Below are 139498 nucleotides of genomic sequence, written 5' to 3' on the forward strand. Positions count from 1 at the left end.
GCTGGTTTTTGCCCCTTCCTAACCCCTTGTCACCTACCCCCTCCTCTTTCACATCCTCCCGTCACCTGAGCTCGTGAAGGCCCCTAATCGAGCTGGCGCGCTGTGTACCTACTCGCCGTGCTGCGATCGACCGGCGGCACTGAAAGTGCGTCCCGTCGCTGATTTATGCGCCTCGTCCATCATATTTTCAGGCCACATATTACGAATAATAATGGACTGCAAGGTTGGCAAACGAGGCCCACGTGCTAGCGCCACGGCGCGGTGGGTAGCGCGGAGGAGGCAGGAAGACGCGACCTCCGCGAGATGCAGCAAGAGACAATAACTGCCCGCTGATGTCATGTACCGCCTGCCCATAAACGATCCCACGCAGCCGCGACACCGGCCGCCGGCGCTCGCTGGACAAATTAAGATAACAAGGTGTGATGGACGGGGGCAGTTTCAAATACCGGGCTCGGTCGTTTAGGAGGTCGGACAAGCGAGACGCGCTGAGGCGGATGGACCACGCCCACGGAGCACTGTCTGCACTGCTCGTGCACACGGAGAAGGACCTTGGCCGTAGCGAGCTGCAGTCACGCCCGGAGCTCCCCTGATGCAGCTGGGACGGATGTCGTTTGACCATGACCGAGACACGCGTCGAGTCGGTTCGTTTGGTGATCGCGCACGATCCAAATGAGACTCATTCGTGACCGATAGTAGGCCGGCTGGTTCGCGTTCAAGGCTTGTCTTCCAAGGGCGTTCAAAATCATCCCTGGAAGCACGACTCGACGTATAGGACCAACTTGAGCCTGATTCCGTGTTTAGTATGGGATTAGGTGACTTCTAAGCAATTATTATACAATAAATACAGTTTTTTTCGAAGATGTGAAAATATATATTCCGAGCTCTTATAATAGTTAGCAATAACCTGTGTCCAACAGCAAATGGGCAGTAGATAAGCCAAGATCATTTATATGATCTGTGCAATGCATGATACACACAAAATTAAGGCTTCAAATTTCAAACTGGAAAGTAGATCGCAAATTTCACGCAAGGAAGCATAAACCCTTAGGATGTGCGTGCGTGCAACTGACCCCATATTGGGCCGTGCGGTGACCTTTGATATACCCTCATATTAGCGAGGAGCCTTAGCACGGGCCTGGGCGGCTCGTAAAGGCTCGCCATGTCCCGCACTGTCAGCACCCATGAGCTATTGCCACGCCACGTTTTGTTTGCAGATGTGCATAAATCAGCCATGCAAAGCGGCAGTAAACGGTGCGCGGCACTCGGGATATCGCGCGGGCCGCATACCGCCCGATGGAGGGAGACAGATGGGCCCAGATGACCATCGCCGGACCCTCGGACCGGGGTGCGGCCGGAGGAGCGGGTTCACCGGGCACAGCCAGCTGGGCAGCTGAGGTGAGACGGTGTCTGCTTATCATATATAAACGATATAAGTTAATGGCTAATTATCAGTAGACTTGAGCATATGCATTGTCATACGTAGCTGGGAGGGACGGTTGGAACAAATAGTGCGGCAAGTGGCAAGCTTCCAAGAGAAAGAAGGTAAATAGCAGAGAAAAACTGAAATAATGTTAGAAGCTGTATTGTTTCTACTTACATCAACACCGCCTGGTGCCACTGATAAACCGACACAACCACGCAGGGTCAAGTGTTGTACTTTTTTGTAGCGATTCAGTTGAGTCCGGAGCTCGTCTTCTGAAGTCTGAACAATTATTTTCTTGTTACTCTCGAGACTAACACAGCACACGGATGGCTGAGTTTCAAACGTATCGCTGCGACGCACACCTCGTTACTTTCCTGAGCGTCATTTTCGCTTCGTTACCTCCGTCATCAGGGCGGTCAGTCCAGTCATGCACGGGCACATTCGGCCGATGAACATCGCCGCCTTATCAGCGCCGTGCCGATTTTTGCGGCGCACCGATATGTATGCATCGCGCATCAATCCATCTGATATATGTACATAGTAACGAGGACCTCCCATGGCTCTGATCCCGTGATGACTACGGGCCATAATTTATTATCATCACCTTTAATTAGAACCGAATCGAAGGTGTCTCACAAAATGAGATTCATTCATTTTAACTGGAAATACGATTGCGGAACATACGATTTTGATTTACATATCAGGTGAATGTGAAATTAGGTTTTATTTCAATACTTAGTACCTAGCTAGCACGTTAATATGAGACAAAACTTGCAAAAATAAAAATGCAAGCCAATCTGCGTCATTTTTTCCGACTAGCCACCTCAGCACGTCGGTCTGTGTGTCCTCAGGTGGAGCTGTCACACGCGATATGAACAAGGCCAGACGCAGAGCCACGGGCAGCGGCCGCGATTCCCATCGCCTCTCTATGGGGCCGATAACTGTGAGGGAATAAAGGCCGCTCACGCCGGCGGGCGCCGTGTGTTCTGTCTGTGGCCTGTCGGACAGGTAGGTGTGTGTGGCGATGTCCCACCGATACGCGCCCCAGTGGGTCACCCGCCTCCTATCCGATCATCAGGGCTGGTCTGCACCGGGTCTGCCGAGGGTTCTGCTCCGTCCCCGCCGCCCCACGGTCCGCGATCCAGCTGCAGGGGTGATGGAACAGGACAGGTACACGACAAGGCGCTCGCCAAACCGAGGTAATCCCCTCACGGCTTTGTGCCCGCGTGTCCGAGAGAAACGCATTAAAGGCGAAATCATTGACTACAAATTACCAGCCGCATTCACCTGTCTAGGGCAGCGATGTTGTGTCGAGCAGCTCTGACATAACACGCCGACATTAAACGCAGAACGTGTGTCGGACTCTTCGCCAATTTCCTGTTTTCGATTGCCGCTTCTGATTAGTGACAACCCATTTGTAGCCAAATTGCCTTTTCCCAGATTAGCGTTCGTTATTGCCGTCGTGGACTGACGCGAGAATGTTACAGCCAGGTGCCGGTGCCGACAACGAGACCCAATTATCGACCCAAGCCTTCCACCGTCCGCCGGCCCCCGCGTAAACAACGCCTCCATCGCCGCGTTCCAATCACCCCACATGTCATCGGGCGTCGGCCATAAAACATTCTCAAACTCCTCCATATTTGGCAGCCATGACAACTTCCCTTATCGCTCTGACGTCACTTCCGCTGCCCTGGCAGACTGGGCGCCATCTTTGACGCTCGGCGATGCGTATCCTCCTGGTTCTGGCGCTGGCCCAGGCGGCCCTCGGTACCTGGGTGGACGTCGACGAGTGGGCTCACTTCAAGCACGCCCACGGTAAGAACTATGCCGACCAGTTTGTCGAGCTGAAGCACATGCAGACGTATGCGGCCAACAAGGCGTACATCAACAAGCACAATGCGGAGGCCGACGCCGGTCTGCATACGTACCGCCTGGGAATCAACAAGTACGCCGACATGACCAACGAGGAGTTCAGCGCCCTGATGACCCGGTGAGTGACGGAGGACGGTGGTGACGACCGGGAGGAAAACGTCCCCATGACCCAGTAGGCAACACAACGGGTGTACACACCTGCTGCAGGGGTAGGGTTCGAGCAGAGATGAAGCCGAAGGGATGCTTGATGACGGGAAGAGAACATGGAAATACTGTGGGCTGGTACGCAAGAAGTCGGGGATGAGAGATGCTTGTAGTAAAAGGAGAAGAAGTATACCAGCTAGCACCCTTGTCTAATGCGGGTGGTAAGAAAGGCTCGCTCCTATCCTGCTCAGAACTAACTTAGCATGGGGTGAGCCCGATGCGAGGTGGGAGGCCTTTTCTCCCCAGCGGCTCGATGGAGCGGCTACCCACGTGGGAGGCAGCCATCGAATGTGATGGCTTTCCAACGGACGCTCAGCCGCTTAATGACAGTGATTGTAGATATTGCACGGACACTACTATATCATGAGCCGTGCCCTAATTGTAACTATAAACGCCGCAGCTGTGTTGGGAAGCGTCCATGTAGGCAGCGCACGCCAAAAACAAACTGCTGTAAATAATGTAATGTCTGCTATGATTTATCACGCCATTTTGCGGCTCGTTTAGGCTATTTACATCCAGCTTTGAGCAAAGGATGTTAAATTTATTGCACATGTAGCCTAGTATTATCGATCCATCTTCTTCTATTGCAGGGCTGTTAGTGGCTGGGAGTATACCATCGATGATTTTACACAGCTCACATAATTATAGAGCTCCGCTGGTGGATCGGCAATATAACTGATGTTTCATAGCAACTCGGACTGGCCAAGCAGACATACTTAGTGGAAAATGATTCGTGCAATTAAAAATATGGTTTTCAGCCGCCCAAGCAGAACTAATTAGCATTCTCCAAAACTGCCTACATGTGATCGGGACTAGCTCATTTGCACGCACGCAGCTTCGCCTTGTTGCGCCCTCAGACAGAGCGTCTGGGGGCAGAGCGTCTAAGGTCAGAGCGTCTGCTGACGCCGGCCGCCCGGTCGGCACACACTCTGCAGCTATTTTACTCTTCTGCCTTCAGGCAACCCTGCTTTTAATTTTATTGATCGCAGGCGGTCACAACTCAGGCGATCACAGTTAATATTCCTAACAAGTTTTTAACATAAGTTTTGCTTGTGTACGCAGTCGGTTTTTAGGATGAAAGGAGTTTTTTTCCTTTACATAGCTCGCGGAAGGTCAATGAAAAAAAAAGACGAATATAAAAAATATGGAAAGCCTACTGTTGACGCATGATTGCCATTCTATCACGAACACAGAAGCAATTTGACCATACAGATTCGCAGCCTTTGAATTGTACTTGCAATAGTCCTCTTTTTTCGAGTCGAAATTAACGTGCACGTACTACTTAACTACAACAAAGTGTTTGGTGAGAACCGGAGTTCCAGCGGCCTATCCCTTTGGTTTTCACCATGCTCGTACGCAGTTACCAGAGTGTTGCACCACAAATTACTGTAATTTTCATCTCGAGACTCCCCGCCCAAGCAGGCAATGTCCTCTGCTGATTATGCTCGCAAGGCTTAGTGATTTTAACGGTCATGAAACTCTGCTTTTTAATGACCGGGGCACAAACTCTTTAGCTATTTATCTGACGGTGCCTAATGATGTTTTACCTATAAATTCCAGTGTGGTGACAGATCATTGCAATATTGCATGCAACACGGCCGTAAAAGTGCATGATAAAATTAGCGGCAGAATTAGTGGCTGGGGTGAGCGGCCTGCCAGCGGCCAGCACCAACCGCAGACCGGGCCGTGACGGCCGGCCGCCATGCCTATGCTAATTTTCTCACAAATTGGTCTGCCGCACTATAGCGCCCGCGGCTGTTCCTGCGATGTCCGCCCCAGGAAAGGGGCGGAGCCATGCTCTGCTTAGCCGAAGCACGTGAAACGCTCCAGGTCTGAGGTCTCCAGGCGGGCGCACCGCAGAGGTCGGACGATTGTTTTAGTGCCCTGGGTTAGACCTCCATGGATGGTCGGCTTCAGCTACTCATTTTCGGTAATTTAATTTGAGCTTGTCGCAATGAAACTTCATCTAATAGGGAAAAAATAACTAGGCAAAGCTAGTAAAACTGAAAGTAGTAGCCTTCCTTATACCGTTAGGGATACGCGGTACCTAATTTTTACAATCCATGCGCGTGCAATGTGCACGCATGTGCAAGGAACAAGACTTAATATTTAACAAGAGCGACAAATGTTCTTCAGTAGGCACAGTAGGCACGACTGGCCTTGATTACTGATTGATGGGGTCTCGAGTAGCAAACGTGGCAAGGCATATGTCAGTGTCGAGGCTTCACTTTTGCGTCTCTTCACATCTCCGGCTAAAGGTTTTCTCTGGGGCGTGACTAGACTTTGCCTATACCCCTGAGGCCTGAGCCATTCCTGGGCCACCTATGTACTAGTATGTGTCTATCTAGCCTCTGCCCACCCTGAGCAACCTTGATACCCGTGCCGCGGCCCATCCCTGAGCACCCGAGCCGCCCTCCTCTTAGGTCACCTCCGCCCTCCTCTCAGGTCACCTCTCGCGCACGCTGACCGACCCCCGCCCCTCCCTCTAACAGCCGTAAGCCGGCCGGGCTGCACCGTCAGCAGCAGCAGCACGGCCGTCCGTTCGTCGGCACCGGCCTGGCCGCCCCCGAGAGCATCGACTGGCGCGACGAGGGCGCCGTCACGCCCGCCAAGGACCAGGGCCAGTGCGGCTCGTGCTGGTCCTTCTCCACCACCGGCTCGCTGGAGGGCATGTGGAAGCTGGCCGGCAACGACCTGGTGTCGCTCTCCGAGCAGCAGCTCATGGACTGCAGCTTCTCCTACGGCAACAACGCCTGCAACGGCGGCGAGATGCGCTACTCGTTCGAGTACCTGACCGACATCGGCGGCATCATGTCCGAGGCCGACTACCCGTACGAGGCGCGCACGCACCACAACCGCTGCAACTACGACGCGGCCAAGTCGGTGGCCGACTGCACCGACTTTGTCATAATCCAGACTGACGATGAGAGCAAGCTGCTCGACGCCGTCGGCAACGTCGGTCCCGTCGCCGTCGGCATGGACGCGTCGCACCTCGACTTCCAGCTGTACTCGAGCGGCATCTACAGCAACGCCAACTGCGGCACCGCGATCGCCGAGCTCGACCACGGCGTGCTGGCTGTCGGCTACGGCACAGATGCTGAAGGCGACTTCTGGCTCGTCAAGAACTCGTGGGGCGCCGAATGGGGCATGGATGGCTTCTTCAAGATGGCCAGGAACGCCAACAACATGTGCGGTATTGCCTCCGACTGTGTGTACCCCATCATATAAGTTCTTTAGGACGGTCTCGGTCGGCGCCGAGACGGTGTCAGTGTCGGTGGGAGGGGAGATAGGTGTGGGAGCCCAGCATGTGTGACATCGCATCTCGAGGTCGGCAGTCCTCGAGGGGTGGGTGCCCGTCACCTGGCACCTTCCGGAGGCCTCCCGCGCCGCTGTGACCGATCTGTCCGCTTCTCACGCACTGTGTAACCGATGAGACCTGAGCGCCGCGCACTCCATCACAACTCGGCTGTTCCATTGCGGCAATAAAACCAGCCCGCAGGTACCGCAGCGGTGTGAGTCGGTATCTGTCACACGGATGTTCCCCACTAATTATGCCAATTAATCAGCCGGCTGCGGTCGGCACCGCCCAATAGCGGAGTCAGGAGCGGGCCCCTCCGGGCTCGGGCACCGCCGCAACAAGGCTCCTATTGGTCGACCGTGCGCCGCTGCCGCCCATCGCCGCTAGAGGCGCCACCTGTCACGGCGCGCTACCCGGGGTGCAGCGGAGCGGGTCGGCGGCGCACCCCGCCCTGCCGAGCGGTGCGCCGTCCCCTTCCGGGCCGGCCATCGCCGACATCGGATAGGAGCTGCGGCCGGCGCCGATTATGAGTCATTTCCTGCCGTGAAGCCGCCGTGACGAGCTGTGACCGCCGGTGTGACGCGCCGCCAGGTGATGGATGGAATTCGTAATGGCCGAAATGGCCGGACCATCCCGCCGGCGTGGCGGTGACGGATGACGGTCCGACATCGCCGATGACGTGTCGACGCGGCCGGTAGCGCACCGGACAGTGACGCTCGGAGGGTTCGGAGTAAAAGGCGGGGCGAGCTGGAGGTGGAGGGTGGAGGCGGAGGCTGATTCACCAGGGGGTGTTGCATTGGCACTGAGCGAGAGACGAGGTGGGGGCAGGGCGGATGTGGTGACCGGATTCTGGAATCATGATTCACGATTCAATGACGGCGGGTGGTGCTTTATCAGCCTAGCAGATTAGCATGGTCATGAAATGGAACCACACAAGAGACCCAGGGCGAGCTAATCAGAGTCCAGGTCTCCAGGACCTACCTACTCGGTGTAGGTATGACGAAGCCGGATGACTTCTCAGAGGTGAAGGGCAACAGTCACAATTTTCACTTAATTCACCATGAGCTCGGAACAAAAGATCTCTGCGTTGTAGACCCAATCGTTTATGAGCCTCTACATTCTACAAGTACCTAAACTAAGGAAATGCCTACCAAAAAGAAAGTAACAACACGGCAAACAATTAACAAGAACTAATCACTCGCACATACATGTTACAAATCATATCAGTTTACATCAGCAACATCTAGAGAAAAAAGCATTTCATTTCATCAATGCATAACTGATGTTTGGCTATATACCTAGCTTAGCTCTACAAATGTTCGCACAGCTAAAATTAGTTCCGACTAAACTCGGCATATTGCGACTCCACGCTGGTGAAGGAGCGCCCTGTTTCAATCCCAATTGGTTAGTCGCCGTCCAATCAATTTTTTTCGCGGACGGGGTAATCACATCACGGAGGATAATGAATGGAATCGGGTTGTAAACAACACACGCGGTATCCTTTCGTCTGGGAATTTGTCTGGGATCGTAGGTTAATCGATGCTGATCAGATTTAAGAAATAGATTTCAGGTATAGATGTCGAAGACGTACATATAAGCCTTCAAATAGTGCACACTGATAGGCAAACTATGGAGCGAGCTAGCAAAGCAGAACATTCTGATTCCGCAAATTGTCTTTATCCGATTAATTAGACATGCGAAGAAAAAAGGATTGAAAACATTTCCTGCACATGGGACGAAGGGGTGCCTAAAACGGTTCAGACATTTGCGTTAGCGCATAACTTTGGATTTTACGGAAACAGCAATAGCCGTTTTCACGACGGCTATCTGGTTCAAATTGGGTGCACATTACGTGCATATTTGGTCAACTTATTCCCACAGATCAAGTTAACCTGTAAACTTACAGGTTCACAGGTCAAAACACAGGTTCAATGTCTTTCTTAGAAGTTTTCAGTTTGGCTTGCACGGTCGCTTACATACCTGTTTTTTATCAGAAATCTTCGTTTAAAACATTAAAATAAATTCATGATATGAAGAAAAGAAAATACTCGCTGTTGAAGAAATTTGGTGCACATTTGGTCAAGTTTGGTGCTTTCGTATAGGCGGCGGAACGGGGAGGGCACCGGAGCACCGTGCCCCCTTTGATTTTGGCATTTTAACATTAGCCCTATGGGCGTTGCATGGAAAGAATGGGACCAAAAGTCGGCATTGCCCTCCCCCCACCTTAATTGAAGGTGTTCCGCCGCTATACTGTGCATTCGCAAGGTAACCCGTCGTGAAAACGGACAATAACAATATAACGTATAGAAAAACGCGCATCAAAGATAAAGTTGCACCAGAATATCCCGCAAAATACCTTACCCTTCAAAACAAATGTGTGACAGTATTGTTGCAGATATAAAAATGTGGGAAGAAATAAACCACTCATTTCCATGCACCCTTCCAGAATTTCCAGCCCGAGTCCACCAGTGATAGCAGAGCTTAGCAGCCCAGACTGATGCCATTCATTTACCCAGCCCTGGGACCAGGGTGGTTTAACGACGGGAAACCAGAAATCAGGCGGAATAAGCCAGCCCACAACGCGGAGATATTGCAGTCATCATTTCAGCTGATGGACATCAGACCAAAAATCAGACTAAATCCGCGGCTCATATCACAGAGTAAACCGCATTGGAAGACCCCTTAGAGCGCCTGGCAAGCATCGTTATGTAGCATGAAATTGAGGAATACAATGCTCGATCTGTATCTCATCTCCTACTCCAACCAATGTTCTGCAATATTCACACGGCCACCAGTCCCCCTCCCGAACAGCCGATTCTTCGCTACCAGAATTCGCATCCGACCATTCCTTCTCCCAATATTCGGTAATTAGGCCGCAGCTCAGAGCAGCAGTAGCGACGAGGAGCAAACAGGGTCGATCCGTCGGACCGCCCTCCCCCGGCGCGCCCAGGGCGGCCTGTCTAATTTGTTGCCGGCCGATCTGATGTATGGTCCAATTTCCGGTCTGTTTCCACACAGAGCAACATTGCTTGCAGGCCGCCGCGGCCGGCGAATAGCCCCGTGTTACTGTCCAGACCGGGCCCGGTCGGCTCACTCACTAATGCATCCTCCAATCTACCGACCGGCAAATTGCGCCTCGTAGCGGAGGAAACGCTAAATTTCGGTGCTCGTCCTATCATGTTGGCTAGCATGTTATGGTAGGTTTACTCGTTTTGCGTCATTAATGTGCCCTGCCCGGGAACAGTGGAAGAGCAGACATTCTATAGATAATGAACTACAAAGTGTTGTCTTCTTCAAGAAAACAAAATAACAAAATGATTTAAGGCATTTTGATGATAATTCGCGATCATATGTCTTGTAAAAAGGAAATAACTACCTACTTTGAGTTGAAATCAACTATTACGATTTTCTCGTATTTCCAGTGTGAAATATTAGCTGAGTTGATTTTGCAGTTGATGACAACGGCTGTAGCTACTAGCAATTACCATATAAGTACGTTCTGCTCCATTCTGACCAACCATCTCCGATGTAATCAATACGCACATCGAGCAGAATAGTCGCTGAAGCAGCATAATACGACTGCTGCTGGCTGAATTAAGCTTTTAGCCAAATTGCTCTGATTAGGGTCGCATCTGGTGCGCGAAGCTGTTCCGATTAGTGGCCATAAGGAGCGCCCGCCCAGGATTCATTAATCCGAGCTGTAATACGAGGAGAGATAAAGATGATACAGGGAGAAGACAGGTCAAGAGGACAATCGGCTGACGAAGGTATGAATCGAAAAAAAAACTGAAATGAATTGTGAATGCCCGTTCATATATCTGTTCTTGACAGCTGGCCATATAACTGGAGCAATACCATTTCCTTGCGGACAGATGAAAAGTGTCCCCCTCCGTAATGTGACTGTCCTCACATGCATGCGGGTCACCATGGACTCAATGAACCAGGCCTCATACATTAGCGGCTGTCGGCCGCCCCGCCCACTGACCGCGGTCGGGTCGCCGCCGGCGCCGCCGGGTCTGCACGCTGTGCCGCCGAGCGTCCGCCACGCTGCTCGTTACTCACCACTCATTAGCGCGCCGGCCGGTGGTCGCCGCGCCTCCAGATGCTATCAGCCTTATTAAATTTACCGTCATTAGTTATGGAGCCAAGGCGCGGCCGGCCGGCCGGTCCCTGGCCGCGCGCCAGACACGAGCGAGTCGCGGCGAGACAGACTCGGCGGCGAGTCGCCCGCTCCTCCGAGTCGGCAGCCGAGTCGTGACTCCACGACCAGAAGCCGACGGGTCATTTGGACTGCGCAGCGTGAGCCATTATCAGTTCACGCTAATATGGAGCTCCTGCGGCTACCGCCACCGGAGCGAGGTGAAGCCACGGCCGCCGACGGGCGGGACAAAGCGGGATTGTTCGCCGGGCTCGGCCAGGGGTCAGCGACACGTGCCGACCATGGGCGGGCCTATATCAAACTGGACGACTGACCCGAGACCGACCCTAGACCGAGGTGGACCCGCGAGCAATTAGAACAAACGAAACGGTCAAAGGACGGATGGACGAGCGGAAAACCGGCGAACAGAGACAACAGCGCGGGCGAAAGAATAAACAGACATACAGCTAGACAGTGGACAGACAGACAGTCGAGCGGTCAGTCGAATGGACGGACAGACAGACGGACAGACAGGTCGTACAGCCGCCCAGACGGACCGATCACGGACGAAGAAGCGGGTAGAAGAGGCGCACCCTCCAGCCCGACCATAAACCGGAGCAGTTAATCCACTATCGTCGACCATCGGGCCGGCGCAGCTCCGGATCGAGCCCACGGTCATCGTCAATCAGCCGGTGATTATTGCCGCTAAAGACCGTCATTCGGCGCCGAACACCGTCCGCTAATGGGTTCGATGTTCGTTCGCTGGGTTTCGATGACCGTGCGCTAAGTTAGGGGCGGTTTGGCCGGCCGGCTTGTGCGGTCTGGAAAGGGCGATCGGCATGTGTTGAGCGGCTGAGCCTATTTATTGCAGAGAGGTTGTTCAGGCTCACATGCTAGCACCAGTGCAGGCTGATTCTTTGCACTATTTGGTGTTGGGACCTGACTGCGGTTGTGCCTGTGGACCGATGGATGAAGGTGCAGCGAGCGCAGATAGAAAACGAAAACTCGAATCACTTTAGTATCCTGGCGCCGTTTGAGGAGCCGCCGCTTCATTCATCGAGCCTTCCGATTCCATTCAGATAAAGTAGGAAACAAAATGACTTTTTGTCTCAGTGGACAGCAAAAAGCCACTTAACGCATATTCGCGGCCCCAAAAGGTACCATCGTCTTTACTCAGCATCCATCTCACCAAAAAAGTCAACACTCCTTTGAACTACCGTCTTCAAAGTGTACGGGGATGAGCCCATTCAAAGCGCATTGTCTCCGGGGCTCTGCCCCAGCCACCAGCAAACAAAGGTGAGAACAATGTCGCGCGGCGACACGGTAAATCACTTTGATGTGTCCCACAATCCCCTTAGCTTCTCGCTTCTGCACCTTCAAAGTTCACACCCCTCTCCTGTCACCCAACCCTGGCGTTAAGCCTCCGGACAGTCGCTAAAACCATCATATCCTGAGCGCCAACATTTCAACCCGAATCAAAACAAAACCCCACCCCGCCGCCCAGTATAATACCCGGTACGTCACCTCAAACGTCACTGGATACAGCCAGCGTCGCCGCCCGACGCAGCACGATAACAATAATTTACAGCCTCCATTGGCTCACTGTCGATAATGGCCCGTTTGGACGTGGAAACGGCCCGCGTTGTGGCCCCGGAGAGGCAGACAGAGGATGGGCAGACGTCGCGGAGACGGACAGACGTCTCAGAGACGGACAGAGTGGACAGACGTCGCGGAGAGGGACAGAGGATGGACAGATGGACAGATATCGACAGGCGCCGTCCTGGGCGGCCCGGCGCTGCGTCGGATTACGTTTGGGCGGGTTTGGGAACGGCTTAGTGCGGTAAGCCGGTTGTGCTCCACTTACGGCGGGTAAAAAGGATTGGGCTCAGAAAGGATTGGGATACGTTCAATTAAGCAAGGGCATCTCAAACGTTAATTGCTGCGACATTTACTGAAACTTTGTACGTACTTTTCATTGTTTTTAAGTAAAAGAAAAAAGCATTTTAATTCAAATATTTTTCACTAAGTAACAGACAACAGAGCCAGAATAAAATAACCTAACCTCACAACTCAACTAGAGAGTCATTCAATATCATCAAGGCGAGTGCCAATATATCCGGCATTTCGTCGAGCATGTAGCGCCCAGGGCCATTTACGATAGACAGCGCAGTTTGTTATTTTGAATATTTCGGTGGACCACAATTTGGCGTAATGTGCAGTGGGGCGAACTGCAGGCCGTTGTCACATGATGGCCCGGCTGCCACATTGCTCCCCGGTCGACACATATCCGACCTCGTTCACCAGCCGTCGCACGTCCGCCAAAACTGCCGCCGCGCCGCCATCAGGGGCTTCTCTGACGTAAGTCGGCGCCGAACAACACCCCGAGCTGCGCCCGGCGCTCACCCCGATCACCCCAATCCTCCATGAGCCCCGCGGCCCGCCCACCAGATGACACGAGCGCGGCTGTGTGAGGCTTCCCACCTCCTCTACCCCGGTCCTCTGCCTTTGGCTCAGCCCCTCTGCCGGCGGCTCTGCCCGGTGACAGATGCGACCCGGGTGAATTCTGCGGCGGCAGCTCGGCGGTCGGCCACCGCCGCCGGCGGCCGGCCTCTGGCCAGTATCGAGTTTATCTTTGTCGGCCCGGTAATCTGGTCAGAATCCTCGAGTGGGGCGGCGTTTGTGTTTTGTTTTTGTGCGCGGCGGCGGCCTGGTGGGCAGCGCGACACAGGGGAGGGCCGTCGTGGGGCCGGCCGGTGTCTGATGTCCGATAAGCAGCGGCAAAACGCCAGGCATGCGCCCGGAAAATTTCATTATAGTGATAAGGTCTACCGCGATTTTATTACAAATCGTTAATGCACCCGAAGAGGATTTGCCAGCAACTTTGAGGATAATAAAATACAACTATTTGAATTTTACTACGTTCGTTGTATTATTGGAATCTAATTATGAGATTAAATGTTAGCTGCAAAAAAGTACCATAAACGGTCCCGATGTCATGGTGCTAGGCCCTGGATGCGAGGCCTGTTGCGAGCTACTTTTCGGAGACCCTCAGAGATATGCTCTATAACTATATCTCTTTCAGAACCGCCTAGCCGGCAGAGTGTAATATAAAACGTCGCTCGATCTGCAATTACATGGTTCGATGGCTTATCTTCATCACCGGAACATGCCATTACGGCTTCCAACAGCCTCCTCGAAGAGCTATAACGGCAGTATTCTTCAAAATGCAATGTCGTCCTGAAGACGTTTGGTTACAACGACTCCACTTTCTGGGTCTGATGACCCGTCTCCGACCACGGTATTATACTTGACTAAGACATCAAGCGTCTTAGTATTTGTTGCCGTTGCTACAATCAAGAGTTACCTATAGATGGTGGACCATCAAAGTACTAAGCAGTACGCAGTACGTGCACCTCAAAACACAACGTCCAGCTTGCTGCAAAAAAAAAGATTTAAGACATTTGATCAAGCCTCATTTGCAGATCTTGCTTAGTTCCAGAATTTCGTAACTACGGGCGCACTAACGCCAAATGCCTACGTCCTACACAGCAATAGCCAGTAGTAGCACTCAATGGATGAACGTAAAGATAAGGTCTGAGCCAGCAGATTTGCATCGTTGCTTAACATTTCGGTAAAATTATTACCCGTTCTTCGAAAACCGAATGTTTCAAAACAGTTCGTCTCCCGTGCTGTTTAATGGATCAGTATAAGGATACACACATAACAATTTCATTGTTTATCCCTTTTCACCGAGAATTGAATCTGGGGCTCTCAGCTACCCATGCTGGTATTTACAGCCTATACGGGGCAGAGCGGTGGTTCGTAATTATTTTTTGCACACACACTTTGACCTTTTGGCACGGAAAGCTATGAATTGTCGAGCTCAAGGACGAGCTCTTATCAGTTAAGAGAATAACTAGAGTCGAGCTACATATTTTAAGTAGACTGTTGACCCATGTTACAACGGTGAACATCTCGAAATCATTTAAAGGTAGTGTGCCAGCTTTCTTGGACCGTATGGAGTTAATGGCCCAGATAAGGAGAACCGGATTTTTAGAACTTATCCATACCTTCAAAACTCATGGAAACGTCTTAAATTCTTCAAATTTTGAGTACCCCAGTGCGAAATTCGCCCCGACGGGTTGTCGGTCGTACCCCAACCACATTTCACACCACTATGAACAATAAATGCACACACTGAAATCGCTATTACCAATATGCTCATCCAATCAAGTTTCGATAAACCCGTTCATCATCATCTCCTGCGGTTCCGAACACGCCTGTTAGGTGGCTTCTGATGCTCGTCGAGGTCGGAATTTCCAAATACGCGTGTTGCGTCGGGCCGCGCGCTCTGACTTCGGCCAAGAAAAATGCGTCAGCTGATCATTGTCATTTCTGCCACTTGCGTGTGGTGAAATGGGGTCATAACTTATAAGACGGCTTTTTCATATCAATTATTTTACATAAAATCATATTTCAAACCATAAATAATGTTCGACAGCCAAATAAAAGAAACAATACCAATACGGGCTTACAGTTTAAGGCTCGACATTGTGTTGTCTACGATTAGACAGCTGATAACTCATTCCCGTACGTCGTATGGTCGTAACACTATAATGACCTTTGCTTATTGTCACAAGTGCGCCGCATTCGCGATTGTTGCCCGACGCCTGTTTGCAGGTGAGCCCACTACAGTTGTTATACATATCTAAAAACCGAAAAACTTTTAGGCGAAAAAGGCACTATTCCAGGCCCATTTTTGATTTTTTTACGATATTAGGTAAAAACAGAAGCTTCTTATCCTAGGAAAAATAAAATGGGAAATCTTTCAAAGGTGGCACACTACCTTTAATCAATCTCTTAATTTTTTTTTAAAGAAAATATTAGAACTTCGTTGCTGAAAGAAAACATGTAGGAGTTCAAAGTTAAAACATATTCAAACCCAGCAGAATGATCAGTCACGCATACTTGCGTACTGACATCAATTATCGGATGCTATTGTTGATCAATAACATCTGAGCATATGAGAGCATAAGCCGACCGTCGACCAAAAGAAAAAGAATAGGAATATAACCTCGTTACCAAACCCAATTACTATACAAGATGGATGATTGCATGCTACTGACAGTCAACACATCGTACCAAACATTAGCCATGATCCACACATAGCCGTGAAGGTGGGTACAGCATGCTATTCCACATAGAATAACATTCGTTTTAAAACTGCATCCCACCAAATCAGGCTAGCCTCCACACCGCCACTGACACCCAGCGCAATCGCAGTTGGTCGGACGTTCGTGGCCGCTGGCGTCGCTTCTATTGCTGCCAGCCTCTCACCATTTGTTACATTGATAGCCCGTTGACTGCGCCCGCCCTCACTCGCACGGCTCTCGAGAAGCGGTGGTCACCTACCCCGGGTCAGGCGACCTTTTGGACACCTCCCGTCCGCCCGAGGACAGATTTGTCCGGAGGTGGCGGCGTTTTTTGCCCTTCCCACCCACTCATCCGTCCCCGGGGAGGGCGGCCAAGCGTCTCGCAGATGGTCGCCTCTGTCATTATAAAGCTGTCACGGGCGGCCGGCCTTTTTGTCGCGCCCTGCGCCGCCTCTGCCGCCGACGCCGGCCACACACGAACCATTTGTTACACTTTCGCGCGACCCGCTCGCCGGTCAGAGACGTGGCTCGACTTTGGCCGGGTGATTATTGAGGACAAAGCCGAAGCCGGCGGTGCGCCGATCGGGTGACTGGTCTCATGGATGGCAAATAATGACGGGCTCTGGAAAAAATCAAGGTCGCGGTGTCTGCTGAGCTCCGTCGACGGAAGCACGGTGGGTTATGTCGCACGAGGGTCAACGTCTCGCAAGCCGGGACGGGCGGAAAGTGGCTTCACGGCACGTCCGGATCCCGGAATAGGCACTGAACAGTTTTTCCCACAAACACTTCACATTGACACAACGTGATACAGGCATTATTAGACTGCGGCTGTTAGTGCCTACAATACCTACTCATATTCACATTTTATATTTTGGCTTTTGCACCATTGGCAGAAGACTCTCCTTTTCAGTTTTCACACTCTCCTTTTCACGGTTAACTTATTCCGATCACATATAACATGAATCTATGGATCATGAATTTCATCCATGTTCTGATAAATGAAAATGAACGGAATCTTATTGTCGAAGGGAAAAGTCTGTCTGTAAAGACATTACAAAATCGTCTGCCAAATTTACAGCTCATTTGGCGAGATTCAGGCTCCAGCCAGCGTCCGAAGTCCACCATTCCAACACTTTCCCAATATCACGCTCCCCTACGGGTCTGCCGTCACCCTCAGCCTATACGGACCTCGTGTGGCGGCGGTGGCGACTCGCCCGGCCTTCCGGCGCGGCTCCGTTTAACCATCTGTATGCATCACCCCGACGGTCCAGGGGATTTATTGAAATGGGACCGGCTGCAGATAGCCAACGGAAGGCCGACGGGGCGTGCGGTGCCGCTGTAACACTCTGAGGCGGAGACCGGACCGGCGCGGACCTCAGACTCACGGTCCGGACCGCGGGAAACTCACGGTCCGGACTACCCCAGACTCACGGGCCGGACCGCACAGCAAACTCACAGTCTGCTCAGTGAGGTGCAGATGGGTCAGAGTTGAGCTCAGTCGCAGGGCGAGTTAACCATGATTAACTTATACATGATGAGCTTATGATACAACATAATGAGTCAAGTCTAAAAATGTTCATTTTCCCGTCTGGCTATTGAGGAAGCCTGCCTTGCTCTCGGCTAGCCGCACTGAACGAACACGAATGGTCGACCCTTTACTTCTGTAAGACAGACCGGGAAGAGGCGACACTTCTCCATTGGAAAGGTGCCATGTGCAAAATGCGAGACGCTTTGTAACTATAACTGGTTCCGACAGCAAGAATGTCGGTGAATAATGCTTGCCTTCTGGCGAATGGACCGAAGGCGGACGTATTCGCCGCTTCAAATAAAATAATGTGTGGAACCGAACGACTGAGTCAGCTTGGAAACAGCAGCACACTTGGAAACAAATATAGGTATGCTCGTTAATGACACTTGAAAACAAATAGTAAAATAAATAACTTTGATAAAGGCTTGATATTTCACCTCCTTTTCCCTGTAGTTATTTATGCACCATAAACTCGGTTCTTCAATCCCAGGGCCTCGGCTAAGGAATTTTGACTGGTGGGCCACTTGGGCAGCGACATGGACTGACCTTCGTAGCCAAAGCCCCCCCCCCCCCCCAATTTTCGATTTCTCCCCAGATTTCGACCACTTTATTCTGCAAAAAAAAAAACGTCAGGATGGCATATAAAATGTAAAAAACGGGCCTCGACCCCTCCCCCTACTCTTCAGAGAGAGGAGAGAGTACCTAGAGAGTAGGGACCCACAACCCTCTCAGTGGTGATACTCCGGCGGTGCACATAAAATCGCACAAGTATGCACAAAATGTTGACGCAGATAAAACTTTGGACAATAACTTACGGTCGGTCGGATGTTCAAAATCAGCGAGCCCTGAGTGGATCGCTCGCCGACTAGTCGGAGATTCGGAAGCGGTCGGACGGGATCGGGCGTTGTCGGGTGGATCGGGAGGAATTGTGAACAGCACGATTGCAGCTTTAGTAAAGTGGGTTGCAGCAGGAACCCCAAAAGGGGGTTGTAGCAGCAGCCCCAACATCTCTGAAAATGATCATTAAGGCTATTGGTGTCGCATGGAAAAGAATTGACTCAAAAGCCCAAGCGCACTGTGCAACCCTAATATTTTTCTAAAAAAAACTAAGTTATGTACGCTTTTGGTGAACAGTGTCCCAAACTTCAGATTTCTCTTTGGTGTCTGAGTGGAAAATTCTAGCCACCCAAAATGTGAGAGTGGAAAATTATCCATTCTTATTCTTGAGTGTCATCTTCAGCCCAAATGAGAAAAAACCCCTCAATGCAAGTGCTGCCCCCAGCGCATTGCCCCCCCCCCCCCATTATTGTGATGCCGCCCCCGCCTAGCAGTGCGGTGCCGCCCCAGCGTACGCCACACCGACGGAACGATCACTTTTAAAACTATCAGAGATTGATAAGACTAAGAATATGTATACAATGTTTATCTCGGACTTTTGATATCTATGACCTAAGGTCAGGTCAATTTTGCGACTTCTCCATTAGGTATAAGTCAATTGGAGAAAATTAAAATGCGCCTCTTTTGGACGAATGTGGTTCAAAACCCTCTCAAACATCGGTACATAGGTAAACATAACACACTGAATCGATAAAATGCACCTGTGACCCTTCTGTGTGCCCCTGAGGTCATCTCAGGTCATGAACGGTCACCAGCATTTCTTTGGCTATACCTTTTGATAGAGACTTGCTAAAGCGGTGAAAACACGTCAGATGTGTTCAGCTCGACGATACGGATCGAGTGATATGCAGCATGACCCTGTCCATCAAGGTCATGATCTTGACCTGAGGTCAAATTTTCAAAATGACGTTTCAAGGTCAACGTATAGTTCATTCGACGCGTTTCGACAAGAGGAATACGATGCTGGCAAAATAAATGTCGTCACTGTCTTGAGTCAAAAGCTATTGCAGAAAACGATTTTAATTAAAACTGTTATTTTTGGAGTTGTTTCCCTCTGGAGGCGTGGCAGTCAGTCACTGGAGGCAGTCATGCATGTCCAGAAGTAGGGGCTGCACGCACTAGACATCGAATTGTAAAGGGGATGTGTGGAGAAAAAATCCAGAACGTATGTCAGCGTTCGGTCGCCTCTGACTGCAGTCGCTGCTGGTATGACAATGAGTTGGGATCTCATGGTGGATCTCGTGGTCTTAATTGTTCAAGTCTTTCCTTGATTCCAATTTAAGCAATAAGTCGCAGCGTGTATCCTACATACGTGCGCTCTGATATTCTAAACACGGCAACCCCGGTCGACCACAGGCTGCAGCCCACAGGTCACTTCGGATCAGTGAGTGAGCCCGTATATTTTTCTTTTCTTTTCTTTTTTGCAAAGAATAAAGATTCTGCCTATCGATCAACGTATAGTTATTTTACCGTTTCGAATTCGCATGGATGCGTATTTTGAGAATAAAATGTTCGTAGCCTGAGCTCGTTTCCTATATCATGCTAAAAATTCATCTAGATCAAGGTTTTTTGATAAAAAAAAACACCAGGCTGCAAATTGCATTAATTGGACTTGATGAAAATCAGCGAAAGCTGGTTCTTATGTATTTTGCAGCACCTAGTAAATCATGCATGAACATGACGTTACATTTTAGCCTGACACCCCTGTCACTAGCTGACAATGGCGCCCCTCTCAAGGGAAAAAGTCGCCCCCTCGAGCACCATGGCCCCCCCTTTCGCTGATCTCTGGCTACGCCACTGTCTGCAGCAGATGCTTATGTGACTGCAACCACTCGATCGATCGGAAAGCTTGCAAGAACTTTCGCAGACCTCTATCGGCTGGAAGCCGCCGACACTATCTGTAATTGACAGAGGCAGACGTCTTTCACGATTATTGCATAAAATTTAAAGCCTCGGTCACACTTCACCGGATTGGACCAACGGACGAGAAACGGACGAGAACTGTCAGCGTCCGGTGATGTCCGTTTGTCATCCGTTAATATCCGTTCCATATCCGGTGGTGTCCGGTTGAGCACACCGGACACCACCGGACATGCACTGAAAGAAAAAATTACTCACGTTACCACCCCAAACTGAGTTGTCAAAACTCACGACGGCAACTACTCAGGTTCCCTTGGTAACTACTCTTTGGTACTCAGGAGATACTCATGTTAACACTAACGTGACTCATACATAACGTGAGTATTCCGGGTGAGTTGTCAAAACTCACCACCTAAGTACTCAGGTTTGAGCTTCTACTAAGACGCTACCCACAGTATTACCAAGGTGGACCACACACTTACTCAGGCTAATACTAACGATAACCAACCCTGAATAATGATAATACTAACCCATTTAAGATGGGTCTTACTAACGCGGATGCCAACGCATAAAACCAAAAATGCGTTCGTTAACATTACGCCTTGCAGACGTGACAAACACGAGGAAAACACTGAAGTTTATTACAAAACCCATCATACGAAATATCTGCCAACATGCAATTCAAGAGCCGGGTACGGGGCGCAATCCGTTAAACACAACACTAAAAGAGGTCCGTAAAAAAAAACAATGAAACACTCCCATAGATCGCAAACACTGCGCGAGATCGCTTAGTTTTTGAACCGCTTCCTACCGCCAGATCGGCGCACCGCAGCTCGAAGGGTGCTGGCTGCTGGTATTCTGGCTCAGTAGCGCGAGGGCATGGAAGACCATGGGCGCACTTTCTCCGTCGCCATCCTTGAGACTGCAGTTTCCAGAAAACGCACCAGTGTCTCCGAAACTTTACCTATGGACCGAAATGTAAATTATCCACGACAGTTAGGATAAATGATAACAATAACAAGTCAAATGTATATTTAGACACACAAAGCTTTCGGTACGAAAATACCCTGATCACTGTGTTACAGAAATGAGGACAGAAATTTCTGTCCTCATTTCTGTAACACAGTGATCAGGGTATTTTCGTACCGAAAGCTTTGTGTGTCTAAATATACATTTGACTTGTTATTGTTATCATTTATCCTATGGACCGAAAACAATAAGCTGTTAAGAAATAAAGCCAAAACTTCAGAAGACATCGGCGAGGTGTGTTAAAGGGAATAGTTCACTTTCACGAAAATAGTTTTTTTTTAATGGATTTTTGATTTTTTTATGCTCAAAATGATCAGCAAAAAATAAAACCTTTTTATAAACAAATATTTTATATATTAATGAAGAAATACGATCGGCTTTGTATCGGATTTGGTGACAATCGGCGCAGCGCTTCTGGAGATAGGTACCTATATAAAAAACCTCGTGAAATAACCCGTCGTGAAAACGGCTAGTGTTTTTCTTTTTGCAAAGCATGCCGCGGTAAATTATGCAGATGGCAAAATTATATTTTATATACTGACACTGTGATCGCAAGATACAGAAAGAAGTAAAAAAAAATCTAGTAACTTTTTAGGAACCTGTTAAGATGAGCTATAGATCTCCGTACCTATCGAACAGGAGCAGGCAGACAGACATACTTCACTTTCTGAAGCCACCCGGCGCGGCGGCGAGCATCCGGCGTCGATCGGGGCGAGCGTCTGCACCGGCACCAGCCCCGGCAGCAGTGCGATGGTATATCCAAAAGAAACTGTGAAAGGAGACATACAGTCGGTATATTTTAACGACACATTTTTGAAAAAAAACTACTTCCCTACTTTAATATATCCAACACAACCCAGAGGAACCCAGCGGATAGAATATTTACATAAGTTTTCACGTATTTCATCATCAAAACTTTTCATAGAACAAAAGCATTGAATATCGTCAAATACGCATTCCATTATTAACCCGCGCCCTGATGGGGGGGCCATTTTGGCCCCCCCCTGTGGTTTTTCTTAAATAGCGAGAAAACGGCGGCGCGCAGCGCCGCCAAATTTTGGGTACCTTACCGGACATCAATTTGACACCTTCACACAAAATTTCAAGTCACAGGTCACCTCAGGTCAGAAGTTATTGAGGTCAAACTGAGGTCATGTTCGAGTAAAAATGAGCAAAAAACATGACATCTTGAAACGCTCACCAATTCTACAGTTAACAAGCAATTTTAAAGTTCTTTATGTGGTTGTGTAGACAAAAGACGGGGCTACAAAACTGCTATCTCGGATTTTCAAAATTTTGGGATTTTGACCCCAAAAAATAAAAAAATGATTTTTTTAGAAAAAATCAAAAAATTTCCAAAAAATTTTCGAATTTCGAAAAAACCGGAATATATGTGATAGTCCCTGCGCTCTTCGATATACATACTAAATTTTAGATCGATACCTCTTTTTTTGGCCAAGTTATAGCGAAAAAAACTGTTAAAAATTGATGACGTCAAATTTTTGAACTCAATTTTTAGCAATTCTAGACCTCGTAGCGCAAAACGGAGACCACCATTGAACTCCCCGTGACGAGCTGCATCGAATCGATACCCATTTTATGCAAAAATATCAACTTTGAAATTTGACCTAATTTGACCTGACCTTGACCTTGACCTGACCTTGACCAAAACGTGACCTAGAGCTGGCCCTAAAGTCTGTCTGCCCCACATAATCGCATTTGTCATGTAAAATTGACCATAAAACATGTATCACACGACACTTTCATATTGTGACCCCCCAGTGACCTGACCTCTGTGACCTGACCTGGTATCAGTGACCTCAAATAGCAAAATATGTGTTTGAAGAACATTTCCTCATCGATGATTTTCAATGAAATGCATTTTACACGATTTTACAACGCATTTCTTGAAATGCCTGTAAACGGTGAAAATTCGACCTTTGACCTGACCTGTGACGTCATCGGTTTGACCGAGGTCAATGAAATTGGGTCACAAGGTAGTTCCCCGTTGGGGCTATCCAACACCGTTTACCGCTTGTCGCTATGCTGCGTGGTTCTCGAGATCTGAGGGGGGGGCCAAAATGCCCCCCCCCCCATCAGACCGCGTTGCTCGGCAGACCCCATCTGGGCGCGGGTTAAAATAACACCTGCAAAGCAAAAAACTTCACTACCTATTTATAATTACCTATCTTTAGGGCACCGTAAACCGGGGTGAGTTGATATGGGGTGGTGAGTTGATATAAATTGCTCGAAAAATGTTAAAATGTGTGCTGCTCATCCATTTGTAAACCAATTTTCAGTTTTATTTTTCTGTGAAGTGAAGCAACCAATAAGTGATGCATATAGCTGAGAAAGGCATGCATGTGGTGCAGTGCCTTCTTAACACATTACTTTTTCCAAAGTCCTTTTTTTCTTCTGATTTCGAAACTAAGGAAAAGTCCCCACCCTACAGCAAAGACGGTGGATATTCATGGAACAACATGCACTGGGAAAGAAACTACCATCAATTTACTGTTGATCCCAGGTAGTTTTGGGTTTCACCTATAAGAACGCTTTTTTATAATTTTAAGAAAAGTGACAGGTGGTGAGTTGATATGCCATCAGGTGGTGAGTTGATATGCATGATAAGAGCTGATGCCAGGCTGGTATGCATGCAAATTAGCATGAAATATGGGTCTGCAGGTAAGACAAAGTCAATTAGACCAACTCTTCTCCTTTTCTCTCCCCACATCATTCCATCAACGCCCAAAAGCTTTAGTTTTTTTTTTTCTGGATGCTTGAGACGAGGCCTGCTGTTAGTATCACTGATGTTAGTTGTCGGACTTTCGTCCCCGTCTTGAGTTAAGATGTTAGTTTCACAACGTTTCAGCCAGTAACTTCTCCGGCCATACTCAAATCTGCCTCGATAGTGGAGTGGTTAGAACCGTGTACCATCACCGGGAAAACCCGAGTTCGATTCCCGCTGACTACAGGAGCTTTCGATCGGTTTGACGCGTACGGCGCAACGCCACCAACATCCAGGTCCTTCTGAGGGTCAAAGAACACCTGACGAGTGACGACGGCCGGAGAGTAACTGGCCGAAACGTTGTGAAACTAATATCTCAACTCAAGACGGGGACAAAGGTCCGACAACTAACATCAGTGACCCCAAAGTGTTTTTCTGTGGACATACCTAACATGCAAAAGGCACAGCACAACTCTCTGTCAAGTCTCAAGATGGCTCCCTACAAGCTACAAAGGAACACTATAGAACACCTATATACATACAGATTAAAAAAATTGTTATAATTATCCGTAGTTTGGAAAATGACGGAACTGTCGTTTCTGTATGGCTAACAGCGCGGGAATTCTGATCTCGTGAAACTGATTAGTTTTCCTGCTTGGCAGTTGCCAACCGAGAATGAGTGACAAAATGAAATGGAACAAACAATATAAAGAAATTGACTGGTGTTTTAGCCCTCGCCCGTATTCGTGTTTTGCCAGCGTTTAAAGTATGGGGGGGGGGGGGGTCCGTTGGAATCCCATCGTCGTTTGGCCCCTGGTGGAGCTAGAGCTTCGCGGAAAAAACGAGCGTGTTGCCCGAGACGCGAGGAAGCCGGTGATAACCAACTTTTAGGTCCTAGGTCATTGGTTAACCGTCCAGGCCAGGTCAATTACCCAGAAGTCGGGAAAATAGGGGGTTATTTGAAGTTCGTAAAGCGAGGTTATTATTTTTTGGCGGTTGCTGATCACGAATGTCATGTTAGTTTTGATTACAAATGTCTTCGTACATTTAGGCCAGGTCAGGTCAGGTCAACCAGTAGGTGTCCTGCCAGCTATCCATAGTGAGTGTCAAGTGTCAACTGCCACTGACGGTGTCGTAACATGTTACGAAGGCACTAAAACTACTTCGTAAATGATCAAATGCATGTTGAATTCGAAATCGGCCCGAAAAACTACCCTAGAAACATGTAAAACTCCAAAAAGTGAACCGAGGTCACCAAAGGTCAATGACCTGACCTGACCTTCAGGTGACCTTGACAGTTGACACCCACAATACTGCATGGGACCAACATCATTTACATGTTTGGACGTTACAATCACAAAAAGACTGGAAATGCGCGGATAATGTGAGCCGACTACGCCAAATCGCGATTCCGGCCAAGCATGGTCTCGAGAATCAGGTCACAAGTCAAAAACCATTTGAGTCAGGGTCATGAAATTTTTAGAACATGTGTAAAATTGATAAGCTCGAGAGGTACTGAAAGTTTCGTCGCGATCGGCCGCTTTTTGCGCGAGTTATGTGCGAAAAGCCGAGGTGGTCCATTCGCCCGCCTATAAGTGCGAGAGTTAATTTTGGCTTTTGATGCCGAATCTGTTTTATGTCGCTTATTTCACCTGATAGAATACAGTCCGAATTAGATTCGCTTCACTTCACTTCATAAATATTGTGTTGACTACCAGTCCACAAAAGCTCAGAAGTATATGTATTCTTTCATTTCAATCCATTATATCTGTCAGAGGCATATCAACCTTGACCCGCAACTGACAATGTGTTTTAATTACAAGAAAATACACTTGTAATTCCAAAATATACTGCCAGTTTTGATACCGTTGGCTTGAGGACACGTGACTAGCCAAGTTCAGAATGTTCTAAGTAAAACAAAGTATCATAAAGCGAAAAAATGATGCTGCTAAAATCAAGCCATTTTGATAGCGCTGTGTTGGACATGATCGCGTTTTCATGAATGTGAGGTCTGCTGCCAAACTACTATCACTTTTCTAATGGTTTCTTTCAGGATGTGTTCTCTCATCCTTTTTTTAAACACTGGCATTTTATCAACTCACCTCTGAGCTTCTTTAGCCGAGAAATTTTGAAAAATCCAAAATCATATCAACTCACCCCCTGGGGGGTGGTGAGTTGATATGAACTTTGGCGTTTTAAAAAAGGGGCTTAATAAATACATTTTTTATTCATTTTTGCTGATTGCCTCCCCAAGGCATGTGCCATGAAACTGGCACAAAAAGAATTCCGTAAATGAATGTGGCTTTTAAAGAAATCTAGAATAACCTCAAAATCCATATCAACTCACCCCGGTTTACGGCACATCTCTCTTCGGAGATGTGCTCTCACAGTCACATCTCCCTCATATCCCACGGTACCTTATATGCCTATTTCCTCGCGACACACAATTGCGCTTGTGGTCATTGATCAAAAATAAATATTAATAAGGTAAGTATATGAACATACTTACTATTGGCCTCGGAATCCGAGTTTCAGTTTCTGCACACCAAGTCCATAAAATGCTGCACACGCGAGCGACGCACTTTCACCACCAAGCAACAGAATTCAACTGAAATAATGGCAGACGCGCGCGAAACGTGCGCGGCTGTGCCACATCGGCTCAACCAATCAGCGAGCTGGAAGCCTACTCACGGCTAGATTACTAACCACATACTCATGATCCTGAGCATAAATACCAAGCATCGATGAGTACTGCCTCACATCATCGCAGGAGCTACGAACAAACTAAGGCATCGTTGGTAAATACGTTAGTTTACCTGAGTATAGGCATGAGTCTTATCCTGAATAAAATGGTTAGTTTCCATAGGGTGGTAAAATTTTTTCTCAGTGTGGAAGCACTGTGACGTCACATGGAAATCGAAGTAAAAATCATACAGCAAAGACGTAGGTGGTGGATTTTTTTTTAAAGTTGTGGGTACTATAGTCCACCCAAGAGGATATTGCAAACAATAGGTTGAAGTTTTTTCACAAGAATATGTTTCACCGATGGGTACTTTACAGCCTGAAAATGTACGAAATGAGGCCATTCTTATAAAGAAAAAGGACGGAGGGACGGAAGGAAAAAAAGAACTCAATGAATTAAACGATTCCGTCCTTTTTGGTTATCATAAAGGTTCCGTCCCTCTACCCCTCCCCCTTCGTTGTTTTGCTAGGATGCGTTTTTCGTCTAAATGATCAAGAGCTTTAGTAAATGAAACAGGAATTATTTCCTGCAATATTTTCTTATAAATTTTGTCACAAAGAATGCAATAAGACTAAGAAAATACTGTGTGATCGCTATATGGGTATAATAAAATGAGAACCTGCAATTATTTGGGATCATATTTGAATTTTTATGGGACCGGGGACTGCTGTCTGCTACGATACATAGCCTTGGCCAGAGGCCTTGGCTACGATCAAGGATAATATAGATAGGCGAAGTATGTAATATGTTGTAGTCTTTCCTGCTAGGCTGAAACCCACCAAAGATTGTTTTTGCGTATAAATGTGGTAATGCCTATGTCTTACTCAGTGATAGGATGTCTAATAAGCGGTAAGGGAACAACGCAGACACCCTGAGTTAGCGTGGCGGCTCGGGACAAGCGGTAGAGATAAAAGAGGAGGGGATACTGATAAGGCATCTTTCGCTCTAGGGGACGACGCGGCGCGCGGCGAACGCGCGCGGCGGCTCGGGATGAAAGGGAGGGAGAGAGGGAAGGAGTAGGTAGAGAGAGAGAGAGAGAGAGACGGGGGGCGCAGGTGTTGTTTTGACGAACTGACGCTAAAGAGGGGGGAGGGGGAGCGGGGGAAGAAATGGCCTTTGGATCTTCTCTGTGTGGGGACAGCGAGGACAGTCCAGCGAGAGCGCTTGAGCGTGGTGGAGTGTATATGAATTTCTCTGCGTGCAAACAAGAACTTTAAGTGCTAACGAGAAGTTGTAGTGCCACGTGACTCAGACCTCCAACCGTGATACCAGTCGAGGCGCCAGAGGACACAGGACACAGGCCAGGTGAGGGTGGAGCTACTGGGAGGCAGTTGCAAACAGTAAACACCTACCACTTACTGGATATTGCATCTCAAGGTGTCCAATCCTGCCTGTTAATGTGTATGCCCGATAAACAACGATAGCTGCAGAATGATAAGGTGGCGGTCTATAGGTACTTGGTCTGCATGTCAAATTGACTAATTTTCGTGTGAAATAACTCCCGACCAATGTCATACAGTTCACATATCGATTAGCACGCAGCCTGAAACACATTTCGCACAAGTTGCTCTCGCAACCAGCTAAATATCGTATCAATGCCGTAAAAAAGCGCTGCTGAAGAGCAGCGCTATTTCTGATGCGTTATTTTTCACGAACAACGCAAAGTCTTACGTCACCAGAGGCGTCTTTGTCTCTTTATGATACGGAAACGCGTCCTTTTGGGTGGGGGTAGCGTCAATCTGGCTTCGTTCTTTTAACGGGTTCCGTCTTTCGTCTTCGTCCTTTTATGATAACCAAATTCCGTCTAATCTCAGAAATGACGGAGCGTCCCTCCGTTCTTTTCTTTATAAGAATGGCCAATGATCTGCTATTTAAATTTGAAAAGTGAAAAATGTGAAAACTTCGATTTTTCGGAAAATTACTGGTGGGCCAAATCTTTGAGGCTGGTGGGCCATTTCGGGTCACTGGTGGGCCATTTGGCCCACCAGTTAACATGTTAGCCGAGGCCCTGTTCAATCCCATCGACAAACGGACGGATCAGAAAAAAACCCGGGGCTCACGAATCAGTCAGAATCCAGGCTGAGCTTGGCTAGTACCTTAATTTGAAATGGTCTTATAAAACTGAAACCGTTCAATGAAACTGCATCGTTGATCTTAGTTCACCCGCTTGACAGGCTTAGGCTGGATTCAATTCGGCCAGTGCAAGTGGCTTGAGAGGGCAGTGGCCACTTAGCCAGTGCAACTACTATATTTACTTTACTGTCTATTTACGTGACTTAATTCTGACGGGACTTAATAACGAAGGAAGGGGATGTTCTTCAGCTGACACTTGTGTAGGAAGTTGTGAACTTACCTCAGGACGGTCCAAGTCTCCGAAGTCCGAGCGGTCGGAGACGATGACCAGCCGACTTCCGAGACATATGCATTTGTAATTCAACTATACTTCATACTTGATCACAAAAAGTAGTGTCCTCATATCCTGATCAATAAATATCTTTCCATGGCGGCCGCAGCAGCAGTATGGCACGCATCACGCATGGAAGAACCGCGGTATGTACCACTCAAATCAAATTCGATCGCGTGGAATTTAGATGTCAACACACCACTAACCTGGCTCTATAATCCCGGCACACACCGAACACCGCAAAATCTAACGATATAGTTCGTTTTCACGCCTCAAACACCCGCCGAAATCCACCCAGCCACACCACACTGCAACAAACAACTGCGCGTTGCTACGTGTCGGCCGTCGCCCCCTCCTCCCCCCCTTACTCGGGGTTCAGAGGCGTCAGGTGACGAGATGTGATTGGTCCTGAGCCCGAGGGCATAGTCACGTGACGTGACATTCGGCGGGAACGGGCGGCCTGCGGTAGACGACGTGGGGACTGGGGAGGGGAAAGCGTAAGTCGGGGACGGACACTATGTAGAGTCAGGGTCAACGTCCCATCAATTCATGAAGAGTAAGCACTCTTGTTGCAAACCAAGAATAAATAAAACAGAAACATGCCTTAGAACTCACGTTCACAGTAACAAGAACCTGTGTCGAAGAGGGGGCGAAGCCAAGAGCTGCAAAGCTTTGTAGGGGAGAGTGGGGTAAGATGCCCAGGGTTTTACAATCTCATATATTATTCGAAAATGACGATCGGGAAGCAAAAACTTGGAATTTCAACGGAAGCCGACATCATTTTTCTCCAAAAAATAACATACTTGCGTGCCTGAAATATGATAGCTTTTATGCTATTAAGCATTTTCCTGAAGAAGTGAAAGGGGGCATCTTACCCCACAGGGTGGGAAAGACGCCCCCTGGCGTTGGGAAAGATGCCCCCTGCACTATACCTAAGTGACATAAATGGGCACGTGAATCGCCTGAACGAATCAGTAGTCCCTTCGAGCCTGCAATAGACACTAAACGTCATCGTAAGGGCCCTCAAAAGTAGTCGTGAGGGGCTTCAGAGGTCATCGTTAGGGCCATCATAGTTCAGCGCGGCCAAACAAGCCTCCGTGGTGGCGTTCGGAGACCGCTGTGGGGCCCTTATAGGTCTTCATGATGTTTGAGGGCCCTCGAGCCCATTGTGGGGACCTCAGATGCCAGTGCGGCCCGTGGAGCCAACGTGGGAGCCCTCGAAGGATGTCGTGGGTTGCCTTGGAGCCAATAATGGGGCCCACAGAGGCCATCGTGAGGGCTCTCAGAGTCAGATGCCGCCCAAAAAGTCGCTGTGTGGGCCGAGAGACCGGCATGGGAAGCACCCGACCGTACTGGGCTCTCAATAGTCCCAGATCGGCTTTTGTCTCTCATCACAAGTATGCAATAAATGATTTGACGGGTTCCTTGAAGGCCACACTACGGATTTAGTGGGGCGTCTTTCCCCATCAGGGCAGGGGGCATCCTACCCCAAGGTACCAAATTATCATTAAATCAGTACAATTTGTTAGCCATAAAACTAAACCCTGAAAAAAACTGTTTGGGACACAGTACACGCATGTTAATGTATCACGACCATAGCAAGGGACATAAAAATTATTTACCTTCTTTGATATTTATAATGTTTTGACATCAAAAATTTTTTTTGAAAGAAGCAAATAAGAAACATGCAATCACCAGCCAGCCGTTGCCCAACTGAGCTTCGCAAATTTTTGTGCAGTTAGCAAGGCAGTCTTCCACTTTACGCTAAGAACATTAATTTCCAGGTTCGATTATTTGTTTCGCCGCTAGAGGGGGTGGGGCGTCTTTCCCACCCTGGGCATCTTACCCCACTCTCCCCTACTCTATTTTACATGAAATACCCAGCCACTACAAGAAATTCAATTGAACTTTGCATTTGTCAGAAGTTGACATTTTCCGAGTTTGTCGTGAATATTTCGGGCATGAGTGCCTGCGGGATTCCTGACTCTGGGCGGCTCTGGCCGTCTCCTGCCCTATCCGACAGATCCGTATTCAAAATTACTGGTGAAGATTTATGTTGAGTTTCTTATCCGTCTATTTTTCGAGACAATCTGAATCGCCATTCGTCGGTAACCAGGCTGGCTGTTTCCGCCTCTCCCCTCCCCCTCCCCCACCCCATCCCACATACGCATCACACTATAGCCTAGCCCTAGGCCGGCTTCGAATCGCGTCCGAGCGCGGAATAGGGATGATTGTCAGTCGTGTGATCCATATGCTGCGAAAGGTACCGTCTAAAATAGATGAAGGTCACTCAAAGCACGTTTATTATGCGTTCGGTATTAAAGTTTCAAATGTAGGTAGGTACCTATGAGTAGTCAAGCAATCTTGGGTACCTATAATCACCTAAGCGAAGCGTGTTGTAGTGACCCTGCTCTCTTCCCTCCGAAGTCCGATCAAGCCATTCCAGTTCTATGGCAGAATTTAGAGTCCAAAGTTCAACGTGCGCACATAGTCGCGCACGGCCGGTCTCCTCACTGACTTAGTCTGGCTACGGCCTGCCATCAACCACAACCATACCTGTCAGGAGGCTCATAAATTTACGGTACTATCGAGTTTGGTTGTGGCAAGAGGTAAAATTTGCGTAAAATTTATTTTACTGTATGCCTGGTCTATTCAAATACATTAGCCAGAGGGGTGTGGTAATAACTGGTGTAAGCAAATTGACCACGGTCAAAAATGCATTACCAGAATGCACTTAAGCCAACATTTTGGGATGTTCTCGTTCCTAAGTCGGCTAAGAGCTTCGGTCCAGAAAATAAATTTATCGTTGGCATCGTTGGCATACAGTAAAATACATACCAAACTCGGCCGGTGATAAATTTTCAAGACCTCAGTCCTTACTGATTTTTGAACTCGGCCTTCGGCCTCGTTCAAAAATCCAGTAAGGACCTCGGTCTTGAAAATTTATTTACACCGGCCTCGTTCAGTATTATATAATACCTAGGACACACTTGAATCAAATCCAGCTAAGTTGGCAGCTAGTTTTCTGCTGATAAAACACTCTCTTCACCGTAATCTCACTTCACCCAATCCGTTCACGAATCACAGCTCATCTTTCTGCAGTGTCGACCCGCCCTGCGGAGCTCGCCAGCTCTCGTTGATCTCCAGACCTCTCCAGAAGGCGATCCGCTCGCTGAAGGCGGCGCTCCCCACGCTGGGCTGATTGTTCAGCCACATGTGCTGGCGATCCTCGGCCGTGTAGACGGGCCACCTCGGCATCGACACGACGTCCGTGCTCGGGTAGCCCTGGCGGGCGAAGCTCGTCCACAGCGAGACCATGAAACGGATCATCTTGTGCTCCTCAGAGCCGAGCGCAACGGGAGGAGCGAGCCCGTTCTTGAAGAGGTACAGCAGGTCGTCCGTGTGTGAGACGCCGTAGTCCCTCACACTGCCGTCCGCGGTGCCCAGAATCGCGCTGAGGATCTTGGTCCGTTCTGGGTCAAGAAACAGCTTGATGCCAAGAAGATCCAAGGCTTCGTCGTCCCGTAGCCATTTTAGGTGCAGCTCCTGGCAAATTGGTTCTAAATCGCATCCTCTGTTACCTATCCATAAGCAGGCGGTCTTACTAACATTCAGGTGTAGTCCTGTAACTAAACTAAATTCTTTTAATAGGTTTACTGCATTCTGTAATGAAAATTCAGATCCGTCCAGGATCAGTGTAAGATCATCTGCGTATGCTGATAACTTTATTTCTCTCCCTAAAATTTGGAATCCTCGAACTGAGTTCGTTGCACGTATTTTTCTCAGAAGCGGTTCCATACCGATTAACCATATCAAACAGCTCAGAGGGCAACCTTGTCTTATCCCACGCTCAATTCGAAAACTCGGCGATAAGAAATTATTCACGTTTACCCTGGTGGTACTATGTGATCCAGATGGGTAGAACACATACATCCATCTCTTGAACTGATGTCCAAACCCATACGCTTTAATAACATCGTTCAGATAGGGCCAACTAATTGAGTCGTACGCCTTTTTAAAATCGCATTGCATAAGCATTGCTCTCGTCTTATTTTTATTTGTTAAGTCAATCAAATCCATTATTAATCTAACATTTTCTCCAATAAAGCGCCCTTTTAGAAATCCTGTCTGATCAGGGTGGACTATGTCATTAATCACTTTCTTTAGCCTTAAAGCTATTGCTTTTGCTATGATTTTGTACGCCACTGGCAGAAGGGTAATTGGTCTTAAATTTTCCACCCTTCTCTTGTCTTTCCCTTTTTTAGGAATAAGCGTTGTGACGCTTGTAGAAAATGACTCGGGTAGAAATCCTCGCTCAAATATTTCCGTTACCACCGCCAGAAACAGCGGACAGAGGATGTCCCAAAAACTCTTGAAAAATTCAACTGTCCAGCCACAGGGTCCAGGTGAGGTGTTTAGCTTCAAGGACAAGAGGGCTGCCGTTAATTCCGCAGCTGACAGTTTTGCATCGCATTCTTGCCTCTGAGCATCAGATATTTCCTCAATTTCATCTAAAAACGAGACGTTTGCGTCCGACGGAGGCACACGCTTATAAAGTTTTTCGAAGAAGACTGAACATTCACTCAACATCTGATCTGTATCTTCGGAAAGTTTTCCTGTAGATGTGAAATGATTTAAGAACATGGTTGGTAAAAACCGTGAACGTTCTTTTCGTTGCTCCAAAGAGAAAAAATATGATGAACATCTTTCCGCATACGCAGCCCAAGTTACTTTGCACCTGAACATGTTCCTTTTTGTTCTGGCTTCTATCAACTCATTTCTCTCCTCGACCGCCTTCTGAAGCTGCTCATCGTTCCTATTGGCATCACTTTTGCTAGCGATTATATTTTCTAAACTAACAAGTCGTTCATTTCTTAACCTTTTTTGCCTTGAGGCGAATTGGATTACCTTCCCGCGAGTCATGCAGAGCACTGTATCGAAGAGAAGTACGCGAGAGACTCCTGCAGTATCGTTACTTTTTATTGCTTCTTTAATGAACATACCAAGCTCCTGTACACTGAAAAAACTTACACCTAGAGAGTTATTTTTGGAGTTTTTCCACTCCAGTTTGGCGAATAATCACGCACCAATGGCATATAATGATTATGTTTTGTAGCGTATTCTTACTATCTGCATTGCATTAAGGGCGTTTTTGAAACTTATTCTTAAACCTGGTACTATAATCATCTCTTTTGTGTTTTAGCAAGTGCTAATTTTATCTTCTAATTTTATCACGTGTCCTTTTTATTCTTCCGGGTTATAAATTTATATCAGTCTCAAAGAGGCATGGGGTAATTTTAGCTTATTTCACGGTGATAAACAAGGTCATTGGAATATATTTGTGCTGAACTCCCATTAGATGGTAATAAAATTGACAGCTAGAGTACTTTTATCAAAACTGCATAAAAATAAACCGCTGTGGAGTAATTAGGGTAATTTTTATACTCCATTACGGCTGATAAATTGACGCAACAGAATAAAACTATTCTCATGTAGGTGTAAAATTACTTCCTTCGTGATAAAACTATCATGTCCGGACAATAATTTTATAACCATGGAGTAATATTATGTGGTAGCATTACTAACATTATTCTTCGGGAGTATTCGGGAGCGTATTTCAAGCAATACACTGTAAAAAAAGTTTAGCACCATAGAGGTACTTTTCAATTGACTAATTTTCAGTACCCTAGCGGTGCTAAGCTAAGCATTTTATTCGTACTTAACTGAGATCTAGTTTAGTATCAAGGTGCTAATATAAGTACCCATATTTGTTTAGCACCCGTGTACTAAATGTAGTACCCTACACCTGCTAGACCAATTTTCAGTACCCTAGCGGTGCTAAACTTTAAAAGGTGCTAAGAATAGCATGCAGTTAGTACCTTCCGTACTCACATATGAACCGTTTTAGCGCTATTGTTACCCCACGACAAGTAGAATAATGCTAACGAAAGCATTGGGGCTGAAAGTAGAATATCTATACTAGTTAAAGCTGCTGCATGAAAAGTTCGCAAAAACTGCTTTCTTTAGCAGCACATACTTTCACTAGTTACTGCAAAAAGGACTAATCAATTACCAAAAAGAAAATTGTGTAAGGCCGAAAAGACGTGCAAAAAAGGTTATATCCTAGATAAGTGATAACTACAAGTCTCAATGATTGTGTTTTGCATCCTGCAATATTCCCGTGTAAGTGCATCTTTCAAGCATCCAACACATTATAAAATTAAAAAATAATTATGGAGCATTTATTAACACTTCATATCATCTGCATGAAAAACAAATGTAAATATATACACAAACAAACGCACGGGAAATAACGAAAGGTCGCTCATATACCTGCACACTCGCAGTGACCGACGATTAACGCGAGATCGACTGCGGGAGGCGGGGGGGGGGGGGTCGTTGAACCGACGTTCCGTTCATGGCCATAAGTTCGACCTCATCCACGACCAGACGGCGTTTAGTGATAGACGGAACCGGAGACCCCGCGGTTGTCGTAGTTGTCCTCCATTGTAAGTGGTAGTCGACGGAAGAACTGACCAGGCCCCATGCCTGGAGCAAAAAAAAAACTGGATCAGTTCCAAGATTTTTTTTCTGTTGGGAGCTATTTTCGCAAACAACACAACTTTCCTTCAGACCAAGAAGCGCGATTTGCCAAAGTCGGAATATGAAGCACTTAAACAATATAAGATAATGTCAAAAGATACAACGTGTCAGACTCACCAAAGTCGATCAATGTCGGTGTCGGTGGCATGTGTCGTTGGCAAATGCTCTTGTACCACCCGGCCCCGGAGCACTTCACTTCACTTCACTGCACTGCTGCACTGCACTTCCCTCCACCTCACTGCCTCCCTGAGCAGGGGCACGCACTCCCATGCCACGCACGACGGATTCCACCGATAATAGCTGATTTAAGCTATCATTCCAGAGCTATCACTCGGTGGCATGTGCCCGGAGCACTTCACTTCACTTCATTTCACTTCATATACCGGAGCACGTGCACACACTCCCACCACGACCAACGGACTCCACTAAAATGGCGCAACACGTGGCCGGAAACAGCTGGCACGCGCATGCGCATATCGCTCTGCGCCGTCAAAACGTGCTAAAGGGCTGGTGATAAGACTCCCAGAGATTTGTAAAGCAGGGCTTAGCTACTTTCTTTGGCGCCAATTTCAAATTTGTTTCCTCTGTAAGCATGTCCGGTTCTATTGTGATACTAACGTAAGCACCATATTCAGCATTACCAACTTCTAAAACGCTTAAAATGGTTCTAATTAGAAATCCAGCTTGAAAGAGCACTCACTGATGGACTGGGTACTAGCAGAAGTAGACGTTAAGCTCAGTAGAAGAATAGGTGATCTAAACTTATAATATTTGATGGGAATGTTAGCTATCATTAGCACAGTATTAGCACCATGCTTCTTTGTAAATACGTCGTAGGGTTCTTTTGACGCTAAAAGGTGCTACGAATAGCAGCCGTTAGTACCCCAAATGCTAAACTTTTTTTACAGTGTACTGTATCACTTTCTTGATAATCCTATTCCGTTGTGACATAACTAATCTAAAAGTGATTAATTTATTCGTCCAGCACAGTATTATTCCAAGAATAATATTTTCGGAATGTCTCTGCAGTTCGCGACCATTCGCGACCGCCATTGTGCTCAAGTCGTCAGAACCAAGGCCTTCTGTCAGAGAACCGAGCAAGCGTCCCAGTCCTCGAAGGTAAGCTGAAATTACTGTATACTTTGTGTTTTGTTAGTATGACTTTACAGTAATCCGCAGTATGACCATACAATCCAAGAAATGCGTTGACGTAGATTTGCGGACGAAGATTTCCGCGATGATGAAATTCTGGAAGACAAATTGTCACCCATGGCCGCTACGTATTGGGTCCTCCGAGCTTCCTCCTGTGTCACGTTGATGTTTCCTGTCTTGTGGTCGATGTTACCCATAGTCGTCCAGTGCCCATTGCCTATCTAGGTAAAAGATCACCAGAGGTTGACACTTGACGTGGCGCGCTTTCAAACTTTTTGTGAGCTGGAGTAACTTACCTGAGCTGACCTTCCACAATGATATAATGTTCACTTGATGTTGCTTGATGTTAATTCCATTCATTAATGTGATTTTGCGATGTTTCCAGGTGTGGACTGACTTGGGAATGATCATGGGGCTCGAGGAGGACGTGAAGGAGCATGTCCTGCACAAAATCAGACATACCGCGAAGAAGTATGCCCAGACGATGATAAACGTGGAGCCGGCCGACAAAGACGGTGAGTTTTGAACGGGCACAAGCACACCTTTTCGGATGAGGTGTTCCGCTAGCAACACATCGTGCCGGGGGGGGGGGGGGGATACTCTTCTTCTATGTAACTGGGCTCGAGCCGATCATCGTAGACAATATATTCCTGGCCAGGGCTGGAATAATGTTTAGATCTGACTGATTTTTTTTAGCGAATGTTAAGTTAGGCCCGATGTATTTTCGATAAATACGAGGTCAGGCCAAAACATTAGCCAAGACCAAGTGTAGGAAGGTATTTCCCACGCATGCTTCTTCCTGCACGATGGAGAAATGACGTTTCACATATCCCAATGGCGTAATACATTAATAGCAGAGGGCAGGACAACTGTTTATTTTCTTGATGATTTTTTTTTTTTTGGCTTAAAGGAAGACTGCCACCTTTTTTACACAAAACGGTTTTCACTAGACCTAACCCACCTATGACCTACCCTGAAGTCTGTTTCCCGAAATTCGGCCTAGTTTTCAAGATATCCGCAATTGGACTTCAGATTAAAGCCATCACAAATGTGTGGAATATGGGAATGTAACATTACCATGTTAGAATCCCATCTCCCACACTTTTTGTGATGGCATCAATGTGAAGTTCGAATGCGGATATCTCGAAAACTAGGACGAATTTCGGGAAACAGACTTCAGGGTAGGTCATAGGTGGGTCAGGTCTACTGAAAACCATTTTAAACCGAAAACCGTAAAAAGGTGGCACTTTAACGACGGGTGGGACAACATGTTGTACCTTTGTGTGGAAACGGTGGACGCAGACACGCTATATACCGTGCTTCTATCTATGAAACCGTCCAATTCAACTGGAGACGATGGCATTAGTGTGAGCATGTTGCAGAAGTTTTTCCACGGCGTAAGACATGCGTTACTAGATGTTGTCAACTTCAGTTTGATCTCTGGTGTGGTCCCACGAGCGTGGAAACATGCGCTGGTGACACCTATCCCTAAAGGAAAGGTTACAACCAAGCCGTCCGATACACGCCCCATTTCTATTCTTCCGGCTATTATGAAGCTCGTAGAACGCACTGTTCAGACCCAATTAACAACGTACTTAGAAGAAAATCATCTTCTTGCTGATGCCCAACACGGTTACAGGAAGCAGCGGTCTACAGAAACCGCGCTTCACGTAATAACTGATAGGGTTCTTCACGCAATGGAAAACGGCAACATATCAATTTTGGTCTTATTGGATTTGTCCAAATGTTTTGATGTAGTGCCACATCAAAATTTACTTCGAAAACTTGCACTGTATGGCATTGACACGAAATGGTTCAGCAGTTATTTGTCTGATCACACTCAGCAGGTTAGGCTGTGTGACGGTAAAGGACGGAACGTACTGTCGCGCTCACGAGAAAATAACATTGGTGTTTTTCAAGGCGGAGCGCTATCATGCGTCATGTACATGTTGTATGCCAACGACCTCAGCCTCAGTGTCTCAGATGATGTAACAATTGTCCAGTATGCAGACGATACACAGCTGTTGGTCAGCGGAAAGAAACGTGACGTGCAGCGAATGGTGGCCTGTATGGAGAACGCCTTACACCGTATGTATCAGTGGTTTTGTGCTAACGGCATGATGCTTAACACAGCTAAGACACAAATGGTCGTATTAGGTACACCAGCGATGCTGCGCGACCTGCCCTTAGTCTCCCTTCACTTTTGTGGCACTGTTGTTGCTGAGTCGCGAGCCGCCAAGAACCTGGGAGTTTACGTTGACCGCCATCTCAACTATGAAACGCACATCGACAATGTAACTAGAAAGTGCACGGGCATTCTTATTGCTCTGACTCATGCACGTCACGTGATCCCAAGAGTGACACTGAAATCCATTGTCGAGGCACTTGTCCTTTCCGTGTTACGGTATTGTTTGTCAGTGTATGGTTCGTGTGGCATGACGCAGCTTCGACGTGTACAAAAACTTGTCAACTTCTGCGTTCGAGTAGTGACGGGCAAGAGGCGATATGACCATGTATCTCAGTCCCTGGAACAACTGCAGTGGCTCACTGCTGAACAGCTTGTGATATATCACACTGTGTGTGCGGTCGAGCGGGTTATAGTTTCAGGGCAGCCTGAAAGCATCATGGCGACTATTGGTCTGCGGACTGATCAGCGCCACAGCCATAACACGAGGCAGGCCAGCCTGTACACGCTCCCGACTATCCGAACTGAGGCAGGGAGGAGACGGCTGTGCTACCGAGGAGTAGGGCTACTGAACAGTGTCGGTGTGGAGCCCGGAACGTGCGGGTTCCGTTCTGCAGTCAGACGCGCTGTTAAGTCGCAGTAGGGTATACCTGACTTCATCATGTGCGTGATTGTAGCTGCCAGCTGGTATGTCTGTTTCGCCGTGTCCACAATGTTTTAATTCGCTTACGTGAACTAGTGAAAAGCCATTGTTTTATAATGGATCTTGTTCGAATACATCTATCTATCTATCTATCTATCTATCTCACCTTTGGACAGCCAATCGTCGTTGGTTTTGCTATTAGTCAAAAAGTGTTGTTTAACTCTAGTGATATTGAAAAGTCATGGTTGTCTCCATTCATGGTTGTCTTCATTGTCTCCAAATATACCACAGTTACATGCAGTTTGATACCTACTTGCATTCCATACTTAACCATGACAGCGGAACATCGGGTACTAATTTCTTATTTCACTGAAATATTTTAACGACGTATAATTATTTTGTAATTATGCACGTTTAGTTGTAAGAGTGTATCGTACTACGTAAACGTACTACGCATCGTACTACGATTTTGAGAGTGAAAAGAAATCAGGAAGAAGCGAAGAATCGTCTCCATGGATACTGTAGTGGCATAGCCAGCTACTGCACGAACGCGGTTCCTTGTTTCTCTCCTAGGTTTTCTTTACGTTTATTTGTACGATATGCATTGATGCCAACTGACTGCAATATTCTTTTTCACGGCAGACGACGAGCTGCTAGCTCTACTTGCCTATGTTTGTGGAACAACCATTGGCACCTTGGCGGATCCGAGAAACGGGGTTCGTCAGGCAGGTGAGGAACTATCGGTGGACGGTTTGATGGTCTGCCAACTGCCGGCCACCAGGTTGGAGACCGTGGCCCTAATGACGGCCGCCCACGCTGTCTTCTACACAAAGTTCACGGGGCCCTGCAGGGCCCTGTTCGAGATTCTTTACCGGAGTGTGGGATTCGATGTAAACATATCTGGCTTATCACAGAAGGTGTAGGAGGTTACCCAGGTAGAGTAGAACCAGCATCGGAGATGCCCACTTCGAATGACTGGCGACCTGCGGCTCACCTGTGGTTCAAGTGACTCGTGACTTGTGGCTCACCTGTGGCTCAAGTGACTCGCAACGTGTGGCTCACACTACTGGAGCCTCTGTATTATGACTAATTCAGCTGCGGCGGTCTCAGTACGCCAATGAGTCTCAGTACGTCTTTCATAGCCCAGATCACGCTTGCTTTATATGCCATCCGTGGCGGTGGTTCTGTGCGCAGATGTTATTCGTTAGCCTCAGTGTTAACCATACACGCTCGTTTTATCTGCCATCCGTGGCGGTGGTTCTGTGCGCAGATGTTATTCGTTAGCCTCAGTGTTAACCATACACGCTCGTTTTATCTGCCATCCGTGGCGGTGGTTCTGTGCGCAGATGTTATTCGTTAGCCTCAGTGTTAACCATACACGCTCGTTTTATCTGCCATCCGTGGCGGTGGTTCTGTGCGCAGATGTTATTCGTTAGCCTCAGTGTTAACTCGCGCCCTGATGGGGGTGTGTGTGTGCTTGAACACCCCCCCCCCCTTGTGGTTTTTCGCGAATATCTCAAAAACGGCGGCGCGGAGCGTCGCCGTTTTTGGTACACCTTATCATAATCAATTCTACACATGTTGTGAAAATTTCAGACCAAGGTCATTCAAGGTCAGGTCACCAGGTCACTTGAAGTGACCTCACCTCAAAAAAGTTTCAATGTCTGTCATATAGCTACACCGAGTGACCGATCGCTTTGAAACTTTAAGCGATTGCTAAGAGCAATAGCATGTACAAAATGTATATCTCAGAATTTTGATATCGATGACCTAAGGTCAGGTCAATTTTGCGACCTCCCCATTATAAGTCAATGGGAGAAAATTGAAATGCGCCTCTTTTGGCCGAAAGACATTATAAACACTCCCAAACATCGAATTAAAAGTGGTTTAGACACACTGAACATGAAAATGGTGTCCGAGACCCTTGTTTGTGCCCTGAGGTCATCTTAGGTCACGAATGGTATCTAACAGTTTTTCGCAAATAACTTTTGATAGAGGCATGCTAGAGCGATGAAAACGCCTTATATGTGTTCAGCTCGACGATACGGATCGACTGATATGCAACATGACCCTTTCCGGTCAGGTCATGACCTTGACCTGTGGTCAAATTTTCAACTTGACCTTTCAAGGTCAAGTTATAGTTCATTCGATGCGTCTTGACGAGAGGAACACGATGCCGGTGAAAGTAAGATCGTACAAGGCTTGGGTCAAAAGTTATTGCAGAAAAACTGAAAATCGGCTATTTTTGCAGTTTTTGCCCCCTGCAGGCAAAACCGTTGACGTTAGGTCAAATCTGAGAGAATTACTCAGAAAGGGCGTTAATAGGGCTATCGAATGCACTTTCCGCGGCGCTGTAGCTCAATTGGTTCCTGAGTTATGCGTGGGCTTCTTGGAAATTTTCGACATTCGACCTGGAAATCGGCGAAATTTTGCCTTCAATGACCTCTGGTGACCTCACCTTTGACCTGACCAAAAAATTGACCGAAGTGATTTCGTCATTATTTTTTACGCTCTTTCGAACGCCGCCTTCCGCGTATCGCTACGTGGCCCAGGAGCCGAGTTACAAGGGGGGGTGTTCAAACACCCCCCCCCCCCCAGCAGGGCGTGGAAATCCAGGACCCCCAGCCGGGCGCGGGTTAACCATACACGCTCGTTTTATCTGCCATCCGTGGCGGTGGTTCTGTGCGCAGATGTTATTCGTTAGCCTCAGTGTTAACCATAACGCTCTTGTGAGTTGTGACCTTGAACGTCCTTCCAGTGATTTCGCATTGCGGCCGGCAGAGACGAAGTTTTGCCTCCCAGTTGAGACGCCGCTTCTCAACTAGGAAGCAAAATTACGTCCCTGTCGGCCGCAATGCGCCATCACTGGAACTGCGTCCAAACTAAGATGTACCTGCTGATGCCCAGGTACCATTCGTTAATCAATTGTTGGTGTTTCAATACATTGTTTAAATGCATTCCTTATTTTACACTTGGTCATAATATTATCACATCACCCCTCATTATCAGGGGTGGTATTTTTACACCGGGGCTTGATTTTACCGGGGAGTTACTCCGGGGTAAAATTATCGAAAAAAGGAGTGCTTTTCAGGGGTGGATTTTTTTGTTTTTTATTGGGGTTGCACAGCCCTGAAAGGGCGCCCAAAGCGGTACCGAGGGGCGCAATAGTCCGGAAGTGGGCGCCACCAGGTACGGTCGTAAGCTTGGCGTTGGGGGGGGGGGGGGAATTGGCAAAGGGGCCCCTGTAGACCCTCGCTGGGGGCGGTGTGTTAGCTTAACCCGCGTACCGCGTAGGGGGGCGAATATCCGCCCCCTCCCCCTGAAGTTTTTCGTAAGTAGCGGAAAACTTCTGAAACCAATATGAGACCCTTGTGATCTTAAATGATCTTAAGCCCGGATTAAGATCATTTAAGGCCAGTATTGAGATTGACCCTCATAAACCGGGTGAGACCTCGCACAGCAGTATGGGTCTTTGAACTCCAACGTGGGTCTTACGAGACCTGCCTGAGCCATCAGAGGCCAGTGCGGGCCCGGGGTCATCAAAGGCCAGTGCGGGGTCGTCAAAGGCCAGTTCGGAACCTCTGAGGAAGTGTGAGCCCTTGAGGCCAGCGTTGGTCCTTGAGAGGTCAATGTGGGACCCCTTGACTGGTATGGGCCCTAAGAGACATGTGTGGTGCCAATGCGACCCAAAATAGACACAACTAACGACATGGGGCTCTCAGAGACTAGCAGCGGCCCTTAAAAACCTGTACGGGCCAAACAGATCGACAGGGGCCCTCCGAGATCGGCAGAGAATAAGAAGATAGCATGAGGCGCCTATGATGGGCAGGCCCGGGCTCTCAAAGACCTAAATGGAACTATCAGAGACCAGGGACCCTTGGCAGCAGACATGGGCCCTCAGAAACCGATGTGACCCCGATATGGTTATAGACCTTAATGCCGGCCCGTTGCGACGAGATAACGGCCCTCAAATTCCGAAATTCCGACATGGGGACCAACAGAGACTGACAGGGAGCCTTGGAGGACGGCATGAAACGCCAAAAGTTCTTCCTTGGACCCCAGAGACCAAATATGGGACTCTCAGAGTCTGGTGCGGGGCCCTCTGAGGCCTGTTTTGGGCCACCAGGGTCCGGTTCGGTCCATCAGATGCCGGTTATGGCCCTCAAAAGCCGGTTTGGGACCCTGAGTGGCCACTGGCCAGTACTGGCCCTCAAAAACCAGTTGGTCATCAGAGGCCAGCCCAATATGATCCCTTACAGGCCAGTGTGGAGCTCTCGGAGGTCAATGTGGGCCCTCAGAGCCCAGTGCGAGGCACCCAAAGTTCAATCTTGAGCCCTCAGCGACCGGAGTGGGTTCATCATAAGTTAGTGTGGGTCCCTCAGAGCAGCCTCAGGGACCAGACTAACCTGGCACCCCAGAGACCATAAAAGGGCCATCAGGGGCGGTGTAGAGACCCCATAGACCGGCTGGAGCCCATTGAGGCCAGTTTGGGGCCCTCAGAAAAAGAAATGAGGCCATTAGAGGCGTGGACCCCCAGAGACCAGTTTGGGAGCCCTCAAGACCAGTACAGGGCTCTCAAAGGCCAGTTTGAGGCCCTCAGAGGTCGATGCGGGCTCTTAGTGACCGGCACCCAAATGTCAGTCCTGAACCCCAGAGACAGAAATGAGGCCATCAAGAGATCAGTGTGGGGCCCTCAAAGGCCGGTTGGGGGACTCCTGATGCCGCTTTCGGGCCCTCAAGGGCCAGTGGAGGGCTCTGGGAGGTCGATGTGGGCCCTCATCGGTCAAGGTGGGCCCTTGAAGGCCACTGAAGCGCCCTCAGAAGTCAGGATACTCAAAGACCGGTATGGGGGCTGTTACATAATACCTGGCGTTGGTTTCTTGAGCCTCGTGACAATCGGGTAAGAGTCAGGGCCCCTACGCCCATCGGGGCCCATCGGTTGTTTAAGGGGGCAAATTATATGATGGCCTTGGCCCCTGATTTGTCTTTGGGGGGGGCATGGCCCTGATGCCCCCCTGCGACCTCCACTGGGCGGTGAGCGGCGCACCAGGAATCGAAATCCACGATTTTTTTTAACTGGTCATTTTTGCATGTCCGACAGCTCTACGGCCTTGTGACAGCTCAAGCTCTTGAGAGGAGGGTAGTACCTACATTAGAGGGGGCGGCGATGGCATTTGCACTTGAGGCGGCAGCGCCGGCAGCGCCTACGCTTAGAGGGGGCGGCACCTACATTTTATGGGCAGCACCCTAACTTGAGGAGTGGCACCCACGCATGGGGGGGGGCGGCAACTATCTACATGTGAGGGAAAGGCACCTTCATTTCAAGGGGTGGCACCTACACTTAGGGGGTGGCACCTACATTTGAGGGGGCTGCATTGCAACTAGGCCTTAGGGGGCGGCAACTACACGCTAGGGGGTGCCATTTACATTCGAAGGGACGGCACCTACATTTTATGGGATGACCGATGACACCTATGCATAAGTGGCCGGGGCCAACATTTGTGGGGGCGGCGCGGCACCTTCATTCGAGGGGCTGGCACCTGCATTCGAGGAGGGCCGGCACCTACATTCGAGGGGGCTGCACTAACATTTGAGGGGGCGGCACCTGCATTCGAGGAGGGCCGGCACCTACATTCGAGGGGGCGGCACTAACATTTGAGGGGGCGGCACCTACATTCGAGGAGGGCTGGCATCTACATTCGAGGGGGCGGCACTAACATTTGAGGGGGCGGCACCTACATTCGAGGAGGGCCGGCATCTACATTCGAGGGGGCGGCACTAACATTTGAGGGGGCGGCACATACATTCGAGGAGGGCCGGCATCTACATTCGAGGGGGCGGCACTAACATTTGAGGGGGCGGCACCTACATTCGAGGGGACAGCGCCTACATTCGAGGGGCGACATTTACATTTGAGGGGGTGGCACCTACATTCGAGGGGGCGACACCAACATTCGAGGGGGCGGCACCTACATTCGAGGGGGCGGCACTTACATTCGAGGAGGGCCGGCATCTACATTCGAGGGAGGGGGCGGGGCGGCACTAACATTTGAGGGGGCGGCACTTACATTCGAGGGGGCGGCACCTACATTCGAGGGGCGGCATTTAGGTACATTTGAGGGGCGGCACCAACATTCGAGGGGGTGGCACCTACATTCGAGGGGATAGCGCCTACATTTAATGGGCGGCGCCTATTCGAGGGGGCGGCACCTACAATCGAGGGGCGGCACTTACATTTGAGGGGCGGCACCTACATTCGAGGGGCGGCACTTACATTCGAGGGGGCGGCACCTACATTCGAAGGGAGCGGCACCTACATTTGAGGTCTGAGGAGGCGGCAACTAGGTACACTAGATAGTTGAGGGGTGACTATTGCCTACATGATGGGTAGGGCTCTTTTGAAAGATGGTGCCAAGTCAACGGGTGGCATAGAGTTTTGGGATGGCTCAGGGTTATGGGGGCGGCACCATTCGAGTCGCCCGCCGATTTATTTCAGTTGTAAAGTTGGGGTTGCACAAACCGATGTTGGGGTTGCACAATTCAAAGTTGGGGTTGCACGTGCAACCCCAACTTGATATAAAAATCCACCCCTGGTGCTTTTTGGCATGGCAATATTATTCCCCGAATGGGAGTAATTTTAGTGTTAAGTTAATAAAATTATCATCTGGTGTAATTTTATCCAAAGATAGCATACTTTTATCCTCCGTCATAAAATTACTCCCTAGCACGAATAATATAAGCGTTCGGATACTAAATATATTCTATATGCTAGTTTTATTCCCCAAAACTCCCCATTTTAGGCGCTTATGCCAGGTCATAAAATTATTCGATTGCAGGAGTGCTTTTTGGCATTCTAAAATTAGAAAATGGGGAGTAAGTTTTTTTCAGTGTACAAACGTTTCATCTGCCAGTAAAGAATTGTTAAATTTCCAATATCCTGGACCTCTGGATTGCTTCGCTGGACAAACCTTCAGCTGTACTGCTCTGTGGTCACTTAAGAATGGTGGCATTATATTGCATGCAACTAGTTTCCCTGGCATGCATAAGTGATCAGATATGAAAAAATAATCCGATCGAGACCGGGAATCACCTCTGGTAAATGTGAATTGGATATCGTTCGGATGCTGCCTTCGCCAAGCGTCATCAAGACGGAACTCGTCTAACGTTTCTTTTACCGCCCTGTTTCTTTGTCCGTAATAATCGCGTATCACTCTTTGATTTGGCCACTCGCGATCTCGAGATGGATCTAATGTTACGTTGAAATCACCTGCAAGCACGACGTTATCTGCATGCATTTCGCTCAGCCAATCGTTAATTCGCATTATTGATTCGACTTCATCTATGTTTGGGCAGTAAATACTACCAAGCAAAATTGACCTGCCTTCCAGTACAGCTTTCAAAAAAATTGTTCTGCCCTCGTCATCTTTTCGTACTTCTTTAACGTCTAAGTCGAGACCTCTTCTGACTAGGATGCACACACCTCTACTACTGCTGGTACCGTTACAGAAGAAACTGTCACCACCCCATTCGTGGGCGAATAAACGTTCCATTGAACTTGAACAGTGCGTTTCCTGCAGCAGAGCCACGTCACATTGATGGGCTTTCAACCAAGTGAACAGCTTACGCCTTTTGGGAACCTGCCCGTTGTCACTGGCCAAACCGTTTATATTACAAGTTATTATGTTTAGGCTTGTCATGCTACCGAGACAGGTAGTACGTTAATTGCGTTCACTGACTTAAGCAAAGCATGTAACCATATCTCAGCAAGTCGCTGTGTCTTGTTATCGGCACGCGCATGATTTAAATGGCTACTTCGAACATGGAGCACCATGTGACACTCGAGTACCCAGTTACTAGTCAATTTGCATGCTATCCTACTACGAACTAAAACAAAACGAGCAGTCAACCGATCACATTTCATCACACTTGATATGCGACGTTCCGAAACAGCTACACTTATACAGCTATAAACAAAATGTATAACTTGAGCAGAACTTGAATTCCTACCGCTCATGTACATGCTGTCTTTTTTCAAAGTGGTTGTTTCACACTCTGGTCTGCCATCTAGTCACACTTACTGTGCACGTTCAGAAACTGACGTATGTCCGCACCACAGCGACGTCGGACAGACGCCATACCTGTCGCGAGCCGGGGAGCCTCCGCCACTGCCGACTGGCTGGTGGAGACATCTGTTCCACGCCGCTCTCCCCCGTCACCGTCACCTGCCCCAGCGTAGCCACCTCCGCCTCTGCCAAACGTGTCCGGAGATCGGTTCGTTCCCCCCTCCCCGGGCAGCGAGCAGCCGCGCCCCCGCTCCGGCCGATCTCCAGCGCCAGGCGAGGACGGAGAGCGGCGTCGGCGCGCCAGTTCTGCCTCCTCCTCACCGCGGACGACGGAGCCACCCGGCTCCGCGCCCTCCCGGCGCTCCGCTCCCCGTCCGGCGGCGTCGGCAGCGCGGACCGGTGTTGTGTCTGTGGAGGCTCCAGCTGGTCCTGCCGCCACATGGTCGCGACCCCGTGGAGGGGAGTGCGCCATCTCCCGTCCGCCGTCGCTCCGACTCGCCCCAGTGGTCTCGTCGGAGCGGGAGTCTCGGCGGCTCGGCTGTCCGGGGCGACCAGCCTCGGCCAGCTCGGCCACCTCACGGCTGATACGCTCCAGGGCCGCGTCACATCTCACGGGACGCGGCCGGTCTCGCTCGCCGATGACGACGTGCACGACGCCGTCTCTGGTGAATACCGTGTTGACCTTCCCTTCTCGTTTCAGCTGCATTAGCTTGTTGAAAATCTGCTGCCTGGTGGGAGTGAGCCTTTCTCTGATGTATAAGCCGGTACCCCTCAATCTTGTTCGATTCCTGACCAGGAGGTATCGGTCCCACCAAAATTCCCACGGATTCAATGGCATGTTTAGATTTTTGTGTTCGAAAACATTATTTTCACCACTGGATAGATCATTTTATGGCCCAAACTCTCTGATGAAGCCAATTAGCAAGGCTCATTACGCCATCAAAGATGTTATGGCGTTTTCTTAACTATTTTGCAGTATTTTGAACCGTTGGCTATAAAAATTTGCGATATTTGTGTGATTTTCAGAGTGATATTTAGAAAGAAACCCCCTTTTTTATTATATTTCACTGAAACAGTAAACATCCTTCAACATCTTTATGACAACTTCTACGCTTTTATTAAAAAGCACCTCATTTTTAATTGCGCCCATGGCAATTGCGCCAGGGGGGCGCAAATGGAATAATGGTGTAGTCATTGTACCACGACAGTATGAATGCATCATTAACTGATTGCAATAAAGCAGGAGTTTAAGGTCAGGCAAGGGAGCAGCCCGCTGTCGTCAGTCCGCAAATTATTTCTCTCGTCGAACTTATAATGCAGCTGCCATTTAGGCTACGGCTTGTGGTGTAATGGACAAAATACGACATTTTCAACATGGACTCAGGCGTGAGAGGTGACAGCTATGATAAAAAACTAAAAACTGATGTCATTAAGTTTTCAAAACGATAAAAAATTATTAATTTTGCGAGAAACGATTGAAAATATAATTGTATAGGCGCATACGTTCACATATATCTAGTCAGTTACAGTAAACGTTTTCGTTGCACTTTTACAAGCGTACGGACACATGTAAAGTTATCTACCTGGGCAAAAAATATCGCGATTTATATCTACATTTATTATTTATCCAGCCTGAATAACATTATAGATGTTTAAGTAAGCCACAATGACATTAGACTGCCCGGGGTGTATGCATTCCGTCTCATTCACTTAGCCATGTTAAAGTATAGGGCGCAATTGGGTTCTAATTGCGCCATCCCCCTGGCGCAATTTACAGCAGTTGTTGGCAAATGCGCCCTTTTGCATGTTTCTGAAAAAGCAGCTGTCAGAAGCCAACAAAACATCCTCAATTGATCGGGAGGCTCTTAAATCGTAGCCAACGAGTTCCTCTTTGAAATGGTTACCAGTGCATGCTTATATTTCCAGCGGTTTTCTTACAAATAGAGTTTTTCGTTAAGGTGGCGCAATTCACCCTCCTTCCCCTAGGTACCTATGAGTAGTCAAGCAATCTTGGGTACCTATAATCACCTAAGCGAAGCGTGTTGTAGTGACCCTGCTCTCTTCCCTCCGAAGTCCGATCAAGCCATTCCAGTTCTATGGCAGAATTTAGAGTCCAAAGTTCAACGTGCGCACATAGTCGCGCACGGCCGGTCTCCTCACTGACTTAGTCTGGCTACGGCCTGCCATCAACCACAACCATACCTGTCAGGAGGCTCATAAATTTACGGTACTATCGAGTTTGGTTGTGGCAAGAGGTAAAATTTGCGTAAAATTTATTATACCTAGGACACACTTGAATCAAATCCAGCTAAGTTGGCAGCTAGTTTTCTGCTGATAAAACACTCTCTTCACCGTAATCTCACTTCACCCAATCCGTTCACGAATCACAGCTCATCTTTCTGCAGTGTCGACCCGCCCTGCGGAGCTCGCCAGCTCTCGTTGATCTCCAGACCTCTCCAGAAGGCGATCCGCTCGCTGAAGGCGGCGCTCCCCACGCTGGGCTGATTGTTCAGCCACATGTGCTGGCGATCCTCGGCCGTGTAGACGGGCCACCTCGGCATCGACACGACGTCCGTGCTCGGGTAGCCCTGGCGGGCGAAGCTCGTCCACAGCGAGACCATGAAATGGATCATCTTGTGCTCCTCAGAGCCCAGCGCAACGGGAGGAGCGAGCCCGTTCTTGAAGAGGTACAGCAGGTCGTCCGTGTGTGAGACGCCGTAGTCCCTCACACTGCCGTCCGCGGTGCCCAGAATCGCGCTGAGGATCTTGGCGAAACTCTGTCGTCCCGGGCCCATGTGATTCAGGACGTACCTGTAGACAGGAGTGTGGGCAGAGGCCAGGTCGGCTTCCTTTGAAGTGCACGCTGCGATGGTGCGGTCCGTGTACACTTCCACCAGACGCTCGAGATTTCCTTCTCCAACGGAATTTTGACCGAAGTAGAAGCGGTAAATCTTCTCTGCCATGGCGGGAGGATCTTCCGTCACCTTGCTGATGGCCAGGATGTCTTTAGCCCAGACGTTCCAGTCCCTGGAGGAGTACTTGGGCGGCGACTCGGCCGAGTGGGTGCCAATCATGAAGGCACCCTCGTCGTGGGTTATGCCGTGCAGCCAGGGCACGCGACTGAAGCGACCCTCCCGCAGCAACAAGTGTGGATCCTCGGGGAGGAACGGCGTGTCCGACTCGACATCAACGCGAGCTTTGTAGACAATCGGCAGACCGACCACCAAATCAGTCTCCAGCTTCTGCACCGCAATCATCACCTCAGTCGCAGGCTTCTCACGAAGACAGGTGACGACGTCCTGCGAACTCCCGCTTGGACATCGCAGCAATTCAGCGTGTCGCATGGCCAGGTCGCCCTGCGGCTCTCCGCTGGCGGCGAAGTTGCAGAACGAGGCACCGGACTGGCTGATGGCTCTGGCGAAGAGTCCCTTGGACAGCGGGCTGAGCACGTGCAGGCCGACACCGGCTCCTCCTGCCGACTCACCGAACAGTGTGACTTGGTTCGGGTCGCCGCCGAACGCCGCGATGTTGTCCCGCACCCACTGCAGCGCCAGACGCTGATCGTGCAGACCATAGTTCCCCGGCGCCGCCTCGTCTCCTGTCGTCAGAAACCCGAACGGCCCCAGCCGGTTGTTAATGGTGACCAGCACCACTTGCTGGTCCATGAAATACTCGGGTCCGAACAGCGGACTGGCGTCACCGTCACCAAAGATGAACGCCCCTCCGTGCAGCCAGACGAGCACAGGCAGCCGGACCTTCTCAGTGGCAGTCGGCAGCCGGGCGGTGTACACGTTCAGGAACAGGCAGTCCTCGTCTCCCTCCAGCGCGCCGGAGAAGGTGTTGAACTGGAGACACTTGCTTCCGTGCTCTGTGGCGTTCCGCACCCCCTGCCAGCCGCCGTGAGGCTCCGGAGGACGGAATCGGAGGGACCCGAGCGGGGGAGCGCCGTACGGAATGCCTGGAGAATGGAAAACAAACGGGGTCGTATGATTACTACTACAACAACATTGAAACACACTACACGGTAAAGATGGTGAAACACGTAGTTGTCCTATTAGCTAACTATGCTCCAAGTGATAATTACTACTAAATATTCAACCTGATCAGATAAGAGTATCGAACACATTCAAGTGGAAACGAGCGATTCATGCGACGATCAGCTCACCTTTGAACGAGGCGAACTCATTTCCCAGGAACGACTTGAGAATTTCGCCTCGGATATCGCCATTTTGCGTCGATATGATTGGACCCTCGGAAACTGCGGCTGAGACAAGCAGCAGTATTGACGCTGCCAAAAACAGCGTCAGATGCCGAACACGCAGCATCTGGAACAAGGCGCAAACCGTGCTCTTAAAACGGTCACTGGAACAAAGCACGCAGCTACCCGCACGCAGAGCACCAGGCTGCGTCAAAACTGCACCATGATCAGACCATTCATTGATCCAAGGACCATGACTCTCGGGCGGTGACTTGCACAATGTCACCCGCCGGTGCGAGGGGTGACGGCGCGTCCTTGGCACATTCCATGTTTACGCAGCCTCTCCCGGGCCCATCCAGGCATAGCTAAACTGCTGAAAACCTCGGACAGCACCGATGCGAGAAATTTCCCCGATAAGCTGAGACAGCACGAAAACCGCTGGTCATACATGCGCTCGAGCTCCTACGGAGGCTCCTGTGTTCATTACTTTAGACAGAGCCAGATCTGATCTTGAACATTTTACTGTGCATGACAAACCAAGTGCATACCAAGGAATGAACGCAAAGCAAAATATCTTTTGATTCCGTTTTATCACTCAAATCCTTGAACTGGATACACTATGGCCCAAATGCTTCTCAACACAAAACACCCACATTCTGTTCGCTCACCATACTCTCGCTGCGTATCTCCGGTAGCTGGGCCTATCCCTCCTTCCTGATCTCTACACTCCGACTGACGAGGCCAGTCGCGACGGGCCGCGCAGCACGGGTGCGGATGTGCCGAGACGGACCGACCCGGAGGCGGGTGGGTGCTGTGCGTCTATTGATTCCATTGGTGGCTCGAGGTCAGGAGCAGAGGAGAGGAGGGGCGAGAGAGATGAGGGGACAGAGGAAAAGAGCACGGTGACTATAAATAGAAAAGAGGAAGGGGAGAGAGGACAGGAGAAGAAAAGTCGGGGCGACGGGGAGGTGTGAAAGAAGGATGATGTACGCTAAAATACAGGATGATAATTGATAAGATCGACATTGAACGAACAGGCAGACATTGCTGGACATCACATACAGTTACACAACACGTTATCATCGAAAAACATTTACATAGCAGTGCAACCCAATTCAGCATTTGCGGACATATGTCCAACCCAACAAAAAACTTAATTTATATTTGCTGTCACTGCAGCCATTTATTTAGAAACACTCAACCGAAACAAATATAGGAGATTCTTCCCATCAGAGTACCGTACGTAACAGCCAACATTGGAGAGTTAGATCGCAGCCGACACGAGCACAACGTATGAACAGAGGTCACGCCGAAAAGACATGACCGGGACATGGGTGTGGGCGAACAGCGCTCACATGAAGACAATACACAACCGAGACACGGTGTCAACAATCAACAGTCACTTCAATGGAAGTCCGTTCATAGCCGGTATGTATGGAAGACGGTTATCATCCAACTTGGCCGTTTACAATTGCGCATTGACCTTATCCAGGAAGCTTCCAGGTACAATCTGAACTCATATAAGGTCACCACTCACCCAGTTCTACGCAAAATGAATATAAAAAATGTGAAACAACTGCCTCCCAACGCAAAAATGCTTGTCCATACAAATTAAGTGTAACAAAAGGTAGAATAAAAACTGAGCAAGATCCCATCTCGTTACATAATCAAGTGAACCAACAAAAGGATAGAAAACAATATCAAAATATAATCTTCGATGTAATAGTTCTCTTCAGAGAATACCAACTCCAGTAGTACACCCAAATCCACAAACTCGTCATCACTCTTCTATCAATCTCAACATTTTCAGTCTCTCCCCACCTCCCAACCCACTTCTAAAGCCAGCCAGCAGTCACCCACGCATCACTCCCCGATCGGACCCCAGTTTCCACCATCGTCCTGTGCACCCGTGCACCGCTCACCGGCGCCCCCTCACGGTTTGTGCACGATCAGGTCCCAGGTGTCTCGCCAGGCGAGCGCCTGTACCTCGGGAGCCGAGAGTGGGGTCGTGCCGTAGGTCACCACACTGAAGCGGATAAAGGTGTAGACGGCGGCAGCCAGCCAGAGCAGCACGCCAGCAGCAGCGGGCAGACGCAGCCAGCCGCCGGCCACACGCCTGGGGTAGAGGCAACATCGTCACAGAGTGAGGGGGAGAAAGACGGTCATACGGGGGTCTGAGGAGGGAACACGAGTCAAACAGGACGCATGGGGAGAACAAAACACGGATAGAGCTAATCTATCACCAGAGTTATTTGGAGCAGGCTAGGGAGTAGGGACGCCCCGGAACTGCAGGACTCATTAGTGCTCGATGAGTCAAATGGGAGTCACGATCCATTACTCAACACTCAGTGCCAATAAAAGCTACAATCGTTCATCAATGCATCACCTGGAAGCTAATATAGCCCCACCTACTTCTACCTCATACAACCATACCAACTCCATCCTCTCGACTGTATGACAATTCTCACCCGAGCAAGACGAACACGTGGTCCACGATGCAGGCCGACATGAGCACGGCGAAGATGTAGGCCGGCAGGTAGTGGTGCAGGAAGAACGTGTGGTCGATGATGAAGTACGGCAGGTAGTTGAGAGCGAAGCCGAGCAGAACGATCAGGCCCAGGTCGCACATCTTGTCCCACTCATCTGCAAACGAAGAAGGTCGTTAGGGTAGGTCAATTCACAGCGGTCCTCAACTGTTTCAGGACTCTAGATTCAAACTTCGTGAGTCTCTGATGCACTGTGCGATTGTAGAGCGCACTGCGAAAACTGAAGAATCGGTCCTTGTACGAAAATCATGTGGTACTGCCACCTGGTGAAAAAAGTTAGTACTAGCAGTACAGGATTGGTACCCAGATGTCGCTAAAGCCAATGATTCAAGTGCCTCTACAGTCTACAGCCTTGGCCTCTATTATTCTCAACGTGTTCAAGATTGCATTAGTCTAGATTCACATCATTCACTAATGTGCAGGAGAACAGGCAATGATACAGCTAACAAATAGGTACGCAATGGCCGCCACACAGGACATGACGTGCTGGACACTGGCAGAACAAAAGCACTACACGCATTATTGAGCATTAGCACAATTCAAGTGTACGGATTAACGCAGCCCCAAGAAGCATTGGATGGAATAAAGACAACTAAGGATCAAAGCATTATTGTTCAAAACAATTTGTTGTATATGAAATAGGTAAATTCTAAGCGAACCCTAGAATTTGATGAACAACCGACCCTCCACCATCCAACCGGTCCTGTGGCGCAATGGATAACGCGTCTGACTACGGATCAGAAGATTCCAGGTTCGAATCCTGGCAGGATCGAAACTTTTCCATTTTCGACACCCGAAATGCGTAATGCTGCATGAAGGCATAAGCTGACTCCTATTCACAACTAATCCACATTCACACCGCACGCTAACTATTAAAGCTCATGCAAATATAAAACGCTGCTGCACTTCCATACCGCACTGGTATACTAAATGCATCTCAGTGCCACCATGTGCTCTTCTGCGTGTTACAAACCCTCCAGCAAGGCAATCCCACATTATTGACCAGCGTAACTAGTTATCGCCCCTACAGCCCACTCTCCCTTCATCTCTAGCCTCTGCTCTCCGCACCGGAGACTGGCGGTGTCTAGTTTACGGCCCGGCTCGGGTAACTGGATCGGTACGTCAGATGACACCAAACACCCACGCAGGAAAACGATGCGGGGTCTGGCACGGAGAGCGTGTGGGGGGGGGGAGGGGGAAGGGGCAAAGATGAGATTCCCGCTGACCGAGCTCGCGGGTCGCATTACCGAGTGAAGATGAGACGTAAGCATTAGCGCGCAGTCGCGCGACTTCTCACATGAAGGTGACTGTGGGCTTTCGAGGGAAAGTTGAAGCTCGGAAGCCTGGATGGAACGATTTAAGTTCGCTACATCATGCCCACACCCAATTACTTATTTCTCAGTACTCACCCTCTGGGATATCGTAGCACTCTCGGCGGCGTCTCAGCAGGTAGATGCCCATGATGCCGGCGTAGGCCGCCAGCGAGGCGCTGGCCGCCAGCCACACAGCCGCGTTACCCAGGAAGTGCACCTGCGCGTTACTGTCCGGACTAATCCAGTACGCCACGCCGCGCTTCAGTGAGAGCCAGTCGAGCGGGTCGCTGGCGTACATGTGGCCCTGCACGGTCTCCTGATTGTTGAACAGCATCTTGAGCTGCAGCTCGGTGAACTTGGCCCAGAGCGAGAGGCGCGCGCTGGAGAGGGGCAGCATCTCGGCGCCGGCCATGTCCTCCTGCTGTTTCTCGCTGCCCTCGGCCAGGGTGTAGCGGTGCTCCTCGGCGTTCCAGATGGTGTCGTCCTGCTGCACCACCTTGTCGCACGTGACCTCGAGCTGGTTGTGGCCCCAGTCGGGCAGCTGCTGGCCAGTGAATTTCAGAGCGGTGCCGCTCGGCTGGTGGATCAGACGCACCTATAGGCACAGCGGACGGGTCAGAGGGGGAGTCGGCTGGGACCACAGAAGGCCGGGAAGAATTACGGAGCACGACAAACGGGTGGAGAGAAAATAAAATAAACGTTAACGTGGTGCAACCAAAGCAGATTTACACCTCAATTACCCATCTCGTGAGCTCGTGGATATTCACTCTCCTCCTTCAACGCCCCATGACTGTATATTGGCCTCTATCTCTCCAATAAGCACAGCCTGGTCTCTCCATCCTCGCTCCCACCCCTCCCGTCACCCCGCTCCCACTGCAGCAGCAGCCCTCCCAACCTATCACTCCCTCCCTTCTGTCGTCGGCCGCCCACCTGTGAGACGATGGCGTGCCACACGTTTCCGGTGTCCTTTCCGTTCAGCAGCTCCACCTTCCACAGGTTCTGCGCCGGCATCGAGATGTTGTAGTCGATGTAGCAGCTCACCTCCTGCGGGAGTGGGAGGAGCGTGGGCGTGGTCAGAAACGGAAAGACGTCCATCAGAGCATGGATGAGATAGTACACCTTTTTGCATTTGAATTCAACCATTCGCCATAACTGTTTGAGGAGCCATTTCGACAATCGGCATTGATCACAACTATTTCGGCGTGGTGCGTTTCATTTCAGCCATTCAGTAAAACAGATTGAACACTGAAATGAGCGATCTGCAAAACAGTTTATCAGTTCGCCAGACTTCGGCATAGAGGGAGCCAGCTCGGCATATGACGAATAGTTTCGATCATTGACGAATTGTTTTGCACAAGTGTTGAACCATTCGTTCAATGTCGAGTTGTAGAGGAAGATCGCCGAATAGTTTTGCCCAATGGCGATTCTTTGTGACCAACCACCCATTTGTAGCGCCACCTATATGGCGAATGTGTACAAAGGTTTTGCTCAATGGTCAAAAGCTAACGCAAAAAGGTGTACTATCTCAACCCCTGATGTCTAAACACAAGCGATAAAAATATATATGCATTAACCAGTCAAACAAACCAATTAATACCGCAAAAATGTTAATTCGACTAAATGAAATCACTCAATAGAATTTCTTGCAAGACGACGGATCACACCAACACATTAGGAGACCCAATCTATAATTATTCTGTCGTGTCAGATTCAAGCACCTCCCCCACGCATACACACATACCAAACACGCATATGCTCACATTATTCCCGCGTTCTCATTCTGACCTGATTTCCGGGCGTCATTGGGGCGGCGACGTCGTGCGAGTTGAGCGCCCGACTGGTCATCCCATGCACCAGCTGGATAATGTCGCCGTGCTTCACCGGCTTGAACGGCGACGTCACGCGCATGTCGTCACTGTAACGACCGTGACGCGTCACGGATACGTGTAGTGGCATCAGCTGCAAGTTTTGGAGGGATAAAACATGAGATAGGGATACAACTGCTTGGTCTAAACCAGCAGAGCGTCACGGTGTGAAATAGTACGAAATGGCAGCAACAATTTAGTACAGGTCATTACGTCAACTGTCAAGTATGATAGGTGTGCGAAAAGCGGCACTAAATATGGGAACATTTACAATTTATCAGTCGTTTTTGCAGCAACAGAAGCCGCCCGAGTGCCACGTCAGAACTTACCAGTAGCACTGCGCCAAGGTTGGAGAGATAAGAAGCGGCATACAATAGATAAGATGGAAAACCAGTGATAGCGGAACCGTCACGACTCTCCACATTGTTCCATTGTTTGGTGCCTGGAGATACTACCTACAAGCATGTTGCATGAAAACAAAGAAGCAAGTTTTCTGCCTCGAGGAAGCTCAGGTGAGCAGAAGACAAAACCTCCCGCCGTCCAGAATTTATCTTACCAGCCATTACAGAACCCTGTGATGGCGGAGGCTGCGATGTCCTCGCTAGAGCCTCCCATGATTGCCTCCCCCCACCCCACCCGCAATCACCATACACCCACCGGGCAACACCCCCAGCCCTGCCCGTCTCTCACATGTCGGGCTGCTTGACGATCCACCAGTTGTTGACGTCCTTGTAGGAGTAGCAGGAGACCTGCTGCTGGTGGGAGGACCCCCTGTCGTCGTCGTATTTGACCGGGTAGACACCCTCGTGCGAGTGCAGCCAGCATGTTCGGCCCAGGGTGTGTCGGAGCGTCACCTGGGAGCCGTGGCCCACCTCAAGTGGCTGGTTCTGGATGATACTGGCCAGACCGCCCTGCGCGACGGTAGGAGGGGAGGTAGTGAGATATGATACAGGGTGTGTCGGAGCGTCACCTGGGAGCCGTGGCCCACCTCCAGCGGCTGGTTCTGGATGATACTGGCCAGACCGCCCTGCGCGACGGCAGGAGGAGGGGCTCATTGGCTTATGATGCGGTGAGACGTAACGCCAACCTATGTCGTTTGGTGGGACCAAATGAGTAGAACCCAATTGTTGACAAACGAATGGTGAATGAAGTGAAACATCGGCGAAGAATGAATTAAAAGAACTAAGGAATAGTAAACAATTAACATATTATCTAATAGGGTGACACAGTGCTGCTCGAAAAAGTTGTAACATTTACAATTCCTGTAAAACCCCTTCCCGTCTTTCCCAATGACTCACGTCGAGGCTGGCCTGGAAGGCGCTGGTCATGACGTTGTCGTGCGCGCCGGCCTTGTGCAGCACGGTCAGGTGGGCGTAGAAGGAGGCGCCGTAGACGAGCAGCGGCACGGCCAGCACGGCCAGCGCGCGCGCCGCCAGCTGGGCCAGCAGCTGGCCGCTGGTGACGCGCCGGTTCGGGATCAGCGTCCAGAAGTCGCGGCAGACGATCACAGCGCCCAGCAGCAGCGTCAGCAGGCCCGAGTAGCGCACACTAGAACGGCGGAAACGGGATGGTAATTTAGAGACAAACAACTTACAGTATTGGAAAAAATAAGGGAATGATTGAAAAGATAACGGTGACTATAGATTGGCAGTTGGCACTTGCCAGAGGGCACATTACGTTTTCCATTTTCCATACAACAGACAGCATTGATAAAATTCATAGATGGAAAGTGAGAACCCATCCAATGAGTTTCTCACAACAGCTCTTGATTTTTCACAACCGTGTCCCCACAGCGCGGGTAATCCACTCACCTGGTGGCCGCTCCGAGGAAGACGAACCCGGCGGTGAGCCAGCCGAGCCAGGGGAGCGAGAAGGGCCGCTCACGGTAGTGGCGGAACCGAACCAGGCAGAACACGCCGAGCACGGAGAACAGCAGCAGGAAGGGCTCCATCAGCATGAACCGCGACTGCACCAGCACCGCGTTATCTGCGGGAACGGAGGGAGGTCAGGACGGTATAGCTCGGCGCTATCTGCCAGGACGGAGTGGGCTCAGCACGGTATAGCACGGGACGGTGGTGGTAGGTGTGTGTGTGTGGGGGGGGGGGGGGGGTCTGAGAACTTATAGCAGGAAGGGTATCCGTGTCATCCTAAGGACAACTCAAGGAGCATATGCATGGAAAGACACAGCATGGATTGAAAATGAGGATTACCGATATCGGAGACCGTTATAAATGATCCGGGTTATAAATAACTGAGTCATGGTCGAGCATAAACCCGTCCAAACAAAATTAATTACGGTGACGATCGAGAACGTGGCGAAAAAACAACAAGAGTCATGGTAATCCTCAAGACATGCAACCATGCAAATTCAAACGGTAACCAACCTCGAGATAATAATTTGATCGCCAGCATTACCTTGCAGTGTGCAATCACAAAGGATATTACGCATTCAACTGAATATTCAGTCTAAGCTCGCCTAAAAGCTGCGAAACACTTGCCTTGAATGGCAAAGGATGCGGAGGAGTTCATCCAGAGAGCATAGGGTACAGCTCTTTACACAGATTCAGGATGCAGGCGGATGAATTTAGTAGCGTCATTTCGTCCCGAGTTCGATGGAAGGATCATGCGGATACAAACTGGAGGAACAGAAAGGATTGTCATTGTTGTTGAGGCTTTCGGTCAGGAGACGCTTAGGGATATCAAACATGAACACGTTGAAACGTACAGAATGTTCACTTATTTGCATCAAAGCCTTACATGATAATTCTCATCGACCTAAAAAAAAAAACACACACACACACACACAAGATCTAGGTATATGAGCAAATTCCAAAACTAGCCACCTGCTCATAGCGAACAAGCTACTCAGTCTACTGACACATCAGCATGCCTGCCCCTCCTTTGTGCCTGTGCCACCCAAAAGACATCACCTTTCCCTCACCTACCGAGCGACGGCGGATACCAGCTTCTTTCCCTGCATCACCGAGCCCAGGAGACACTTTCCTCCCTTACTTACCAAGCCCAATAACGTCTCCTCCCCACAGCCACCTAGCGTTACGGCAGACACCTCCAGCTCCTCCCTGGACCCACCGCCCATTAGCAGCCATCTCCTTTCCTCCCTCCCGCTGACCCAGCTAACAGCAGTAGCGGCGGGTCTCGACATCCCCAGCTGCCTCAGCAGACAGAAGGTCATCCCTCCCCCCACCCACCTAACAGCAGCAGCAGTCCAGCCAGTCCGGCGGCCGGTCGGGACACCCCCAGCTGCCTCAGCAGACAGTAGGAGGCCGGCAGCAGCAGTGACCCAGCCACGGCCGGCAGCAGACGCAGGGCGTACACGGGGAAACCCTCCGGGTACTCGGAGCCGATCCGGTCAAAGTTGAAGTTGCCTGCAGAGGAGAGAAGAGCGAGTTGTGAGCACAGTACCTCACTGTGAGGTACTGTGAGAACGAGATGGTGAGGGTAGTCGAGCAGCCATGTAAGCTGCTAACTAACATTGGTAGTCAGTCGTCGCCAAGAAATGACAAGATGCAGGCAAAGCGGTTAAATAATCAAAACTATCGGAACATAGAGCCTTGACAGACATGACATAAAACTAGAATGATACAAAAGATTGATTCAATTTCACGGAAACACTTTCTAAAAAAAGTTCCCGAGTCGACACTGTTTCATATCACATCATGCGCACCCAGTCCGCTGTCCATTGTCCAGCCATAACTAACATCATCCGCCCCGCCCCGTCGCTCTCCCACTGACCGTCGAAGCCGGCAAAGTGGGCGGCCAGCGCCAGAAGCTGCTTCCCCAGCGGCGGCTGGGAGTCGAAAAAGAACATATTGTTCACGTAGTAGCCGGCGAACTTGCCAAAGTGCAGCTCGTCGAAACTGCCGCAAGAAGAAGTCATGTTAGAGACCGAAAGAGACGGGCTGTGTGGGTCAGATGTTTTCGGTATTCTGATGCTATAAAAGTAGCGAGTTTTCACACTCAATGACAAATTCCCTGGACTTGATCACTAAGTTTTTGGTACTCTCGTACGTAACCGAGCAAATACGCTACAGCCATATAACGCAACAGTGGTTCATCCACTACACAACACTACGCAACAGTGCGAGGGTAGCACTTCATCACACCAGTAGGTAGTAAGCATCAACATTAGGCATGCACTGAACCACACTACCCCCCCCCCCCCTACTTGTGCACTGTGAAGCATACGAATATTCCTATCCGCTCCGTACACTTATGCCCATTCCTCAGCCCCGTTACCCTCCCCTATATCCCCCCTGTACAAACACGATGGCGCGCGGCAGTCCGAGCTGGTGCAGCCGGGTCAGCAGGCCGCCGATCAGCAGCAGCAGCGCCACTCCGTCGAACCCGTGGTGGGGCTGGACGCCGCCGCTCGCAGGAGCCGACGAGGAGGCCGCCGCCGAGCGGGACGGCTTGGGTTTGCTCTTGGTGTCGGGTTCATCCTGGGATACAGTCAGGAGAGATGGAGAGTGTCAGTGTTGGGTGTCAGGTTGTGTGGGGGCAATACAAGATGGACAATCAGGCCTGGTGCGCTGAGCATTGGTTGAACAATGAACACGGCTCGCAAAGTATCCTACTGGTTAGACCAGGGGTCGGCAAATGGTGGGGCATGCCCCCTTTGGGGGTAATGGAGTCCTTTCGGTGGGGGTAATGAGGGATTCTGAGAAAGCCTATCTTTTTAGAGTTTGTAGCTCCAGTGATGGAGCCATCGTGACTGTTGCATCCCAGGGTTCAAAGATTAGCCCAGGCCAAAGGCACAGCAGTCAGCACACATTGATTAGATACCAATTTTCACGTACCTGTACGCCTCACCATCTCACCCCTCCGTACAGTCGTACAAAAGCAGCTGCAACTTTTGACCGTCGCCCGTCTGTTGGCGTTTCAACAGCCGCTAACGTAAGGGGGAGGAGTCGATCGGACCCCCGCGGCCTCTCGGACTCTGATATGGAGCTGTGCATAAAAAAGACGAGCGTGCTACCCATGACAATAGGAAGCCGCTGCTGCCCATTTTTAAGGTCCTTGGTCATTCCGTCTCATTCAAGAGGGCAATGACAAGTGTCGAGAAAATCGGGACCCGCTATAACTCCTTGAAGTGAGAGTTTATGGCACAAGATGATCTCCAGAAAAAGCTCATAAGCCAACGGTCATTATGGGTCCAGAGGCCAGTTTTACCAACAGAAAAACAGCCGCCTGCCGGAATTTTTGCCTAAAGATCGTTTCACATATGGAGCGTAAACGGTACAGCCCTATCCGCTTACGAGCCCATCGCGTTTACGCTCCGTATGTGAAGCGGTCTTGAGGCAAAAATTCCGGCAGGCGGTTATTTTTCTGTTGGTAAAACTGGTCTCAGGTCATGATATTTTCCGGGCTGGTAAAAAAATATGATGGGCTCGAGGGTACAATTTGGTCGTGATCCAATGCCTTTTACGTGAGCTTTTAACGAAAAACCACCCGCCGCCCCTACGTACAAGGGTTAACCCGGCAGTTGCTTGGGTATTTCGCCACCCACCGTTTGCTGGGGGGGGGGGGGCGTTAAACGCCCCCAGCCGATAACTCGAGAACCAATAGGCGCAGCGAAACGCACGAGGCGGCAAACGAAAGAACGCGACGAGACGCTTCAGATGAGTACTTTAAAGTTGAATTTTGAGGTCACAGGTCGGGTCAAGGTCAGGTCAAACACCTGAAATTGGGCTTTCAGTAGCATGGACTTCAGGACTTCGCAATGGGCGCCTCTCGTCATAAACTCTGTCAAAACGGTGCATAATCCATCATATAAGGCCTACAAGAGTGTCAGCTCCATGTAGGGGTCAGTCAAGCATAGGTCAGGGTCAAGGTCAGGTCAACCGGGTAGGCACATATCCCCGAAAATCAAAACTGATATTCGCAGCCTGTGACACATGTTTTATGGGTAATTTGGGGCGTAGAACACGATGGTGACATTCATTTTATCATACGTGTACGTGTTTGGCTCAAAAAGTTCAATTAAAGAAATGCATGTATCATGGTCATGAAGTAGTCACGAGAAATTGCCAAGATTCAGTTCAAGATTTTGGAAAATGCGGAACGATAATCAATAATCGAAGATAGCCATGTGATTGCTCATGGTATTGGCAGTCTAATGGCGTTTACGGCATGTCTGTATGTTTATTCTGTGATTTTATATGATTTTTTTAAACATATGTCGTTTTTGGTCGAAAACTTAGAAATCATGACGTCACTAAAACCTCGATATCTCAAAAATTTTCCGACTGATTTTTTCGAAACTTTGTCATAATAAATTTCAATCAATTCCCTACAGGTACCCAAAATTTGGCGCGCCTACGGCGCGCCGTTTTTATGGCCCGGCGAAAAAAGTGGGGGCGTTTAACGCCCCCCCCCCCCAGCAACTCGCGGGTTAAATGGGATATAGCATAGGCGGCGGAACGGGAAGGGCACAGGGGCACCGTGCACCCTTTGATTTTTGCATTTTAACATTAGCCCTATGGGCGTTGCATGGAAAGAATGGGACCAAAAGTCAGCAGTGCCCCCCTCCCCTCCCCCTTAATGGAAGGTGTTCCGCCGCTACTGGGATATAGGCATTAAATGTTTTGTGGAGGAAGTGTCATGTTTTAAAGGAAAAGGGCCACCTTCGTGAAATATGAAGATATCGTTGTTTTTCATTTTGACATTATTATTTTTCATTTTCTTTTTAAAACTGGTGCCAGAAGTGCACAATTCGCTAAAAAGTATTTAAAACTATTTAACATATTGGTACTATGTTGATACTCTCTACGGCACCTACTGTATGATGGCATAGCGATGACGTCACACTCAAGCCAATCAGCGTTCAGAAGACAGACTCGTCGGATTGTGTCAGATAAGCTGATTGGTTAAAGCTGAGCTGGTTGGAGCTGATTGGTAAAAAACCAAAGCCTCGCCGCGGGTGGCTGTATTGTCGGATAAGAACGCATTCCTGGGATAAGGACGCATTCCTGGCGTATTTTCTTTTAAAATTGCCGATAACTACGAATGGAGGCCGAAATCGGCCGTAAGGAGGTAGACAGGAAGGTTTTCGGACACGGGCTACAAGATGGCTATCTCAGTTTCAATCCCCATGTTAAAGGTGGCCCTTTTCCTTTAAACTTGATGCATTGGAAATGCACAAATACCCAAAGAGTTCCAGGACGGTATGGAATTTCAGTAAACTTGGTTGTGTCAGCAATGAGGTCTGGTAGGTGGGGGTAATGACCCTGCCTGGCGCCCAAAAAGGGGGCACGACCCCGAATGACCTGCCGACCACTGGGTTAGACAATCGGTGTACGGTGGAAATACGAAAGGGAAAAAGCAGGTGAAAGAAGCAACAGTAGTCGTAGTACACAGAGGTGGTAGGAAAGGGAGGGCACAGGAACGCAGATCCAGGACGAGGTAAATCCAGGACGGCATAGCTATTACTGTTAGCAAAGAAATCTTGAGCATAGCCACAGGATAGTTGAGTTGATGCATTTCAAAAAATCCGGCCAGTTAACAAGGCACACAGACTTAACGTCACAAAAATGGGAGCTTCACGGCATATTTTTCTATTTATGAAATATCTGGATGCACCAATCTCCTCCACCAGCCTTGGTGAAGATTAGGTGTCGGTAAAAACGAGACCCGGCTGGACCAGTTATTGCAGCTGCAGCATCGGCCCGTCAACAGATAACGACCGGTAACGGCGTCTCACCACCCCCGCGCCGTCCATACCAGTGATACCAGCCAGCCTCTGGCCTGTGTCCGGCCACTAACGCGTCACGGCAGCGGTGCCTCGTAGCTGGCCCGCGCTCACATTGTGCCCGAGAAGCAGGCTCCAGCGGCCAGCAATGTGGCCCGGTATGGCTAGCGTGGCATGCAGTAGTTCTGTTAGAAAGTCGGACATGGCGCATTCGATGAAGGCTGAAGTCGTGCCACCAGAACCGTTCAAAAGGATCCTAGAATTCATATCGATTTTACATCTCGATGCATCCAGAATATAGGTATATTGGCGTCATGCCCGTCTGATTATTTGCATGAACGATAAGAATGTTTACCCAAGCTCCTGCCAATAAAACATCAAACAAGGAATAACAATCGCTCAAATTTCACCCACAATTCATTCCCGTCAAATTCGGAACGGACCTCTACCTGGAACGGCCCACGTGAATTCCAAGGAGCCGGCTGCCGCTCTGCCTATCCCAAACCTGTTTTTTGCCCAGGCTCATCCGTTCCACAAGGTCAGTGACCTCGGGAGAGGGACGCATCATCTACATTCACCGGTACACCACTGTCAGTGTGCCACGTAGTCACGTATTATTGGAGTCGCGCCGGTCTCCGCGGGGGTGGGGGTGGGGGTGGGGAGGGGGTGTCTGCGTGCGCCGCGGTGTGGGTGAAAGGAGATCGTGGTGAAGGGCAGGGAGGGGGAGGGGAGGGCAAACCTGCACGCCGGGGATGCGACAAAACCTGGCCGGAGGCACCTGGACAGGTATGGGGAGGGACGACGAGTTAAACCGGTCGAATGGGGTGACGCAATTGACATGTTTACCAGCCGCGGTGGGGGCTGGAAAGAACATATCACAGAAGAAGAAAGAGAGGGAGAGAGGGAGGGAAAGAGAGAGGGGGCGGACTGGGGAAAACAAAGGGTTGGACTGAGAGAAAGGATGCCACGATCTAGGGAAGGCCGTGCGGCGAAAAGGCTCGCGCGTCCGTCCGTGCTGCCGGAGAGTCAAGGCCAGCGCCGGCGCCGGAGGCGGGAGCCGATCCTCCGCCGCTCAGCGCTGTGCCGGTGACCGGCCGGCCGTGCTGGGACGGACGCCGCGCCGGCCGGGGCATTGACCAGCAGCGCTCCGACTGGCCCCGAGCGGTCACCCGGCGCTGTGCCGACCGGCGAAACGGGAGGCCGGGAACCGCGGCGGCGGAACCAGCACCGCGGAACCACTGGAGTGGAGTTATGCATCAAAATTGCATGGTGCAGCGAGCGTTGGCAATTGTGAGGGCGTACTGAGCCCAGACGGTTGTTGGAACAACTTTCTAAGGGATGAGAAAAACAAAGCTACGAATGGAATGTGGGACGGGCAGAAAGGGTGGCACTGCGTGCCGACTCAAACTGCAGATAGTAACGCTAAGTGGCCACGAAAAGCAGCTTGACGAAACATGCAGACTGAAAAGCACCATAAGGCATGAGCTCGACACCAAGCAATAAGCACTGGCCCGCGGTCTAGATGCACAGGTGCCTGATCGCAAGAACATCTGCGCTTGAACATACAGCCAAGTATGTTCAGGTGCCACTCCACAGCCAAGCATCATCTAGGTCTCACTCAGCAAAACAGACCACATCTTGTGTCAACATTAAGCGCCCCACTTGTCTACCTGTGTCAACCCGCCGTCACCTGCCTATAACCAGACAGCACAGGTGAGCAGTCACTCAGCCGTGACGTCACACCGTCTGTGTGAGTGTGACGTCACGTCGTCACGGCCCTGTGGCGGTAACGGGCTGCCAGGAGCGGTAACGGTCCCGAGCGCGGGTCGCCGCCGCACCGCCAGCAGGAAACAGACGAGACCAAACGGACTCCCGGGCGAACTTGTGGGAAGTTGGAAACGTAAAAACGCAACAATCCATGGCGAAAACACTCTTCATTGCCCGCGGCCCGTTGGTCCTTGCATTAGTTGAGGTTGGTGTGATATCAGCACTCATCACTTTATCGCTATGCTCTCCTCCACCCTCTCTCGAATGAACGGGCTTGGTGTCATCTCGGGCGAGCTTCGGTCAGATCTGACCCGGGCCGATCCATCGAGGTCTAGAATTAGATGTCAAGTCTAGGATGGAGTCTCTGAATGAAACAGCCAGTCCGATTGGGCTTGAGCGAAACCCTAACCTGCAACAAGGTAAGTTGCTCGTTGATTGTCTCACAAGCTGACCAAACCTCAATGGTAAGCTCTGATCGTGAGCCAGGCAGACCTGGTCTGCCTGGAACTACAGATCCCGGTGGCCGAAAAGTGCCGTCCCTCAGTGGCGGAGTGAGCTGCGAATGAAATCTTGTCCCTGTCACCTCACGGCCTGTGGAACAGACGGTAACAGAGCTACGCCCCCTCGACATGACGTTCCTCTTCCAACGTCGCCCAAAAGGCAACCACAATAAGCGACTTACAAAGTTGGTCACTGGACGAACAGCTGGACCAGACTCGATGTGTGGTCTCGGGTCATTGCACGGAAGGACAGTTTGTAAATGGGACCACGACTATGAGCAGGGAACTTCTGGCCGAAGCTTGACCAAAGGGGACACTCATCAATCCCCGCTAGGTCGGTTCATTGTAAATGCAGCAGCCAGGGGCAGGGCGCCCGGTATGCCCCGGAGAGTGCCCATGTTCGGGCCCAACCGAGAACCGGTCTGCCGGCTTTCCAAGGCGAAGATGAGCTGGCACCGCCACGTGAAAGTGAGCCATGGGGCGCCCACCGGATCGGTTGTCATGGCAACGACCGGCACCGCTCAGCTGCTGCCACGTGACACGCGCTGGCGAATCCTGGGCGAATCTGCCGGCCGGAGGGCATCCCTGTAGGATAAAGTGCAGATAAGGGTTCTTTTTTGACCATGTTGGTCAAAATCGGCATGGACAGAAATCATGGGAAAAAATGCAGAAAACTTCAAGGGCGGTGAATGGGTAAGTAATAAGTATGTTCTAGTTGGGCTCCAAAACGCTCTGGGCCAGCTCTGGGCAGATGAGAAGTGGGAACAGGGCAGGTCTTGCAGCTACTCAACATGACGACATCACGGTCAGCAGAAGCACCTGATCATGGACAAAACGAATCGACCATTGAATATGTACCTAAGTGAACTCTTGAACATCTGGATTCACTGGATTGCAGATTCAATTCAACTAACAAGAATCAGGTTTAGACTAGAGGGACAGCATGTTGGCTGTTGACACTCAACTTTCAGACTTGACGACCGTACTTTCAGACAACTCCTGACAGGACAGGTAACAATGGGAATGGCACATCACGGATTTCAGTTACTTCTGGCTGTCTGGTTGTAAGATCATCACCAGAATAACTAAGCCTCATAGAATAGGTATTAGCTAGGTAGACTGTAAACTCACGCTGTCACTTGAAGCCACAAGACTTTTCTTGATCTTCTTTAGTTTCTCGATTCCAGTCTTCACGAGATCTTCGTCGTCAACCACCTGTCCCGTGATAGCATCAGTGGCCTTTTTGGGAGATTTCTTCTTCCTTTGGCGGAGATCTGAATCTTCAACAGCCATTTTGCTACAAAATGACTTACTGACACGTTGCAATTCGCAATAAGAAGCCCACAATCAGACCACACCCGCGCGAGCACCCAACCCTCTCGACTTTTCACTCGCAACTGACGCTTGGCACAGTGCCAGGATGCTTGTGATTTCTTGGTGAACTCTTTATATTTGTGCAAATAGTGACTAGAATTCTAGGCAAAGTCACTAGTTTGAGAGGTTTGAGAGACTATAAATCTCGCATAATCCGAGAGCTTTGTTCAATTCGTTCATACGTACCTGCTAGCGCTAGATAGATTTACAATTGCCATGGTGATTTGCTACAAATGTTCAAAATGTTCAGGAAGTTGAAAAAATAAACCGATAAAGCTATGAAGATATGATATTTCATAAGTTTCTTATGCTTGAAGCATTAATCAACAAAACAAATATTCAAAATTTTGTACCTGGAAAATGTTTGACGTAAGAATCATTCACAAAATGTTCTGCAGCTAGAACACATTTATAACAAACAAATTTGTTCGCGTTTGAAAGGTTTGCGGGAGGCAATGTAAAGCCAAATATATTTGTACACAATTGGCTGCATAATTGAAGTTTAAAATCAGAGGTGATTTAGAATGAAAATGCGTCCGTTGGAGATTTCAGTTTCTTGTCCCCTTTGCAATTGCAATTACTAATTCTCTGTAAACTTCATCACTCGCTCTGCGCCGCAAATGTCACAGCCGCAACAATTTTTATCAAAGTTGAAGTAAGATATAATATATGACACTTCTTGCCTTCTCCTTACTCAATACAAAACAATCAGACTGGATAACCACAATGCCTGCCTCACACCCAGTGGATACAGAAATTCATTCTGGATGGATGAGTGGGTGCAGGGTCAAGGTCAGGGTGGAGGCTGTGGTCTGGGGCCGTAGCCTGTACGGTACGGTCGAGTCAGTTTGAGTCTGCTTGAGTCGGTTTGAGTCTATCTGAGTCTCAGTCGATAGTTGATGGCGTGGTACGTTATCTTCTCTTACCCAGTGACGTCACAGCTTGGTTCGGCTTGGCACGGCAGCCTAATACAGGAAACCTTAGCCTTGAACGAAAACACTACCGGTGACGCCAGGGTTACCGATACCAGAGCAAGTTGGTAGTGGTTTTTATTTGTTTGATGCATTTTAGGTGAAGTCTTATTTTGCATGTGTGAAGTTTTAATGCGATGTTATCTAGTCATCATAAATAGTTGGAATAATTTATCAGGCATATGAAACATTTAGTAGGTGGGTACTTGAATTTTGACCATAAAGGAACATACTGCCCTGACTGCTTTGTAACATTGTCAAATAATGATTGTCAGATGAAGGACTGACGAAAAATAAGCCTGAGCTGAAGACATCAAAGACTCTGCAATGGATGCTTATCATACACCAACTAAAAGCAAAGGTGAGAAAATCTAATTCCTGCATGATTTGTGGATCATTGCATGTTTATGTAGCTTCATGATATAAATTGAGTGTGCTTGATTTAAGCTTTGAGTCTGCATTGATTGATGGATCTGTATTCTGTTCCATTTTAAAGTAACAAGTATTTCCAATTTTTAGGTATTTCATTGTGAACAAGCTTCTCATGAACACTGAATAGGTATGGTATTATTATTTTGTAAAGCTCTTTTTGGAATAATGTTGACTAGTGAAGCCATCATCTGAAGAATCTTCACTGACCTGCCAGCTCTGCCCGACCCGCAGGGGCCGATGGGAGCGTGCCGTCCACCTCTGGCGTCTGTTCGTCCACACCGACGGCGCCGAGCCCGTCGGTGCGCCGGCGCGCGCCGTCGCCCTCGGCCACGCCGGTGAAGGTGGAGCCGCCGTCGCCGCCGTCATCACCGCCGCTGGCGCTGCGGCCGCCCCCCTCCGAGGCGGCTGCTAAGATGGTCAACAACCTTCGGAGGAGCGTGGAGAGCGTGGTGCACCGGCTGCAGCAGCGACCGATCGTGTACGCGGCGCCGGCACTGCTGCTCGACCAGCCCGCCACGGTACATACGAGTCGGCCCCCTCAACGCTAGGGGTGTTGTGCCTTGGGGAATGAGAATAGGGCGCTATTAGTAGATTCGCGAACATTTTTGTGTTTGCTCGTCTTTCATTTTGTTCGGTGTAGTAGGTATATTGTCTCAGGAACTTATGGTAATATGGTATGCGTTCTGCTGTCACGTGAACCCCTGACGTTCACTGTTCATTGTGCATTCATTGTGCATATCACCAGTCACCCCACAGCTATACCTTCCATCCTGACCCTTCCCGGCCGGTATCACAGGTGGACCGGCGCACTGCCGAGTCCCCGCGGCTCTGTGACGACTTCTGGAGCCACCTGGGCGGCAGTCCCGACTCGAGACGCCGCCGCGGCGCGCCGCCGGCCGAACTGTCCGAGGAGGAGCACCGCCGAAAGCTGCTGTACGCCGTGACATCGCTGGAGACGCGACTCAGTGGCGCCGCCTATCCGTCGGCGGAGGTACTCAGCTACCTGCTGCGACACTGCAAGGTGCGTATCACATCGGCACAGATTACGGGTGTGGTTGCCGGTTGGTATGATGGAGAGAGGGACTTTGTTAGGGTGTAATAGGGTACAGCTGAGCCGTTCGTGTTGTTTACTTTTCAGTTGATTGATCCTCAGTGAACTCACTACCATCATATGATAAGCCACTCACGGGGTTACAGGCTTACAGGCTTACCCTGCACTGATCGCAGCTGAGTAGGCCACTGAGTTCGCCTATCCACCTGCTCCCCTCCCCTCCCCAGGCCGACTGTGAGGTGGAGGTGCGGCGCCGCTGTCTGCGCGCGCTCCGCAGGATCGCCTTCCTGCACCCGCCGCACGGGCGTCGGATACGCGTCCTGTACAAAGCCGTGCTGGCGGGACCAGAGAAGGTGAGACGCTCTGACCTCATACCGACCGCACGACCGACAGAAATGCGGGCTTTACTGGATTATGATAAGGGAATGACGGATAACGGCGCTCTTTCGAGTGGGGTCGTGTGGCTCACGGAATTGCTTCCTGAATTGCAGAGATTAGCGGGGAGTCGGTGACCTAGGAAAAGCCGCATAGGTCTGCTTTGTGCACCTTTCAATCCTCTTGGCTTCAGCTGACTTATTTTATCACTTAGGCCAAACTACAGAAAGACGGCATCGTTAAGAGATTGCTCATTGATCAAGAGACAGACGGTAAATATACGTTACACATTTTGAGTCCTAAGATCACCGTAAAGGAAACCCACTACTGCATCATTGCTTACAGAACACACTAGCGACAAAATTACCATTTTTAGATGGACAGCATCTCCAGGCTCCAATAGCGCTCTGTCTATCTCTCATCTCACGCCCCCCCCCCCCCCCTACATCCACCCCACCCGTCCGTCAGGACTGGAGGCCGCTGCGCTCCTCCATAGAGCGGTGTCTGCGGCCGGCCGGCGGCGGTGCGTCCCCGGCACCGAACAGACGCCGCCGGGACGCTGGACAGACGGGCGCAGAGGTCTCTCAGGAGCAGCGCCTGCTGGACACCGAGCTGCTGGACCTGCTGGTCACCCTACTGGAGGAGGATGTGATCTTCTGGTGGCGGGCCAGCGCAAGGTGAGCGCACGGAGGAGTTGCTGCCGTTGGCTTGTTGCGTATGGTTCCCAGTGAGCGGTAGTAATCTTCATTTTGCATTCTCCAATCTTATAAATACTCCTAAGGTATGACGTGATGACGCGCCTTATATGCGTTTCAACATTTGCATCTCGTTCTGTTCGGTTAACGACCCTCTATCTGAGGAACGTAGCTAGGTGACAACATACAATCTGCATGCCATACGAGTTATGTATACTCACTGTCCACTGATACTCATTACTCATCCATCCTATCCCCCGCGCACGGCCTCTGTACCCGGCGGCGCGGTGCTGACGGTGGCCGGGCCGTGTCGGCAGGCTGAAGCCGGCCACCCAGCTGCAGGACCTCCGTCCGGCCGTCTGGCCGCTGCTGGTATCCGCCCTGTGGACGGCCGACCAGCAGCCGGGCGCCTCGGTGGCCGCCACGCGCGACCTCTGCCGCTGGCTAGTGGAGGCGCACGCGCCGCGCGACGAGCCCCCCGATATGGTCACCCGACGGTTACTGCTGGTGAGTGGGGCCGGGGGAGGGGTGCTTATGGACGGAGGGGTGACCGTGTTTGATGGGCTTCTGCGCATCTGTTGATAACTGGTTTAAAATGTTCGGTGATCCGTTAACCCGCGCCCGGCTGGGGGTCCTGGATTTCCACGCCCTGCTGGGGGGGGGGGGGTGTTTGAGCACCCCCCCCCCTTGTAACTCGGCTTCTGGGCCACGTAGCGATACGCGGAAGGCGGCGTTCGAAAGAGCGTCAAAAATAATGACGAAATCACTTCGGTCAATTTTTTGGTCAGGTCAAAGGTCAGGTCACCAGAGGTCATTGAAGGCAAAATTTCGCCGATTTCCAGGTCGGATGTCATTGTCGATAATTTCCAAGAAGCCAACGCATAACGCGGGAACCAATAGAGCTACAGCGCCGCGGAAAAGCGCATTCGATAGCCCTATTAACGCCCTTTCTGAGTAATTCTCTCAGATTTGACCTAACGTCAACGGTTTTGCCTGCAGGGGGCAAAAACTGCAAAAATAGCCGATTTTTTCGGAAACAGTTTTTCTGCAATAACTTTTGAACCAAGCCTTGTACGAGCTTACTTTTACCGGCATCGTGTTCCTCTCGTCAAGACGCATCGAATGAACTATAACTTGACCTTGAAAGGTCAACTTGAAAATTTGACCTCAGGTCAAGGTCATGACCTGACCGGAAAGGGTCATGTTGCATATCAGTTAATCCGTATCGTCGAGCTGAACACATCTAAGGCGTTTTCATCGCTCTAGCATGCCTCTATCAAAAGTTATTTGCGAAAAACTATTAGATACCATTCGTGACCTAAGATGACCTCAGGGCATAAACTAGGGTCACGGACACCATTTTCATGTTCAGTGTGTCTAAACCACTTGTAATTCGGTGTTTGGGAGTGTTTATGATGTCTTTCATCCAAAAGAGGCGCATTTCAATTTTCTCCCATTGACTTACATATAATGGGGAGGTCGCAAAATCGACCTGACCTTAGGTCATCGATATCAAAATTCTGAGATATACATTTTGTACATGCTATTGCTCTTAGCAATTGCTGAAAGTTTCAAAGCGATCGGTCACTCGGTGTAGCTATGACAGACATTGAAACTTTTGATGAGGTGAGGTCACTTCAAGTGACCTGGTGACCTGACTTTGAATGACCTTGGTCTGAAATTTTCACAACATGTGTAGAATTGATGTATGATAAGGTGTACCAAAAACGGCGGCGCTCCGCGCCGTCGTTTTTGAGATATTCGCGAAAAACCACAGGGGGGGGGGTGTTCAAACCCCCCCCCCCCCCCAGTGTTCAAACCCCCCCAGCAGGGCGTGGGTTAATCAGGCGTGATTTTAGTAGGCGCTGGGAGTCATTTACCACCTGGCAGTGGCTTATGCGAGTATCCTTAATACCATTGACGTAATTACATATCCGACTGTTAAAAGCTATCAATCAGGCACTGACGTGTGCCGTGCTGATTTGTCAAATATGTGTGCTCTGTGTGCCTTATCGAAGGCACTTTAATTGTTCTGTGATAAGTTTATCCTCATTTCTTAGACGGTGATTATTGTTGCACTTTTAAATAGTACATTCCTTGGATATATTGACCATAAATAATGGTGTTATTGCCGCTTCATGTCGTGTTGTGTTCTCATACGTCATTCGTCTTCTCTCACCCCGCCATAACATCTCGCCCTGCACCCGACCTTTGACCCTTGTGTGACCTTTGTGCGGCAGCGTCTGATGGCCATGGCTGCCGAGGTGACCAGGATCCGGGGTCAGCACAGCCTCCTGGAGGTCACGGACGACATGCGGGCGATGGCCGGTGACCTGACCCGCGCCGTGCTGGAGAAAAGTCAGTACCGGGGAGCGAGGGGTCGGGAAAGGCTGCCGCCGGCTGGGATAGTTCTCGTTGAAATGTTACCTTATGCTGCGACCTACTAGTTCAGTGTTCACCTATTGCACTGTCTCGCTGCCGGTCGTGTTTCCCATCACCATCTAGCCGAGGTGCAAGAAGTTCTCTGACTGACACTCCACCACTCCTCCCTCCTCGTTCTCCCCGTCCGCCGGGCTGACCTCTGCCCTGTCTGACCGCCGACCTCTGACCCGGCTGACCCGTCTGACCTACCCCCATCTCCGCTGTGCCGCAGACCTGGAGCCGTCAGCTGTGGAGGAGCTGCTCTGCGAGCTCCGACCCGCCTGGCTGGTGGCTCGGCTGGCCGCCTGGCGTCTGCACCAGCGTCACGGCCGCCGGTGGCTGCCCGGACCGCTGACACTGCAACTGATCCACGACCACTTTCTGACGGAGCAGGAGAATCGCACCCCGACCGCGGACGAGGTGAGACCATCGGTGGCGGAGGATGATGTTAGTGGACTGAAGTGTCAGCTGTATGTCTTGCTGGAGTCCTGACCAGGAGGTGACTACTGTAGTCCTCGATGTCTTGTTCGAGCCCCCACAGGCGATTTATAGCGTCAGTCATCAACGTCTTATTTGAGTCACCGCGGGCAAGTAGCTTCAGTCCTTCTTGCGTTGTTCAAGGCGTTGCGAACGAGTAGCTGTAGTCCTCAATGTCTTGTCCGAGCCACCACGGGCAAGCACCTGCAGTCCTAATTCAGATGAATACCAATGAATGTCCACACCCTTCGGCAGAGAGCGGTGCGTTTTGCTGGCTCGAACGGCGCGCTGACGGCGCCGCGTCCGGCTCTGAAGCGGGGCCCTGTTTTCGCCCACCGGCAGCCCGGCCAAGAAGGCCAGGGTCACCTGGAGGGTCGGCGAGGGCGAAGGTGGGAACTCATTCGGAGGGGCGGTATCGAGTGACGTCGCCATTGGATGCTGAAATTGAGAATATGGCGTCCACTCTACCCGGTTACAATGGTGGTGTGGTTTATTGAAATTATAGATCAACCAAATGTACAGACAAAATAACTGCGAGTTGATAAGAAAATAAAGTAACAGTTGCGATCGCATGATAATAAAAGTCTTGCAATGTTCAAGAAATGGTAGCTCGATGTTGGTGAAGAAGTTTGCCACCATAACACAACATGTAGGGGAGAGTGGGGCAAAGCGGCCACCCGGGGCAAAGCGGCCATCCATCGTTTTAGCCCTCCACAGCTGGCGTCAGTTCCAATTTATGATTTCCAATTATACTTCTCTTTGCGGTCGTTCGAATGAGCCAGACCGGGGTTTCAGGCCCATCGCCATTGTTCTGTGAAACACGGAAAAGCATTTCTTGCCAGGTTACCAATTATGCTTACAATTTTTAAATGTTATTTTATTCCATAACCGTTTGGAATTTTTATAAGCGTTTTTGTCCATGCATTGCGTGGTTATCGTACATGCCTTCTACCAATTTTAATGCTTTTTACCCCACTAATAGCTGAGCTGGAATATTTTTGTCTCGGACGGTAGCGCGGGGCAAAGCGGCCGGGGCAAAGTGGCCAGCCCCCAATTGGCCATAAGTTGTTTCCATCTGGATAAAAACATTATTTATATTCAAATGTGTCGTCATGCATTCATCTTGGCCACTTTTCGGTTACATGAGTTACCAAATTATGCAATTAAATGTTTTTCCAAGAAAATTCTTTCTTTGTTTAGCAATAGGTGGGAAGATAACAAAGTAAACATCCATCTTCCCTTAAACCTTGTCACCATCAAATACCCTAGTCGTGCATGAGGCAACTATTCTGTTTCTCATATCGGGACTTGAGAAGTCGCCAGTGGCCGCTTTGCCTCAGGGATGGGGCAAAGTGGCCAATATGCTATAGGTTTAAAGTTTTGTCAATATCTCCCATATGTGAACGCCTTTGGAAATGAAACGCAGTTGGAATAAAAGACAATTTAATAGGGATCACATTGGTATAGAAAGAATCTTTCCAAGTTTAAAAATCAAGCGTCGGCATCGTTAGAAACGTTAGGGTGGCCGCTTTGCCCCACTCTCCCCTAGTCTGTCTTTGCCGCTTGGCTACTGTATACTCAATGCGTTCGGTCCTCCCTTTTCTGATCCGCCGCGTGTCGTGCCGCCAGGTGAGGGCGACTCTCCGGGCTCTGTGGACTTGACCACGCGCAACACCACGGACCGTGAGTACTCTGTGCTGGTCTACCACCTGCTCTGTGCCCACCTGCTCCACACGGGACTGCCAGAGGTGCGCGTGCACATGACGGGCCGCCTGCTGCGCGAGGGGGCCGAGGCCGGGCGCACTGTGGTGGCTGCGCCGTCCTCCTCGCGCGTCAGCAATGTGGACCTCGTCGCCTACCGCCGCGAGCTGGAGTGGATCCAGGACAAACTGTGGCGGCGCGACGGCGCCACGCACCTCGACCCGCTCTACCTGCGCTACATGAAGATGATCACCAATCTGTGATGAGCGCGTTTAAAAGAGGAGACCTGGCGCGGCCATGTGGATATTAATATCGGGACGTATCTGGTGAAGAGGATTCGGCCAGATACAAACAGGACGACCCTTCGGGTCGATCGAACGAGATGCTTTACTGCTTGGGTGCTTTCTTAGAAGTGTAGCTGTCCCGGGGCGGCCCGAAGACGATCTAGCAGTGGCAGAGACTGTGTAGATCGCTGCCGTCACGGTGCTGTTGCCAGAACGGAATATGATACTCGGGTATCATACCCATTCACTCATTCGCGTCCATTGTGTATCAAAGCCAAGAGAGAAGGAAGAATAGTGAATGGTACAAAGTCGTACAAATCATTCATTCCCCCAGTAATCATTTTTCATCCTAGAGGTGTTATGCCTGCGACTTCACATGCAAGTTTCATGAGCTGGGATGTGCACGATGATGCTAGTTTGAGGTAGTTGATATTAAATCAGAGTTAGCTGAGGGCTGCAAAGCAATCCATTTGAAGTAGACATTAGGGTTGGTCTGCTTGGCCCACTGCCACAGCGCTCCAGTTCATCAACTGATCAGGTCACCCTGCTTGCAGAAATTCCCATGATATTCCTATTTATTTTTAAGCTAAGATTCGCCGCTTGCTTTGCGACAAGATGCGCGACACTATCGCTGCTTTCGTTATTTTATTGTTACTGGTGACGTGCGTTTTCCTCCTTTTTTTGAGATTTTGTCTTTTCTACGAATGTTAAGCTGTTGAGAAGTTGGCCTTTTGGTCCTCCATTTCCAAAGCTGGATTCGCCCATTTAAAAAATCCCGTTTGGGCCCCGGCCAGTTGCGCCCTGTTTGATATGTCTATGAACTAATGCTGAATTTCCGATCATCGGAGAGGTGGTGCACAACTATTCGCAGGTGGCGAACGTGCGCCGTTAACATACTCATCATTTCAATGGGGATATCAGCTTGGGCTTTCAACGGCATATTAAAGGAAATAGTTCACTTTCCTGAAATAAGTATTTTGCTATGGACTTATGTTTTTTAATGCTCAAATTGATCAGAAAATAAAACAAAACGTTTTTGTAAAAAGGATTATTTTCTATATTTTAGTATAAGAAGAACTATATTCTATATAAAATAATGTTTGACGCGGAAGCTTATTACGCGTTGACCAATCATATTGCGTAGGACAAACCCATCGGCTGTAAGCAGCATTCTGATTGGCTGACGATGACGTGACTGCATTCCTCAGCAAGGCACGCATTCCTCTGCAAGGCACTCTTTTCGGAACGAAAAATGGAATATCTTCGTCTAGGGTGATCGTTGGGCGGTAAAAGCTTCTGATTTGTGCTAGTCTCAGCGCAAGCAACAAAACTGCTATTCCAGTTCCAACCCCCATGTTAAAAGTGAACTATTTCCTTTAAAAAGATTGGATATTCAAATTGATTTCTCGGAAAAGAGCCGAGCCATTTCGGTTTTCGAGTGTAAGGCATTTCGAACTATGGATATGATCTGTGTGTAGATTACGTTTTTATGATTATTTACGTCGCAGTAATAAACAACAAAGTGGCTACGGATTGTTTATGACATTGTGTTTGAGTCATGGCATTTTATATCGTCGTAAAGCTATCGTCTCACTGCGTGATACTCATTGTTGTGTCGATAAAACCCAGAAGGCAGTAACTAGTTGATTGTTATGCACGCATATGACCCCACAGTTGACGTGTTTTAAGCCCCAAATAAGTAACGAATGACAACCAAAAGAATATGCTGCTGGTCCTGGTGCATGAAAACCAAAACAGGTAGATGCGTGATGCTGTAAACTTCAAACCAGCCTCGCATTCTTTTTTTCTTTCTGGCCCCGGCTCTCGGTGGCATTAAAAATAAGTTTTAAACTAAAATAAGTTACATGGTGCCTTGCAATCGTGTCATTTCTCGGAGCTAGATTGTTGCGGAATCTAAGGAATGGGCAGCAGTCGCTTCAGACGTGATGCATCAAAATATGTACTGATTTCCTAGCCTTCGCCGGCCGAGGGGGGGTCGGGTGCCCCCCCCCCATAGGGTATTTTCGCGATAGCTCCGAACACGCTGGCGATAGAGAGCTAAAACTTGGCATACCTGACCTTTGATTCAAGCCGGATCTTTTGACACCAACCGCATTTTCAGGTCAGGTCAGGTCACTGACCTATGACGTCATAAGTGAACCTCTGCACGGTCTTCAGATGTCGCAACTTCGCAACGCCCTCACTGCCAGAGGAGCTTTCACAGGGAAATGAAACTTGCAGGATATAGTATCCATTACGAGTCTCACAATTTTATATCTCGGATTTTTCCTAAAGGTCATATCAGGTCAGGTCATTTTCGTGACCTCACCATTATAAGTCAATGGGGAAAATAAAACTGCTATTCTGGCGCCGGGAACGATCTCCAACTACCTCAAGCACACAGAATCGTGATTTGATGCACTCCTTGCAAGGTAAGATGCGTCACTTTTGCAATGTTGACCTTGCGTGACGTCATTTATGACGTCATCAAGGTCATATTAGTTTTTCGTCAATAACTCCCGATCAAATTGAGCTAGCGAGTCGGGAAAACCACCAATGGACTCAGGAAGACCTGCCGAATCGAATGATATGCGACATGACCTCTTTCGACCAACTTCGTGACCTGGGGGCGCTGACCTGACCTTGACCCGAGGTCAACACCCTAAGTTGACCTGACCCAAACAAAAAGTATGTCATTCGACGCGCCTGAGTGAGGCGGACACGATGCTACCAAAATCGGCGCTCTGCGGCCGTTTTTTTTGCTAAGTTATTAACCAAAAACTGAACCGTACCTTGGGGTACTTGACCTGACCTCAGAGGTCACCGGTTGACCTAGGACCTTAAAATCGGGTACCAATCTCTGCGTCTCGTAACGGCGCACACGCTCGTTTTTTCCGCGACGCGCTAGCTCCACCAGGGGCGAAACGGCGAGGTGGGGGTCGTACCCGCCCCCCCCCCCCTCCCCCGGCCGGCGCGTATGTAGAAAACCAATAGGTCCGGCGAGGGCTAGTTCACACTCAAATCCTTCCAAAATGAATGCAGCACCTGAAACTACAACCTACTTGAATAACCACTGATGAGAGAGATGTTTCTGGATAAAGGCCATAAAAATTATCTGGCTGGTTTGACGATGTCCTATTTACCGAAGGATTTCTGACCGGTAAAGTCACAGCTCACGCCTCACAGTCCTGGGCCCAATCTTACCAAATGCCGTGGATGCGCATTCACGGCATTTGGTAACATTCAGAAATATTCCACGTTCACTTATTCATTCGTTCAGGTAACATTCATAATCATTCACGCTATCAAAATCATTGGACAAGATTAGCTGAATGAAAATAAAAATGTAAATCTTACCAAATCCTATTTACGGCATTGGTAAGATTGGGCCCAGGAGCAGCCTTGTGTCTTCGTGCGCATCTATCCTTAGGTAATCCGTGTGATGGTTTACCTCGCCAAGCTTCTACAGGCTCGACGACGGAGGCGACTTTCTGTCGACAGCTCTCCATCTTCCGGAGCGCTGAAGAGCGAAGAAACTTTATTCGTTTATTCGGAAGTTGATTCGGACACGACAGAAGCAAATGGAAAAGCTGATGACACCCATTAACTGCACTGTGATAAGAACAAACACATTATTTTCACTTTGAACCAGGAATAAATAATCACTCACCGCACCAGTCCTGAAAATGGCACCACATTTTGTTGAAATTTCATCAACACACTGCACGTAGTGTAGCTGCCTATCGAACGAACGCCACAGATCAGCGCCAGGAGTGCCAAGTGAGGCGCTGCTCCCATTCCGTCCACCTGCACCTCTTGTCTGGGTCCGGCCGGACCGGTATCTTCTGCGCGGGCCCTGTACGTCACTGGAAGTGGCGCACACAACGGCAAAAGCGAACGGATCACAGTTACGGAATCACCATGTGAATACTGAATAATCGGAATCAGTGACGTATTATGGCGGTGACACAGTGTTAGAATCGAAGTGTCTCAGTGACGGAATCAGCACAGTGTCTCTAATGGAATCGATGGAGCGAAGTTTAGATTAAAGAGCCGAGGCTATGCCTCTAGGCATTTGGGGTCATGGCAATATTCGTCGCCCCTTGTCCCAACAGTGCATTATTATTGGCAGTGTTTTGCGTCTTATGCGTATGTTTAGGCCTCATGTTGGCGAAAGTCCACTAAGTGATCTCGCACTAGCTGCGATATACGTGCATCGATAGTCTTTCACATGGTTTCTGTACGCCTCGCCCCCTCATGAATTCATGATGATTAAATAAACACTTCAAAGCACAAATAAAGACAAACTCGCCGGCTAGTCACTCGCAGCTACAGGCTAGCCTTAAGCCTACATGAGCCGGCGTCTACAAGCCTAGTGCCGGCGGTACCGTGCGCAGCGCCTCCGAGCGGGCCATCCGTCACCGTTGTTCCTGAGCATTCACCACTTCTTGCGGTCTGGACTGACACCGCGGCCGTCCTGCTGAGCGCACGTCGCCCGGGCACAGGCACTGCTGCTCCGCCGCCCCGCAGCTGTGTCGGCGGCGGCGGCCGACCCGGCTAGTCGACGCTGCGGGAGCTGTAGCTGACTGGCCGAACGTCCATCTCCAGGGCCGGGTTGTCGAACCCGTTGCCCGTCGGCTTACGGTTGAACTGCAGCGCCGCGTCGGCCGATTTCTCTGGTGCCGAGTCGTCGGCCTGGGCGGAACGGCAGCAGCGACAGCGAGCCGTCAGCGCCGACACCAGCCGGTCGTACGGCGCCAGACTGCGCAGCGGCTCCGGCAGGAACTCCCAGGTGCGCAGCGTGTCCGGCAGCAGGCGAGGAGCGCGCCGCTGCAGCAGGTTCAGCAGGCCGACGGCCAGCGCCAGCACTGCCACCAGCGCCAGCACCACGTACAGCACCACGGCGCCAGCCAGCGAGAGACCGAACACGACCAGCGGCAGCAGCAGGAACATGCCCAGCAGGTAGGCGACGGCGAACCAGCGGTAGTCGGCCGTTATGTTACCCAGGCCGCGCGCCAGCGGGATCGGCCAGCGCATTAACGGCACCACGTAAAAGATCACGATGGCCGAGATGTTGAAGACAAAGTGCACCAGCGCGATCTGAATGCTGGGTCGGAGTGTGTCCCCCGTTGCTGTCAGCGCCGCCAGAAGAGCAGTAGTCGTCGTGCCAATGTTGGAGCCGAGCGTCAACGGGTACATCCTGTCCAAGGAGATGACGCCCACGCCGACCAGCGGCGTCATGGCCGAGGTGAAGACGGAGGAGGACTGCACCAGGATGGTCATGCCGCAGCCCACCAGGATGGCCAGGTAGCCGGTCAGCCACGGCATGTACGGGATGTTGGCGTTGAGCGTCTTGCGGATCACCACAGCGATGCTGCCTGTGGGCACAATGAAAATTGGAGACGTTCAAAAAGGTTGCTTGATGCCGATGATTAGCCGCTGCCAGAGCCCAGAAGAACACTTAGGTACACCAATGCATGTAGCTTACCTGCGTAATACGTTTGCGGTTTGGCGATGTCACTCACATGAACGCGTATAACGACCGTGCGTGTTATTCTAGGCGGGTAAACCGTGATTTTCCCTTACCTTTCCTGGAAATTTAATTGAATTTGGCGCGCTCTTCTTTGGGGGAATATCGGCGAAACTTGACTTGAGGGTTTCGCCGTCGCCGTGATCTCCGCAGCAGGAGTATCCTTGTCTAACATCTCCACGTGCGTAATTGTGTCACTGAAAAATCAAGCGCTGAGCACTATGGGGATCGGATCTCCTGAATTGAATCTTCCTTTGCTCACCGTCGCACGTTAGGTAATCCGTTGCATTTAATTATTTATTTTCTCGTCACAGTAATGTCAGGTCAATGTGTGAACCTGTGGGTAGCTCGCTTCCCTATCGGATTGCTGGCTTGGAAAAAGATTAGGTTGCCGAGAAGCGACTACACCTATTCCTCCCCATTCTTAGCTCCGTGTCGTCCCGAGGTTGGCGTCTTCCACTTACCCTTGAGCAAGGTATGCAGGATCTTCACCATGAGCACAAGACAGCCGCAGAGCAGGAAGAGCGAGACCACTAGCAGGATGAGGCCGACGTACAGGTCCGACAGGTCTGTCAGACTGAACAGCGAGTGACCTGGCGAGGCGAGGCCAAGTCAGTGGTGATTCGAAACTTCACCTTCGAATGAGCGCTAACGATGTAAAAGATTGCGGCTTTGACGTTGCCAGTCCATCGTCTGCTATGAGGCTCTGGAGTTCAATGGGTGCTTTCAAGTAGCTCGAGTTAATGGTGCAGTGATACATTTCCATAGAGCTTCACTTGTGAAGAGATATGTTCATTCGGTGTCGCGGTTCCCGGCTACTTACACCTCTCGAGTGGCATCTCGGCCGTCTCAGTGACATTGAACACGCAGTAGTGTTTGACCAGCGAGGCGTTATTGTAGCGCGAGTCGTTTAGCGCCCATCCGGTGAGCACATCCTTATCCGTCTGACGACAAAGAATAGGCTCGTTAGTGCATCGCCGAGTTCAGATGGCACTAACACAAGTGGCCTAGGACTGTTGCAGCTATGCATATTTTTTCCTCATCATGTAAATCTATTGGGGCTTTGGCAGGCAAATCAATGCTAAATTGTCGTAAAAAGACTTCTAGTATAAAAGTGGGTGGGACAGACATGTGGCCTCCCGATCTGATGACGAAATGTCCATGCGCGTCGATGTTCAGATGCCTAAGATGGCAGCATCAGCGTGGAACCGAATGAAAGTGGATGGACATGGGGACGCAATTGCTCAACGTAGTACGAGTCCTTGCCATCATCAATCATGACAACTAATTACTACTGTCGTTGACGGTACTGCAGTGCATCGTCAGTGTCTCACCATAATGACAAGCGACGTGAACGGCTTGGTGATGACATTCAGCAACTCCAACTCCTGGCCCTGGGCCGTGTCCAGGTTGATGGAATTCAAGATGGCGTCAGTCGTCAACTCCAAGTAACCTGCGATCGGATTGAAAAGGTGCTGTTAAATATAAGCCATGCTGTTGCCTGATTTTTCTTGTGGCGTTGCATGAGAAATGTGTTTTCCCGTCACAAGTTTCCGCAAATCCCACATGATGCGACATTCCTTGCGCACTCCTCGTAGAAGACGGTTGGACCCGATCGGTCCGGTCTGGTCCTCATGCTGTGCCTCAGACGGCGATGTGCGACTCCATTTGGCCGTTCGAGGCACAGCCTGACCGGGGAGTGCCACTGCCGGCCGATCTCTCACCTCTAGAGAAGCCGCCTGGTTCGGCTCGGGCTGGGCGGCATCACGTCGCTTAGGACAGCCCAGGAATCGCCTGCCCTGCTGCACGATTAACTTGGACTACTTTGCCTCTTCTGGAGGACTGCTGACATGACCTTGTCAACCCTCGCCTTGGCTTGACGAGCTGTTGATCTTACCTGAGCCGCAACTTACCTTGACCTGACGGGTTGATGGCCTCGGTGATGACCTCCAGCGGCAGAAGGACGAGGACGGCCAGCCAGTTGAACATGTCGTGAACGGTGGCACCGCCGAAGGCCCGGCGAAACTCGTTACGGTCTGCGACCTAGTGGGCAAACGACGAAACTTCAGCGCTCAGCAATCCCGCAAAATCCCGTAGACTTTGTCAGGCGCCCAAATACGACTACCTGCTTTATAGTAACCTGCAGTCTGACCTGATACCAACCTGAGTCATAGAGACGATGGTGTTGGTAACACTGGTGCCGATGTTGGCGCCCATTATCATCGGGATGCACGTGCGCACCTCCAACACTGCAAACACAACAAACTCGCTGAGTGGTCGCCTGGTTTTCCAATATGATGTTACAGACACAAAAAGGACGGGACTGTTCACGTCCCAATACGACTAAAGAACGTCTTGAAATACTCGCGTACCACGGAACTACTCACGTCCATGCGATCAAAGAGCGTCACGACGTGTCTCGGAAACAACTTTTGTGTGAAGTGGCCAAGGAGTAGAGCTTATGTCCTGGGGTGATCGAATACGTCGGAACAGTGCTTAGGAACAACCATTGAAACCAAAATCGAAGACCACTCTGGTCTGTAGGGGCTCCGGGCTGCGATTTAAAGAAACTTGAAGATTTGGAGAAGCTTCTCACGTCCTGCAAGGTGACCAAAGACAGAACGTTGTAACTATACTTAAGAACAACCAAAGAAGCCAGCATAAAAAACTACTCACGTCCTGAGGCGACCATGGAGACGATAATGGAGGTGGATGTGCTGCTGCTCTGTACCAGCACCGTCACCAAGCAGCCCATCATGAGACCCACCACGGGGTTTGTCAGCAGCTCGCTCGAGGAGAACACCTGACCTGTCGAACAGACCGGGCGATGGTCATGAGATGACATTGGAATTTGGAACAGTTTCCATGGACGAGTGGTGGTGCTTGTTGCCTTATTGTTGCGTCAGTTATGAGTTAGTGCATCAACTTCCCACTTCCCAGAGTGGATAAGCCCGTTTCCTTTATTTACCAGCTTTTCCACGAACGATCACGACCTCGCATTATCCAGGCTAGTGAAATAATTACGAATAAACCCCACTCGCGCCGCGATTTATTATAACCAACTATCGCTCTTACTTAACAAGTAGTGACCTAGTCACAGCGCGGGAACACGCATTGACAGCGTGAAACACGTATCGATGTAGTCTTTTGTCACCCTAGCAAATCGCCCGGCCCAAACTATGACGGCAATGTACAACCTTCCACTTACTGTCGTTAAGCGCCACAATTCAAATAAAGCACACCATAAATCGATTATGTTTACAAGCGAGCAAACGACAGGTAAAGCGCTAAAGCCAAGGCCGTACCCATATAGAGGTCATGTCATGCACGTGACGTCAGGGGCCGCGTGGCGGATTGTTACGCTGTCGAATAGCGTGACCTCGCCTCTCACGCCATTGATAGCGAGAGGAACGGATCGAGGAATGCAGATAAAAGACTTAGATGGCAGGCTCAAACATTCATATTTTGTTTTATTTTGTGCATTTGCACACATTTGCCTATCATAGTGAAGAACTGAAACGTCGTGGTGTAGGATGCTGGCTGAGGATATTCAGGATGTAATTTACGTAGTCCAGCCATTTATGTCTGCCTGGACTGGAGTGGGCCCCAAGGTTGAATTTTCCAAATTATATATGAATTCGGTCACCTACCTGTGGCGGGAGGATACTGTGTACGCTACCAGGAACCGTCCCTTAGCTCATTAGGTAGCCAGTGGCTATAGAGCCCAGGGTCGAGTCGTTCCGGCGCTCGATACGAATGAGAATCTTGACTGGGATGGTAGGAGAGGGCACATCCAGTTGTAGTCGGTTTTTGGGACGTACCATGTCCGGCTATGATGCGCACGCTTGTTTTCGACAGATAAATCCTCTCGATACCCGTACCGTAAACCATTCTCAGACTGTTAGTAACATTTACTTTAGTCCCGCAACCATTAGCAGGCCCTTTGTCTAGATAAGGCATCCAGGATATGACAATGCGACTGGTGCAGTCAGGTCAGTACAGAGTACTTACTGGCGCTACGTCCTCCGATCAGCCTGAAGGCCTGAGAGAGGAAGTCCAGCGAACAGATGAAGAGATACAGCAGGCCCAGCAGCGTTATGATCTTGACGATGTTGATGACCACGCGCTGCACCCTCTCCTTGGTCGTCATTTCTGCGGGCACGCCGAGTTTAGGTACTCACCTTGGATAGTGACGCCACGATTCGTCGTTGTCACTCAAAGCTCCGCTTTCTGTTTAGACGCAGCCAGAATCAAGTCAAGATTTTAACTATCTTTGGTGGTACCTACAGTTCAACTTGTTAGGAAGACTCGCTGCTATCGCATGCTTCACTTCACTCATGGTGCAATGTAATTCTACGTACCACAGCAGCGTGCAACTATGGCACAGCAGTTGTCCACTTTAGCCTGTTTCGTCTCTTTCTTAATCCCCGTCCTCCTCGGACACTTACCAGCCCAGGGCTTTCCGGTGGGCTGAAGCTCTGGCAGAGCCCACGGGTCATCGTCTACTATGGGCTTATCTTCGCCCATCGTCAGATGAACGCTGGTGTCCTGGAACGAAGGAAGGAGGCCACCCAGTGTCGGCTCAAATGAACTCTGTGATAGGTATTTTGAGATGTGCATTTATCTACTTTGGGAGCTCCTACAAAACTCACAGGAATGTAAAGCTCGCGACTCGCGAGATAATCGATGCACGCATCATGAAAAGGTACCGTAAGTCCACACTTCCGAGCAACGAAGCAACTCACGGAATAAGCAGAAGACCTCGCGCACGTTCTCTTTTCACTCGACCCTAGCGCTTTGGCACAACTATATTTCGGCATAGCACTCACCTCATAGGCGGGCGGAAGGTCCATCTCTGGCGCGTGCCGAGCCGCGTGCTATCGGACGTGTGACCGGCTGTCGGTGGTTGGTGCGCTCACCGTGAGTGCTGGCGAGGATCTGCCGCAAGTGGCTGTGCTTCTGCCGGCTCTTCTACGTCGGCTCTATCCGCCGTGGGTCCCGCCCCCGGCCCAGCCCGGCGCGACATCCCTCCCTCCCTCCCTCCCCGCCGACCGTCTACCCCGCCCCCGAACACGCACGATAACGTTACAGACGGGATGGACGAGACCGATCGATGACTGTTTGGTGGACTGCGGACTGAAGGGATGTGATGCTATGTTGTGCACGGTGTCCGCTGTCTTTGCTGCTGGGGTAGGTCATGTGCCTGGGTGACGTGATCAACTGACATGTGGGGTTTCCGAGGGCGATTTCGCGCGGTCCGCCATATCCGGTTTGACGAGGGCATTGGTAAGGGTTAGAAAGGTAGCTACTTACGTAGCTTGTGGAGAGATGTTAGCTGGAATGGTGATTTTCTACGGGATACAGTGAAGGATTTGAAGTCGTTGCAGATAAATGTCTGACTTATGCTGCGGACATGACCATTAACCACGCACTATTGTCATGGGATCGAAGAAAATGACGTAAGTCTTTTCTGCATTTATTTCATGAGACACGTACCAAAATACTGATTTCGTAGTTCACAGTCAAAAGTTTCCACAAACGAAATACCATGACGCTTAGAATGTACAGCCTGTTGGAATGAACATCGGACGTGTGACACTTCTGGGACCGAACTGAAGCACACAATTCGTAAACTGGGCGAAACACGACATACAGTTACAGTTTCAGTCAGCGCACTTCACGTTCAGTACAGTCCATCTTGAAAGCACCGCAACACGGGGAAAGGAAGTACTAGTGAATCAACGGCTAAAATCGGTTCGGCCTTCTTTCTTCCCTTCCTCCCCGACATCCTCATCTATTTCCAGGTCAAGTGGCCCGGTGGCTCTCTAACTGAGCAGTCGGGCCTCGGTCGGGCTTGATGACACTGTCGCACTACTTTTAAGAGAGACTGCACCTGCATGTCGAACGAACGCTATAGATCAGCGCCATGTGTAGCGCGTTGGATGCGAACTCCCATGTGTCGGACCTCGTGTCAGGGTCTGGACCCGTACCTTCCACGAAGGCTGCGCGTAACTGGAAGTGACGCGCAGCGGCAAACAGCGTGGACGGATCGCTCTGCTGAGGGTGCGGTCGGGCGGCGGAATCAGTGGGACGACCCTGCGTCGAACCATTGCAGTGACTCAGTGCCAGTGCAGTAACAGTATCACCAATGCAGAGTCACTGATGGAATCGACCTCAGTGATGGGGTCATTGAGACGACGCCTCCAGGATGTGGACCCTGTCCGTCAGTCCAACAGCCACCGGGCTTTTCGATGGTGCTTATCTCGACCTATGGCCCCATGTCGGCTGTCAGGGTGCATTTTGGCAGTGCTTTGTGTCTCTGTGCTTTGCGTCGCCTTTGAGATTGGTTGATCCTCCACGTGCTCTTATTCCCAGCCGCGATACACATGCGTCGATGGAGCCTTTCACATGGCTGATGAACGTCCCGCACTTACATGGATGTCATTATGATTAAATAACACTCGTCAGAACACAAATAATGTAAAATTAAGTACAAACTCGCCGGCTAGTCACTCGCAGCTACAGGCTAGCCTACATGAGCCGGCGTCTACAAGCCTGGTGCCGGCGATATCGTGCGCAGCGCCTCCGAGCGGGCCATCCTCCGCCGTTGTTCCTGAGCATTCACCACATCTTGCGGTCTGGACTGACACCGCGGCCGTCCTGCTGAGCGCACGTCGCCCGGGCACAGGCGCTGCTGCTCCGCCGCCCCGCAGCTGTGTCGGCGGCGGCGGCCGACCCGGCTAGTCGACGCTGCGGGAGCTGTAGCTGACTGGCCGGACGTCCATTTCCAGGGCCGGGTTGTCGAACCCGTTGCCCGTCGGCTTGCCGTTGAACTGCAGCGTCGCGTCGGCCGACTTCTCTGGCGCCGAGTCGTCGGCCTGGGCGGAACGGCAGCAGCGACAGCGGGCCGTCAGCGCCGACACCAGCCGGTCGTACGGCGCCAGACTGCGCAGAGGCTCCGGCAGGAACTCCCAGGTGCGCAGCGCGTCCGGCAGCAGGCGAGGCGCGCGCTGCTGCAGCAGGTTCAGCAGGCCGACGGCCAGCGCCAGCACTGCCACCAGCGCCAGCACCACGTACAGCACCACGGCGCCAGCCAGCGAGAGACCGAACACGACCAGCGGCAGCAGCAGGAACATGCCCAGCAGGTAGGCGACGGCGAACCAGCGGTAGTCGGCCGTTATATTACCCAGGCCGCGCGCCAGCGGGATCGGCCAACGCATTAACGGCACCACGTAAAAGATCACGATGGCCGAGATGTTGAAGACAAAGTGCACCAGCGCGATCTGAATGCTGGGTCGGAGTGTGTCCCCCGTTGCTGTCAGCGCCGCCAGAAGAGCAGTAGTCGTCGTGCCAATGTTGGAGCCGAGCGTCAACGGGTACATCCTGTCCAAGGAGATGACGCCCACGCCGACCAGCGGCGTCATGGCCGAGGTGAAGACGGAGGAGGACTGCACCAGGATGGTCATGCCGCAGCCCACCAGGATGGCCAGGTAGCCGGTCAGCCACGGCATGTACGGGATGTTGGCGTTGAGCGTCTTGCGGATCACCACAGCGATGCTGCCTGTGGGCACAATGAAAATCGGGGACGTTCAAAAATGTTGCTTGATGCCGATGTTTAGCCGCTGCCAGAAGAACACTTAGGTACACGAATGCATATAGCTTACCTGCGTAATACTTTTGCGGTTTGGCGATGTCACTCCCATGAACGCGTATAACGACTGTGCATGTTATTCTAAGCGGGAATCCCGTGATTTTCCCTTATCTTTCCTGGAAATTTAATTGAATTTGTCGCGCTCTTATTTGGGGGAATATCGGCGAAACTTGACTTGAGGGTTTCGCTGTCGCCGTGATCTCCGCAGCAGGAGTATCCTTGTCTAACATCTCCACGTGCGTAATTGTGTCACTGAAAAATCAAGCGCTCAGCACTGTGGGGATCGGATCTCCTGAATTGAATTCTCCTTTGCTCACCGTCGCACGTAAGGTAAGGTAATATTTATAAGTCACCGTGGTAATCCGTTGCATTTAATTATTTATTTTCTCGTCACAGTAAATGTCAGGTCAATGTGTGGACCTGTGGGTAGCTCGCTTCCCTATCGGATTGCTGGCTTGGAAAAAGATTACGTTGCCCGAGAAGCGACTACACATATTCCTCCCCATTCTTAGCCCCGTGTCGTCCCGAAGTTGGCGTCTTCCACTTACCCTTGAGCAAGGTGTGCAGGATCTTCACCATGAGCACAAGACAGCCGCAGAGCAGGAAGAGCGAGACCACTAGCAGGATGAGACCGACGTACAGGTCCGACAGGTCTGTCAGACTGAACAGCGAGTGACCTGGCGAGGCGAGGCCAAGTCAATGGTCAAGGGTCGTGACTCGAACCTTCACATTCGAATTAGCGCTAACGATGTAAAATATTGCGGCTTTGACGTTGCTTGTCCATCGTCTGCCATGAGGCTCTGAAGTTTAATTGGTGATTCCTAGTAGCTCGTGATTAATGCAGTGCAGTGATCAATTTCTAAAGAGGCTCACTTGTGAAGAGATATGTTCATTCTGTGTCGCGGTTCCCGGCTACTTACACCTCTCGAGTGGAATCTCTGCCGTCTCGGTGACATTGAACACGCAGTAGTGTTTGACCAGCGAGGCGTTATTGTAGCGCGAGTCGTTTAGCGCCCATCCGGTGAGCACATCCTTATCCGTCTGACGACAAAGGATAGGCTCGTTAGTGCATCGCCGAGTACAGATGGCACTAACACAAATGGCTTGCTGACACAAAAATATGCAGCTACGCATATTTTTTTCCTCATCATGTAAATATTTTAGGGCCTTAGGCAGGCAAATCAATGCTAAATTGTCGTAAAACTTGGTTGGACTTCTATAGTTTAAAAGTGGGTTGGACAGAATGTGGCCTCCCGATCTGATGACGAAATGTCCATGCGCGTCGATGTTCAGACGCCTAAGATGGCAGCATCAGCGTGGAACTGAATGAAAGTGGATGTACATGGGGACGCAATTGCTCAACGTAGGTAGTGCGAGTTCTTGCCATCATCAATCATGACAACTAATTGCTACTGTCGTTGACGGTACTGCAGTGAATCGTCAGTGTCTCACCACAATGACAAGCGACGTGAACGGCTTGGTGATGACATTTAGCAGCTCCAACTCCTGGCCCTGGGCCGTGTCCAGGTTGATGGAATTCAAGATGGCGTCAGTCGTCAACTCCAGGTAACCTGCGATCGGATTGAAAAGATGTTGTTAAATGTAAGCCATGCCATTGCCTGATTTTTTGGCGTTGCATGAGAAAGCTGTTTTGCCGTCACAAGTTTCCGCAAAGCCCACATGATAAGACATTCCTTGTGCACTCCTCGTGGAAGACCGTTGGCCCCGATCGGTCCGGTCTGGTCCTCATGTTGTGCCTCAGACGGCGATGTGCGACTCCATTTGGCCGTTCGAGGCGCAGCCTGACCGGGGAGTGCCACTGCCGGCCGATCTCTCACCTCTAGAGAAGCCGGCTAGTTCGGCTCGGGCTGGGCGGCATCACGTCGCTTAGGACAGCCCAGGAATCGCCTGCCCTGCTGCACGATTGACTTGGACAACTTTGCCTCTTCTGGAGGACTGCTGACATGACCTTGTCAACCCTCACGTTGACTTGACGGGCTGTTGATCTAACATGAGCCGCAACTTACCTTGACCTGACGGGTTGATGGCCTCGGTGATGACCTCCAGCGGCAGAAGGACAAGAACGGCCAGCCAGTTGAACATGTCGTGAACGGTGGCACCGCCGAAGGCCCGGCGAAACTCGTTACGGTCTGCGACCTAGTGGGCAAACGACGAAACTTCAGCGCTCAGCAATCCCGCAAAATCCCGTAGACTTTGTCAGGCGCCCAAATACGACTACCTGCTTTATAGTAACCTGCAGTCTGACCTGATACCAACCTGGGTCATAGAGACGATGGTGTTGGTGACACTGGTGCCGATGTTGGCGCCCATTATCATCGGGATGCACGTGCGCACCTCCAACACTGCAAACACAACAAACTCGCTGAGTGGTCGCCTGGTTTTCCAATATGATGTTACAGATACCTACAAAAAGGACGGGACTGTTCACGTCCCAATACGACTAAAGAACGTCTTGAAATACTCGCGTACCACGGAACTACTCACGTCCATGCGATCAAAGAGCGTCACGACGTGTCTCGGAAACAACTTTTGTGTGAAGTGGCCAAGGAGTAGAGCTTATGTCCTGGGGTGATCGAATACGTCGGAACAGTGCTTAGGAACAACCATTGAAACCAAAATCGAAGACCACTCTGGTCTGTAGGGGCTCCGGGCTGCGATTTAAAGAAACTTGAAGATTTGGAGAAGCTTCTCACGTCCTGCAAGGTGACCAAAGACAGAACGTTGTAACTATACTTAAGAACAACCAAAGAAGCCAGCATAAAAAACTACTCACGTCCTGAGGCGACCATGGAGACGATAATGGAGGTGGATGTGCTGCTGCTCTGTACCAGCACCGTCACCAAGCAGCCCATCATGAGACCCACCACGGGGTTTGTCAGCAGCTCGCTCGAGGAGAACACCTGACCTGTCGAACAGACCGGGCGATGGTCATGAGATGACATTGGAATTTGGAACAGTCCATGGACGAGTGGTGGTGCTTGTCACCTTATTGTTGCGTCAGTTATGAGTTAGTGCATCAGCTTCCCACTTCCCAGAGTGGATAAGCCCGTTTACTTTACTTACCAGCTTTTCCACGAACGATCACGACCTCGCATTATCCAGGCAGGTGAAATAATTACGAATAAACCCCACTCGCGCCGCGATTTATTATAACCAACTATCGCTACTACTAAACAAGTAGTGACCTAGTCACAGTGCGGGAACACGCATCGACAGCGTGAAACACGTATCGATGTAGTCTTTTGTCACCCTAGCAAATCGCCCGGCCCAAACTATGACGGTAATGTACAACCTTCCACTTACTGTCGTTAAGTACCACAATTCAAATAAAGCACACCATAAATCGATTATGTTTACAAGCGAGCAAACGACAGGTAAAGCGCTAAAGCCAAGGCCGTACCCATATAGAGGTCATGTCATGCACGTGACGTCAGGGGCCGCGTGGCGGATTGTTACGCTGTCGAATAGCGTGACCTCGCCTCTCACGCCATTGATAGCGAGAGGAACGGATCGAGGAATGCAGATAAAATACTTAGATGGCAAGCTCAAACATTCATATTTTGTTTTATTTTGTGCATTTGCACACATTTGCCTATCATAGTGAAGAACTGGAACGTCGTCGTGTAGGATGCCGGCTGAGGATATTCAGGATGTAATTTACGTAGTCCAGCCATTTATGTCTGCCTGGACTGGAGTGGGCCCAAAGGTTGAATTTTCCAAATTATATATGAATTCGGTTACCTACCTGTGGCGGGAGGATACTGTGTACGCTACCAGGAACCGTCCCTTAGCTCATTAGGTAGCCAGTGGCTAGAGCCCAGGGTCGAGTCGTTCCGGCGCTCGATACGAATGAGAATCTTGACTGGGATGGTAGGAGAGGGCACATCCAGTTGTAGTCGGTTTTTGGGACGGACCATGTCCGGCTATGATGGGCACGCTTGTTTTCGACAGATAAATCCTCTCGATACCCGTACCGTAAACCATTCTCAGACTGTTAGTAACATTTACTTTAGTCCCGCAACCATTAGCAGGCCCTTTGTCTAGATAAGGCATCCAGGATATGACAATGCGACTGGTGCAGTCAGGTCAGTACAGAGTACTTACTGGCGCTACGTCCTCCGATCAGCCTGAAGGCCTGAGAGAGGAAGTCCAGCGAACAGATGAAGAGATACAGCAGGCCCAGCAGCGTTATGATCTTGACGATGTTGATGACCACGCGCTGCACCCTCTCCTTGGTCGTCATTTCTGCGGGCACGCCGAGTTTAGGTACTCACCTTGGATAGTGACGCCACGATTCGTTGTTGTCACTCAAAGCTCTGCTTTCTGTTTAGACGCAGCCAGAATCAAGTCAAGATTTTAACTATCTTTGGTGGTACCTACAGTTCAACTTGTTAGGAAGACTCGCTGCTATCGCATGCTTCACTTCACTCATGGTGCAATGTAATTCTACGTACCACAGCAGCGTGCAACTATGGCACAGCAGTTGTCCACTTTAGCCTGTTTCGTCTTTTTCTTAATCCCCGTTCTCCTCGGACACTTACCAGCCCAGGGCTTTCCGGTGGGCTGAAGCTCTGGCAGAGCCCACGGGTCATCGTCTACTATGGGCTTGTCTTCGCCCATCGCCAGATGAACGCTGGTGTCCTGGAACGAAGGAAGGAGGCCACCCAGTGTCGGCTCAAATGAACTATGTGATAGGTAATTTGAGATGTGCATTTATCTACTTTGGGAGCTCTTACAAAACTCACAGGAATGTAAAGCTCGCGACTCGCGAGATAATCGATGCACGCATCATGAAAAGGTACCGTAAGTCCACACTTAAGTCGTATTGTGTGTGATGTATTTATCTTTTTTAACTCTGACTGCATCCGTAAATGGGTAATGTGCCTGTGGATTGCTTTTATGAAATAAACAATAAACAATAAACTTCCGAGCAACGAAGCAACTCACGGAATAAGCAGAAGACCTCGCGCACGTTCTCTTTTCACTCGACCCTAGCGCTTTGGCACAACTATAACTATATTTTGGCATAGCACTCACCTCATAGGCCGGCGGAAGGTCCATCGCTGACGCCTGCCGAGCCGCGTACTGTCGGGTGAGTGACCGGCTGTCGTTGGTTGGTGCGCTCACCGTGAGTGCTGGCGAGGATCTGCCGCAGGTGGCTGTGCTTCTGCCGGCTCTCCTGTGTCGGCTCTATCCGCCGTGGGTCCCGCCCTCGGCCCAGCCCGGCGCGACATCCCTCCCCCTCCCCGCCGACCGTCTACCCCGCCCCCGAACACGCACGATAACGTTACAGACGGGATGGACGAGACCGATCGATGACTGTTTGGTGGACTGCGGACTGAAGGGATGTGGTACTATATTGTGCATGGTGTCCACTGTCTTTGCTGCTTCGATAAATCGATAGGTCATGTGCCTGCAGGTGACGTGCTAAACTGACATGTGGGGTTCCAGAGGGCGATTTCGCGCGGTCCGCCATATCCGGTTTGACGAGGGCATTGGTAAGGGTTAGAAAGGTAGCTACCTACGCAGCTTGTGGAGAGATGTTTGCTGGAGTTGTGATTTTCTACAGGATAGGTACAGTGAAGGATTTGAAGTCGTCGCAGATAAATGTCTGACTTATGCTGCGGACATGACCATTAACCACGTACTATTGTCATGGGATCGAAGAAAATGACGTAAGTCTTTTCTGCATTTATTTCATGAGACACTTACCAAAATACTGATTTCGTAATTCACAGTCAAAAGTTTCCACAAACGAAATACCATGACACTTTGAAAGTACAGCCTGTTGGAATGAACATCGGACGTGTGACACTTCTGGACCGAACTGAAGCACACAATTCGTAAACTGGGCGAAACACGACATACAGTTACAGTTTTAGTCAGCGCACTTCACGTTCAGTACAGTCTCTCTTGAAAGTACCGCAACACGGGGAAAGGACGTACTTGTTGAAGCACTCATAGAAAGGACGTACTGTTGAAATAACGGCTAAAATCGGTTCGGCCTTCTTTCTTCCCTTCCTCCCCGACATCCTCATCTATTTCCAGGTCAAGTTGCCCGGTGGCTCTCTAACTGAGCAGTCGGGCCTCGGTCGGGCTTGATGACACACACTGTCGCACTGTGGAGCGTTACTTTCAAGAGAGACTGCACCTGCATGTCGAACGAACGCTATAGATCAGCGCCATGTGTAGCGCGTTGGATGCGAACTCCCACGTGTCGGACATCGTGTCAGGGTCTGAACCCGTACCCTCCACGAAGGCTGCGCGTAACTGGAAGTGACGCGCAGAACGGTAAACACCGTGGACGGATCGCTCTGCTGAGGGTGCGGTCAGGCGGCGGAATCAGTGGGACGACCCTGCGTCGAACCATTGCAGTAACTCAGTGCCAGTGCAGTAACAGTATCACCAATGCAGAGTCACTGATGGAATCGACCTCAGTGATGGGGCCATTGAGACGACGCCTCCAGGATGTGGACCCTGTCCGTCAGTCCAACAGCCACCGGGCTTTTCGATGGTGCTTATCTCGACCTATAGCCCCCGCCCCATGTCGGCTGTCAGGGTGCATTTTGGCAGTGCTTTGTGTCTCTGTGCTTTGCGTCGCCTTTGAGATTGGTTGATCCTCCACGTGATCTTATTCCCAGCCGCGATACACATGCGTCGATGGAGCCTTTCACATGGCTGATGAACGTCCCGCACTTACATGGATGTCATTATGATTAAATAACACTCGTCAGAACACAAATAATGTAAAATTAAGTACAAACTCGCCGGCTAGTCACTCGCAGCTACAGGCTAGCCTACATGAGCCGGCGTCTACAAGCCTGGTGCCGGCGATACCGTGCGCAGCGCCTCCGAGCGGGCCATCCTCCGCCGTTGTTCCTGAGCATTCACCACTTCTTGCGGTCTGGACTGACACCGCGGCCGTCCTGCTGAGCGCACGTCGCCCGGGCACAGGCGCTGCTGCTCCGCCGCCCCGCAGCTGTGTCGGCGGCGGCGGCCGACCCGGCTAGTCGACGCTGCGGGAGCTGTAGCTGACTGGCCGGACGTCCATTTCCAGGGCCGGGTTGTCGAACCCGTTGCCCGTCGGCTTGCCGTTGAACTGCAGCGTCGCGTCGGCCGACTTCTCTGGCGCCGAGTCGTCGGCCTGGGCGGAACGGCAGCAGCGACAGCGGGCCGTCAGCGCCGACACCAGCCGGTCGTACGGCGCCAGACTGCGCAGCGGCTCCGGCAGGAACTCCCAGGTGCGCAGCGCGTCCGGCAGCAGGCGAGGCGCGCGCTGCTGCAGCAGGTTCAGCAGGCCGACGGCCAGCGCCAGCACTGCCACCAGCGCCAGCACCACGTACAGCACCACGGCGCCAGCCAGCGAGAGACCGAACACGACCAGCGGCAGCAGCAGGAACATGCCCAGCAGGTAGGCGACGGCGAACCAGCGGTAGTCGGCCGTTATATTACCCAGGCCGCGCGCCAGCGGGATCGGCCAGCGCATGAACGGCAACACGTAGAAGAGCAAGATGCCCGAGATGTTGAAGAAAAAGTGCACCAGCGCGATCTGAATGCTGGGTCGGAGTGTGTCCCCTGAGGCTGCCAGCGCTGCCAGGATGGCCGTGGTCGTCGTACCAATGTTGGAGCCGAGCGTCAACGGGTACATCCTGTCCAAGGAGATGACGCCCACGCCGACCAGCGGCGTCATGGCCGAGGTGAAGACGGAGGAGGACTGCACCAGGATGGTCATGCCGCAGCCCACCAGGATGGCCAGGTAGCCGGTCAGCCACGGCATGTACGGGATGTTGGCGTTGAGCGTCTTGCGGATCACCACAGCGATGCTGCCTGTAAATGGAGAGAAGATAGAGATCAACGGCGTGGCAAATGCTCAGCTTCCTCGGTCCTCCAGCTGCACTTGAGACTAATGTACTAATGTAGAGGCGTTTTCAGTGCTTTCCTGTACTGTTTCTGGCGAAGGTGCTTATTTTTAATGCTTCTTAAAGGATGACTGTGATTCAAAATGTTTCGGTTTAATTTGTAAAGAGACGAAAGCACTCGCTTCGTTTCGCTGTAAAAGACGGATGCATCATGCATGTCGTAATTCCGTGATGAATGATGGCACTTCTGTGTCGATTGGACGTTACGGACTTAAACATCAGCGAAATACTGATGAGGTGAACAGAGCTGTTATCTCCGTGGCGGAAGCATTCTTGTATGGCTGCATGTGTGTCAATAAAAAGCAAACGCTCAGACCTCGGATCTCCTGAACTGAGGGTCCTGCAATCAGTGCGGTCGCATTCTATTCATGTCACAGTTATTTTAGATCAAATGTTTATCCGCGGGCAGGGGGATGCGCTCCGGGCTTTTAACATTACGAAAAGTGGAGACACATTCGCTAGCGCTGTCAGCACCATAAGCATTCTAAACAACAACTTCGGTAATCCCACCAATCAGCGTACGGCAATACTCGACGCTCATTGGCTGATAAGCCAGTGACGATTTTGGGGGGCAGAGCGTTAGAGGTAACCTATAGCAGCACGGGTCGTTCAGTTTAGGACTTGATTTCGATATTATTTAGGCCAGTCTGATAGAAACTCGGGTCGGCTATGAAAACTACAATACATTCTTGTAGTGGTCCGACAAGTCTTTTTCCTTTTTTCTAAAACAATTCGTTGAAAAATGAGTTATTAGATGCGTACTCATGCCAAATTTGCCCCGTTACCATGGCAACCTGAGTTTGTTTGGTCCCCAGAGTCGCGGTTACTAAATTCATTTTTGTCCCCAGTTTTTCGGCGGGAGCGTTCTACCTGGTTTATATAGCCTTGTCTGCGGGTATCTTCCATATTATTTCAAAACTTAACACGCGATTCCTTATTTCACACTGAATCATACAGGTCGCTCGACAGGCGACAGCAATTTTTTTTTCTGTCCATTCGTATCTCCGAAGTTGGCGTCTTTCACTTACCCTTGAGTAGCGTGTGCAGGATCTTCACCATAAGCACGAGACAGCCGCAGAGCAGGACGAGCGCAATCACCAGGAGGATGAGGCCGACGTACAGGTCCGGCAGGTCTGTCAGACTGAACAGCGAGTGACCTGGCGAGGCGAGGCCAAGTCAGTGGTTATTTCTTCTCGAAACTTAACGATCTTGCGTTGGTGTAGATGGGACTATTTATTGTGGTTTTTATCTTGTGCAACCAACTGCGTTAATATCAACGTTCAATTATTCACTATCTATAATGTTTTCAATTTGTATTTTTATATCGGCTAGTAGCGCGGCTAGTAGAATCCAAATCACCCCATGCAAATGTTCATGCCATGTTTGGGTACCCTTAATGAAGCTATTCGGCGAGATGCGCCCCGCTCGCGCTGCCTGAGGGCCCACCCACATCCCGAATACTTTACTTACATCGTTCCAGCGGCACCTTGACCGTCTCCGTGACGTTGTTCGCACCAAGCACCGTGGTCGTCTCGTACTTGCAATAGTGTTTCACCAGCGAGGCGTCAAAGTAGCGCGAATCGTTCAGCGCCCAGCCAGTCAGCACCTTCTTATCCGTCTGCGGATGGACAGACGAAGGGAAAACGTCATGTTGAGTCGACTAGTTTTTTGTCGGCATTAAGATTTGCTGGGAATTGGCTCCAAGTCGAGGTTCAACAGGTGACGAACACAACGAATCAGCAGCATCGTCAGGGTCTCACCTTGATGACAAGGGACGTGAAAGGCGAGGTGATGACCTTCAGTAGTTTCAGCTTGTGGCCCTTGGCTGTGTCCAGGTTGACTGAGTTCAGGATAGCGTCAGTCATCAGCTCCAGGTAACCTGCAAACGCATCGAGAAGGCGACGTCAAATGAAGCCCTCACAGTATCTCATATCCTCGTCTTTGGGGTAACATTACACGAGGAAGATGCTTGACCGTCATCAGCTCTCGGAATGCTTGCGTTTCTGCTAAACGATGTTCATTGTTGGCATCAGACGCTGCATCACACGGCGTTTCAACGCTGAACGGCTTAACTTGCTTTGCCTTGGATGATTGGCATGACATGGTTCTACACTCATCTCACCGTGACCTCACTCATTGCTGACCTAACCTGGGTCACATCTTACCTTGACCTGACGGGTTGATGGCCTGAATGATAAGCTCCAGCGGCAGCAGACTGAGGACGGCCAGCCAGTTGAACATGTCGTGAACGGTGGCGCCGCCAAAGGCCCGGCGAAACTCGTTACGGTCTGCCACCTGGCGAACAAACAGAGAAGCTTCAGTGCGCCACTCTTCGTGCCAACTGCCAATGGTTTCGTGCGCCACTTTTCGTACCAATCTACATTTTCATTGTAAAAGCTTATTGCCGAAAATTATAAACGATCATCTTCAGTGCAGCTGACCAGTTCTCTGGGTGTATTTTTACCTAGATACATTCAGCATGTAACTGATACTTTTTCATTCGTTAGGACGGATATGACTGTACTCGATCACGCCCTTGATGAGCAGGGCTGCGTAATTAATAACCCGCCACAAACCGGCAGCTACTGTGACAGTGACACAGCGGCCGTCGAGCCCAGCTGGTCTTCCCTGCATGGTTACGGGTTCGGGATCCACTGCCGGGCCAGCGCCGGTGTTTTTCCCACACGACCTTGGGCCCCCGCCATAGTGTCTTCCGGTCCCAAAGTTGACCGCGTGAATCGGCAGTGACTGCCGGAACTAAGCGTCCCTTTCCTCCCCTAAGTCAGCAGAGGCGCCACTGGCAGCTGAACCTGTCACTGACCTGCGTCAGCGAGACGATGGTGTTGGTAATGCTGGTGCCGATGTTGGCGCCCATTATCATCGGGATGCACGTGCGCACCTGCAGCACTGAAACATACAAGGTGATGCGTGTTAGGCAGACGCGAACACTTTCTAGTTTAGTTAATATATAAATGACAAGGGTGTGTGAAACCTGTCGACGAACTCGCAGTGAGAATGACACAAGTTGAACTGAGTTTTCTAAAGAGTGTCTTTGACAGATTTGGGCGAAGGCTAATCGAGACGGAAAGACATAATTAATCGCGTCTAGAAGCGACCATATGAATTGATCCTAGCACACGTTCCACACGATCAGTACACGATCCTACCAGATGCCCCGATGCCAACTCACGTCCTGAGGCGACCATAGAGACGATAATGGAGGTGGATGTGCTGCTGCTCTGTACCAGCACCGTCACCAAGCAGCCCATCATGAGACCCACCACGGGGTTCGTCAGCAGCTCGCTCGAGGAGAAGACCTGACCTGTCGAACAGACCGGGTGATGGTCAATGGTCTTGACATTTGACTATAAGAGTGGATCAGCTCAGATTAAGGGTAATGTTCACAAAGTGGAGGTGGACACCTGAGTTGCGGGTCGTAAGATAAATAAGGAAACGGATCGCCAGTCATAGGGGAACAGTAAACGTAAGATCGTGGAACTGTTCCGAATACGCGGCTATGACAGACACTGGATGCATGCTGAAGATGATGAGGAACTTTTATCATAAGGTCACGGACTATTACCAACGGTGCATCTTCTCGTCTTTGCTGCATTCCTTCAGAGTGAGATCTACCGCGGATTGCGTGTGTGCTTTCCTTTCACAAATGGCTATTTATAGCATTGACACCAAGAAACAACGCGGTTGGAATCGGCAGCATGACATGCAATACAGGTATCGGGTTGTTCCAAAACGAACATAGTCCGTGTCAGTGGTCTAAAAGTGATTGTTGTTGTTTTCCTGCTATTTCGTAACAATGTGAACGGTCAAATTTACCTATACGCTCAACACGCTTACATGCATTCCATTTTATATTAAAACGCACCAAATAAGACCCTCCGATCATTTGAATAAGATCATTTGAAGCATACCTTAAAAATACCATTAAACGTTCCGCGGTATTTCGAAAGGCACCTGCGACAAACATTAACGTAGTGCAGGATATACCCACCAACAAACAACTTTTCCAACGGGCAACAAGTGGGTACTTACTGGCAGTGCGTCCTCCGACCAGTCTGAAGGCCTGAGAGAGGAAGTCCAGCGAACAGATGAAGAGATACAGCAGGCTCAGCAGCGTTATGATCTTGACGATGTTGATGACCACACGCTGCACCCTCTCACCAGTCGTCATATCTGCGGGCACGCGACTTCCTCTCACGATTCTAACATTGTTACTTTATACGTCAACGACACGTCACACTGACTCTTTGTTACTTCCTTTGTGTTCTTACGTTAAAACGGAAGTTTCTGATAAGTGGGGCCACAAACATTTGCACTTAGCCGCTTGAAAATATCAACACCACTGCGCCATATCTCTACCAGCAAGCACACATGAAGCATGCTTTAGCGTTCAGTGCGTCAGTACCCTGTTCCGCTCCTCCCGCGGACCTAGGTGTCCTCTCTACTCACCGGCCCAGGGCTTTCCTGTGGGCTGAAGCTCCGGCAGAGCCCACGGGTCATCGTCCACTATGGGCTTATCCTCGCCCATCGCCAGCTGAACGCTGGTGTCCTGGAACGAAAGGAGGCCACTCAGTATCGGCTCAGATGAGCCCTGGGACAGGTACGGGATCTCGAACTGGCACAGACAAGTGGTCATTGTAACAAGGATAGACGCGTAAAGAATTTAGCAATGGTAGCTGAAGCCACCGATCGTTATCGATTCACGGTATACTTTGTGATGCAGTTGAAAAGCTGTTTTGTCAAAGCAGTAGGGGAAGTTGGGGCAATGCCGAAGTTGGGGCAAAGCCGAAATTCGAGATATTTCGAAAACCATAAGACATGGATGCCACCTGTCAGTGATGCTCTGAAGCTTAAGTGACTACAATTATCGCATGTTTGCTACGAGTCGTCATTCGGAATACTTCGGCTGTGAGGGCGCCAATAGCGTTTTCAAGGTACGCGTTCCTTGTACTACATGCGCCTTTGAAGCTGCATTTCTTACTCATTATGCTACCGTTTGTCTGGCCAATTCGGTCAAGTAATCTTCAGCATGTCTTTGCATAAGTGTGCTGCCTATTTGAAATTTATACGGCACGTTGAAAAGTTATGGGCCTGCAAATGAAAGTATGGCTGGCTGGGGTAATGCCGAAAACGTGCAATTACGCACGTTAAAGCACGCTACGTGGACTTTACTGCTGTAGTATAGCAACGCGAATTTTTAGTCACACAAATTACACTTTCAACCGACACAACGGCCTGTTACCTATAAGAAATTATTTACCTGGCATTTTCTTATTATATCACACAATTATAACTTCCAGTGTGCACCAAGCGTCCTCAAGCTCTTAAAACGCGTGTCAGCTTTGATAAATTCTGGATAAAGTTTGAGATAAAGTGGCAAAACATCAATGTCGGCATTCCCCGTAGATCATTTCTCCCATTTTCGGCTTTCCCCGCAGTCCGGGGCAACGCCGAAAAAGTCACTTCTTTGATATTTTTAGTTTGTGCGCTTAACGGTATGCGAATTCATCAAATGCGCCTGGTATGTTTGAAAGGCAAAAGACTGGCCTCTCGAATGACGCCAACAAGAATAGCTTATGTTGTCTACCTTGCGTGCTACGGGCGTCAGAAAAAAAGTATTCGGCGTTCCCCCAACTTCCCCTATTCAATTCAGACAGACACAAAAACGTAACATGCACTAAACAAATCATGGTGAAACCATGTAATGATAATGGATGAGATGTTCCTATTAGAGATGTCATTCGGATACCAACCTTTTGGTTTACCAATACCAAACCGATACCAACTTGGTATTTTGTAATTCAAGGCGAGTGGTCTGGATTTGGTATTTTGTTGGTATTATGAATCCTCACTAATGTAAAAGAGGCTGAGAATTTGGTAAAAAGTTGGTATTTTCCTCATATTCCCAAGTCGGTTTGGTTTCGGTATTTTTCCATGGATATTGTTGGTATTTGGTTTTGTATCGGAATCTCGATTTTCCGTCATTGACATCACTAGTTCCTATTACTCGCCGACCTTCGAATGTTTCTACGGATAATTCACATCGCGAGATGAGCTATATTGAGTCACATTCACGCACCATCAATCATATATTTCCACACACCAGGAACGAGGAAGCTTAAATTTAGGTACAATTCATTGGGTCTCGCCTTCGCTCGACCCCAGCACGCTCTGAGAGCTTTGGGGTGAAGGCTGTCGGTCCAAGCGCTCGTCTCTGGAGCACACCATAATCTCCGAGCCACCGAACAAGCAGACCCGCGAATCGACGGTCCATGTGAGGCCTGAGGGCACGACTACCGCTATCCAAAATCGTCCGTCATCTTCCCTCGAAATGCCACCATCCAAGAGTTTGAAAGCTCCACCAGCCGGAGGTTATGAAACCACTCGACCGTCTGTCTTCGACAGTTCAGTGAATAGATTCGGCATAGAAGCTGGGTCGCAGCAGGCGGCACTCGCTGATACTCCATTCTGATGTCCATATGACGAATGGGTTCGGCACCTGCCTACGTACGACTTTTCTCCAAAACCACCAGGCGAACCCTCTCTTTGGTCCTGGCGCAGCGAAGGTCACACACGGTGGCGTGAGCGTCGCGCGGCGGCGGGGCGGCCCCGAAGAGGCCGGTCCTCGGCGACTCGGCCAGGCCCTCAAAGCTGAAGAGTCATCGGGACCATCGTGTCGCCGAGCCCACGCGGGCAGCACGTGGACTCCAGCCACTCAGAGGCGGCCGCGGACGGCCGTGACCGGGCCAGCCAGGGGTGCAGAGAATGAGCCTGCCTCGCCGTCTGTGGTTAACATATGTTACGCACCGGACAATAGTGCTTTAAACCGGTTTCAGAGGCGGTACTTCATATGCCGCTTGTCGATGAATCGGTGTTTAGATTTGCATGGCATAATTGAGTGCGAATCGCAGGCTTGGCATCGCATTTGATTCCGCATTAAAGGGACCCTCCCACCTTAACATTAGTTTTGAGTTGAGATAGCCAAATTGGTGGCCATGGCCTGAAAATACCGGTTTGAGCACTCACAACATCGAAAAATGCTTTAATTCGGAGATATGGAATTTCAAACTTGCAGTTTTCGGATTCTAAGGGGCTAATGCATTGGTATGCCCCCTTAGAATTTGTGACGTCAGCGGAGGTCTAACGATTTTTAAATCTTTTACTAAAACGTTTGGTAGCACGCGGTGGTATATGCTGCTTTGCGCGCAACAAATGCCGCACTTTCAAATAAAGTCGCTAGGAACAGCGGAGATCCCAGAAAGTAAACAATAGTAAAAGTCTAATATCTTGAAAACCGGTGAATATTTTTCGATGAAATTTGGTAGATATTCGTTTTCGCTCTTCCTGAACCGAGCGACATCACTTTCATGCCAATTCATTAACTTTTTTGAAGGTGGGAGGGTCCCTTTAATGCCGATGGTAATAATATCCGTCGCTGCCAATAGTAAATTTGAAGAGTTTTTTTTTCGGAGATGCGAGTGGTTCCGTTGCAACAAGGCCTTGAACGCATTACGATATTCGATAGTTACAGGTCGATCGATTTGAATTTTGAGCTACTACTGAGCCGGATAAAAATGCGAATCGATGAGGAGGCCTCATCGAGAGCATTTGCAAAAGTAATTAATTGCCTTTGTCCCTTAGATGACTAAAAATATACAATTTAATCGAACTAATACCTTTACTCCGTCCATTTGACTTGTATCTCGATAAAACCAATCAATATTGATCGGAGTTTCAAAGTTCAGAATAGCATTTCAGACAACATGAAAAATATTAAATGGGACATAACTATTTAACAGAACGGAATCCAAATGACGGGTGAAATCCGGTCCAGGGCTACACCAAATTTGTATTAAATTTGTCTTCATAAAAGTATCTTTCGCAATAATATCAATTTTACGATGATATAACTATGAAAAACGTACTGACGTCAAAGCGCGGCTCTAGATTCCGGGACCTGGCATTGTATTCGTCGCCTCATTTCCATTCGGCCCGCCTGATTTGGAGGCGGGTGAGGGATCCACAGAGCCACAGACCTGTTATGCAAAAGCTATCACACGCACTGTGTTCAGACGAAGGCTGCGGGTTGATGCATCCGCAATGGTGCAACAGGGTTACCGAATGCAAATTATTCACTTTGCATTCAGACACCGTGCTGCAATGTTGACATCATCACTGTTGCTGCTTAGGCCCATATTATTGTTCATATTGCGAGTCTTTTCGATTGCTTCCTGAGAATAATTACTGACATACCTACTCGTATTTCGGTTTAGTTTTTGCCAAATTGCAAAACATCTGAAACATTGCTACTTAGTGCCAGCCTTGTGCCAGGAACGTTCTGGAAGCATTGACGCTTTGCGTTTTAACTCGCGGTGTAGATCCCACAGCCGTTTAATGAGTTCCCTGGGGCTTCAAGCTAATTAAACTGTGATTTCTCGGAGTCAATAACATTCATTCATTCTATTTACTTACTTTGAACAATCACACTACCGCGTCGTGAACCGAATCGTGCTGGTCATGAAGGCATGTGACCACCAAAATTGGTCATTAGAGTTGTTCAAACTGCACTTTTGTTACATCTCAACATATCAACTCATCGTCACCCTTGCACCGATTGTCTGCGAGCCAGCAGTAGCGGCGGAACACCTTCAATTAAAGGGGGGACTGCCGACTTTTGGTCCCATTCTTTCCATGCAACGCCCATAGGGCTAATGTTAAAATGCCAAAATCAAAGGGGGGCACGGTGCCCCGGTGCCCTCCCCGTTCCGCCGCCTATGCGAGCCAGGCAGCCTTCATGAAGAACGTGACATGATACGCGAATCATGTTTTTGCCTTGTAGCTTACGATATGATCGTGGTCGTAAAGCTAAGTACACACTACACAGGTTATATATATAGGAAGTGGAAAGATGACAAACTGGAAAAGGATATGAACCCATGCCTCGGTCAGTTATAGGAGATAAGGGTTGGACTTTCCCAGTTGTCTCAGCCAGATCCGTCGCCTGTACAAATGCTCCCAGATCAGACGGACAAGGGCATGAATCGTCCATAACCTTGGAGAAAAAGCACCACCTGAAAAGCCAGGCAAACAAATGCAAGACGGCATTGGCAATATACTGCCTCTGCTGCCAAGTGTTTGTCCATGCAAGACGGGATGCATCTGCAGTATATGTCTTCTCGCTTCGCCCTTCCTACGTCCTTTTGCCCGTTCACCTCGTCTGAGCACGGGCCTATCACGTGCTGTTCGTGAGGCGGTCGGCACTGTCAGGGGACAGTGAGGTACGAGTACGGTGTTGTCGAGGTTACCTGGTACACAAGATAAGCTACAATGGTAACGTGTGACTTTTTATTCAGGCAGTGAATCCCGCCAATTGAGTGTCGACCCTTATAGTGGAAAAATGCGGTAGTTTAACCGGTGTTGTGTCACTAGACGGTAACGAAAGGCAATTGCATTAATAATGTCCCGCACCTGTCTTTTTTATTGCGCGGGTAATTGCCATTTAGGTTGTTTTACCGGTATAGGCAATGGGCATGCTGGTCGGGAGCGCTGCATCAGCGAATGAAGTAGGAATATTCATGCAAATGCTCCGCATGAACTTCCATTCTATTGCCTTCTCGAATAATATGCACGTGTGTCGGCTTGTTGCGTTTGTAGTTTCATACCTTTGTTACAAATTCTTAAAAGTAGAAATGTTCATAATGTAACTACACCAAATGCGTGTTTTTTAAGAGTCACTTGAACCCGGTTCGTGGGTCCGCATAACTCCATAATAATCGTCGGTTCACTCCAGTCCGGGCCTCTTCAGCAATGCGAGCGCGCGGCGTTCACGGTCTGTGCACGTGAGGGCGTCACGTGACGCGCCCGGAGGGAACAGGGGTACCGCTGTCGACCACAAGGCCCACAAGGCCGACAGGTGTGGACCGACAATGGGCCAGCACTGCATGTGACGTTCCAGGCTTGTGCAACCAGTTTTGGACGTCCGAAGGACGACAGATAATAGCATACAGCTCTGGCGTGAGAATGTAGGCAGTGTTTTATGGGTGCGACTACTTTCATTTTTTTTATTTTCCGATTCATGGGCGAATCGTTGGCTGTCCAGCTCCCTTCCTAGTTGTTATCATGCATGGGTGACTTGAATAAGACGGCTAACACCTGTGTTTAACGGATGAACATAAACGTATCCTATGCACTGAATTTTAGCATCAACACCAGCTTCAAGGCATAAAACAGTTATCTCATAGTTTTAACGGCGCTTTTAATATCTATAGCAGTAAGTGATATTTATTATTAATTATTATGATTTTTTTTTTTGGTCGAGGGAGTCAAAACTAACTTAAACCTAAGATCAAACAAGTTAAGTAAAAAAAAAAAATGTTGAAAAGACGCCTAGTCTCCGAAAGTTTACCGCAAAAGTCAATCAGTGATCTCCGCCAGCTTATGTGTATTAATTATGCTTGCAAGTCTGTGGAAGCGATGATGTTGAATAGCCCGGCAGTTGCTGGGGTATTTCGCCACCCACCGTTTGCTGGGGGGGGGGGGGGCGTTAAACGCCCCCAGCCCATAACCCGAGAACCAATAGGCGCAGCGAAACGCACGAGGCGGCAAACGAAAGAGCGCGACGAGACGCTTCAGATGAGTACTTTTAAGTTGAATTTTGAGGTCACAGGTCGGGTCAAGGTCAGGTCAAACACCTGAAATCGGGCTTTCAGTAGCATGGACTTCAGGACTTCGCAATGGGCGCCTCTCGCCATAAACTCTGTCAAAACGGTGCACAATCCATCTTATAAGGCCTACAAGAGTGTCAGCTCCATGTAACGGTCAGTCAAGCATAGGTCAGGGTCAAGGTCAGGTCAACCGGGTAGGCACATATTCCCGAAAATCAAAACTGATATCCGCAGCCTGTGACACATGTTTTATAGGTAATTTGGAGCGTAGAACACGATGGTGACATTCATTTTATCATATGTGTACGTGTTTGGCTCAAAAAGTTCAATTTAAGAAATTAATGTATCATGGTCGTGAAGTAGTCACGAAAAATTGCCAAGATTCAGTTCAAGATTATGGAAAATGCGGAACGATAATCAATAATCGAAGATAGCCATTTGATTGAGCATGGTATTGGCAGTCTAATGGCGTTTACGGCATGTCTGTATGTCTATTCTGTGATTTTATATGATTTTTTGAACATATGCCGTTTTTGGTCGAAAACTCAGAAATCATGACGTCACTAAAACCTCGATATCTCAAAAATTCTCCGACCGATTTTTTTGAAACTTTGTCACAATAAACTTCAATCAATTCCCTACAGGTACCCAAAATTTGGCGCGCCTGCGGCGCGCCGTTTCTATGCTATGGCCCGGCGAAAAAAGTGGGGGCGTTTAACGCCCCCCCAGCAACTCGCGGGATAGGTATAATTCGTCGTATCAAAATTGCTCCACTTGAAACGATAGCTGACGCGGACTATTAAGTAACAGCATTGACTAGAATGTAACTTTAAAACTGAAATACTTTGATGTTGAGCCACTCGTATGTAGATATCTATAGCTATAAGAGCCGTCTTATCCCCACCGGTATAGCGTGGTCAACATTCAGCACACATCCTGTCGGTTATCCTGGCCACATCCATCAAATGGTTGTTGGAATCGGTTATATGTGGTAAGCCGAATGTTCAACTCGTGCAAGTTCTGTCCAAACTGCGGCGATACGGAGAACGCGAGACGATACAAGACATACCTACCAAAATCTGGCATTTCCATCGCGCGAGTGGCATGTTTTTGCCGTCTATAATGCCACAGACCACTTTTTTCAGCAGCTTATAATTTGGTGGTCGTAGCCTGCCCTCGCGTCTCGTCTGAGCGTAGTCAGCAGACTGTGGCCAATGCGAAACTAGGCGGAACGGAACCCGCGGGATCTGATTACCCTCTGAGGGTCATTATGATCGCCTGGGGCGGTGATGCTGTCGAGCACGCGCTGCGGGCTGACCTCCAGCTATACCTGTGGAGACGCCCACCTGTCCTCCCCTCCACTCCGCCCCTCCCCTCCCCGCCGGAATATTAGTCGTGGAGGTCACACTGGACCCCAGCAGGTGGGCGCAAGCAGTTCCAACAATCGCGACAATCGCGCGGTGGGCGCACCCGGCACACCGGAAGCCACTGCTGATCGCGCTCAGATGCTCTCATTACGCTCAGACACACCGGCTACCTGGTGTTTCTGGGTGCGCGGGTGTCCGGGGATTTCCGCCAGCCGCGCGGACCACCGAGCCTGACCTCCATCCCCTGAGACCATCTACCGCGCCCCGCGGGCACAGCGCCTTTTGAAGGTGACCTTGGTGCTTTTGATGGAGCGATGACTTGCACAACCATAAATATCCTGTTTATTCGGGAAATATCTTGGTTTCGCTTGCATTGTATTGAAGCTCAGTGTGTTGTTGGCTGTCCCGTTTGGAGTACGAGAGCGGGATATTACCGCTAAAGTAAGCAGACAAGCACGCCGACGCGGTTGTGGTGAACAATAGAACAGTCGAGAAATGAGTAGCGCGTTAAAGTGCTAAGTACCTAGTTCACGAATTATGTGTTCGTGGAGCTGTAAATGGAGGAACTGGAAGCCTGAGTGAAATAACGATCAATGGCGGATCCAGGATGGGGACATATGGGGCAAATGTCCCCCCCCCCCCCCCGCAACGCATGAGATCGACAAAACGCGGTTTTGGACGATAAAACGACAACTAAACAACTTTGGCAAGGAGAAGATAATTTTAAACTGCATAGTAGTGCGTCAGAAATTGAAATCCAATTAGTTTTTTTTTAATTTGGGGACACTTTTTAATGGTATGTCCCCCCTGCATCGTCCAAAACCGCCTTTCTGGATCCGCCAGTGATAACGATGAGACATACGCTGACAAGGCCAGGGGCATGAGGCAATAACAACATAGGTAACCTATTGTTGCGAGGTTATTACACGATAAAACGGGTATTCACTTACCTACGAGGCAATAACAACATAGTTATCCTATTGTTGTGAGGTTATTAAAGGATAAGACGGGGTATTTACTCACCCATAGTCATTTTTACGTCATGAATTAAGCACAGCACTTATCGTATTATTTGGTTTATGACCTCAACGTTTTTTTTTTTTAAACGCACCATGTGAACCTGGTTTGAAATGATCACACTACATAGGTACTTTGAGGGTAAATTGACGGTATCTTCGCATGTTACATGCATGCAAGCTACGTACAAACTTAGGATGACGTTCAATGAGAACCATCACGATATGGTCGTGCTCTAGCTAAGCGTCATTGCATGTCACCTCATAATCATATCATGTAATATGTATACCGGGCTACGTCAACGTTCATTTTCCAGCCTAGAGTCTTAGTAAACGTCGGGACTGGAATGCCACCTCTATGATTCGTTGACCTTTTCGCAAGGCGCGAGTGCCTCTCAACTTTGAACTTACCGTGAAAAATACACGAAAAAGAAACTGGGGAAATGCAAACCGCAAACTACCGCACCTCCACAGTCCACTCCCCAACACATACAATGTTTGGTCACCTTTGTTTGAAAAGCCGTAAAGGAAAACGTGAGGATCGCCTGTCGAGGCATTCTCTAGGCCATCGTGCAGTGATGACGCAACCAGGGACTCCCGCCGCTGACGACACAGGTTGGTGACGTCATCGGGGGCGGGTCAGCAGACGCGTGCCGGCGGCGGGTCGATCGGCTACTCCGGGAGCCCGCCGCCGGGCGCAGGGAGAATTGTCCACGACGTACGTGATGCGCTGCGGTTGCGGTGGCCAAGGACGTAGCATATTTGAAGACCCATAGCTTAGATTTCTTGTTTGGACCAGACTCCAAAGATGTTCTTCAATTCCTTTGGAAGTCTAATGTTTGAATATGTGTAACAACCAGTTCAGATTTCTTGCCTATCAGGGCTGGTTAATTTAATCATAAGGTAAACTAAGCAATTAATCTCTAGCAATTTGCAATGCCAACTGCCAAGGATATAACGTTAGGTACCTGAATCGTTCTCGTATAGGGACAGCGTCGTGAGCCCTAGAAGGACATATCTAGCGTCACGTTTTCGTGACCGTAACCCTCCAGGCACCATGGCACGGGATGATGACGTCATTGACACGGGATGGACCAGTGATGATGTCATTTGACGCCTAATGAGTCAGGCCAGCGGTAATTATTAGTTGTCCACAAAAGCTGGGAAACAACGTCGTCAATCTGTGGTCCTTATTTTATCTTCTCATTACAGCCATGTAGTGAAATAAATTGCTATTTATATACCGTAGTTTCGTGCAACTTTGGCCCACTCCTGGAAAACCCATTTGTTTTGCTGTGACGTTTTACAAGGGAAAGTGGGGTAGACGGTCAGGGTAGGCTTTCCTGACCGTCTTACCCTACTTTCCCCTGAGTGTAAAAAGTTACAGCAAAATAAATTAGTTTTCCAGGAGTGGGCCAAAGTGGCCCTTGGTGGCCAAAGCTGCACGAAACTCCTGCACTTTTTTATAATTTGTGTGATGTGACATAATGAGAATGTCGGACTTAAGAGCCTGCCTCATGCCTTCATAGCTGCAAGTACTGATGCGCCGCGGTCACTGAGCTACAGATTCATCGCCTCATCGTCAAACGTCGTTCCCTAAATTCCACATAGCAGCGAATCAACCGGAAAATCAGTCAGCACAGAGGCGGCTTTGGCGCACCCGCGTCGATTTTTGTGGCGATCCGCCTGCTAACTTTTACACACAATACGCTGCACGTGCAGCTGCACCAAATATAGAAGGCAGCGGCATTTATGACACGAATGGGTTTCATTTTCCCTTGAATGGATTCCGAGGACGGAAACAGAGTTCTGCTCCTCATATTTCATTCCGACCCATTGTCACCGTTGCATTCCATCTGAACGTCACAATATTTCTGAGCACTTTCAGCGCGGGTCAGTGACGGGTTAGTGATGCCTCAAAGGAAACTGCCACGCGGAAAACCAGGTGTGTACGCCACTGACCAGCGCAAACCTGTATACAGTACGTGACGGGGAACAAAGCCGTGCCGGCGACGTAGCGACGGGCGAAGGCGCGGGCTCTGCAGCATTCCAGAGTGCAGCAAACACAGCAATATTCTATCCCTGCCCGCCGCCTCGCACGGCTGACCGCTGCCACTGCACGTGCACCGGTTTGATGACGTCACAGGTCAGAGGTCAACGTTTTGCTCTTAGATTTCTCAATGTTCTATCCCTGCCCGCCGCCTCGCACGGCTGACCGCTGCCACTGCACGTGCACCGGTTTGATGACGTCACAGGTCAGAGGTCAACGTTTTGCTCCTAGACACGCCGCAGTGAAGTGGTGCGGAGTGCCAGAAGGCCCGAGCAGGTTTCCACCGCAAAATGTCTGAAAGCTAATCTGTTGATAAGAAACACTTATTTGTCCGGTAGGTTACGTTCCTGGTAGTGGCGCCGGGGTGAATTATACCACAACCCATAAGCCGGCCCCGGTGGAAAGCCCTTCTCCGAGGGTTCGGCCCGGTTGAGGGGAGGCGAGTGGCGCAGTTTAGGTAGGCGGAGCGCCGGCGCCGTGGCGGGGTGACCGCCCAGTATCTGTGTCGAGGGCAGAAGACTGTGCGCTGCAGCGTGGCCAAGGTAGCGGCCCGCCCGCCCGGCGGGAGCCGTCCAATGCAGCGAGAACGTGCGCGGCCATTCTGCAGCCCAGGCCGGTATCTACCAGTTCGGGTTTTGAGGTCGTTGGATTCGCAACAGGTTGTGTCTGCGCAGTGAAATGGTGATATGACTGCCGCTGACTCATATGAAGGCATGAAAGTTCCAAAAGGATGGGGTGGAACCCAGACCATTTTTTGTTTGAATTTTGCTCCCGATAGGCCAAGGCCCTGGTCGGGGTAGGGGAAAGTTACTAGCTGGCAATTAGCCAGATCTTCCGTTTTACTTTACTTTAACGCCGGCTATGTTATTCCGGCCCAAGGCAATATCAAGAGACCAGCGAGGTGTGCCGCCATCTTCCCCCTTACCGTTCCCAGAACTCTTTTCTATTCTTGTCTCGCGACCCCGGCATCTCTGTCGAGGCGCGGCTGTGATAGCGGGGGATACCCACGCATTCCCTCTTCTCCCGACACCGTTCCTGTCAGGCCAGAGACTGTGAGAGTGTGAGATGAGCACTAAGCTGCGGACTATCAAATGCGGAAACTAGTTTCAGCGCTGGGGTCTATGATCGTCACCTGAGTTAGGTGTGCACTCGCGTGCGCTCCGTGAGGCCAAATCACGCACACGCCACAGGATTACCAAGGTCAGCAGGGTCGTCCACGTGCGGTAACCCCAGTGACGCGCGGCTGCTTTTCCTCAGCTACCGCCGCATTATACGTTCGTGATAATGCCTTGTAAGTAGGCACGTCGTACCTTAAAAATGCTCCCAAAAGCTCGTATAGGGTTCGGCACAACACCAAGGCGAATTCACAAACAGTTTTCCCTGTTGCGTTGGTAATTCAAAACATTTTTATTGCACTTGTCCTCGGACTTGATACGGCAGGTTCACTTAGGTATGGACCAGGCGCAAGGCAATTGTTTCTTTTCACTTGCGAGGGCTTATGTTTATTCATGCACTTTATCAGGAAATTAAGTACGTTATGATTGGTTGAGGATAATTTGTTGTGACGTCTTAGAATGACGTTCGTAGTGATTTGACCACTAGACAGCTTGTTGACATAAATGATCTTATGTGCATTGACGAAAATGCGCCTGTTTTTAATTTTTTCCTTCCTGACTGACATCAGAACTGGCGTCAGTGACGGAAGTCGTTTTTTGGTAAAAATGAATTATTTTTTTCTTATAAAAATTGGATGATCTATAAACTTAACGTACGAATGTGATTTGGTTGCTTTTAACTTTATTGGAACATTCAAGAGCCGATCTGCATGCCAAAAAGCAAGCTAGTCGAAGCGAAAGAATATACTACATATACGGTAGCGTTATCATTCAGGTCTCCTTCGGAAGTTGCCGTTCATTGCCTTCTTGAAAAGCAAGCGTCAAGGATAAGCAAATAAAACGCACTTGGGGCTTGTTTCACAACATTTGAAAACCAAGGTGACAATTATTGACCGTCAAAGCCATACAGTTTCTCAGATCGAGCATCCGCAAATATGACGACTCGATGACTAGGCGTCGCATGATGACAATGCCATTATGAGTCCGAAACTCCACCGGAAGGGAAGGACCTGACGTCACACAGTGGTCCCGCACAATGATAACCACATCCAACGCGGAAATTAAAGGCCACCTCACCACTGACAAATATAGACGCACGCATGCGGTTCGACCCTGCACCGGCGCTGTGGTTTTGTGTCATGGGGAGAGCCCCAGCCCAGACTATCCGTCGGTCGGTCAGTGGCGTTCCGCGGCCGTGGCTGGGGAACCCTCATGACCCGGCCACACGTAGGTCTTTGTGCTCACAGGCTGCACTCCACCGGTGTGTTGCATTATTGCATGCAAGCCGCGGCGGAAAGCCGCGACAATGCCATGCCGCACAGTGCGAGCTGCATAAAGAGCTTATAGGGGACGAGTGTGCTAGAGCTTTCCGCTTTTATCCACCTGCTAATCTAGTCCGCGGTTTAGCTGTGTAGCTGTGATGGGGAGAGCAGGTAGGATTGACACAGAGGTCAGGCACGTCAGAGCTGAAGGTCAGGAGTGATTCAGAGGGTGCGGCTGGATGGGGAATGGGACGGCAGAAAACCTGTATACCAAGAGCGCTGACGTATCACAAGAGTTTTCAGTAGCGATCAATGCTACGGTTAAATTATAATATCAAACCTTCAACCGGTTGGTGAATAAAGGAAGATGTCTTGCTACCCCACGGTTGATCACCTGGCCATAATTTAGTACTGAATAACAGAAGTCCAAGTTGAGAAAGGGCCCCGATGTGTCCCGTTCTGCTTTCCTTCTATGATGAATGAAGTGAATATTATGATTCTGATGGACTGAACCATGCGACAATGTGTCACGCTCAGCTGACGGAGCAAAAAATACAGTTCGTGACCTCATGTTACGTGCACTGCACGTGTGAGGTCACGTATCGCGTCAGTTGATGTGGTGCGTCAGCAGACACTGGCATCACCACTGATGGTGGGACGTGATGTCCTCTGTGATTCAGAGGTCGTTGCTACCCTCTGCACCCCATGCACCCCATACTGAGGTGTTGATCACTTTCCCACGGTCACACCAGTATCATTTGAACATCCCGTTGTTATTTTTAGACAATCGACGGGCTTTATTACGTCGATGTACCTATCAGTCAGACAGTTTTTGTGACTTCATCCACTGCACTGTCACGTTAGCAAAATCAACCAGCCAACAGTCGCCAACTCAACAAGTTGCCATAAAACAGCAGTTGAATGGTAACGGTAAATATACTTTACTTAATGCGTGTGCAACCAAACGTGATCGTTTATGTGCGGTGCGCATAGGAAAATGCACACGTCGATGGCCCAATTGAGAGGTTCACTAATTTCAACAGTAGGTACCGTCAAATGTGAATATCGTTGAGGCACTCTCGGACTGCATAGAACGGCGATATGAGATAAAAGGTAGGCATTGTGACTTGCGAAGCCAGGACACTGATCTGTAACAAAAGCGCACATTTGACATCTAGCCCTCAACACTAGTGGATACAGGGGGAGGGTATTTGGGGCAAATGCCCCCCCCCCCCACACACACACACACACTCCCACCCCGCAGCACCCGAAATCGACGAAAATTTGCCGTCTTTTTAAATAATAAAACGAAAACTAAACAACTTTTATTGGGAAAGTTTGTTTTAAACTGCATGCAGTAGTGCGTATAGGAATGGAAATCCGATGAATTTTCGGAATTAAAAGAAACTGTTGAGGTAATGCCCCCCGAGGCGTCCAATACCCCCTTTCTGGATCCGCCAGTAGCCCTCAATGATAATCAAATCTATGATTGTCATTTTTAATTACAAATACCATATTCACGACGTTTGATGGATGGTTAAATGTTTGTGATTTTAATTTATGTTTCTTAATTATGTCCCACAAATCTTCGTGATCCGATCTGCAGAGCTACAACCGATAGTGTATGGCTATTGCTTTCGATTCGATGGAAATTAATGACGCACCCCGCCGCCTTATTGCATTGCGTTGGTTATTACCAGCAATTAACGTAAATCCACAGGAACTTCCAATTTAGGACATGACTGTATCACTGATAACATTTACAAAGACCACATAACTGCACAGTGACACATCCAAGACCTGGGAGATCTCCATCTCACGCCGGGCCTGGTCTCTGGTATACATATGGAGACCGGCCGGGCTTTCCCGTGCCGCAGTCATTTATCATGGAACCCATGCGGGACGCAGTCTGGCGCCCTGCCAAATGCCGCCCTCACCGGGTCACCTGTGACGTCATTGGAGCAGTTACGTCACAGATCGCGAGAGCAGTAGTGCTAACGGATCAGCTAATATTAGAGGCCTAGCAGAGATAAACGTTCATAAGCATCATTTTAAACGGGTTCCGCAACAGTTCTCGCATGAAAAGACCATAAGGAATAAGGTCAGCACTCAGCGGTGTGATTATGCGTGTCCAATGACCCCTTCAGAAGGAGTTTGGTTATGAATATGGTTATTAACATTTTTATGAATTAAGTTATGAGCAGGCCGAAGCGGTTTCGAAAGCGGCGGGGTGTTACCTACAGGGTACGATGAAACGCGCGAAATAGTTCCCCGACCTATATCTAACGTTGGTACTTAGGCACTTCCGCATTTTTTTTTTTTTTTGGCAAATGATAATTCGCATAGTTGGCATAGGCGGTGTAGATTATAGCTTAGCATATTTCAATAGCTAATTGGATAAGTGTCTTTGCAATTAATCTTTGTAATAAATAACCTTTAACCCGGCGGCCGCTGGGCCTCCGCGCCACCCGCCGGCCGCTGGGGGGGGGGGCATATAGTTGCCCCCCCCCCCTTTACTTCTGCGACGATATCGCCGCAACGCGAAGAGATAGAGAAGCGAAACTTTGCACACATCTTCCTGAATACCTAGCCGAGGTTGTGTCCAAATTTGGTGTCGATCCCATTTGAAGTGACGTCACAGTGACGTCATAAGTGAAATTATAGATTTGCGACTCTCATATTCCTCACGATACATCAGATACATGGGACCGAATATAAAGGGTCAATTATTGGCCAGAAACTAGATGGAAGTGTAGTTAGATGTTTTAGGATGACAGCAGGTGCTGTCTAGTTCATTTACAGTTGAGTTTCATGCTCAGCGTCATCAAAAACGGTCCATATCGGAAAACGGCAAAACTTTATGACGTCACTGTGACGTCATCTTAGGTGCTACAACCACCAAACCTTCCTCAAACATTGCCTAGGTATTCATTTGAAGCTATGCCAAGTTTCACGTTCGTAGCTCATCAGGTTTCGGAGATATTTCACAAAACGTAAAGGGGGGGGGGCAACTTTATGCCCCCCCCCCAGCGGCTCGTGGGTTAAGAAATAACGAATGGGATTATGATAGCAGTTGCGTCATTACGTAACAGAACGTCGCCATACCTAATTGGACGCGAATACTATTTTTGAGAGTTTCTCTCCCCTTGTTATTTTCTCATAGTTACTTGATTGCTCGACGATAGCGTTAAGTAGGTACTTGACAGCCACGAGGATGCCTACATCAAGCGAAATCCACAAATTTATCAGTTAACTTTTATGAAATGTATCTGCTATATAGGTATTCCAAGTTTTTGCATTGTAGCGTCAGCACGTGTAGTTTTCAGTCTATACCGGAGTTGAACATCTGTATTCATGCTAGCGTTACAGATAGAGCCGAGAGATCATCGCTATAACGTACTATTGAGCGCAGAATCCGCGCTCATACCGGGACCGAAGCAGGACAGGTCTGGTGTATCAGAGAGTGTACCGATAGTGCGCTGCGGAACAGTATCCCATCCAGGCGGCTGCTGTCTGGTGAACTTGGGTCAGCCGCCACACGGAAGGCAGCCGCCCCGGCCTCCCTCCCCCCCCCCCCCCGAGTGGGGGAGGGAGGCCGGGGAAGGGGAGCGATTCATGCAGTCGCAGCCCGCGCGGAGTTAGTGCGGCAGTGTGCACTGTGTATATTGGGATTATTTCTCCAGCAAAGTTTTGGGCTTGCTTGAAGTCCACTGATCACGGTGGCTGTTTGCGGGGAGCGGGCCCGGGCGGTGTCAGCAGATAGCTGTTCCCCTACACAGGCAGGCCACCGACATGGTGAAACGGTGTATTATATGGCCGACCAGCCGGGGAAAGACCCCTTTCTGTAGGAATGCGATTAAAGAGGCTTCTGTGTTTTAAGGTGTGCCGTTACATAGTTTCGGATCGTCCTTAAATTCTTCGCCCTCTTTGCTCTCACCGCAACGTTTTATAGAAAAACTCCTGATGTTTTTGGCCTTGCTCCTTGCTTTTCCAGACCATGAGCACACTTTTTATTAACTATAAATGAAAGTTTGCCATGTTTCTCAAAAATGCTCATCTCACCTTAATAAAAATTCCGTTCCTATCAAATAAGTACCGGAAGCACAAATCTCACCGGAAGTCTGAGCCGAACTATAAGTGAAAATGCCACAACTTCCCTATGGCCACCGCCATTCTGTCTGAACTAGACTTTTTGTTTCTCCGAAGTATATGGTAACATAACGTCAATGTGACATAACAATTCACATTTATTGGGCATGCGTCACGAATGCGTGCCCCTCGGTATTACCGTTATCAAAGCTGCCCGAATCGGCGCTTAAGAACTTTGCAGTTTAAAAATTTAATCCTTGCCCGTGGACGGCATTTCGCCATCCTTTCCAGTGGAGGGGGAGGGGGGGTACGACCCCTTCTGCCGTTTCGAAACGCGTCGTCGTAGAGCTTAGCGGAAAAACAGCGTATTGCTCTCGACGAGAGCTCGCGATTGCGCATATTACTTTTGACCATAGGTCAATATTTGACCTAAGTTTGCAGGTTAAAGATCAAAGTTCGGGAAAATCGGCATTTTTAACTTTGCGCGCCTGTAGCGTCGCCGCTATGGCAGATATCGTCATGGAATTTTCACCATCGTATTTCTGTGTGAATTTGGTGCATTTTGGTGTATAGTTTGTCACATTTTACGCGATAACTTCCGGGGCAGAGCGCCCGGAAGCCGGCGGGGTCGCGTTCGTGCCCCGGGTGGTCGAAAATGCCGTCTGACATTTAGGGTCGAAAATGTGATCTAACCTGTCGGCGACTTCTCCTTGACCCTGAGACGCTCAATAAACCAAGTGCCCGAGCTTTATTTGGCCATCAGATTCGAATTCAGGGCCAAAAATTACCGCCGGAAAGTCAAACTTCAAGAGGTCACCAGAGGTCACTGACCTGAACTAGACCTGACCTGACCTTGACCCTACATAGGTCAATGGAGGGTGTGTCAGTGCCATGTTGACCCAAACAATGCCAAAGTGTGACCGATATCATCGTTAAAAGCACGAAAAACTACGATTTCGTGCAAAATCGGCCTGACCTTGTTACCTTTGTGACGTCATAGCTATGTTACCTGACCTGACCCGGTCATTTTTTCGCCAAAAGTTGCGCAAAGGATGGTCCATAAGGTAGCCGGAAAGCTGGCGGCACGTGCCGCCTTTTTTCGCTATTCGTGAAAAACCTCAGGAGGGTGCGGCCCTTTCCACGGGCGACAATTAAAATAAATATCACATAGTGCACTAATCTTCCTTTTCATCTTTTGCACAACCGTTTTAGGAATCCTCAATGCAAAAGATGTCGAAGCCGGAACCGTAGTCGGTCGGAGTGAACAGTTTTATTAGTAGTCGGAGTCATTCAAAATTTGTCGAAGCCCTGGGTGCTGATAAAACTCTCGCTGTCAATGAATTAGAGTTGACTAATTCATTGTTAGAGGAAATGACTGCAATAGAGGAATGACTGCATGCTAGTAGCACCTACGTCTAAAAACGAAGCTTTACAGTTTTTCAAATAATAAAACAAGACATGCCAGGAGTGTCAGCTATATATTTGTTCAAGTGAAGTCCTGGGGTTTGTCGGATAACAGGTTGAGTAATCAAGTCTATTCTCACTGCACATAATCCAGCGATGCTATACCGGGTGGCCCAGAAAAAAACGTTCCGAACTTTGGAGGCCTATACATATATCAAATTCGGGTACAAATATCGAGCCAAAATTTTCATCAAGTTTGCGTCATTTTTTTGCGCATTGGTATGCCAAATTATAACACTATACCATCATTTTCAAGCTGGGAATCTTGAGTTGAATTAAGCAAGAAGTTTTTGCAATGTCAAAAGATAGTGATGATAGGGTTAGACGTCCCATGTTATAAAAAAGAATAAAAAATAGAGCACGTGAATGAAAACAACCCGTATGTTCTTATTTTAAATATTTTTGTCTCACTAATGTGCCAAATATTCAAATACTGAGCCAAAATGGTGCTCATGGATGCCATTCGTTTCAACACCAAATCATGTTTCGAGCAGGAGTGGCACGGTGCATGGATTACTGCTGATTACCCTCCTTTCAGTAGATCAAACAGTAAATCGACCGGATAAGGAAAGCAAACTAAAGCAGACTGGTTCCTGTGCCAGAAGACCACAGAATAGCTTATGAAAAACAACATTGCCAGCAGATGACAAAAAAAAAACTGGTTGAAAAGCTACCTTTTCCCAGGAATGTCAGCCAGGAAAGCATTTGAGCCACAAGATGGTTAGAAAACTGGAAACTTCTTCCGATGCCGCTGGCACAGAGCCATCGTGGTTGCCTGAGGGAATGTGTCATCCTGAGACCCTAACCATCAATGTGACTAGCTGCCAGTAGAAGCTATGGCTCTCTCAGGAACGCGGCGGCGTCGGGCGCGCGCGTTGCGGCGGTCGCTTGGCGATGGTGCCGGATGCCGGCGGTGTTTTGCGAATATCGTGAGGATGTTTCCGTTTCTTTTTTTTTTTTTTGTACGCCGCATGGGCCGGCACCTGTGCGCGGACGAAGCCAATACTGTGTCTGAATGAACGGTGCTGTTGAGTCGTGTTGAATAAACTATTTTAATGTGAAAAAAAAGAAGCCATGGCTCTAGGCCGCGGTGCCGCGGGGTAAAAGGGACCCGCTCACTCACATTTTTTTAGTAAGCATCGGAGCAAAAAAGTAATTTTTACATGGCATGCTTGAAACACGAACCGTTTAAAAAGAAATTTACCGAACACCATGAAAATCGCACCATTTACTGAAAATGTGTGCCGCATTGACTATTCGAAGTTTCAATGTTGTATCTTTATCACTTTCTGAGAAATATTGATTTAAAGTTGGGAACGTTTTTTCTGGGCCATCCGGTATACAAGTGCTGCTGATCATAGTACTCCTAGCTCGCACTAATAGTTGAGACGTTTCAAGCCCCCTGAACATCACATCACGAAAAAAAAATCAGGCATCAGCCTCTTGTCACTGAGTCACATTTGTACTAATATACATCTTGCACACTAATCACATGTAGGTAACATAAGTAAAATTTATAAACAAAACACTGTTCTTTAACATAAGATGACAAACAAACAGAACGGTTTAGTAGGAGGTGTGGCCGACCGGCGTTGACCGGTTTTGCATCACCGGTCACCGCCGCGGCCGCTGCCTCGGAGCACTGCTCCAGCCGCGCTGCCTCATCGAGGCCACCAGGCTCCGGAAGTAGCCGGGGCGGCGGCGGAGCTCCTCCCAGTTCGCCAAGACGGCGGCCCAGAGCTCGTCCTGGTTGAGCTGCCGGGCCGGCTGGAGCAGCTCCTCCTCCAGCTCATGAACCATTAGAGACCACACATTTTCGATAGAGTTCAGGTCTGGGCTCATTGAGGGCCCTGGGCCAGGGGATGGCACGAACCTGCGAACAAAACCATGTTTGCTACTCACTGTAACGTGATATAGGTTGACACATCGGTCATGACTATGAAGCTGTATGGTGCAACGAATAACACCTGTTGGAAAGTGTTTGATCATTACTGATCAATTTTTTAAGGCATCTTAAGAACTTTTTAAATAATTGTTTAAGTTATCTCAATAAGTTTATAACAGGCGGGGACGAGGCGACCAGGGGCAAAGCGGCCTCCCGCACATAGCCGTAGGCCTCGCCTCCTCTAATTGGGATGCATTGCTGTTGGAGTGAAAATGAATAAACAGATAAATAAATAAACAGCATCTCAAGATTTTTTAAATAATGCCATCAGGTCACCGGTCACTTAGCTAAACCATACCACAACTTAAGGCCGCCCCACACTGGACCTCGCATGCGGGTTTTGAGTTTGCGGGCATAATACTAACTCATAGAGTAATTAGACCGTACCCTCATGGTCACTTCATGAATGCTGTGAAGCCGGTACACCTTCAGAAAACTACATATAGTCGCAATACCAGCATTAACGAACCAAAATTCGACTCCAGCGAAAAACCCGCAAACCTCGTAGAGCCTGCAGACCTCGCAGCGAGGAAAATCGAAAGTTGACTCAAAATCAACTTTTGGAATGCGATGCAAGGTAGCTCGGAAGCTAAAAACATGCAGACTCGCTTGTTAGATAGTAGTGTGGGTCGCTCAGCTAGATTGTATTATTTGATTTTGAAGAAACCCGAAAACCCAAAAACTCGCAACCCGCATGCGAGGTCCAGTGTGGGGCAGCCTTTAGAGTTAGCAGCCATGATAGGTTTATGATGCCACTTACTGAGTCTGCGTGGTCTTTGAACCACTGCTCGACTGCCCTCGCTGTGTGGATATGGGGCGTTGTCTTGCATTGGAGTCCAGGGTCGCTCCTCGTCGGGGTGCATTTCCTCCACGGAGGGCAAAAAACACCTGCCGAAGTAGTGAAGACATATTTAACAACAATGAAAAAATGCACATGTTCACAAGGGTATACAGTCAACTCAACCAGTGACAACTTAACCAACGTGGTTTGTGACAATAGAGCCAATGCATTTAGCACACTGGTTGAGTTGTCACTGGTTGTCACTGGTTGAAATGTCGCTGGTTGAGTTATCACTGGTTGAGTTGTCAATGGTTGAGTTGTCACTGGTTCAGTTGTCACTGGTTGAGTAGTTGTCACTGGTTTGACCTGCTTGAAATGCCACTGGTGGAATTGACATGGAACCGTTTGCAAGAGTGCGGGGAAGACGGCGTGCTGGGCAAAAACGATATCTACCTGGATATGACTTGTGCAATCGAACGTTTACTGGCATTTGACCTGTTACACAAAGACCATAAAACGTTTATCTTAGGTTCTGTCTCTTTAGACACCCAGAGGGCAGGAAACCGCCAACCATTGTTCAGTTGGTTCAATTTTTTATGTGCTCTGATTTTGTCTCACAAACTTTACAAGCATTCAACATGAACATAAAATGTTTGAGCTGTGGCTCTTTCGACATTAAGCGAGATCCGAAAAAAATTACTCGCTATTATTATCAATCCTATCTTGAAGTAAATAGATTGACACTTTTCTAATTTGAAAATGTTTGAAAAAGACCTGTGGTCGAAATAAATATTACATTCTGTCAAGTAAAATATATTTTTGTACAGCATTAGTTTTGGTAATTATCGAGGAAAAAAGGTCAGGTTTTTACATGTTCTACTATTTATAAACAAGTTCCTCGTACAAGCACTAACCTCATTAAATAGTTTGACACGTTTAATCAATTAGACATGCTGTTTAATCGACATATTATCATTATATGCCGGCCCGATTAGTCATTATGGCCCGATATTATCATTATGCTGGCCCGATTAGTCATCTGATACTACACGCTCGTCTTGACCTAGAAATGCAAAGACAACAGCAACAAATAATAAAAGAAAAGTACGAACCTCCACCATGCGCCTGTCTTCCTCCTCCGTCGTCTTCCATTTTCTTCCACACTTATCATAGCGCGCTTTCAAACCCCTTTCCCCTTCCTGCTCATAACGGTGTTTCCACAGTCTGGAAGTAGTTAGAGCTACACAGAGAATCTCTGCCGCCTGCTTGACACAGTGACCTTGATCGAAAAGCAAGGTGAGCCTGCCCTTGTCAAGACCACTGAGGTGTGCCATCACGCTCACGTTGACGTCTAGCCGCACACACTCCACGCGGGCTGCGGCCGCATACTGCGGCTCTCCTTCCCCGGCTTTCCGCCCCACTCGGAACAGAAACAGCCAGGTCATGTCATTCCGTGACCCTCATAGGATACTGTGCCGCATCACACTAATCGGTACACTCTCTGACACACCAGGCCTGCCCCGCTGTGGCCCAGCCTCGGTCCCGGTATGAGCGCGGATTCTGCGCTCAATAGTACATCCAATGACGATCTATAGGTAATAGGTAGGTATACAATATACATATATAGGTACTTTAGGTATGTACTTAGCACAGATCGTTGAAAGTCTATATGAAAACACACTCCACACTGAACTCCGACTCCATCAGACTTTTCATAAGCTTGATCAGAGGCAAGCAGCAACCCTGAATTATGTATGCAGGCATGAGGCATTCGCATAAAGACGTTCTTACTGAATAGATTGCCATGTGCCGAACTCTCTGTCAGTCGCTATAAATGTAGGTACTCTATATAGACGCTAGAAGTCTGCCAAAGACAATGGGTGACTGACGAGAAGCCCTAAAGATGGAAAAATGCTTCATTTTATGACTGCCTTTATGGTGAGAAGTGAAAATTCAATTCTAGTTACCGGTAATCCAGTTCCTGGTTGGCTTACCGAGAATGGTGGAATCGCGAAAAGCCAGCATGTCAGCCTGCATACCAAAGTCCGGTTGACAGGATGACCTCTCCAGTCTCCTCATCCACGTCAGAGATAGCAAAACGGGATGTCCCGAGGATTAAAACGATGCATGTGACGTGCCGCTACATTCGATGGAAGTCTAGCAGCATTGTAGCTATTCAATGTTCATAACCTCGTACCTATTCCTACCCTAGCGAATGGTTCAGCATTCATGAATTCCAGGCAGTCACGCTACTATTGAATTTGTAAGCAGCGAGCTGAGACAGTTTTCAAGTTGGTTGCGATACGTTCAGATCGCGGACAGCATAGTATGTATTCGTAGCGACTGTGTTACGTCAAGGTTAAAAGCTATAGGCATAAGGCCACCATGCGCCAGTCGGCATTCACTGGGGGGGGGGGGGAGGGGGCAGGGAAACTTGTGTCCACAACACGATAGATGGTTTCCCAAGTCTTACCGGTAATCATAAGTTGTGTGACCTAGCACAAAACCCAAATGTTGAAATCAAAGTCGTTCATTTTCTATACAAATATGTCTTGACAACACGGGTCAAACACGCATGACAACACGGGTCAAACACGCAAACCATCTCAACAACTCTCATTTCAGCTTTCGCCAAGCCCCAAATTGACCGCAGAATCACGCGTACTTTCTCTTTTCACCCACCTCCCGTTATATCCGCTGCCGCAAACTCCATCCCCATGCGCCCACCCATGTAACACTCACCCCGTAGGCGGGCGGAAGGTCCATCTCTGGCGCGTGCCGAACCGCGTACTGTCGTAAGTGTGGCCGGCTGTCGGTGCCTGGTGCGCTCACCGCCGCTGCTGGTGAAGATCTGCCGCAGGTAGCTACCCGTCTGCCGGCGCTCCTATGTCGGCCCGGTGCGGCCGCGCGCCGCAGGCTCCGCCCCCGGCCCTCCTCACCCTCCCCTCCCCTCCCCGCTGACCGTCACCCCCGCGCGGCGCCCGGGCACGCACGATGACGTCACTGACTGGATGGACGAGACTCACTCTTGTCTGCCCAGTAGACTGCAGAGTGCAAAGTGCAGACTAAAGGGATGCGTCATTCTGTTGTGGTCACGGCGGTGACTGGATTTGCCGGTGTGCGGAGAGGGGATTGGTATTAGGAATGGTGGCTTTTGTGCGGAAAACGGCGAGCAATTCGGAGTCATTGCTATGCTTCCTGATTATTAGTCATATCAAGTTATGTAAGCAGCATGATAAATGCCTACTTACAAATTAAATCTTGCAACATAAAATATGGTAGGTACCTATGGTGACTAGTCGGCCTCGAATGAACAGCATCAAGTGCAATTCAAATTCATCTTGAAGTATTGGAACAAGAAAATGTCACCCATGGGCAAACATCATTTACGAATATAATAATAACAATCGTTATATAAAATTTACAGGCCAAGGTTAAAATGGATCGGAAAGCTGGAAGAATATAGTGTAGCAATTTTGCAGGACCGTGGCACAATGATCATCATGGGGTTGCGTCATTCCCACAAACGGCTCCGGTGTCCCATGAACTAAGTTAAGATGTAACTAGATAGCCTTTCGGTCTTTCGCCAACTTTTGTTGTAGGTACATAGGTGCAGACTAATTAATTACTAACCGTGGCCAACCGGTCATTTGGCTCCGATCAGCTTTTCTGACTATTGATGTTGAGTGGCATTATTTTGACGAACTGATAATATTGACATATAAGAAGATGAGTTGAAACCCCTATCTGTTTCTATATATATAGACATTAGGCAATACAGCATGCGACCATCAATACCATTTGTGCATTGGCTTCATTTCTACTGAATGCGAACATCCTGCAATATATATCAGCTTTAACCCATTGAACCTTTCCCTAGTAACTCGTAGATGTAGAGCATTGCTCACAGCTCTCAGGATTGTTATTTTTTACATTCAACGATACATCATATCGTGCAAGCAGTCTGAAATTGGTAGCACACTCGCCGAATAATTACCTGGTGCCTTCGCGAACATTCCGCGGCGCTCGTCACAATGCACACTCATCGTTTTCCATTTATGGAGTTTGGGTGCACGGTATGAGGTAAACTGGAGCCATATGTAGTACCGACCACCCTAAACGGCTAAACCCTTCACCTCAACGTGGTGCGTAAGTAAATAGCCCGTGAGTCATAAAATAACAGTGATATAAATAATGTCTGAAGTGAATGCAGCTGCCGTAGAAGCCGTGGCCGGCTGATTTGTACCCAATAACACTTGAAGAATAAGCGAATTCTGGGATGATAATCACACAATATATTCAAATAGAAATAATTTTGTATCAACCGGTTCGGCTGATGAGAGTGGTTCGGCCAATTCAGTCCAATTAAGATCAAGTCAATGACTTATTTTAGACAATGGCACGACTACGAGCCTGCATCGTCACTGGATTTGTGCGAAAATATTATTTTGGGCTGGAGAGTAGTTCGCACGGTATATATATATATATATATATATATATATATATATATATATATATATATATATATATATATATATATATATATATATATATATACATTTATGCGATGCTGAATTTCTTTTTTTTTGTAGCTGGCTGCATTATACGCTAGCCACGTCACAACTGAAAAATAGGTATGTCCTTACCATCATTCAGCGTAGTTTAGGGCATGATGCCGTAACAGGTTTCATGTACCTATCTGTTTTTCTAAATATCTTTTTCCGTAGCAAACGCGAGTCAAAGCGTCGCCGCCTTTCTTGTGGACAGTCGTGCACCTGTTTGCATGTTTGTGTAAGCACGGTGAGTCATAGAATTTAGGGAATAACGCAGAACGTTAGCAGCATGAATAGAGATATATCTGGGTTGCTGCAGCAGTACTCTTGGCGGGATTTCCACCTTTCGCATTTCGCAATGCTGACCTTGCTTTGGTAGGAGTGGTCACAGCCCGTCCACAGACGAATTTTACTATTTTTTTTACGTGCTGCGTTGTGCTCAGAAGGTCCTATAGGTATTTGATGGTAAAATATATACTGTGGTGTGATGTTTTTTCCACCATATTTGTCCATGAAGATCCCCTTTTAAGCTATTCGTGTAAAATACTTGACGTTTCGAATTCAGCGCGTGGCGCGTGCACGCGATAAGCGCGTGATAATGCCCAGACCACCTTAGTAACAGACCCGCAGGATTTAGGTGCGCCTGACCCGACGCGTGTGCGCTTATATAAGGTCACTGCGTGCCAATGAGGTCCACGCACTTTTGCAAGGAGCGTCCCTTTGTACCTGCTGTCACTATGCCGATGAGACTGAGCATTAGGTATCCGCTGCGCCGGCGTCTCCACGCAAATGTACATATGCGTGTCATCGCACAGACATAACGGAAAGTTGTCGAGATATTGTACATTATCTTATGCCACCTTTTATGGTGACTTCATGCATTTCGAGAGTTACTTAAGAGATATGTGGAAAATTGCCACTCGAACATGATTTACACATGATAGGCAATGACAGGTCAGTGAAAGTTTCGTTTTTTTCTGTCTTCCGGAATGCATGATTTTTTAAAGTTTTTATTTTTGTTTCATAGGCAAATTTGATTCGATCAATATTTATATGAACAGAAAATAAACACTTCAACTGGTTCAACATTCAACAATATAAAACGCAAATTCGAATAAAGTTCAGTGACTCCCTTGGGCTGGGACAATGGCAATGAAAAACAGAACAGAAGCCTCTTGCACCAAAATCAGGCTCTTGCACCAATGCTTGGATTATTTTACATCGTATACCCAGTCCAAGTCTCAAATGTAACAATTAGCGTGCAAAATTTAGCAAACACATGTAGGATTATGTATTGGGCTATTGCAAACAAATTTATCACCGTTAGATTAGCTTATTCTGAGACCGGTTTTTCGATTTTACCTAGCTAGGTAGTTTGGTGCAAGAGGCCTCAGAACTCTAGCAAATAGTGTATGCCCTTATGACCTTAACGCTCGCCCCGTTGAGGGGGGGGGCAATTGGGCCCCCCTGTGGTTTTTCCTAAATAGCAAGAAAACGGCGGCGCGCAGCGGCGCCAAATTCTCAGTACCGTCCCGGGCATCAATTTGACACCTTCAAACAAAATTTCAAGTCTTAGGTCACCTTAGGTCAGGAATTATTGAGGCAAACTGAGGTCATGTTCGAGCAAAAATTAGCAAAAAAACATGCAATCTTGAAACGCTCACCAAATCTACAGTTACCAAGCAATTTCAAAGTTCTTTATATGGTCATGTAGACAAAAAACGGTGCTACAAAACTGCTATCTCGGATTTTCAAAATTATGGTTTTTGACCCCCAAAAATTTATAAAATTGATTTTTTTAAGAAAGAAAAACTAAAAACAAATCCCAAAAAATCCGAATTTCGAAAAAAACGGAATATATGTGATAGTCCCTGCTTTCTTCTATATACATACTGTTAATTCCCTTGAGGGATCTTCTGGTACTGTTAATTATAAATATATAGTTTCTTTATATTTTCTTGTAGTCGGAGTCTTCTTGAGTCATAGAGAAAGAAAGGACATCTTCTACGGGGTTTATTGCTTGAGTGACACTCTCATAGGCGGTATCTTAACGCAGAACATTACCGTTTCAATCGTGGTCACCAGCAATTCCTTATCGTAATATGCACTGTCTACATTATATGAATATTTCTCTTTAATGTTTCACATTTGCTATTTCCTTAATATTTTCCCCCGTTACGAAGTTTTTGTCCTCCTTACTAACTAACTAAAACCTTGACCTTTCTTCAATCAAAATATTTACAACAATTAAAACACTTCGCTCGCGTGATCATTTCCGGGAGCGCTCTCGTTAGAATATTCAACACCCTCCCCTTGAAAGAACTTTCAACATTTACATTCGCAAGGTACCTACGACATGACGTAGTGTAGCAATATACACAGTACTCATACACAGCACTTATTACATTTTCACAAGTTTGGTAATCGGACGCTGCACTGTAACACCTCTGATGTTCAGAGTCACCGATCTCACTAAGCCGTCCTTTGACATCTTGACTGACTCGACCCTACCGATGGGCCATTGGCCCCGTGGCACACTGTCGTCAACCATCAATACCAAATCGCCCACCGCCAGGTTTTGCCTGGCCGTAGCGGTGCTGGTGGACCGCTGCTGGAGCAGTGGAACGTACTCTCGACGCCAGCGCTTCCAGAACACATCTGCCATATAGCTCGCCTGCTTCCACATTTTCCGTTTGTCATTGTCAGATGCAGAGAAGACATTCAAGGGTGTCGTTCCGGAGCTGGCCCCGAGTAAGAGTATGTCGTTTGGAGTGAGGGGCGGAGCGTCGAGGGGGTCACTCGATGGCGAGACCAGAGGCCGGCTGTTCACTATCGCCTCGGCTTCACACAGGAACGTTTGCAGCGTCTCATTCTTCAGTGTTTTCGCGTGGAGCATCGTGTCCAGAATCCGTCTAACTGTTCTAATCATTCGTTCCCAGGCTCCACCATGATGAGACGCTCCTGGAGTGTTGAACTTCCAGTCAATGTCGTTGGCTAGCATCTCCTTTGCCACCCACTCTTCCTTTTCCTCCAGCCGCTTCAGCTCTTCACGTAGTTCTCTGTGGGCTCCAACAAAGTTTGTTGCTCGATCTGATCTCAGGGTCTTGACGTTCCCTCTTCTAGCTACAAATCTTTTCAGCGCACAGATGAACGAGTCCGATGACAGATCCTCAGCCACTTCAATATGTATGCAGCGCACTGATAGGCAGGTGAAAATAACACCATATCGCTTAACTTGTCCTCGACCTTGGCTGACGTAGAAGGGTCCAAAGTAGTCTACCCCAGTTCTTGTAAACGGTCGCTCCCCCGCTGTGATCCTGTCGCCTGGAAGATTTGCCATCTTTTGTTTTCCCGTTTTCGCACGTAGCCGCTTGCAGGTGAAGCACGATTTAAGCACTCTCTTGACAGCCGATGTGCTCTTCAAAATCCAGAACCTCTTCCTTAGTTCTGCCAAAACGTGCTGTCGGCCAGCATGTCCTGTTCGTCTGTGGACGTCCTCGACAAGTAGCTTCACATAGCTCGCATGACTTGGGAGAATGACTGGATGCTTAGCATCATATTCAAGAGCTGAATGTTGCAGTCTTCCGCCGACTCGGATAATGCCGTCTTCAAGGAAGGGGCTAAGTTTGCTGAGCTTGCTTGTTGCACGAATGTCTTTGCCCGAGTTCAAGGCCACCGCCTCCTCTGGAAACGCAGCGGACTGTATGCTCATCATAATCTCTCTCTCTGCTTCTCGGATGTCTTGAGTTTCCAGCAAAATCGTCTTCCTTTGCGTCGTGACCCCTTCCTCCTTACTTCGACGAATCAACTCCTGTTTCACCTTCAAGATCCACGCTACTGCTCGGAGAAGCCTGTGCCTGTCGCTGTAGTGTGCAGTGAGTTTCAGCAGTGGGTTTTGAAGATCATCTTCTTGAGTCGCATCATAAGCCTTCGCTGCACACACAGTCATCTTCTTGACCTCCAGGTCATCTGTCGTGTCTTGTAACGCTTGAGGCGTTTCTGGCCACTGAGTTTCGTTTTTCCAGAGGTATTCTGGCCCTGTCAGCCACCTGTCACTCTGAGTTCCTCTTGACACATCGTCCGCCGGATTTTGAGAGCTGGGCACATGCCTCCACTGAGCAGGGTGTGAGCCGTCATGTATGATTGCCAGCCTGTTCGCAACGAATGTGTGAAATCTTGTTTTGCGGTTGTTGATGTATCTCAACACCGTAGTGCTGTCTGTCCAGAAGAACTCTTTTACTTCAACCGACAAGCGCTCCAACTGGATCTTCAATGCACCCAGGATCAGTGCACTGAGTCTCACGCCTGTCACAGCGGCCATCAGTTCGAGTCGTGGGATTGTTACCATTTTCAGAGGAACCAGATGTGCCTTCCCTTTCAGAAAGCTCACCTGAACGGCACCGGCAGCGTTCGCCAGCCTGATGTATGACACAGCGCCGTAAGCTGCCTCGCTCGCGTCGACGAACGTGTGTATCTGACAAGTGGTGATACTCCCAAAGTCCCTAGGCTTTATGCATCGCGGGATGCTCAGACTCTCCAAGCCTTCCAGAGTCGAAAGCCAGCCATTCCAAGCTAGTTTGTCCTCTTCTTCCAGTTCACCGTCCCAGTCCATCTGCTTCCGGGTCAACTCTTGCAGGAGACGACGTCCCTGTATCACGGTCGGTTCAGCCATACCTAGCGGGTCATATACCGAGCTCACCACAGAAAGCAGACCGCGTCTTGAGCAGGTCTTCACCTTCGCGCCCTCTATTTGTGGAGACAGCTTCAGAAGATCATGTTCTGGGTGCCATATCACCCCGAGCACCCTCTCGGTCGGCAGCTCATCCCAGAGGCCAGACCATTTCTTCATTTCAGTCGATCTGTCTTCGTTTTCGATGGCTTCTACCACGGCTGGGCTGTTCGATGCGAATTTAGTCAGATTGAACCCTCCCCGTTTGCACAGGTCCTTTAGTTCGTTTGCTAGAGTGATGGCCTCTTCGTCTGTCGGAACTGATCGTAGCACGTCATCTACATAGAAGTTTTCATTGACAGTTGTCACGCACTCTTGCGAGAAGTCGTCACCCGCGTCGGATGCAGTCTTTCTTAAAGCATAGCATGCTACGCTGGGTGAGCTTGTGGCCCCAAATAAGTGGACCGTCATTCGATAGTGACGAGCGCGACCACTGATGTCTCCGTTCTCAAACCAGAGGAATCTGATGAGATCTCGATCGGCTCCATCGACCTTCACTTGGTTAAACATTCCTTCAACGTCGGCTGTGACCGCCACCCGTTCTAGCCTGAATCACAGCAGCACGTCCACCAATGAATTCGTCTGATCTGGACCAGTCAGGAGCATGTCGTTGAGTGATACGCCATTGTATCTTGCTGCGCAATCAAAGACAACGCGTATCTTGTCAGGTTTTGTCGGGTGATACACTGCGTGATGTGGCAGGTACCACACTCGTCCATCTGCTCTTCTCTGTTCTTCTTCCGGCACTTCTTCTGCATACCCCTTGTTGATCATTTCTTCCATAAATCCTTTATAGTCCTCAGCAAGTTTTGCATCCTTTCGCAGTCGCGATCGGAGATGCTCCAGTCGGTTTTCGGCCATCTTCACATTCGCTGGCATCTTCTCTTCTGGCGTTTTTGTTGGCAAAACAGCGCTGTAATGGCCTTCTTGCATCTCCATTGAGGATTCAATTTTTTGAACCCATTCTTTGTCTTCCACTGATAGGCCTCTTCTTGTGCAGTGCAGTTTCTCCTCATATTCGCTGTCGTACATGTTACGCACCATTTCTTCGATGGACGCTCTCTCGTCTCTCACAGCCGCTCTACACACTGTGGTGTGCGACTTTCGTGATGGTGAATCAAGACCGCTGACCACCCAACCAAATCTAGTCAGCACCGCGTATGGGCTTTCGTCTACACTTGGAATCACTCTCACTGGTTCCATGGCTAGGAACGCATTTGCTCCCAAGAGCAATCCAACTTCACTTATCTCGGGCTCTGGTAGCTCTAAATATCTGAGGTGATCCCATCTTCTTACATCGTCTGTCTTGGGGTAGTCGCTTGGGTCGGCAGGTATATTCTCCATGCTGAAGAGCTTTGGTAAGTCCATTCTGTTATCTCCGCACAGGTCCGTGATGTGAAGTCCTTCCACTTCCCGTGTTGGAATGGTGATGTCCTCCTGAGCCACAGTCGTGATGGTCAGGTGCCTGCTGGGCTGCTGTTTAATGCCGAGTTGATCCATCAAGCTTTCAGTAGCGAACGAATGGGTAGACCCACTGTCGAGGAATGCGAATGTCTTAATCTTTATGTTGCCGTTGCAGACGATGACTGGGACCAGGGGTAGTGTGGGCCGATCTGAGTTTTCCGCTCCTGCAGTTCCGCACACTGTCGCACCAGTAGTACCGGTCCTCTCTTGTGGTGGCTGAACTGTCTCTCTCGGTGGTCCAGTTTCATGGCCGCGACTTTGAATGGCGAGTTCATGACGTCCTTGGTCTCGGTTCTCTCTCTGTGGGCGTTCCAGATGCATCGCAGTCGGATGACGCCTTTTGCATATTCTGCACTCAGCTCGTCTTCGGCAATCGGCGCTCATGTGACCTTGTCTTAGGCAAGAGAAACACAGGGACCTGCTCATTGCGAACGCCTTTCTCTGCTCCGGTGAAGTAGCTCGAAGCTGCTCACAGTCGGCTGTGACGTGCCCTATAACGTCACAGAACACGCAGGCTGCCTGATTCTGGGTTTGGGCGGCTGCAACAACGGGCCTGGTGCGCCTCACACTGCTGCTGCCTGCTCTGCCTTGGGAGGGGAGCACTGCGCTGTTGTCGCGACTGTACATGAGACGACCGTAGGTGGGATTGGCTGCTATCCTAGCCTCATCTCCAACAAACTTCACGACGTCTTCAAACTTCACTTCACGTCCCTGCCTCTCTTCAATGTCATCAGCATGTCTCCTCCAACTGTTCAGCATAGTCTCCGGTAGCTTGCTGGTCAAAGATCGCATTGTTCTGGGATCTCCCATCATGTGCGAGGAAGAGCCGAGGGCATTTTTGCAGCTGAGCAGCAACAGCGCAAATCGGTCGAGCGCCTCGACATCATTCGCCTTAATCGGACTGAACGAGTTAATACGATCCATGAATGCTGATGCTATATGGCTAGGCTGGCCGTACCTCTTATTCAGCATTCTTATAGCCTCTTGGTATCCGTTCTCCAGATACATGCAACTTGTCACTATAGCGTGCGGTTTGCTGCCCGGTGTCATGTGCTGTTCAAGATAATAGAGCTTCTCTTGTGCGCAATCCAGCTTTGAGGCTATCTTGAGCTGGAAACCCTTCATGAACTGAGCGAACTCGGTCACGTCTCCTCCGAATTTCTTCATCTCTATGATCGGTAAGCGCATCAGTGAGGCAGTTCGCTCGCGCTCTTGGGTCAGCTGTCTGTTGTCCGGCTCGGGGTTATCTGACGCGCCGTCGTCCCTGGCGAAGCTCACCCTGTTTGATGACGTGGCAGGCTGGTCATCGATGACAACCGCGCTCGTTGACTTGTCTCCACTGACACCAGACTCGGTGGTCGGCACTGGACAACGGTGAGATCCTTGCGAGGTATTACATTCATTGACTGCGGCACCTGCCATTTCTTGATCCTGGAAACATTTAATAGCCTGCTCTCTAGCGGACACTTCTGCTATCTTGGCTTCCAAATCTAGCAGTTCCTCTTTACGTTTAAGCTCGGCAACCTGTCTTTCTATTTCCTGTTTTTCCTTAACGGCCTTCAAACGTGCCAGCAGTCCAGCTCTGGCGGCAGCTTCATCTGCCTGTCGCAAAGTCAGAGACTCTGACGTCGTTACTCTTGTACCTGCTTGGGATACGCTGTCATTTGGCTCTACGTTGTCATGTTCTTCTAGAGCCTCTGCCAATCTAAGCCTAAGCTTTTCCTTATTTCCCTGGCATGACAAACCTCGTGCCTTTAACTCGCGCTTCAAGTCCTTGACGTTCATATTTAGCAGCATCTTGCAGCTCGTCTTATAGCATCATGACACGAAACGAATAGCAATAAAAGGACATGAATAAGATTCGTAAATTACCTTGTAGGAGCGCTGATCCATCCGCATCACATCAAAATTGAGTACCTTGTGATGCTTGAATAGGTAGATTTTACGTGGTCATATCGTTCGTATTTAATATAATGAAACTATTCCTTTGTTATGAGCAAGAAAAAACTTCGTAACTGTTAATTCCCTTGAGGGATCTTCTGGTACTGTTAATTATAAATATATAGTTTCTTTATATTTTCTTGTAGTCGGAGTCTTCTTGAGTCATAGAGAAAGAAAGGACATCTTCTACGGGGTTTATTGCTTGAGTGACACTCTCATAGGCGGTATCTTAACGCAGAACATTACCGTTTCAATCGTGGTCACCAGCAATTCCTTATCGTAATATGCACTGTCTACATTATATGAATATTTCTCTTTAATGTTTCACATTTGCTATTTCCTTAATATTTTCCCCCGTTACGAAGTTTTGTCCTCCTTACTAACTAACTAAAACCTTGACCTTTCTTCAATCAAAATATTTACAACAATTAAAACACTTCGCTCGCGTGATCATTTCCGGGAGCGCTCTCGTTAGAATATTCAACACATACCAAATTTAAGATCCATATCTCGTTTTTTGGCCAAGTTATAGCGAAAAAACTGTTCAAAAATGATGACGTCAAATTTTTGAACTCAATTTTTAGCGATTCTAGACCACGTAGGGCAAAACAAAGACCACCATTGAACTCCCCGTAACGAGCTGCATCGAATCGATACCCATTATTTTATGCAAAAATATCAACTTTGAAATTTGACCTAATTTGACCTGACCTTGACCTGAACTTGACCTGACCTTCACCAGAACATAATCTAAACTGACCCCAAAGGCTGCCTGACCCACATAATCGTATTTGGCATATAAAATGGACCATAATACATGCATCACATGATATTTTTATATTGTGACCCTCAGTGACCTGACCTGGTACCAGTGACCTCAGATAGCAAAATATGTGTTTGAAGAACATTTCCCCATCGATGATTTTCAATGAAATGCATTTTACTCGATTTTACAACGCATTTCTTGAAATGCCTGTAAACAGTAACAATTCTACCTTTGACCTGACCTGTGACGTCATCGGTTTGACCTAGGTCAATAACATTGGGTCACAAGGTAGTTCCCTGATGGGGCTATCCAACACCGTTTGCCGCTTGTCGCTAGGTTGCGTGTTCTCGAGGTCTTAGGGGGGGGGGCAAATTGCCCCCCCCCCCCCAACAGGGCGCGTTGCTCGGCAGTCTGAGCCCAACGCGCGGGTCAACACATCTTCCATAAAAGTCAGTGTCAATTACCTATGAAATACACTAGCAAATACGTGATGCATGATAATTCAGCAAATGCATAAGTAGGCTTAGCACAAGCAATCCACTTACAATAAGCAGTGCACATTTGTTTTGTTCATGAAATCGCTCCAAATATTCTCATTCATATACTTTCTGTTTCGTCAATGTCCACTCGCATGAAATACATCTCAACGCGTACCTGTTTATGAAAGGGTCAAAACCTCCCAGATATAGCTACGGCCTACGGTGCGCCACAATACACAGTTTACGAGTGCTCAACAAGTGCTGCCGTGTCACGTTTCTCCCTCCGTTGATGTTATGATGTACAGCGAGCTCATCGCCTATTCAGCGAGACACGCGGTGCTTTCCGTCACATCAGACACGTCAGCGTTACGTAACGTCAGCCACACGTCAGACGCAGCGTGATGCTACCGTCATCGTGTCCAGTGACACATACGGTATGCTGAATGGGGGTCACTTCCGACCGTGACTTCAACTGGTTTGTTTTTGTCTCACCTCTGACTCTGTTGTGTTTGTGACGCTGTGTCCTGTTGTTCACGTCATGTTCTGAATGCTAATCGTACTGTTTATGCCTAGGTATTCATGGAAATGCTCCATGGTAGACGGTACCTATAGCATCATTGCAGCATGCGTAATGCCAATGTGAAATGTTCATGTTTGCCATTTGAAGGTGAGATGCTAGGCATTTGCAGCATACCTACTATATGCGAGTTTGATTTCATTTACACATGCAAATTAACTCAACGGTACCATTCAGATAATTCTTGTGAGTCGTTCTTCATGTCACTGCCACTATTGTCAAGCTCCGAGCCATCAACCATGCCTTTTTGACTGTGTATACAGCATCGTGCTAATTAATAATACAAATGATTGCTGATGTGGGCAGGCCGCTCGTGGCGGCTGCGTTTCTCAGACCGACTATCGTGAAGGTCATGGCCCGTGCCGGGCCATCCACCGGGCCATCCAGTGGCGCGGGAACCGGGGGGGCTAGGGGGGGCTGAGCCCCTCCAACTTTTCGGCTGGGGGGGCTCGTAATGTATTTGAGCCCCCCCAGCTGGAGGAATCGAAATCGGAAATCT

General features: G+C 49.3%; 5 protein-coding genes, 1 long non-coding RNA gene and 1 other non-coding gene across 8 annotated transcripts; 3 read left to right on the plus strand and 4 right to left on the minus strand.

The window, feature by feature from the left end:
• The first annotated feature begins 2310 nt into the window (after positions 1-2310).
• LOC122390192 (procathepsin L-like) lies at positions 2311-7001 on the plus strand. The gene is made up of 3 exons (XM_043382917.1): positions 2311-2431; positions 3121-3413; positions 5992-7001. Exons 2-3 carry the CDS (start codon positions 3148-3150, stop codon positions 6725-6727), a joined length of 1002 nt encoding a protein of 333 aa, XP_043238852.1. The 5' UTR covers positions 2311-2431; positions 3121-3147; the 3' UTR covers positions 6728-7001.
• Positions 7002-20991: 13990 nt separating this feature from the next.
• Positions 20992-26880, minus strand: LOC122390205. Its single transcript, XR_006258105.1, has 3 exons — positions 26637-26880; positions 22031-22171; positions 20992-21337 (listed from the first exon to the last, which is right to left on the minus strand). It is a non-coding gene; the product is annotated as an uncharacterized LOC122390205 (long non-coding RNA).
• Positions 26881-32260: 5380 nt separating this feature from the next.
• Positions 32261-52926, minus strand: LOC122390195 (venom carboxylesterase-6-like). 2 transcript variants are annotated; one of them, XM_043382922.1, is made up of 4 exons: positions 52787-52926; positions 52086-52245; positions 50686-51878; positions 32261-32736 (listed from the first exon to the last, which is right to left on the minus strand). In XM_043382922.1, the coding sequence occupies exons 1-4, from the start codon at positions 52787-52789 to the stop codon at positions 32356-32358; spliced, it is 1737 nt and encodes a 578-aa protein (XP_043238857.1). In that variant the 5' UTR covers positions 52790-52926; the 3' UTR covers positions 32261-32355. The 2 variants fall into 2 exon arrangements, with proteins under 2 accessions (XP_043238857.1, XP_043238856.1); XM_043382921.1 differs by lacking the exon at positions 32261-32736 and having other exon boundaries at positions 50070-51878.
• Positions 52927-53275: 349 nt separating this feature from the next.
• LOC122390194 (protein O-mannosyltransferase 1-like) lies at positions 53276-69245 on the minus strand. Its single transcript, XM_043382920.1, has 12 exons — positions 68949-69245; positions 62127-62302; positions 61596-61720; positions 61052-61228; positions 59654-59828; positions 59141-59390; positions 58533-58753; positions 57763-57892; positions 56908-57021; positions 56074-56572; positions 54587-54761; positions 53276-54234 (listed from the first exon to the last, which is right to left on the minus strand). The coding sequence occupies exons 1-12, from the start codon at positions 69108-69110 to the stop codon at positions 54051-54053; spliced, it is 2388 nt and encodes a 795-aa protein (XP_043238855.1). The 5' UTR covers positions 69111-69245; the 3' UTR covers positions 53276-54050.
• Positions 55364-55436, plus strand: Trnar-acg. The gene has a single exon. It is a non-coding gene; the product is annotated as a tRNA-Arg (tRNA).
• Positions 69246-69853: 608 nt separating the features above from the next.
• Positions 69854-79127, plus strand: LOC122390196. Its single transcript, XM_043382923.1, has 10 exons — positions 69854-70523; positions 70826-71112; positions 71391-71615; positions 71873-71998; positions 72489-72697; positions 73033-73222; positions 74956-75073; positions 75369-75556; positions 75869-76002; positions 77243-79127. Exons 1-10 carry the CDS (start codon positions 70490-70492, stop codon positions 77244-77246), a joined length of 1515 nt encoding a protein of 504 aa, XP_043238858.1. The 5' UTR covers positions 69854-70489; the 3' UTR covers positions 77247-79127.
• Positions 79128-81925: 2798 nt separating this feature from the next.
• Positions 81926-127340, minus strand: LOC122390193. Its single transcript, XM_043382918.1, has 20 exons — positions 127233-127340; positions 103187-103286; positions 102770-102910; positions 93574-93705; positions 93057-93142; positions 92807-92936; positions 92232-92350; positions 91700-91820; positions 91328-91456; positions 89870-90689; positions 89119-89140; positions 87577-87676; positions 87140-87280; positions 85805-85936; positions 85292-85377; positions 85042-85171; positions 84463-84581; positions 83952-84072; positions 83593-83721; positions 81926-82976 (listed from the first exon to the last, which is right to left on the minus strand). Exons 1-20 carry the CDS (start codon positions 127254-127256, stop codon positions 82156-82158), a joined length of 3603 nt encoding a protein of 1200 aa, XP_043238853.1. The 5' UTR covers positions 127257-127340; the 3' UTR covers positions 81926-82155.
• Between the last annotated feature and the right edge of the window lie 12158 nt (positions 127341-139498).

This window comes from Amphibalanus amphitrite, unplaced genomic scaffold (genome assembly GCF_019059575.1).
Source record: "Amphibalanus amphitrite isolate SeventyFive unplaced genomic scaffold, NRLGWU_Aamphi_draft 000386F_arrow, whole genome shotgun sequence".
In the NCBI taxonomy this organism is placed as follows: Eukaryota; Metazoa; Arthropoda; class Thecostraca; order Balanomorpha; family Balanidae; genus Amphibalanus; species Amphibalanus amphitrite.

Excerpts from the sequence above, each read along its gene's own strand:
- LOC122390192 (XM_043382917.1), top strand. The coding sequence starts at position 3,148 with ATGCGTATCCTCCTGGTTCTGGCGCTGGCCCAGGCGGCCCTCGGTACC. Across the intron at positions 3,414-5,991 it reads TTCAGCGCCCTGATGACCCG|CCGTAAGCCGGCCGGGCTGC; the intron begins GTGAGTGACGGA and ends TCCCTCTAACAG.
- LOC122390196 (XM_043382923.1), top strand. The coding sequence starts at position 70,490 with ATGGATGCTTATCATACACCAACTAAAAGCAAAG. Across the intron at positions 71,999-72,488 it reads TGCTGGCGGGACCAGAGAAG|GACTGGAGGCCGCTGCGCTC; the intron begins GTGAGACGCTCT and ends CCCGTCCGTCAG. Across the intron at positions 72,698-73,032 it reads TGGTGGCGGGCCAGCGCAAG|GCTGAAGCCGGCCACCCAGC; the intron begins GTGAGCGCACGG and ends CCGTGTCGGCAG.
- LOC122390195 (XM_043382922.1), bottom strand. Across the intron at positions 51,879-52,085 it reads TGAGTTCGCCTCGTTCAAAG|GCATTCCGTACGGCGCTCCC; the intron begins GTGAGCTGATCG and ends TCCATTCTCCAG. Across the intron at positions 32,737-50,685 it reads GACGACAGAGTTTCGCCAAG|ATCCTCAGCGCGATTCTGGG; the intron begins ATCCTCAGCGCG and ends GAACGGACCAAG.
- LOC122390193 (XM_043382918.1), bottom strand. The coding sequence starts at position 127,256 with ATGGACCTTCCGCCCGCCTACGGG. Across the intron at positions 91,821-92,231 it reads TCACGTCGCTTGTCATTGTG|ACGGATAAGGATGTGCTCAC; the intron begins GTGAGACACTGA and ends CTTTGTCGTCAG. Across the intron at positions 90,690-91,327 it reads CCTGCACACCTTGCTCAAGG|GCAGCATCGCTGTGGTGATC; the intron begins GTAAGTGGAAGA and ends TTGTGCCCACAG.
- LOC122390194 (XM_043382920.1), bottom strand. The coding sequence starts at position 69,110 with ATGGCTGTTGAAGATTCAGATCTCCGCCAAAGGAAGAAGAAATCTCCC. Across the intron at positions 59,391-59,653 it reads TTCCTCGGAGCGGCCACCAG|TGTGCGCTACTCGGGCCTGC; the intron begins GTGAGTGGATTA and ends CCGCCGTTCTAG. Across the intron at positions 54,762-56,073 it reads GTGCTACGATATCCCAGAGG|ATGAGTGGGACAAGATGTGC; the intron begins GTGAGTACTGAG and ends CTTCGTTTGCAG.